Here is a 144179-nt window from a genome sequence, read left to right as displayed (position 1 = left end):
ACCATAAACAGCAAGGTCACTAAACTAAACGTTATAAATCAAATTCTTACGGTTTAGGTATCAAAGTTGAGCTTTAGTCAATAAAATTTACTACTCACAATTAATATGCCACAGGTGGATACAGATAGTGGCGTTAGGCCTTCAATAAAGTCACTTGACACTTGGTCCTCGGCAACAGGTAGCTACAGCAACGAATTACGGTTTTCAATCCGTCTCGGGTTGATTTCGGCAGACGAGAAGATAAACAGCCAAACAGGAATAGCACAGGTAATAATCGGTAGTAGAGATGAATGATGAATAATGCACAATGAATAGTGAATATTAAATAATGGCTAATGGCTAATGGCTAATCGTTAATGGCTAATGGTTAATCGGCAAACAGAAGTGACCTCGTTCCTTCGAAGTGGAACACGTCTGTTGGACAAAAGAGAAAATATTTAATATAGGACTCACTGTGTAAAGATAAATAAGGGTGAATTGAAAATCCACTTACCGCCGATTGTCGAAGATAAGACCGCTTGCCACAGGAACCAACTTGGAAATGAATATCGGATTGTGAATTTAGAAGGGCTTAGACAAGCGAAGGTTGAAAATAGGGAAGGGATATTGGCTGAAGGATGCCACGCGAAATTGACATTAAATATCCGAGATATTGGGGTTCATTTTCGTAGCGTTTACCAATAGAAAGTAAAGTTTCTACGAAAAACAACTCTTCTGATTTTCTGAGAAGGTAGCTCGGAGATTTCACAATAGGTCCTTTTTCCTTTGTTATTAGGAAAGATTTTTATGTAGCAAAACAAGATAAAAAGAAGAAGAAACATTTGGCGAAGTTATTTCTTTGTTAAAAAAAGGCGTAACAAAACGAAGGTATGCAGGCATGGGCGGCGTGAAAATAGTTTATTAAAGGGAATAATTTAAAGAAATTATGAACATGCTTCACGATGATAAACCTAAACGTGTAGTTTGAGATTTGTTGATTGCATCAAATAATTGTTTGCAAATTTAATATTTTTACAAAAAATATAATACACTAATAAACAGATACTCCTCCTTTGCTTTTTAATTAGTATCACCCTTTGCCTTTTGATTTTTAATTTTTAATTATAAATTGTTCTTCTCAGTCTCGATTTAATCCAGTACATTTTGTTAATATTGCTAATGATTTTCTGCATATAGGTTTGCTCCTTTAAAGCTATGACTGCTATGACTTTGTTCTAACCGGTTTTCCGCTCCAAATTTGTTTTTCAGGGCAGGTACAATTTCATTTCATAATTATAGCTTGTTAAATTTCCTTTTTTAATTAATTGAGTGCCCACTATACCCGACCACACATTTATTCATTCTGGTCTTGGAGTATGGTTTTCACGCATCCAGTGTAGATTTAACTCTCTCCAATACCTTCAATTTTGGCGATGTACATTTCCACGTATTATAATATTGCTTCGTTGCCAAAACATGAAATTAAATCATTATAACTTATGAAAACTTCGTTAATGAAGTTTTCATCAGTTAGAATTTTATTCATCATTACTTCTTCTTCTTTGGCTGCCTGTCCGTTCCGAACGTTGGCGATCATTCTGGCTATGATGACTTTGTTGGTTGCTATACGAAATAGCTGTGTTGAGGTCTTTCTATACCATGCTCTCAGGTTAGCAAGCCAGGATATTCTTCTTCGTCCTTGGGCCCTTTTTCCTTCAATTTTTCTTGCAAATTGCATTAGGGTAGCTCGTATCTGCCTTGATTTCTCATTATATGTCCCAAGTACTGCAACTTACGGCTCTTCACGATGTTGACCAAATCCGCGGTGGTGTTCATCCTCCGCTCCACTTCTTCACCGGCGACTTTGTCTGTTCATGGTGTCTTTTGTTTTAGATTTCTCACATCTTGATGTACGTTCGACAATTATTAATGCAGGACTCTCTGACCATGAAGCAGTATATACCAAGTTTAACGCTTTTAACAAACAATCCTCGAAAACCCAACGTTTAGGTAGAATTTTTTCAGCTCAGAACTTTCGTAAATTCCAAAATTTGTGATGTACATACCATGTGATGTGTATGTAAATACCAGCGATGGTATGTTTTCTCTACTATATGAGATCTATCAAGCACTAAACCCTAATCTTTATACTGCCACTGTTTTTTGTGACTATGCTAAAGCTTTTGATTGTCTAAATAACGACATTTTGATAAAAAACTGAATTTCTACGAAATTCGAGGTATTTCTTTGAATTGGTTCCAATCTTACTTGAGGAATAGGAAACAACTAGTTAGAGCAAATGATACTGACTCTAGTTACAAAAGCATTGTATGTGGAGTACCACAAGGTTCAGTACTGGGTCCTCTACTTTTCCTTATCTTTATAAATGACATCACTAACTTAAAAATCGATGGAAAAATTTTCCTTTTTGCTGATGATACCAGTATTACCTGGAAGAACTCTAATATTGCAACTCTTCATGCAATTATAACTTCTGATCTACTTAAAATAAAAACCTGGTCCGACTCTAATTTGCTCTCTTTTAACGTGGATAAGACAGTAGCATTATCGTATAAAGGAGCTCGTCAAGCCTTGCTTCTTAATAACAGCCAGATCAGTATAATTGTTCTGTAAAATTTCTTGGTATTTTTATAGACAACAACCTCAAATGGTCCCTTCATATCGATGTGTTAAGTAAGATACTAGCATTAGCCTGCTATGCAATAAGATCTGTTTCAATGGAAATGAATTTAGCATCTTCCAAAATAACATACGTTTCTTTGTTCGAGTCTCATCTTCGATATGGCCTTCCTTTTTGGGGTTCTAGTACAACTGCCCAATCTGATGTTATTTTTAAATTACAAAAAAGAGCAATACGGTATCTTTTTGGCTTGAGTAGAATAACACATTGCAAAAAATACTTAAAAAATCACGGGATTTTAACTGTTCCCTCTCTATATATTCTAGAAACTGTTTGCTTAATTCGTAAACACCTACACGTTTTTCCAGCAAGACCTAGTCATGACTACTCCACCAGAAATTCAAGCTTTGATGTGTATGTAGCGATCCCATCCACTGAGTTAATAAAGAAATCTATATTATATTCGGCAAAAAAATTATACAACCATCTCCCTTTGCAACTTAAATCTACAACTTCTTTCCTTAACTTCCCCAAATTGACAAAACCCTATCTATCTGAAAGACCTTATTATTCAGTGAAAGAGTTTCTTAACGAATAATTAAGAAAGTACAGTACGTTTAGGTACAAGCAACAAAGTATTTTTATATATATATATATATATATATATATATATATATATATATATATATATATTTGGGTATCACATGCAGCAGCTTAAACTTATTCGTAAACTAGTTCGTAAGGTTTTATTATGCAATTTGCAATTTAGTGAAATTTTAGAATGGATTGTATATTTTATTGTATTTTATTCTGTGATATTGACGATTTATGTAATTTTACTAAATTTTAATTGTTATTGTTATTATTATTTTTTTTTTGACTTTTGTAAGCTTTGTCCATAAAATTGTACAAGTTTCAGTGACAATAAAGCATATTTCTACTGTATTCTATCTTCAGGAGCCTTCTGTATAACCATAGCTCAAAAGCCTGAAGCTTTGATAGAGTTTCCGCTTTCAATGCCCACGGTTCTACTCCGTACAGAAGCATTGAATACACGTAATATTTAAGAAGCCTTATTTTTGTTTCTAGGGTGAGGTCATGGCTCTTGAACACAGAGCTCATAGTCAAGAATGCACTTTTTGCCTTTCCGATGCGACATAAAATCTCTTGGGTATTGTCCCAAGACTCATTGATTATAGTTCTTCACTAATCTGTAATCTATGGGCGTAGTCATCTTCATTTATTTCCTGCAACAACTGGATTTTGTATATGTACACACACATATATATATATATATATATATATATATATATATATATATATATATATATATATATATATATATATATATATATATGTTATATGAGAAAATATTAACCTTGAACTAGCTTAAGTTCGCCGACTTCAGATTTCATCATCCCATTCCCATAGAAACCGCTGAGCACGCATTAGAACTTTGTACGAACCGTTGGCCAACATTCATGGGAACAGCAATTCAGCACTTCATACCAAACCTATAAATTACCATTCTCAGATGCCGGAATCACTCTTAGCTGCAACTTCGACCAGTCCAGTTATTGTAGTCATTTTAAATTAATTTAATTTTGTACTATTATTTAATATTTAATTTGTAACAAATAAAGTTCTTTTTTTAAAAAGTCAAATACGTGATTAGTGATCTAACAATTGGCGCAAAGTCAGTAGGATCCGGTTAACGTTGCTAGAACACGTGTATACTCACTGGCAGCGGCGGATTCCCATCCCTTAACGGAACAAAGAATCTACGGAAGTCCTCACTCCTGTGACCTACGGAAGGAACACCTAGTGAAGCCCCTGGTAGTCGAGCAGAGAGAACAAGACAACCCTTAAAGAAGAAAGCATCTCCGAACAACCTCACTCCTGTGATCTACGGAAGGAACACCTAGTGAAGCCCCTGGTAGCTGAGCAGAGAGAACAAGGCGTCCCGATGTTCTTCTTTATGTAAGTGGATTTTGAATCATCTCGTTAATAATTTTGTTATAATAATTTACGAAATTGACTATACTGCAAGTCAATTAATCAAGATACAAAAAAAAATACAAGTTGATTATCTAATATTTGAAATTATTGATATTTCTTTACATACTATTTTATACTGATGTTTTATTGACATATTTTTTTTTACTTGCTATATTTTGGTATATTTTTCTTGATATATTTTTATTTGGTATATTTGATACATTTTTGTTGATATATTATTTGATATTTTTATATTGATACATTTTTGCCCTTTATATACCACCACATTTTTTTCTCCCTTATATACTGATACATTTTATATTTCCCCATACTTCTATTTTTCATTTGCGTTTAAAAATATCTCGAAAAATGCCTGAGACACGTTCCCAGACTCAACAAGAAATCGAACCTACAAGCTTTCGGAAATATTTTCTATTATCCCAGAATTTGAAGGCGATCCGATTTCTCTTTCTACATTTCTAGATGCGTGCGACTGTGCTTTTAAAATGGCCACAGGCGATCAGCGCGTTCTATTAACGATTCACGTAAAAAATAAACTCAAAGGTAAAGCTGCACAGCTTATTAATTCTAGAAAACCAATTTCTTATACAGAAATAAAACAATTACTAAATCTACATTTCGGAGACAGTAGAGACCTGACCTCCTTAATACAAGACTTACAAAGACTAAGACAACTATCTAACGAATCTCCTCTAACTTTCTTTAACCGTTTACAAGTTCTGAATGCAAAAATGCATGCCTCGATCCAAGTAGCAAATTTATCCCCAGATCAAAAAACTGCCCAATGTGACTTAATCGATACCATGGCCCTAAACACACTTTTAACCGGTTTAGAACCTCGTCTAGGACAAATTATTAGGGCTAGTAATCCAAAAGATCTCATTGAAGCAAGCAATCGTATTAGACGCGAACTTCAATTGTCATATTTTGAAGAACAAAAATCTAATTCTAGATCAACTATTCCTAAACCCTCTCAACCAATGAGAAGACCCTCATCTCAGTGTACAAAATGTACAAATTGTGGCCGCATTGGTCATAGTGAATGCCGCTCTTCACGTTTCGTACAGCCAAACCAAACTTTTTCTAGGCCACACGGTTACCAAAACCAATATAATAATGGACATAACAACTATCAAAACAATCAGAACCCTAATAGGAATCAATATTCCTCCAACAATCCAAATTTCAACCAACAGAGACCTTCCTTTTCATCTCAAAATCAAAATCAAAATCGTCCATCTGTTATTCAAAGAAACCCAAACTTCCAAAGAGCACATGTTTTAAACGAATACCCTGATGAAATGACGACTAACTATTATACAGACGATTACTATACAGATAATTATTATAATACCGATAATTATAAAAACTATGAAACGGATTATTATACAGAAAATAATCCGCAAACTGATAACTTTTACGAAACCAATAACACACAAAATTATTCGGATTTTCTTTCACTTCAGAATCAAAATCATCCTCCCAATCATACGAACCCCTCAACGGATATTACGAATATCCAAGAACAAATCCAAGCACTCAACTTGGACAACTTTCATCCGAATCTCAATTTTCCCGAACAGACATTCATGTAACCCCATTTCATACAATGAGTTCCAAAAATTTATATTACATTAACGATGCTACCAACACTTTTAAACTTTTAATCGACACAGGTGCTGGAATCACTGTTTTCAAAGAAAACACAGCACGCAATTATCATAATAGATTTCCTGAAAACGTTACTATTCAAGGTATAACCGATCAAAAATTGTTAATAACAGAATCTGTCCTGATTCCCTTCACTGCCGATAATCCTCACAAAGTCTTTATATTCAATCTAGACATTGATTTCGATGGCATAATAGGCCTAGACTTTCTAGATCATTATGAATGCGTAATAGATCTTAAATCCCGACAGTTGCATACAAATTTTAAAACTGTCACCCTTCACAAAGTAGGACACGAGACAAACACACCTCCTAAAGACAAAACACCGACACACCCCACAGAAATAAGACAAAACGAACCTAAAATTAAATCAGATTCTAAACAGGAATCAAATTTAAAACATCAAAACCCTATAAATGAAAAATATACTATCGTAAAAAACCGAGATCAAGACAAAAATCTTGAAAGACCGGAGAGAAAACGAATAAAAGGAAAAAACAGAATTACCATTGACAGCCGGACCGAACAAATATGCAGACTAAAATGCAACTTATTAAATACAGATGCCATATTATCAGCTCAAGAAATAGAAAAAGTTAGATTACCTCATGCATTAGTCCATGTAGATGAAAATGGAGAATTCCTAACTTCCGTACTAAATGCTAATGCTATGCCGAAGACAATCGAATTTTCAGACATTTCAATCGAACCTTTCAAAAATTCGGAGACAATCCTATCCTACAACGGAAATGATTTTGAAGAACCCGTAGTAGATAGAACACGAATAATTAAAGAACAACTAAGAATTGATCATCTAAATTGCGAAGAACAAGAACTAATTCTAGATATATGTACTGAATACGCAGATATATTTTATGTCGAAGGCGACAAACTGACCTTCACAAACGAAATCAAGCACAAAATCGAAACAAACAACGCTAAACCTGTCTTCACTAAATCCTATAGATATCCTTAAATACATAAGGAAGAGGTAAAGACGCAAATTAATAAAATGTTAGAAGAAGGAATAATCCAGAAAAGCGTCTCGCCCTGGTCGAGTCCAGTCTGGGTCGTACCGAAGAAATTAGATGCGTCAGGAAAACAAAAATGGCGAGTTGTTATTGATTATCGAAAACTCAACGAACTCACAGTACAAGACCGTTATCCTCTACCACAAATATCAGAACTATTGGACCAACTAGGAAGATGCCAATACTTCACAACACTAGATTTAGCGTCTGGATTTCACCAGATTGAAATCGAGCCACAAGACATCCAGAAAACGGCCTTTTCCGTCGAAAATGGACATTACGAATTTGTTCGCATGCCATTCGGACTAATGAATGCTCCATCTACTTTCCAGAGAGTAATGGACAACATCCTCTTAGGAATACAAAACGAAAGATGCTTAGTGTATATGGATGACATAATTATCTACTCACCCACTATTCATGATCACATGTCACGACTAACAGAAGTTTTTAAAAGGTTACGAAAAGCAAATTTAAAAATACAGCCAGACAAGTGCGAATTTTTAAGAAAAAAAGTAGCATATTTGGGCCACCTTGTAACAGAAAATGGTGTAAAAACAAATCCAGCTAAAATATCTTGCATCAAAAACTTCCCAGAACCAAAGAACACCAAAGAAATAAAGTCATTCTTAGGCTTAGCCGGTTACTATAGAAGATTTATTCCAAACTTTGCCAAAATTTCTAAACCACTTACGAAACTACTTCAGAAAGACGTACCTTTTATTTTTAATTCTGATTGCAAAGAAGCCTTTAACGAACTCAAAAATATTTTAACTTCAGATCCAATACTTATATATCCCAATTTTGAGGAACCATTTTTACTAACAACTGACGCTAGTGCATTCGCGATTGGAGCCGTTCTATCGCAAGGCCCTATTGGAAAAGATTTACCCATAGCTTATGCCTCCAGAACTTTATGCGGTGCCGAAACAAAATATTCGACTATAGAGAGAGAACTATTAGCTATCGTATGGGCAGTCAAACATTTTAGACCATATCTTTTTGGCCGAAAATTCACCCTGATTACCGATCATCGACCCCTTACATGGCTTTTCTCGATAAAAGACCCCGGAAGCCGATTAGCGCGTTGGCGCCTAAAACTCGAAGAATACAATTATAAAATAGAACATCGCGCAGGAAAAATAAACAGAAATGCAGATGCCCTCTCAAGGATAAAGATTAACCATTTCAAGGATTGTGCAAACTTTCAATCAAAAATCTCATTACTTGCATCGAATGAAGATGACACGGAAACTCAAGAAAACGAAGACGACGATGAAGAAAATATAGAAAAAATGTCCGAAGAACTTGACAAGTTTATCGAACTGTATAGAACTAAGTCAATAATCGATTATTCTAAAATTGAAACATCGAATACGGACTTATTAGACAAATCCAACAAAAATATTGTTACATTTTTTTGGCAAAATAAACTTGAACAACTCCACGAGAAAATAATGAATGACATATTCGAAGAAAACATGGAATATAGTAACCGAAGAATTAATATTGTACACAGCAAAACTGTAAAAGATCGAAAATATTTTATTATACCATTACCGTTTGATCCCGAACGAGTAATTTCACACTTGTTTCTTGTACTTTTTGCAAATAAAGATCAATTCGATGAATCAAAAATATATTGCGTCGAAAATAATCTCGAACTACCTATCCTAGAAATATTTTCTTATATTTTTGCTGACAAAGAATTAAAATTAAGAATCTGCCAAAATATAATTAAAACAGCCAGCGAAGACGAAATCCCTCAAATTTTAGATCATTACCATTGTGGTAAAAACAATTTACATCGAGGAATAAACGAAACTGTCAGAAGAATAAAGCAGAAATACAATTGGAAGAATTTAACAAAAGATGTAGAGAAATTTGTAAAAGCATGTGAAATTTGCCAAAAAGTTAAGATTTGCAGGAAAAACTTAAGTGGACCACTAGTAATAACAGAAACTCCAAAAACACCATTCGAAAGAATAAATATGGACATATTCGAATACCCTACTAGGAACTACGCTCTAACTATTCGTGACGAATTGACAAAATTCACGCAAGCCTATCCTTTGGAAGACAAAAAGGCAGTAACAGTAGTCAAGACACTCCTACTCTTTTTTCAACACTATGGAACACCACTAAGAATTCATTGTGACTGCGGTCGAGAATTCGAGAATGCTATAATCAAAGATCTATGCGAATTATACGACATTAAACTAACATTTTCTAGCGTTAACCATCCACAATCTAATGGATCTATAGAAAGGTTTCATGCCACACTCTCAGAAATGATTAGAGCAAATCAAGCCGAGAACCCAAACGATCATCCCTTCACTATACTTCCTTATGCAATAATATGCTATAACAACACAGAGAATAAGACCCACGGTTTCACACCATATGAACTTATATTTGGGCACACTGCAGGCCGACCACCAGAAACTCTATACAATCAAAAAACACTAATGAGTAAATATATTCGAGACCTGAATAATCGCATGGAATATTTTTACAAAGTAGCCAGAGCAAAAACAGAAAGACAGAAAGAAAAGGCGAAAGTAAGATTTGACGAGAATATTTCAGAACGAAGACCTGATTTTAAAATTGGTGACAAAGTTTACGTAAAAGAATCCCAAATTAAATCAAAATCGGATAATCTTTTTAATGGACCTTTCGAAATTCAAGAAGTTTTTACAAATTCCGCAATTATCCTTAACCCCAAAACTAACCAAACCTCTAAAGTAAATTTTGACAGACTCAAACCTTATTTTGAATAATTTTCCTTTACAGATTCTATGGACTCCTTCCTATCGTCCAATCCCAAATTCTCCTCACTCCAATTAATAACACAATTGGAATATTTTTTCATGAAAAAGGAACTATACGAATATTTAATGACAAATGGACTTTACTTGTTTACAAAGAATTATTACCTATCAAAACTACAATATCCAATAATGACAGAATTTTGGAAAACCTGTTAGAAAAATTTATTAACGTGGATACACCGAGAAAACTTGCCTTTCAAGCCGAAGTACAGACACATGTTAGTCTGCTAAAACAAATCTCAAACTCCGTTAATTTAAAATATAAAGAAATAACCTCTGACACCGTACCTTATAATAAACGCCTAAAACGCGGTTTAGTAAATGGTATTGGAACAATCTGGAAATCTATTACTGGAAATTTAGACGCCTCTGATGGCGAATACTTTAATAAATGTATAAATAAGATAAATTCCGATGAAACTCAAATTGAAAATCTCCTAAAAAATCAAATATCTGTTACCACTTCAGTTATAAGAACTTTCAACACTACAATTCAAAAATTGCAAATAGACGAAGAAACTTTTAACAAAGACTTGACTTAACAAAAACTATCGAGACTACACTTCTGGACATTAATAATGATATCTCCTTTTACCAAGCACAATTACAAATACTAGATTTATGTGAATCCTTAATGGAAAGCTACGTATTTTTAGAAAATTATTTAAATGATATACTAAATTCTATCACATTCTCTCGCCTGCAAATTCTACATAGTTCTATTATTTCGCCCATAGACTTAATGGACGCATTAAAAGAAATCTCACAGTCATTACAAAATAACGTATTACCTCTACCCACTTATATGTCAAATATAGCTCAGTATATTGACATAATAAAACTGCAAGCTTATCAGCTTGATTCAAAAATTGTTTTCGTCCTCGAAATTCCGTTAGTTGATCCCGAAATATTCACCTTGTATCAATTATATTCAATACCAATATTAGATAATCAAACTGGTTTTCATCATTTACTTTCAACTGTTCATAAATACATAGCGCGAGATGATGATTCAATTTCATATGTTTTACCCATGGACACCGAAAAATGCAAACAAATCAGTCAAAACCAAAGAATGTGTACAGACATTCTTCCGTATCCCATAGACACAGATGCTATATGTGAAGCCCAGCTTTTGAAACCTCTCAGCAACTTACCAAAAACTTGCCAGATGTCCATGCTTTTGGCACAAGGTTACAATGTACAAGAAATTGACCGAAATTTATGGTTACTAACCATTTCCGATCCATTACCAGTAACAATCAAATGTACAAGGAAAGACGTCACTACACAAATAATAAAAACAAATTCAATCTTAAGATTAATTCCCGAATGTATTGCATTCATTGGCAGTACCAGAATTCATGCTAGAGACCAAATTGAGAAATATACAAATATCACGTATAGAAGTCACCCAGTTAACGTACCCTACAGATGCTGTGACCATTTTGAGACAAAGAGTCACCTATCAAAATTGAAACCACTAAAACTCAGTAAAATCAACGTAGATGACTTAAATATTGCACAACACAAATTGGACCAATATTCAGAAGAACTGGACCATATTATGAGCCAATCATTCATTGAGGAACATCTACCCTTATTCACCTTTATATCACATTATATCAACATTATCCCTGATTATTATCCTAGTTATCTTATACCTTTTCTGCAAATACCGAACCAAAATATTTCCAAAAATTGCAATCTCCTTGTCCCAGGATCAGCCTCCAACTCCACTACCACGCAGAAATTCCATTAGACAGAAACTTCAAAGCTTAACCTCCTTCAGAAGAAGACCCAATGTCCAGCAGGAAAGCGAAGCAGAAACACCAATTACTCTGTAAAAGTCAAAGCAATGGCATTGACTTTTCACTAATAAGGGGAGCTGTTATATGAGAAAATATTAACCTTGAACTAGCTTAAGTTCGCCGACTTCAGATTTCATCATCCCATTCCCATAGAAACCGCTGAGCACGCATTAGAACTTTGTACGAACCGTTGGCCAACATTCATGGGAACAGCAATTCAGCACTTCATACCAAACCTATAAATTACCATTCTCAGATGCCGGAATCACTCAGCTGCAACTTCGACCAGTCCAGTTATTGTAGTCATTTTAAATTAATTTAATTTTGTACTATTATTTAATATTTAATTTGTAACAAATAAAGTTCTTTTTTTTAAAAAGTCAAATACGTGATTAGTGATCTAACATATATATATATATATATATATATATATATATATATATATATATATATATATATATATATATATATATATATATATATATAAATACGAAGTAACAAGAAGTCCAGAGACCTCTCTCTGATAGTAAATTCCTCCTCTCTGATGACCTCTCTCTGATAGACCTCCAGAGAGGTCTCTGGACTTCTTGTTACTTCGTATAGATGTCGCTGCTAGCGTACCTGGCTGTTATTTTGGTTATAATAACCAAATACTAGACTGCATTTAATTTCAGTTGAACTTCCACAAGTGCTCCTGATGATGAGTTGAATAACTCGAAACACGTGTAGAGCAATGGTGGAGTTCCGATTGAAATGAAATGCAATCTTTTACTTTCATATATATAGATATATATACAACTATGTATCAGCTTTAAATTAATATCAAAATCACAGCATTCTATATTTACTGAATTACTTCAAAACTATTTGGCACCGAGAAGTTTTGTTTATTTAAGACCTCCGTGACCAATGAAAATACCAAGTGTTACATAGTTACATATATGTTTGAACTTTTATTAGAGTGTGGATTCCAATAATAATACAATATATGGAGTTGTATTTAAAAAAACCAAAGTGACTAATGATATCAGAAATGTGGTAAATCTGCCAAAATTGCAAGTACAAAATTTGAAGAGATAATTAGCCGTTTCCTGACTTTTGGTCGACCTGTATAATATCGTGAGTTAACCTTTTAAATACCATCGTTCCCATTTTGGGAACACGATTAAAAATATGTTAGACGCAGAAAGTATCGAAATATTTACAAATATTGTAATAAATGTGTTTTCCGTATGTCCCATTCTTATTTTCTGTTAGCCGAGATGTTTTTTACTTACAGGGTTCACCTAAAAACCGCGTAAAATAACGTCAAATTTCACAATACTTGAACGGCCACGAATTTGTTAGAAGAAAACACGTGGTGGTTATAATAATTTTGAGTTTCAGTTACGTTTAAATAAAGAAATGGATATCTCTTTGGATCCAAAAAGTTTTTATGGTAAATTAGCGGCAGTACAAAAAAGGAAAATACTTATGATCATCTATACGAAGGCACAGATTTATGATAACTGCACTCGATGATGTGGAAGCTTCAACATCTGCAGAACCAGTGGATATTGGTAGTCTTCCTCCTTATTCAGGCCATGTAGGTACTGAAAGCAATGAGTATACTATTTACCATCAGGTGTTAGATATTCATGATGTACCAGACGTAGTACTTGATGAAGCAGAAATTCATGCTTATGAATCTTTTGTCGTAGATAAAGAAGAAAATATATCGGTCCAACGTAAATAGAAAAAGCTTGAGAATATTGGAATTCAAACTCAAGCTTCCACACCATCAAGAGTAGGTGATGAACCGTTGGGCAAATATAAGTTTAAAATTTTTTCAATATTTTTCACACCTGAAATAATTTAATTTATTCGTCATATTACTAGACTCTACGCTCAGAGGGATAGATCAAAATATTCACAACTCTACTATTTCTGAGGAAGAACTCCGTCAGTTTTTGTGGTTACTAGTGATAAGCAGATATCATCATGTTCCTTCTGAGAACGATTACTGGCGTGCTTCAGAATATATGCATATGGAAATACACGATTTGGTGAAATAAATCATATTTCTAGAAGTACATCATAAGAAAGATGTACTGTATGCCAAAGAAACACACGCTGAGAATGTACCAAATGTAAAAAGCGGCTACATAAAATTTTTTGTTTTGATAAATAGTATACACCTTGCTAACATTTTTATTCGTAACATTAGGTTTACAGTTTTAATTTAATTTTTTTGAGTTTTGTTATTGTGTAAGTAATACAGTATGTTTTTACTGGAATGATGTATATTTGTTATATAGTTTTGACATATAGATGCCAACGTTCCCATTTTGGGAACAAATATTTTCTCTCACAACACACTAGTTGCCCTGCGAATAATTTAGTTGATGGAAAAATGAAGAAATTATGGTCATCTTTTTCAAAACTTTTTCCGTTTTTTGTTTCATTACATCATATGAAACATATGAAATATGAGTCATATTTCACGGTATAGTCCTCCAAATCAAATCAAATAAGAATATTATGTAATAATTTTGTCAATTTTTTTAAATTGAAGTTTTGTTTCGACATGTCGAGGGCCTCTCTATGTCGGGGACCCCTGTATGTCGAGAGTCTCCGTCTAATTGATACGGCTGATACGGTGGTAGCTACGCTCTTGCAGAGCATAATGAGATGTAGTGTCGAATGTTGACGAATTTCTGATTCTTCAGTTGACTAGATTGCAATAGTGAAAAATTTCAAAGGCGTTTTTACGAAAAAAAAGTATATTTTCGATAAAATTTTTCTTAATGGTTTTCTCACAGCTAATACAGTCGTTACAATATTCAAAGTTAACCGCCGTATCGTCATATCAAAGGCTGTTTTCCACTACTTGGTTAAAAGTATTTATATGTCATCTACTTTGGATGGCAACAAATGGAAAATAGCTCGGAATTCAAAACTACTCAACAAACGTTATAATTTAATATAATTTTTAAGAAGCAATTAGTCTTACTTCCACAATATAGAGGAATACAGGAGAAAAAAGTATTTATAATTCTTAGTCCCATTGTAATTCGATACCAACTCGGTGGTCATTAATTACGCTTCGTTTTAGTGATAGATTAGGTTTTATAACATTTTCTCGTATGTTAAGATAAATTTCAATATTAATTAATAAAACTGTACATATATATAGTTTCAGTTTAAATATTTTTCCTATTGCTTTTACCAATCTTTTAAATTTTAACTCAGTTTTTTCTAGATATCGTACTTTTCCAAGAACACTTGACAAATACTTAGCTTTTCGATAACGAAACAACAGTTAATGCACGTTAAATACGCCACTTTACTGCCTCATTTCCTGCTCTTTCTTCGTGTAAAGTCCTTTATTAGCACCCTGTGTGTTCACAATACTTCACCTGCTATCTTCTTAAATAGGCGTCCCAAAAGTTAACATCATTTTCACAATAGAATGTGCGGTATTTTGTGAGATTGGTAGGGATTTGTTTTGTGGGTGGGTTTGGTATTTGGTATTTCTCGAAAACCGTTTGATAAAAGGCCGTTTTTTACCTTCGAGGACTTTCCGAACAGACCATTATTTATACTGTCAGTGTTAATAGCTATTTTCTCAGCACGACGATATCGATGGTTTTGCCAAATCATGATACCTCAAAGTGTTTTCTTTAAATTGGATTGATTTATTTTATCTAAGTGTAAAAAGTAATCTAGCTGGAGCCATATAGCTCCAGAATTATCACCGATCTTTTAAGTGTGTTAAAATAACGATAACAATATTTTAACGATGAAATAATTCAATCAATAATAATTAATTTTTATTGAGAGATGAGACAATAATAATTGAGGATATTCTAATATGCATTTGGGTCAATCCAGGAGGTAATACGAAGGGATACAGCTTTTGAATGTAGAAATCATGCTAAAGATGCCATGCATAAGCAAGATATAGCACTAGATATGGCAACTGTGATAAATACGATAGGCGAGGATGTGAGTGAGTTGATTGAGTGTCTGGGTGCAGCACAGGAGTTGGCTTGTGTAATGTCAAATAGGAGGTATGAAAAGAAAACCATACTGATGAACCAAGCAACTTGAATATTTGCATGAGAGTATCTCAAATTGAAGGGAGTGCAGGACTTTAAGAATAGTGTAGCAGGAGATTTGGAAGAAAGAATGAACCTGCTTCAGTATCTCGAAAGGAGGCAGGACTTTAAGATTGTGTGTACCGAATTGAAGAGGAAAAAGGTTCCGCCTGACCAAGGAAGAGAAACTCCGTTTAATACGGGAGCTCTTTCCTCAGGTGGAGGGTAGGCGTGAAAGGGTTACCAGTTTCGTAGGGGCGGAACCCCTCACTGAACTGAAACTCGGCAAGGATGTTGGACGGATGAAGATCCGAAAGGCACTTGGCATAAACGGAATAGCGAGTACTGATCTCCACACAAAGATGGGACAAAGTTTCTGAAAGTACTTTCTTGAAATGACATAACCAATAACAAAAACTTTAGTTAAACCTTTTTCAGAATTTGTATAATAGTCTATTTTGAAAACAATATCCGGATTGAAAATCGAAATGTCAAACCTTTGTTAATTAAAAATATGATTTTCATTTTTATAAAAGATGCTCGATTTTGTTCTATTCATGGACTTATTTGATGTGTGCTGCCCTAGTTTTCATTGTGCAACCTAAATACTTGTACTTTTGAACACATTCTATTGGTTTTTCTTCATATTCCAGGGCAAATATTTGGGCTGCACTGCTGCATACTTAAAGAAGGGATAACATCCCAAATAAAATAAACTCGGGCCCCTTATAAAAAAATTAAGACTGACTGACCTAATGGTATCAATTGGGTCAGTCAGTCTTAGCTGTATAAGAATAAAGATAAAGAAAACGAGGATGTTATATATTAATATAAAGCACATTATCGATTTGTGTGAACCCGAAATTCTAAGACGCATACAACTAGCAAGAGCAGCAATAATTGAACTAAACGGGGTCTGGCGTGATTAATGACAAACTAGAAGAGACTCGTTTTAACTCTGGTCTTTTCCATATTTTACTATGCATGCGAGACATGGACAGTCATAGAATCAGATAGACGCTTTTGAAATGGGGACATAGAGACGACTGCTTCGAATTCAATGGACTTCTTGCTGTACGAATATCTCGGTTCTAGATGAAAGTAAATCCAACCAGCGTCTCTCTAGTACTGTTAACTCCAGAATTTTAATGTTTTTTGGTCCTATAAATCGAATTGATCACAAAATGGAGCGGTTGGTGGTCCAAGGAAGACTTCAGAGTCAACGCCAATGCGGCAGATCTCCACAGCGATGGGCAAACATTGCGAAAAAGCTTCTTAACAAACAGTATACTGAGGCAGTACATGTAACAGATAACCGCGTCCATTAGAGAAACATCTTTAATCAAACTATCCGCTATATCAGCTGCTGAAGCTAAATGATGAACCACAACACATCTGCTACGATCTTAATGACTATGATATTGACATTATCGATTCACTGGATATATTTTTCATTTTTCCTTTATTTATATATTTATACATGTTATCATTAGCAATATATATTTTTGCTCCATCTGTTGGTAATTCTACGTTTTGTAAGAGTTTGTCTATTTATATCACTTCATTATGTTGTGCAATTTTTTGCATTTTTTCTTGATTTTTCAGTCAGTATATTTTGAAGGTTATATTTCTTATTATTTATGTGTTTTTCTTACGCGGTTGAATTTAAAATAAGAGTTTTGTTACAAAATAAATTATCGATTTATTATATGTAATTATAACAAATATTTTTATGGTTTTTACAAATTTCAAAATTGATTTATATTAGTGTATAATCAGTTATTTTTATGTTTATGGAATCAAAGTGTGAATTAAAATATTAACGTAACTCATTCTTTTTGAATTATATTTTCAGTATCCGTTGCAATTAATAACTATTTACTATTTAAATATATTAAAACATTGCTAAAATAATGGATTTCAAGTATCAAGGTTTAATGTTTTTCAAGATGCAGTTGGCTGTGACTTCTGAGTACTCATAAAAATACTTGAAATACATAGTTCGCGATGAGAACAATATGAAACGAGGTAGTTTTTATCGTCTTTTAATCAGATATGCGATCGTTTGTTGTAAATTTTATTTAGTAACTCGAAACCCTTTACTAATATCGAACTACACAATTTCACGAACGTACTCCAACATTCTATACAAGGAAATAATACAGTATATGAAAGTTTTTTTTTCAAGCAGCAGCTATAGAATTTTTCATATAAAAAAAATTCATTCAAGATTTACGACGTCAGAACCCCACAGCGTTGCCAAAACATCAGAATAGTTAGTAAGTGAGGAATTTTTAAAATGTCCACTATTTGTCAAACTGTTATATTAACAGTAAATACACTTAGTTTTAAGACTACTACAACACACTAAAATACATAAAAATTTTAATACAAAATTATATATTCTAAATTTTAAACTTACATCTTTTAGAGCATTAATAGTAAAAACGTCCCGCAATTATTTCTTGTTCAAAATAATCTGTCTTATAATATATAATTATATGAAAGCTTATCAACTTTCTACAGACTATTTAGTTGTTTTTGCATAGCACAATCACAATACACAATAATTAATAGTTTTTAAAGCTATTAATCTGAATTTAATATGTATTTATAAATACAATTTATTAATATATAATATATTATAATCAAATTGTGTAAGAAATCAAAACATAAACAAAATTCTTACTCTAAAAAAGCGGCAACACTTTATACAATTTTGTCACGCGCTGAACTGTCATTAAAATTTGAAGTATTCGCGTATCAGTTGCGTACAATTGTCTAATCTATTTAATTAAAATTATTATTTTGTGGAATATTAGACTTAAAGAATTATTTCATAAAATTTATATTATTAATAATAACAAATGTTTTTGGTTATTTAATCAATATACTTCTAAAATTCACAATATAATGATGATTACATTTTTCTGATTATTATACCATGTTGATGCCTGTGAAAGATCGAGGAGTTCCGTATGGGTTTCATATTATTAGCTGTGTTAGAAAAATTTAAACTCTAAGAAAGGAGGATTCTCGAAATAATGGATTCATTTCATTTTATTTACATTCATTATATTAACAAAGAAAGATTCCTACTTTGGATAAACTTTTAGTAGACATTAATGAAGACGGCAATATTTAAGGGAAATTAGAAGATTACGAAGAGGAGGCAAAAATATTTTTTTTATTTAGATAAAGCATGGATAAATGAAGAGCATTTTGTAAAAAAAGTTTGGCAAAATAAGGCATTTACAGAAGGTTTGTCTACGAGCTTAAAATTTCCAAAAGGTAACGATTAACTCATATTCTTCTTCTTCCTCTTTATAACCAATGGTACAATACCTCTATGGAAGGTTGTCACTCCATCTTTTGCGCGGTCGTCCCATACTTCTTCTGCCGTTTGGTGACTTATCTCTTGCTATTTTGACGACACGGGTCTCCTCCATTCTGCTTATGTGGTAATTCCATTCTTTTTTCTAATTTGTGTCCATTCATTTATATACTGTACGTTACATCTTCTTCTAATGTCTTCACTTCTCTTTCGATCTCTTAGCGTATTTCCTGTAATTCTTCTCAGTACTTTCATCTCTGTCGTTTCCAGTAGCCTTTGCGTTGTGGCTGTGTTGGGTCTTCCTTCTAAGGCATATGTCATTATTGGTCTTATACTGGATTTATAAATTCTTGATTTCATCTCAGTGTTGTGTGTCTGTTTCGCCATATTGTGTTATTAAGACATTAAGGCCTGCCAGTCTATTTGCTTTTTGTACTTGATCTCTCACTTCTTTATCCAGGTCTCCATGTCTAGATAGGGTAATTCCCAGGTATTTTATTTTCATTACTTGTTCAATACTGATGCCATTAATTTCTATTTTACATCTGGTTGGTTCTTTGCTGACTACTATTGTTTTAGTTTTCTGAGATGAGAATGTCATATTAAATTCTTTTGCTCCTATGTTAAATCTGTGCACCAGTCTTTGCAGATTATCTTGGGCTATCAATATTGCGTCGTCTGCCTAATAGAGTATTTTGATTACTTAGTTTCCCATTCTGTATCCTCTTCCTTTGTTAACGCTTTTGATGATTTCATCCATGATCAAATTGAAGAGCATGGGGCTAAATGAATCCCTTTGTCGATTCCACTGCCTATTTCTATAGGTTCTGTAAGTTGTCCATCTGTTCTGACTTCCATTTTGTTGTTTCGGTCGATGTTTTCGATAGTTTTTATAATATTTAGGGAATTTTCTCTATTATACAGAAGATGAATTACATCTTTGAGTCTTACTCTGTCAAGTGATTTCTCAGTAATTTGCTTTATAACGAATATTGCATCTGTACATGATTTTTCACTACGAAAACCCTATTGTTCATCTGCTAAACTTATCTTCTGATTTATTAGCACTTCTAAAATTTTAGATGTAAGTTTTAACGTAGTATTTAAAAAAGTTTATACCTCTGTAGTTTTCTGGCTGTTTTGTATCTCCTTTTTTGAATAGTAGAATTAGTTCGCTCGTTCTCCATTCTTCCGGTATTTTATTGCGTTTATAATTTTATTAATTAATGTTGTTAATTGTTCTATCATTGCTGCTTCACAATATTTCAGTAACTCTTTTGGTATCCCATCTTTACCTGCTGCTTTTATGTTCTTCAGGTTTTCAAGTATTTTCTGAACTTCCTGTACATTTATATTAAGTTCTTCATTTGTGTTAATTTCTGGTGTTTCAGTTTCTAGCATCGTTTGTTCTTTCTCTGCATATAGCTTTTTTAGGTAGTCAATCCACTTATCCTTTACTATGTGTTTTGGTTTTATTAGTTCCTTTACCTCCGTTCTTTGACCTCTTATGAAGCGCCATATTTCCTTTTGCAGAACTTAAAAATCATGTACCTTTTCTTTCGAACAGCGTTCCCAGTGATCATTTTTTATTTCTCTTACAAGTGCATGTGTTTCGTTTCTAATTGTCTTGTAATTTTGGTATGCCTCTTGTGTTGTGGCTGACATGTATTTCAGGTAAGCTTTTTTCACTCATATTGGAGGAGATAAAGGATTTGATGATGGAGGCTTGCTAGATTTTATTTCAAATTCTACAAACGACTACCATGAAGAAATGCCTGCTGATGTTTTTGATGATCAATTCTGTAATAGTCATGTACAATGTCAGTTACTATTCAAGATTAAAGGAACCGTTACTTAACACTAAAGGAGAAAGCAAGAACTCTTTGATTGGCTAACAACCAAAGAAATAGTAGTGCTAGCAGAAGGTTTACTCAAAAAGAAGTTATTGCATCTATGCAAATATTATTCACCAAAAATTTAAAAAGAATAGTGTGGATAAAATAGTAAAAGAACATGGAGTTGAACATGGAACAAATGAAGGGATATGTCGCGAGAAATAATACATTTAAACTTCAAGATCAAAAATTTCATCTGACAATTGGCAAAAAGATATAAGAAGTGTCATAGCAGAGGAAGAAACATTCTAGATACTCGATGTGTTAATAAAGGAAACGATAGAACCAATTATTATTTCTGTGGGAAATGAAGAAACTGATGATGATGATGATGCCTCCTTATCGAAAGAAGACAACTTATGTATTTACGTATTAATTACATATTTATATTACTAATTATAAGTTTATATGACGCTAGTACCCAAAAATATATTTATTATTAAATTGTAAGGAAATGTCCTAAACCAATATTTAGTATTTTATAAAAATTAATGTGGGTACGTAATATTGACATTTTAATTTTTTTTTATATTAAAGTAATTTTATGTTCTCCGTTACTGAGGCGTTTAGTTGTTGCTTAATCCCTTAGAGTTTGTTCATTTGCATTTTATGATGTACTTATTATATTTGAGGTTTACCGAGGTGGTCATATTAAAGTGAAATTCTGTGAAAATTCAGATAAGAAGGTATTAATTATTGTATTTTTTTTTTCATTGACCAACCCTGTATTCAGACCTTTGCTATAAAATTTGTGCTATTAATAATTTTCAAATGTACTCTAGTAGTCTGTGATCCGCTATCGCTTCGATGTACGTTCTTGTGTCCATCGTCTTGTTATGGATATTTGGCCTAACGAGAATCAATAAATATTTCAGATATTTGTCTAATGTAAGGTATAGCAATCGTATAGTATTCGGATACTTCTAAAAACGAATATAGAAAATGTAAAATAGGAAAACGTACCAGAATGTAACAGGCAACATAAAAATATAGAAGAATAAAATATCTATTTAGAACAAAATCCAGTATTAACGAGGTAAACCCGATAAAGCAAATTAAAAAAATATTAATCAAACTAAAATGGGTTTTCAGAACCAAAACAAAAAAGTATCTAATATTTGAACCTGATAGATACTATTGTAGCGAGATTAAATAAAAAGAGCGGTTCGAATTTATATATATTTATTTATAACTTTACAGTTCGGTAGTATCGTAACAACTAAACTCACTCCTAAAAACGTTACATATATATAACAAAGTTACTATGTTCTAGAATATTCTGGCGTTGTCCCACCTCTAATTCGCCTACGTGACCGGTTATTCTCTCTCGCACTCGATACATCGCGAATGTTCTAGAAGAGTATTAGAGATGCAATGCAACCGTTACCTGGGCCATGCCAAAAGTATGTTCGTAACACTATCATACACAGAAAACTATCAATAATGCTGAAACAATATATTATAACTTAAATTTAAATCAGAGGAAGCAAAGATGCCAAGAATCTCATTAAAAATTAGAAAGCAAAGAAATATACTTACGTGTTAAACAATAAACAACAAGCATAGTTTGCAATGAAATTAAAACACAATTAATGCGGAATTTTCACTTTGAATGTTTTGAGTTTAATAAATGCTATTAGTTCACAAAAGTTTGTAGACGAAAGAGCATGCGACGTAAAGATAAACCAATGTTGAAGCCTTAAACTCTTCCAAAGATTCAAGCTCAGGACCAGACGGTATCCCCTTAGCATTTTTACTACATCTACCTGACAATGGAAAAATTTATTACTAGACCTTTATAATTTTATCTGGAGTAACCAGGTTTTCCCATCAACTTGGTCCGAAGCAATAATACTACCACTTCTTAAACCTGAGAAATCCCTGACATCACCTGAGTCATATCGACCAATATATTTAACCAATATTATATGTAAAGTGTTAGGGAAAATGGTAAATAAAAGGCTGAGATGGTATTTAGAACAACAAAAACTCCTTATTCCACTATAGATCCACTATGGATAACATAATAGACTTTGAGTCAGGAATACATGAAGCATTTTCAAATAAGCAAGATTGTATCGCAGTTTTTTTTATATTAATAGAGCTTATGATACTGTCTGGCGATACAATATCATATCAAAATTGCATAATTGTAATATCAAAGGCAATATGTTAAAATTTATATCCAATTTTCTTCAATTTGAGGACCACAAGGATCAGTTATAAGCTCAACCCTTTTTCTAATAGCCATAAACGACATACTTCAACAATGCTCACCGATTTTTAAAGGAAGATTATACACTGATGACTTAGTTTTATTTGCCAAAGGAAAAAACTCTACATCTATTCAAAAACATTTACAACAAACAATCAATCAGTTAGAATTATGGTCTAGGACTATCGGATTACAATTTTCACCGACCAAAAGTAAATGTATTTTATTCACACGAAAACATAACACTCTAACTCCACATCTGAAGCTATATAATCAAACCCTCAGTTTCACAAATAATATCAGATTTTTAGGTATGATTTTCGACCAAACGCTGTCCTGGAAAAACATACAGAGGAACTTCAAAAATCATGCCAAGCAGGATTAAATTTTATGAAAACTATTTCCAGCAAAAACTGGGGAGTAGATCAAAATACACTATTACATGTATATAAATCTTTAGTTAGATCCAAACTCGACTATGGTGCGACAATTTATTCATCAAGCAAAGTATCAGTATTGAAAACCTTAGAAACTGATCAAAACACAGGTCTACGAATAGCTACAGGTGCGTTTCGAACGACACCAGTTGAAAGTTTACAATGCTTAAGAGGAGAACCACCCCTAAGATTACGATGCAAATACCTTTCTCTCTCATATGCTTCTAAAATAGCTAGTAATAAAGAACACCCTACTTATACCAATACGTTCACAGATCGATTTCAAGGCACTTTCTGTACAACAAGACTAGATCCACCATTTTACGAAAGAGTTAGAAGAAACCTTCATGACTTACATCTTGAATTTCCTGAAATTCTCCCAACAAATTCCCTAACTTCTCCACCTTGGTTAATACCAATTCCCAAGATTAATACTAACCTTAGTATATATAAAAAACGTGAGACTTGATCCTGAGCTTGAACAGACCTGATCAAACAATCATTCTTAATAGAAATGGAAACTTAACTTATCACTATAAGATATACACTGACGCATCCAAATCTTCAGACGGTGTTAGTGCAGCCATCCTCACACCCAATACATCTTTAAAATTTAAATTCAATCCCATTACTTTGTCATACACTGCAGAGTTGTTTGCAATATTACAAGCACTTATCCATATAAAAGAGTCGAAACAGTCCCCGTCTCATAATAACCGATTCACTAAGCTCACTTCACACTATCAAACGTTTATATACCAATAATCCAATTGCCTCACATATCAAATCAGAAATAGAGATTCTAAATAATAATAAGATCACTGTTGACTTCGTGTTTGTTCCATCACATTCAGGTATACAAGAAAATGAAGAAGCAGATGAACTAGACCGCTTAGAATCCTTCAGCCAGGACTCCATTCTTATTAATGAGGTATCTTCAGATGACTTCAAGTCAGAAATAAAATACAAAGTGTTAAGTGCGTGGCAAAATAAGTGGAGTGCATCACAAAATAAACTCAAGGAAATCAAACAATTAGTGAAACCGTGGCTCCAACCCACAGCGAATAGACACGACCAAGTGAGAATAACACGTTTGCGACTATAAGACTATAAGATATAGGACACAGTAACTTTACACATAAACACCTCTTTACGCGAACTGTGCCGCCAATGTGTGACAATTGTCAAGGAACACTCTCCTTGAAGCATATACTAACTCAGTGCAAAACATATGAAGCAGCAATAAAGAAGAACACTATCCCAAATAATATAAAGGAAGCCTAAGGAAACAACATGAACATTAAAAACACAATAAGTTATCTTAAACACTCAGGACTGTATCAAATTGATGAGACTAACAAAGGGAGAGAGCAAAATTTAAATACCAATTAAATTATGCATATTGAATGCAAAATTAAAAATAGGAAAAGAAAGATATAGGAATCATATTAATTACTTTTAAATATATTAATCAGTAAAAATCTAATAAGTATTATAACTTGGCTGTGCACCGAGAGGTAAGAAAGCATAGACAATACAGAAGAATAATGAATTTTTCCAGTGTCTTTTCAGCGTTTTCTGATTATTTTTAGAATATAAATAGAAATATAATCCAAAACCTATTACTTTTATCCCCTTACTCACGTACTTGCATGAGCTGCATAATTATGTCTGAGTGAATATGAACAAACAATCGCGTATGCGGGTTTGTTTTCAGGAAAGGGAGTTAAGATCTTATCAACAAGGCCTATCAAAAAATGTTTCCTTAACTTGTTAATACATTGATGGAGATGTTAAGTTTCTTTCACTACAAAAAAAAAACAATTTATTCAACAAACAATACTCTCTCAAATATTACATTTGTATGTGTAGTAAAAATATGACTGCAAATATTACATTTGTTATTTGTAACATTTTTGATTGTTATGTGTTACTATTCACTGTTTCATTAAAGTCTAGTGATACCCTCACAGAATTTTTACCAATTCGAAGTACGTTTCCTTGAATTTATTGCTCACCGCATTTTGTGTGCAAATTTAAATGGGGAAAAAGAAAAACCTTTGGTGATTGGTAAAAGTGAAAATCCTCGATGTTTTATAAATTTTCATGTTGATCAACTCCAAGTCGACTGGTATTAGAACAAAAGGGCCTGGGTGAACAGAGATATCATGACAGATTAGCTGCACAAATTTGACAGAAAAATGCAACGTCAAATAAGAAAAATTCTCTTTTTCCTAGACAACGCAACATCCCATCCGGATATTCAGTTATCTAACATATCGATAATATTTTTGCCACCTAATACTACAAAACATTAAAATAGAATAAAATAGATATAGAAAGTTTTTGATGAGAAGAATGTTACTATATATAGAATGTTTTTAATCAATGGCTGAACTAGAGAAGTCCATAATGATTGCTAATGCCTAATTTGGATTGTGGGAGCATGGAGAGACATTTCAACCAAAACAATTGAAAATTGTTTCATTAGGTGCGATTTTTTAAAAACGATAGTAATGGAAAAGAAATTATGAAAAATCTGGAGCTACAAGAACATACTTTTCTTTGTTCGAGTCTCATATTCAATATGGCCTTTCCTTTTGGGGTTCTAGTACAGCTGCCCAATCTGATGTTATTTTTAAATTACAAAAAAAGCAATACGGCATCTTTTTGGCGTCAGTACAATAACACCTTGCAAAAGCTACTTTAAAAATCACGGGATTTTAACTCTTCCCTCTTTATATATTCTGGAAACTGTTTGCTTAATTCGTAAACACCTATAATGTAATTATACATGTTTTTACATGTCCATGTGTAATTATACATGTTTTTCCAACAAGACCAAGTCTAACTACTCCACTAGCAATTCAAGCTTTCATGTGTATTTACCGATCCCATCCACTGAGTTAGTAAATAAATCTGTATTATATTCGGCAAAAAAATTATACAACCATCTCCCTTTTCAACTTAAATCTACAACTTTCAGTAAATTGAGAAAAGCCTATCTATCTGAAAGACCTTATTATTCAGTGGAAGAGTTTCTCAACGAATAATTAAGAAAGTACAGTTCGTTTAGGCACAAGTAACAAAGTATTTTTATATATATTTTTGTATCACATGCAGCAGCTTAAACTTATTCGTCTATTACAGTCTTAGTTCGTAAGGTTTTATTACGTAATTTGCAATATTATAGTAAAATTTTGCAACGGATTGTATATTTTATTATATTTTATTCTGTGATATTGACGATTTATGTAATTTTAGTAAATTTTAATTGTAATTGTTGTTGTTTTTTTTAACTTTTATAACTTTGTACATAAAATTGTACAATTTTCAGTGACAATAAAGCCTATTTCTTCTTCTTCTACAAGATCTGGAAGATGATTCGCCATTGTCAACCTTTGAGAAAGTCATAGAGTTGAAAATTTTGTGAACTACCTAGAGATTGATACAGCCCTATTGATGGAAAATCCTAAAGTAAACTTAGTAGTTGTGTTAGTCACTAAAAAAAACGAACAGGTGTCCAATGATTGCGACAATGAGAGTGACGATGAACTATGAATATCTGATGTAATTCTTAATTTTGAGTCAGAAATTGTGAAAAATAATGTTCAAAACTAAAAACAAACCAAAATTAATGATTTTTTTACATTAGTATTTTGTTTTATTTGTGTATATGTATATACTTACGCAAATATGTACGACAATATATAATTACAGATCAAGCAAATCGAGACCCCTATTTTATTTCAATGGATTAAGCGATAACTCTACACAACGGACAACTCTGGACAACGGAAACTTATGTTCCCACGTTGGTGTCCGTTATGGATAAGTTTCACTGTATTACGTTTTATCTACTTTGTTGTATTGGATGGAAAGCTGGACATTAAAGAAATAACAAATAGTTTTTTCTTTAATGCCCAGCATTTAAGATATGGTGCTACAGTCGGATGCACAAAATACCTCGGATTCAAAAAGTTACTAATGCTAAAGTGCTAAGACGATTACAAAAAGAGTACGAAGTCAGTAAAACAATGCAAGTGAGAATAATGATATCATGCAGTTATATATCAAAGGTAAGAAAAAAGTTGACCAAAGGAGATATTTCTGACTGAGAAACGTTCGAGAACAGTATAATTGAAGTTGAGTAATTCTCTTCAGAGTGACTGCAAATAGAGTACGGATAGCTATGATGATAACCAACCTCCGATAAGAAAAGGAACTACCAGAAGAAGAATCACTGCTGTATCAGGGTTAAAAATATAAAAGATTATATATTTTATATTATATCGTTTTGTCGATTTTCTCCTACTCCTTGATGTAGTTCTGTCTATATGTAGTATGATGTAGATCTAAATTAAGTTCAGTTTTTAATTATCTTTACTCTATCTTCTAATAATTGTTACACCAGGAAAGTGAGCATTCAAAAGTCGTCTCTTTTTTTTTTTGTTAATTTTTGCCGTAGTCTATACCGTTTATAATTGTAGGTAGTCCATTGCCGTTAGAGTAATATTTTGAGATAATTTTTGAATACACCTCGCCGGTAAATTAGTGATCCCTTCACAGAATTACCTTTCAGAACTTCTTTAGATTTTATTTTGTTATAGCCTGTTTGTATAGTTTTACATATATGAACTTTTGTCTATGTTAGAGGCACTAGTCTATAGTTTTCCTAAAATGGTTGCATGAAAATTAAATTGTAAAACCAACTGTATTTTTTACAATATAATTGTTTTCTCTTTTTTATATACCGATAATTTTTAAAATAATTTTCGACAACCAGTAAAATAAAAATTAGATTTCCGGTTGTTTTCACAATCTTTAGAAATTATATGGTTACCAAATTACTCTGATCTGCTTCCCATAAGTACAATGGTACATTAAAAGTTTCTTCGGTATCTAAAACATATCAAATAACTAAATTCCACTAAATGTCAATAGAGCAATAAACCAAAATGGATGATTTCCTCCGACAGCCCTAAAAATAGCTCAGTGCCTAATCAAAATAAAGTCCTTATTGCAAGATTACACCCGTGGGCCATAAACGCCGTAAATAATATCACAACCTGATCATTTTTTTTCTAAAAATATTATCGTAGGTCAATATAATATACGTGTGACCTATCATTAAATTTTTATTAATGAACGTTCGTTGGCGGGCAAATACATCCTTAAGAGGATTGGGCCCTTTTTCATTTAAGGTGGTCTGTAGATAATAATTTAAAACACTCAATGATAGTAACAAGTTAAACATGAATCCCCGTTCAGTATTTACTGCTCGTTAATTTACCTTCCGGTAGATAGTTTTCGCCTTAGGTCGCGTTAAGTACTTAAGTTAGCGAGACCAATACACTATTCCGTACCTGAAAATACTACATGCAGCAAAAAAAGTGTAGCAAACAAGTCTAGCAAAACATCAAGATGAGTATACACACGGATCGTCCAAACAAGACATGGTTCAAATATGGTACGTAATTCTGACTCTGGTTATAAAAGCCTCATATATCATTTAATATTTTCCTGCATCATATTTTCTAGTTTTTGTCAAGAATTTGAGAGCTAGTTTCCCAAAGCTTCCAAGGTACGCCATGATTAGGTAAACACCTCTCTAAATAATCAGGGACCAATTATGCATAATAATGATCACATTGTTTCTTTTTTTTTATTGTATTGACATATTAATGACTAATACTTTTAGGGCCGATTGTTCGAACGCTAATCAAAACTTGATTGTAATCAAATATTTAATTACAATCAAATACGTCACAGCAGCTGTCAAAATTATTAAAAATTGCTTATTGTTATTATTGATTTGTAAATAAAAACATGACATTAACATCAGAAAGAGTTTAATTATGGTTAAATTAAAACGCAAAATAATAAAATTGTATACCTAAAGTAAATCATATATTTTTTTGTATGTTATGGACATTTTCTTCGTATAAAGTGTGGTTATGTTTTATATAAATGTTGTTAAAACAAACCTAAAAAAATAATGAATATTATAGCATCGTATAAGAAATTACGAAGCGATAGATCAAATCAAAAGTATTTTAGTAGTATCAGAGTTCTGGAAAGTCGAATTAATACCAAATGATACTAATGATGGCAAAAAATAACAAATAAAATATTAAACCGTTTATTAGGGCGTTTAAGAAGCGTCACTAAAATTCGAATTCGATGGTTTGTATCCTGACCATAGTTTCCCAAAGATCTGCGGAGAATTGTGAAATAGACCATCAGCCAGATGTCAATATATGTTTAAAAAGCTTAGGATGCCGGCCGATCTGAAAAGTGGAAAAGCTAAAAAAAAAACATTTTTTTGGGGGTACCGAAGTACCATTGTTTGTTTTTATATATCTTTTTTGTATTTTTATGTTTTACCCTTCCAAACCAAAATGACTTACCAAAAAATAGTTAAATGGATTTTATTTCCAATAACTTAAATTATTGCACCTGTCTGTGGTAGAAACAAAGTTATGATTATATCGTAAAATTGATTATTTTTAGACAAAATGGAAAGAAAATCCTTCTCAATGGAGAAAATAAAGACTAAGCTGACAGTCGATTTTGTGACATAGCGTTTCTTAAATAGTTTTGGATTTTTTTTAAACAAGAAAAATCACGTTCAACTGAACTTGAAGGTAATGTCATGAAGTTGAGGGTATAAAAGCAATTAAATCAAATAATTTATATGCTTCAGAAAACATTCAATCTCGTTAATATGTAATCAGCAAAACAGTATATTAAATGGTTTTATATTGTTTTTGACAAACTCGTGAACATCCCTTCTAATTTTCTAATATGATCTTGGAAGTCCTGATCGCGTTTAAATAAAAAATAAATTTTTTTTAATTACCCATATTTGAAGAATTATAGCTCTCATCCAGACCTCGAAATGCAAGTTCTTGTTTTGCTAAAATAATCGTAATATCAATTAAACTTGATAATAAAATTCTATTTTTTTTCTTCATTATATAACTTATTGGATAAAGTAAAATGGTCGATTATCCTTCTTATCTGTAGATAAAATTTGTAAATTTGGAAAAGGCCGGCCCATTGGAATAATTTCTAATCTTTCTTGATTTTGGCGCTTTGAAAAAGGTGTTTTAATCAAACTGCAGATTATATCATTTAAAATATGCATATTCCGAAGCTCGAATAAATCCCGAAGGCGGGCGAATTCGCCGCCTTTGGGGAGAAGATATTCACTGACTATCTGTGTTGCTCGGGTTACTCCTACGTAAGCATAAGACAGAGACATATAGAAGTTCGATTCTATTCTAAGGCGAAAATTTGAAGTGCCTCTTAACTACTACGAGGACCGCAAAATAATTGCTTCGGAGAGAATAAACTAAAACTTCGGAGAGAATATAAAAAATAACTTTTTTTATTTTAAATATGTCTTGTCAAAATTTATAAATCACAATTTTGAAATAAGTAATTTATATTGATAAATAATTTATTATTGTACATTTGAAGAGTTTGACTTAGACGGCGCCTACCTTGCTTACCCCAACAAGCCGCTCCTGTCCTATGTGGGCTTGGCTTCCCTAATTAAATTTCTTTATAAGTTTCTATCTTAGGTCCTGCCTAAGCGTCTTCCCCTCAAGTCTTCTTTGCTCTTCCTCTCCTACTCCGTCCAGAAACCCGCAGATCAGCAATTAGTGAACAAGACACCTAAAACTAAACCAAAGATTATTCTGTATTTTCGTCTAAAATTTTATGGTCCGGTAGTATATGTAGTTAAGAGACATACAGTGGTCTCTATTTTCGTGCCTATATATCGCATCCTTTGTAGTATAAATATTTGATTTATAGGCCTTTGTTTCTGTCTCCAGGTTTTTCTTAGGTCTAAAAATATTTGATGAATGCCAATATATTGCTAAACATGTGATAGTATGGACGAAGCACAAACCTTTCGATAGAAAGTTTGTGCCCCGGCACAAATGGGAATAGGACTGAACATTATTTTAATGCATAATAAGCGCTATAAAGCAAATTTTAAAGATGGTTTCTAGAAGACAGATGTAGGAGGTAGCTAGGTAGAAAATCACCAAATGAGAGAAAACGCAAACATTTGCGGAATGAAAATGACCTAGAGAAACTAAAAAGATATGATATTAGATTATAACCTTTCGGGAAAGAAAATAACGGTAAGAAGATTAAATTAGAGTAAAATGTCAACGTGAAAGTAAACTAAAAAGCGTTCTGATCAGTCAAAACGTAAGTGTTGTTAAAAATATAGGAGTAAACCAAAAGAAACTAAAGAGATTTGAATTAAAGATACTACGTAAAACTAACGAGTAGAAGAACATAAGAGGAAGCAAAATACTGGTAATAATAATCCTAGCCAATATATTTTTTTTAGCCATTTTAAGACATAAGTAATAACAATGTTGTAAAGAAAATATAAACTAATAAAAAACATATATTATATATATACATATATATATATATTATAGTGATATTTAAAGTCTTGGTGCGCCAAGCAATAATTAGCTAATTTATTTTTTTTGATTAATTAAAATTATTTAAATGATATGATTATGACTCTATCACAATTTTTTATTCTTTTATCTCAGGGTTAAATTCGTGCTTCAATATCTATGCTATTACATGTGAAAGGTAAGGTCCAGAGAATACCGGAATAATAAAAAACACATATGATCTAACACTATATATTGACATAAAAATAATGAAATAATTCACACTCAAACGTTTTCAATAAACAAATCTCATATAAGGATTCTCAAAATTTTGTTCTCCGTACGTGAACAATCAAAATTTATGGTACAAACAATATTAATTGAAAACTCAAAATCCCAAACTATTCTAACTCTCCTAATCAAAATATTTATATCCTTTCTAAATTACGAGTAAAAATTGTGTTATCAATAAAAGAAAAAACTTCAGAACAACAAAAAATATCTCTCTCTGATGATGAGTGGTCCAAATCCTTGTTCCTTGTAGACTGTATTATCTCCTCTCAACCGCTCCCTATGTAATCAGCAATCTTACAACAGATTGTTGCAAGTATATCGTCCTTAATGATCTCCTTCAAAAGCAACAATCATTCAAATTATGATAGCCTTTCTCCTCTCGATAAACTGAATCTCTCGTTGGCCCGAGTGAAAAATGACTCTTGGAATATCTTCTCTTTACGATAAACTGAATCTCTCGTTGGCCTGAACAGTGACTCTTGGAATATAAGTAGGAAAATATGACTTACAATATTTTGCTGCTTAAGCTTCTGTCGGATACACTAACTCCACAAAAACTCACTAACATTCAACACTACTGCTTGCTACTTCTTGGGAACCACACCAGAGAACAAAAACTGTTCCTCTTACAGACTTGGAAAACCAACTGACTGCTATCTTTTCTCTCTCCTCAATCTCGCTAAACTTTCTCCCACACACTTATCCCACCTTTTTCAATCTCCGCCAATCACAACTCGTCACAATTCCCCCATTTCTTCATTTCGATAACAAACAAATTTTTACCTATAATTATAAATTTCCTAAAACTTATTTACAAATAATATTTTTCTATAAATCTTAAAACTAACAAAAACCTCTTTCTAAAATATCTTCTATTGTCTTTAATCACTGCACTAATGCATTTGTAAAAACCCGTTTCAATTTGTCTTTTGTTTCACTTAAACTTATGCGGGTCACTCAAATTTAACAAAGAAATGATTGATGTAAAGCTTACATTTTGTTTGGTACAGGTAATTCAAGGATTTAATAACTTTCCTTCTCCGAAATGTTTGTTGGATATTATCCTACTTATCTGAATTATTTTAATGTTTTTGAACTTTGAAATATTTTTAAACAAACCAATATTTTTCTCGATTTTACATATCATAACAAATCCCCGCCATTTGATCTGCCGAAAACTCTTTGTTAAATTTTAAAAATGACAAAAGTTTTCTAGGATCAAATTATTTCACTATGTTATTAAAATCTATTCATGATATTGATAGATGTCGTGAATGTTAAAAATACCTAGTATATTTCCTGTCTCTATGTGCGCTAATTCATAACTATTTATCCCATTTTCCGTATTGACCCTATATGGACCTTCAAATATCGGCATCAATTTAGCACAAATACCATTTTGTAAATTCGACACCCTCAGTGCCTTCACTAAGACTTTATCTCCTTTCTGGAATTTGATCGGCCTTCTTCTTCGGGTTCTCTCTTGTCTTTGGAGATATTTCTCTCCACTTCGTCTCAATCTTCTTTGAACCAACTCGATCACTTCTTCGTATTGTCTGGGGGCGGTGTCTTCCCACGGTCTTGTAGGCATTGTTCCTTTCATTATATATAAAGGCGTCTCTTTGGTAACCGTATTTGGAGCACAATTCAAATAGGTCTCGATCTCAAACACTTTTCTGTCCCAATGTCGATGATGTTCTTCCGCGGCAATTCGTAGAAATTTTGTGACTTCTTGTATAAAACGCTCCGATGGGTTGCTCTGTGGATGACGGATGCTTATAAATTTTGTATCGATGCCTCTCTCTCTTAATTCCCTTTTAAAACGTTCGTTCCTAAAATATGTCGCATTGTCCAATAAAATATTGTCTGGTCTTCCCACCGTTTCTATAAAATTGTCTATCTTCCTAAGTATTTCAATTCCTTTTGTGGTTCTGCATGCGTACAATTTAACATATTTTGAGAAAAGATCCACCATAACTAATATGTGTTTATTCCTTTGAGTTGTTGGTATCAAATCGCTCAACATATCAATAGCAACAATATCCAGTTTCTTCCGAGCTACGACGTTTTTTGTGACGTTTTCATTTTTAAAGTTCCTACTTTTACACTTTTGGCATGTCACACAATTTCGAGTCACCTCTTTGGCTATTGTATAGTCCTGTCGACAAATGTAGTTCTCCCTGAACATAAGCCACACCTTTCTACTTCCAATATGTCCGTTGTCACAGTGTAACTTTAAAAAAACTTCTTTTGCCATTTGCTCCGTGATTACATAGAGTTCTTTACCATCGACCCTCTTAAAATATAGGTTATTTTCTTGTTCAGCCCTTTGCTTTTCTCTTTCATTCAATTCTTCCTGATTTTCCCTGATTTTGGCCAAAGAAAATAAGCCTGCTTCTTCTCTCATTATGTTCATGCCTACGTGGAGAGTTTTGTGATCCTCTTTGCGGAATTGTTCATCTCTCGTCAACGCATCAGCCAGAATATTGTCCGTTCCTTTGATATATTTAAATTTAAAATCATATTCTTGGAGTAAAAGAATGCCCCTATGAATTCTATTATTTACCAACCTATTTTTCATTATGTGTATCAACGCTGCATGGTCCGTTTCAATGGTGAATCTTGCCCCAAGTAGGTAAAAACGTAATTTGTTTACACAAAATAACACACTGGCAAACTCTAATTCAGTAACGCTGTATTTTCTCTCATACGTTTTGGTTACCCGTGAAACAAAACATATTGGCACCTCTATATCGTCTTGTATCTGTGATAACACCCCTGCAAATTTTTTTATGGAAGCATCGGTCCTGAGAATGAAAGGTTGCTCATATCTTGGGTGGTGCACTCTTACAGCTGTGGAAAACGCTCCTTTTAAATTTGTGAAAGCGATTTCTTGTTCAGTTCCCCATTTCCATCTGACATTTTTCTTAAGTAATGCTATTAGCGGTATTTCTTTTGTACTGAGGTCTGGTATCAGCTTTTTGAAATAGTTTACCATTCCTAAAAATCCCCGCAAAGTTTTTAAATTGGTTGGCCTAGGGTAGTTGTTTATGACTTCAATTCTATCTTCTGCAAGACTAATCCCTTTTGTGTCTAATTTGAATCCTAAATACAATACCTCTTTTTGGAAAAACTGACACTTTTGAATATTTAATTTTAATCCGGCTTGATCAAGTTCTTCGAGAACAGTATGAATATGTCGTAGATGGCTTGTTATATCCGGTGAGAAAATTAATAAATCATCTATGTAATGTACAACAAATTCTCCATGCCTATTTAAAATTGTGTGTAATGCGCGAACCAAAGCAGCGCATGCACTTTGTAGTCCAAATGGTACTACCCTAAATCGGTACACCACTCCGTCGATAGAAAAAGCGGTATAATTTCGACACTTTTCTGCCAAAGGTATTAACCAAAAACTGTGTTTCAAATCGATTTTGGAGAAAATGTGTGATCCTGTGATTCGTCCAAAAATGGCTTCTATGTTCAAAGGCGCTTCGTATTGCGCGATTGTGTGCGAATTAATGTTTCTTGCATCTAAACATAATCGCAAATCACCATTTGATTTTTTTACGCATACTATCGGGTTGATATATGGAGAGTCACATCTTTCGATCACCTTGTCTTTGATCATATTTTCAATTTCCTGTCCGACGCTTTGCCTGTACTTATACGGGATTGGATATGTTTTCGATTTAAAATTTTCTAAGTTTTTAACTTTAAAAGAATGTTCATAATTTTTAGCCACTCGGCTTTCTTCATTAATAAGATCTCCATAATTTTCTAAAATCTTGTCTATTTCCTTCTCCATGTTTTCTCCACATATTATTTTTCTTTCATCCTCAGTTTGTTCACATGTGTTCACTGTCCGTATTACTTCTTCACAAAATTCTGGATTCTCGTCCATAATTGCCATTTCTTCTCTGTCCTCTTCCGTTATTTCTTCTTCTATTTTTTCTTTATCTTTAATTTCTATCTGGTATTCCGAGCACCATGTTTCGGCTTCTTCCATTTTTCTGCTTATAACTTCCTTTTTTTCCTGGTTTCTTTTCGAACTCTTCTTCTTTTTTTTTATTCTCTTTTCCTCTTCGGATTGATTTTTTTCTTGAGCTTTCGATTTATCCTCTACCGTCATATTGATTTCTTTATGTTTTTCTTGTCCATTTATCCTTTCAGAAAATTTTCTCCTATCTGTTTCCTTTTCTTCTTCTATGTTGTCTGGTTCTGCTCTGATTTCCAGTTGATTTTCCGAAAAATTGATGGTGATATGTTTTTCACTCAATTCATCAATTCCCGCTATCATATCATGATTTAGATCTTCGATCACCACACATTGCATAATATAGAATTGGTCTCCCACTCTGATCCGTACTCCTAAACCTTCGTTTACTGTCGTCAATTTTTTATTATTTGCACCCACTAAAGCAACCCTCGGAATCTTATACACAAATCTGTCCATATTTAATTCTTTTACTAGTTTTTTATTGATTAACGAAATTTCCGATCCAGAATCAATCAGAATTTTAATCGCTTTATGTTTTATAAATGCATCTAAAAAAATTAGACTGGAATTAGAATTTTGTTTTTCGTTTCCCGCCAACTGTATAAACTCTCTCGGGTGACAAAATATACCGGAGAGTTTTTTACTTTTGTTTAGTGGATGCCTTATTGAAAATCCTGTCTGGATTCATTGAATACTTCTTCTTCCTCCTTTTCTATTGCCACATGATTCATCTCTCTTCTGTTTTGTCGTTGGAATCTCTGATTATTTCTATCGTCCCTTTGTTCGTTCGTATTCCTATTCGGAGGATTTTGTGCATCTCTATTCCTGTTGTGATTTTCATTTGTTCTATTTTGTGTATCATTCCGGTTATCGTAATTTTGTTGTCTATTGTAATTATTGTAATTTCTCGGCCTATATTCGTTTGTTGATCTGGGATGTCGGTTTCTCTGGTCATAATTTGATGAATACCTTCTTTCCGGTCCATTATATTGGTCATGTTGTCTTCTATTTCTCATTTCTTTTCTTTTCGCTTCTTTTAATTGAAGGAATTGGCACAAACTATCAATATCTTGATAGTTTCTCAAAATCACGTGATCTTCCAACGTTTCCTCAAAATGTCTGCTGATCATTTCTACCAGCTGTTCGGTAGAATATTTGTATTCTAGATATTTTGAATTGTTATATATCTGCAAAGCATATCTTTCTTCAGATATTCCCATTTTTTCGTGATATTTTCCATTCTGTAGCTCTTGGTTGATTTCTCTCTGTTTATTTTTCCCCCAGAAATAGTTGAGAAATTTATTTTCAAAATCTGTCCAATTTTCAAACTCATCTTCCTTGCTTTCATACCATAACGCTGCTCCTTCTTTCAAATGGTTTCTAATTGTTTCTTTGCAATCGTCAAAATATCTAATATGTTGTAATTTGGTTTTCAAATTTTTAACAAACGGTACTGGGTGTGTTTTCCGAATATCCCCGCCAAATTGTATTTTCGCCTCGCTTGTTCCATGGATGATAACTTCTTTTCTCTCTACCCCTCTTAGTTCAATTTCTGCCATTTGTTTTTCATTTTGCTTTAATCTTCTTTCTATTTCCTTTCTGTCTTCTTGTAGCGCCATTTCAAATTTTTCTTCTAACTGTTCTAATTCCTTTTTCTGGACAGTCTTACTATCTTTCATTTTAGTTTCTATTTCTTCTCTCTGCATCTCTAGTTCCTTTCTCTGGCAATTTTGTATCTCCTTCATTGTATTTTGGATATCTTTAATCTCTGTCTCTTGTTTTGCATTCTTTATGGTTATTTCTTCTATCTGTTGTATCAGTTCTTTCTTTATCCCCTCAACACATCCTTTAATTTCTTGTTCATAGTTTTCCAAACGCTTCTCTATATTCCTGTTATTTAGTTCTATTGCTTGCCTTGTTTCCCGTTGGTTTTCTTCCATTGTTTGTTTCGTTTCAATTTGGTTTTTTTCCATTTTTAGTGATGTTTCATTTTGGTTTTTCTCTATTGTTTGTTTTGTTTCCAGTTGATTTTTATCCATTTTTTGTGACGATTCTTGTATTTGTTGTGTCTGTATTTGCATCATAGCTAATAATTTTTCTAACATCCCTGTTTCTTTTCTTTCCTCCATTATTGTAGCATTTCCTTCATTATCCGATCCTTCATCAATAATTGTTTCCTCTTCTATCTTATCCTCTTTCCTTTCTTGCGTTTTACTTTGACTCCTTGTGGTCGACATGTTGTTTCTTTTCGTTACTGTTTTTGTCCCCGCCAAATGTGAAATTTTACAACACTCTATATGTTTCAGAACACGACAATATTTCTCCCCAAATGTCTTAAATTTTCACGACAAATATCAAATATGCAATCAGTAAAATTCAAATAATTCAAAAATAAATATCAAATGTATGATTGGTAAAGAAAATAAAATCAAATAATTCAATAGCAGTAAATATCCACTAACTACGATCAATCAATAAATCAAATTTATATTCCCTGGAAAACTTGTCAAAATACTTTCAAATTCAAATTCCCTCAATGTTATATGTTTTTATCTCTGGATTACCTGTACTTATTCCAGATCTCTTTCCCTTCCTTCAAATGTAAAGCTGCGATATTTTCAAGCCCCACGTTTTGGAAGCCAGTTATAGTGATATTTAAAGTCTTGGTGCGCCAAGCAATAATTAGCTAATTTATTTTTTTTGATTAATTAAAATTATTTAAATGATATGATTATGACTCTATCACAATTTTTTATTCTTTTATCTCAGGGTTAAATTCGTGCTTCAATATCTATGCTATTACATGTGAAAGGTAAGGTCCAGAGAATACCGGAATAATAAAAAACACATATGATCTAACACTATATATTGACATAAAAATAATGAAATAATTCACACTCAAACGTTTTCAATAAACAAATCTCATATAAGGATTCTCAAAATTTTGTTCTCCGTACGTGAACAATCAAAATTTATGGTACAAACAATATTAATTGAAAACTCAAAATCCCAAACTATTCTAACTCTCCTAATCAAAATATTTATATCCTTTCTAAATTACGAGTAAAAATTGTGTTATCAATAAAAGAAAAAACTTCAGAACAACAAAAAATATCTCTCTCTGATGATGAGTGGTCCAAATCCTTGTTCCTTGTAGACTGTATTATCTCCTCTCAACCGCTCCCTATGTAATCAGCAATCTTACAACAGATTGTTGCAAGTATATCGTCCTTAATGATCTCCTTCAAAAGCAACAATCATTCAAATTATGATAGCCTTTCTCCTCTCGATAAACTGAATCTCTCGTTGGCCCGAGTGAAAAATGACTCTTGGAATATCTTCTCTTTACGATAAACTGAATCTCTCGTTGGCCTGAACAGTGACTCTTGGAATATAAGTAGGAAAATATGACTTACAATATTTTGCTGCTTAAGCTTCTGTCGGATACACTAACTCCACAAAAACTCACTAACATTCAACACTACTGCTTGCTACTTCTTGGGAACCACACCAGAGAACAAAAACTGTTCCTCTTACAGACTTGGAAAACCAACTGACTGCTATCTTTTCTCTCTCCTCAATCTCGCTAAACTTTCTCCCACACACTTATCCCACCTTTTTCAATCTCCGCCAATCACAACTCGTCACAATTCCCCCATTTCTTCATTTCGATAACAAACAAATTTTTACCTATAATTATAAATTTCCTAAAACTTATTTACAAATAATATTTTTCTATAAATCTTAAAACTAACAAAAACCTCTTTCTAAAATATCTTCTATTGTCTTTAATCACTGCACTAATGCATTTGTAAAAACCCGTTTCAATTTGTCTTTTGTTTCACTTAAACTTATGCGGGTCACTCAAATTTAACAAAGAAATGATTGATGTAAAGCTTACATTTTGTTTGGTACAGGTAATTCAAGGATTTAATAACTTTCCTTCTCCGAAATGTTTGTTGGATATTATCCTACTTATCTGAATTATTTTAATGTTTTTGAACTTTGAAATATTTTTAAACAAACCAATATTTTTCTCGATTTTACATATCATAACAAATCCCCGCCATTTGATCTGCCGAAAACTCTTTGTTAAATTTTAAAAATGACAAAAGTTTTCTAGGATCAAATTATTTCACTATGTTATTAAAATCTATTCATGATATTGATAGATGTCGTGAATGTTAAAAATACCTAGTATATTTCCTGTCTCTATGTGCGCTAATTCATAACTATTTATCCCATTTTCCGTATTGACCCTATATGGACCTTCAAATATCGGCATCAATTTAGCACAAATACCATTTTGTAAATTCGACACCCTCAGTGCCTTCACTAAGACTTTATCTCCTTTCTGGAATTTGATCGGCCTTCTTCTTCGGGTTCTCTCTTGTCTTTGGAGATATTTCTCTCCACTTCGTCTCAATCTTCTTTGAACCAACTCGATCACTTCTTCGTATTGTCTGGGGGCGGTGTCTTCCCACGGTCTTGTAGGCATTGTTCCTTTCATTATATATAAAGGCGTCTCTTTGGTAACCGTATTTGGAGCACAATTCAAATAGGTCTCGATCTCAAACACTTTTCTGTCCCAATGTCGATGATGTTCTTCCGCGGCAATTCGTAGAAATTTTGTGACTTCTTGTATAAAACGCTCCGATGGGTTGCTCTGTGGATGACGGATGCTTATAAATTTTGTATCGATGCCTCTCTCTCTTAATTCCCTTTTAAAACGTTCGTTCCTAAAATATGTCGCATTGTCCAATAAAATATTGTCTGGTCTTCCCACCGTTTCTATAAAATTGTCTATCTTCCTAAGTATTTCAATTCCTTTTGTGGTTCTGCATGCGTACAATTTAACATATTTTGAGAAAAGATCCACCATAACTAATATGTGTTTATTCCTTTGAGTTGTTGGTATCAAATCGCTCAACATATCAATAGCAACAATATCCAGTTTCTTCCGAGCTACGACGTTTTTTGTGACGTTTTCATTTTTAAAGTTCCTACTTTTACACTTTTGGCATGTCACACAATTTCGAGTCACCTCTTTGGCTATTGTATAGTCCTGTCGACAAATGTAGTTCTCCCTGAACATAAGCCACACCTTTCTACTTCCAATATGTCCGTTGTCACAGTGTAACTTTAAAAAAACTTCTTTTGCCATTTGCTCCGTGATTACATAGAGTTCTTTACCATCGACCCTCTTAAAATATAGGTTATTTTCTTGTTCAGCCCTTTGCTTTTCTCTTTCATTCAATTCTTCCTGATTTTCCCTGATTTTGGCCAAAGAAAATAAGCCTGCTTCTTCTCTCATTATGTTCATGCCTACGTGGAGAGTTTTGTGATCCTCTTTGCGGAATTGTTCATCTCTCGTCAACGCATCAGCCAGAATATTGTCCGTTCCTTTGATATATTTAAATTTAAAATCATATTCTTGGAGTAAAAGAATGCCCCTATGAATTCTATTATTTACCAACCTATTTTTCATTATGTGTATCAACGCTGCATGGTCCGTTTCAATGGTGAATCTTGCCCCAAGTAGGTAAAAACGTAATTTGTTTACACAAAATAACACACTGGCAAACTCTAATTCAGTAACGCTGTATTTTCTCTCATACGTTTTGGTTACCCGTGAAACAAAACATATTGGCACCTCTATATCGTCTTGTATCTGTGATAACACCCCTGCAAATTTTTTTATGGAAGCATCGGTCCTGAGAATGAAAGGTTGCTCATATCTTGGGTGGTGCACTCTTACAGCTGTGGAAAACGCTCCTTTTAAATTTGTGAAAGCGATTTCTTGTTCAGTTCCCCATTTCCATCTGACATTTTTCTTAAGTAATGCTATTAGCGGTATTTCTTTTGTACTGAGGTCTGGTATCAGCTTTTTGAAATAGTTTACCATTCCTAAAAATCCCCGCAAAGTTTTTAAATTGGTTGGCCTAGGGTAGTTGTTTATGACTTCAATTCTATCTTCTGCAAGACTAATCCCTTTTGTGTCTAATTTGAATCCTAAATACAATACCTCTTTTTGGAAAAACTGACACTTTTGAATATTTAATTTTAATCCGGCTTGATCAAGTTCTTCGAGAACAGTATGAATATGTCGTAGATGGCTTGTTATATCCGGTGAGAAAATTAATAAATCATCTATGTAATGTACAACAAATTCTCCATGCCTATTTAAAATTGTGTGTAATGCGCGAACCAAAGCAGCGCATGCACTTTGTAGTCCAAATGGTACTACCCTAAATCGGTACACCACTCCGTCGATAGAAAAAGCGGTATAATTTCGACACTTTTCTGCCAAAGGTATTAACCAAAAACTGTGTTTCAAATCGATTTTGGAGAAAATGTGTGATCCTGTGATTCGTCCAAAAATGGCTTCTATGTTCAAAGGCGCTTCGTATTGCGCGATTGTGTGCGAATTAATGTTTCTTGCATCTAAACATAATCGCAAATCACCATTTGATTTTTTTACGCATACTATCGGGTTGATATATGGAGAGTCACATCTTTCGATCACCTTGTCTTTGATCATATTTTCAATTTCCTGTCCGACGCTTTGCCTGTACTTATACGGGATTGGATATGTTTTCGATTTAAAATTTTCTAAGTTTTTAACTTTAAAAGAATGTTCATAATTTTTAGCCACTCGGCTTTCTTCATTAATAAGATCTCCATAATTTTCTAAAATCTTGTCTATTTCCTTCTCCATGTTTTCTCCACATATTATTTTTCTTTCATCCTCAGTTTGTTCACATGTGTTCACTGTCCGTATTACTTCTTCACAAAATTCTGGATTCTCGTCCATAATTGCCATTTCTTCTCTGTCCTCTTCCGTTATTTCTTCTTCTATTTTTTCTTTATCTTTAATTTCTATCTGGTATTCCGAGCACCATGTTTCGGCTTCTTCCATTTTTCTGCTTATAACTTCCTTTTTTTCCTGGTTTCTTTTCGAACTCTTCTTCTTTTTTTTTATTCTCTTTTCCTCTTCGGATTGATTTTTTTCTTGAGCTTTCGATTTATCCTCTACCGTCATATTGATTTCTTTATGTTTTTCTTGTCCATTTATCCTTTCAGAAAATTTTCTCCTATCTGTTTCCTTTTCTTCTTCTATGTTGTCTGGTTCTGCTCTGATTTCCAGTTGATTTTCCGAAAAATTGATGGTGATATGTTTTTCACTCAATTCATCAATTCCCGCTATCATATCATGATTTAGATCTTCGATCACCACACATTGCATAATATAGAATTGGTCTCCCACTCTGATCCGTACTCCTAAACCTTCGTTTACTGTCGTCAATTTTTTATTATTTGCACCCACTAAAGCAACCCTCGGAATCTTATACACAAATCTGTCCATATTTAATTCTTTTACTAGTTTTTTATTGATTAACGAAATTTCCGATCCAGAATCAATCAGAATTTTAATCGCTTTATGTTTTATAAATGCATCTAAAAAAATTAGACTGGAATTAGAATTTTGTTTTTCGTTTCCCGCCAACTGTATAAACTCTCTCGGGTGACAAAATATACCGGAGAGTTTTTTACTTTTGTTTAGTGGATGCCTTATTGAAAATCCTGTCTGGATTCATTGAATACTTCTTCTTCCTCCTTTTCTATTGCCACATGATTCATCTATCTTCTGTTTTGTCGTTGGAATCTCTGATTATTTCTATCGTCCCTTTGTTCGTTCGTATTCCTATTCGGAGGATTTTGTGCATCTCTATTCCTGTTGTGATTTTCATTTGTTCTATTTTGTGTATCATTCCGGTTATCGTAATTTTGTTGTCTATTGTAATTATTGTAATTTCTCGGCCTATATTCGTTTGTTGATCTGGGATGTCGGTTTCTCTGGTCATAATTTGATGAATACCTTCTTTCCGGTCCATTATATTGGTCATGTTGTCTTCTATTTCTCATTTCTTTTCTTTTCGCTTCTTTTAATTGAAGGAATTGGCACAAACTATCAATATCTTGATAGTTTCTCAAAATCACGTGATCTTCCAACGTTTCCTCAAAATGTCTGCTGATCATTTCTACCAGCTGTTCGGTAGAATATTTGTATTCTAGATATTTTGAATTGTTATATATCTGCAAAGCATATCTTTCTTCAGATATTCCCATTTTTTCGTGATATTTTCCATTCTGTAGCTCTTGGTTGATTTCTCTCTGTTTATTTTTCCCCCAGAAATAGTTGAGAAATTTATTTTCAAAATCTGTCCAATTTTCAAACTCATCTTCCTTGCTTTCATACCATAACGCTGCTCCTTCTTTCAAATGGTTTCTAATTGTTTCTTTGCAATCGTCAAAATATCTAATATGTTGTAATTTGGTTTTCAAATTTTTAACAAACGGTACTGGGTGTGTTTTCCGAATATCCCCGCCAAATTGTATTTTCGCCTCGCTTGTTCCATGGATGATAACTTCTTTTCTCTCTACCCCTCTTAGTTCAATTTCTGCCATTTGTTTTTCATTTTGCTTTAATCTTCTTTCTATTTCCTTTCTGTCTTCTTGTAGCGCCATTTCAAATTTTTCTTCTAACTGTTCTAATTCCTTTTTCTGGACAGTCTTACTATCTTTCATTTTAGTTTCTATTTCTTCTCTCTGCATCTCTAGTTCCTTTCTCTGGCAATTTTGTATCTCCTTCATTGTATTTTGGATATCTTTAATCTCTGTCTCTTGTTTTGCATTCTTTATGGTTATTTCTTCTATCTGTTGTATCAGTTCTTTCTTTATCCCCTCAACACATCCTTTAATTTCTTGTTCATAGTTTTCCAAACGCTTCTCTATATTCCTGTTATTTAGTTCTATTGCTTGCCTTGTTTCCCGTTGGTTTTCTTCCATTGTTTGTTTCGTTTCAATTTGGTTTTTTTCCATTTTTAGTGATGTTTCATTTTGGTTTTTCTCTATTGTTTGTTTTGTTTCCAGTTGATTTTTATCCATTTTTTGTGACGATTCTTGTATTTGTTGTGTCTGTATTTGCATCATAGCTAATAATTTTTCTAACATCCCTGTTTCTTTTCTTTCCTCCATTATTGTAGCATTTCCTTCATTATCCGATCCTTCATCAATAATTGTTTCCTCTTCTATCTTATCCTCTTTCCTTTCTTGCGTTTTACTTTGACTCCTTGTGGTCGACATGTTGTTTCTTTTCGTTACTGTTTTTGTCCCCGCCAAATGTGAAATTTTACAACACTCTATATGTTTCAGAACACGACAATATTTCTCCCCAAATGTCTTAAATTTTCACGACAAATATCAAATATGCAATCAGTAAAATTCAAATAATTCAAAAATAAATATCAAATGTATGATTGGTAAAGAAAATAAAATCAAATAATTCAATAGCAGTAAATATCCACTAACTACGATCAATCAATAAATCAAATTTATATTCCCTGGAAAACTTGTCAAAATACTTTCAAATTCAAATTCCCTCAATGTTATATGTTTTTATCTCTGGATTACCTGTACTTATTCCAGATCTCTTTCCCTTCCTTCAAATGTAAAGCTGCGATATTTTCAAGCCCCACGTTTTGGAAGCCAGTTATAGTGATATTTAAAGTCTTGGTGCGCCAAGCAATAATTAGCTAATTTATTTTTTTTGATTAATTAAAATTATTTAAATGATATGATTATGACTCTATCACAATTTTTTATTCTTTTATCTCAGGGTTAAATTCGTGCTTCAATATCTATGCTATTACATGTGAAAGGTAAGGTCCAGAGAATACCGGAATAATAAAAAACACATATGATCTAACACTATATATTGACATAAAAATAATGAAATAATTCACACTCAAACGTTTTCAATAAACAAATCTCATATAAGGATTCTCAAAATTTTGTTCTCCGTACGTGAACAATCAAAATTTATGGTACAAACAATATTAATTGAAAACTCAAAATCCCAAACTATTCTAACTCTCCTAATCAAAATATTTATATCCTTTCTAAATTACGAGTAAAAATTGTGTTATCAATAAAAGAAAAAACTTCAGAACAACAAAAAATATCTCTCTCTGATGATGAGTGGTCCAAATCCTTGTTCCTTGTAGACTGTATTATCTCCTCTCAACCGCTCCCTATGTAATCAGCAATCTTACAACAGATTGTTGCAAGTATATCGTCCTTAATGATCTCCTTCAAAAGCAACAATCATTCAAATTATGATAGCCTTTCTCCTCTCGATAAACTGAATCTCTCGTTGGCCCGAGTGAAAAATGACTCTTGGAATATCTTCTCTTTACGATAAACTGAATCTCTCGTTGGCCTGAACAGTTGTTATGGAATACTATGCGTTTATTTCTTCTCCGGACTAACTCTTTGTTTTGGAATTAAACAGAATATATTGACATGTATAAATTTATTATATTAGAGGATGAAAATTACACTCTGCTTGTTATTTCTTAAAACTATGAATATATATGTTCTGTTATCTACAATTATTTAACGATGTTTCTGGATGGATTTGAGTACAAGAGATTGGACTCAAATATTAATATTAAAATAGCAAATACGGATAGCTTATCGAACAAAGAAATAAGAGAAATAAATTATTATTATTCCATAGATACGAAGTATTAGGTGAATAAACTAGCGAAACTTATTTATTCTAAATAGGAAAATATTTATGAAGAGTATTGATTCTGATTTCTAACAGCAAATAATTATTAGTGATTATACATGAGAAATTTTCATAATTGTAAATAACATATACCAGGTGACTAAAAACTATATAGAAATACATAGATACTTTAATTATCTTACATGTGAGTAGGTAGGTACATTACACCTCCTTTTGTAAGAATGAAAATAATTGTAAAATGAATTTTCATTTAAATGGTATAAAACATTTGTATACATTATTATTTTATTTTAACACATTTAAATAGTTTCTTTTAGTCTCGATAGTCTTTCACTTCGTCTTATCGGTGTAGTCTCTGTGAAACTAGTCTCTTCACACTTTTTGGATTCACTATAATTATTGTCTTTATTATGTTTACAATCTATACTTAAATCTGTCTCATGTACATGTTTTCGTTTACTTTGACATATATTTAGTGTTAAACAATTTGTAATTTGTTGACAACTATGTGACGGATTTCTACGAAATCGTCGGTAAAAATATTTAATTATCCTGTATAAAATATAAAGTAACATACATTTTATCAAAAATAAGATTGCATAAGTGAAATAAGAACTATTTTTTATTGTGTCTGAAAAATTAATATTTGTTTCTGAGGTCATTTTCTCTAAATTATCTAGTTTATGGCTTGCTAAATTTAATGCATCTCGATCGAGATTATTTAATTGTAAGGGAACAAGGTGTAATTTGGATTCATTATTTATCTTAATATCATCACAACAGACTTCTGGAAGGGATAAATCTGGAATGATAGACTGAAAATTACTTTCTTTTGGATTTGAGACAGATATCAAAATAGTTGATCCGGTGTAAGTTTTGCAATTATTCGAAGTAGAAAAAATACCTGTGTTTGAAAGAACAATAGATATTGGCGTACTAGTCTGACAGCTTAAAGTTAAATCTGTTGGTTTGGGTAAAACATATATCCAAGAATTTGGTTTGTTTAATTTATGCCAAATTTCATATTCTGTTTGAATTATACGAGTATCGCAACTAGATGGTATGTTTGTTATTGAAGTTAACAATTCAGTTTCACAAATTGGATTAGTGTGTGTAAATCGGAAAGTATCAGGATTTTTGCAAATAAGTTTTTCTTCATCTAATGAATAACAGTCTTCTAATGTATCAATAGTAACATAAATGTTTCTATTTTCTGAAAGAACAAGATATTTGACAGATGGAAGAATAAAGGTAAGTCTCTTTAATGTTGGATGAATTATAGGAAGAGATATTAGTTTAAAAAGAGAATAAGGAGTATTACTAACCAAAGGTATACTAACCGTAATTAAAATCTTGTTATCAAAATATATATATTTAAGTAAAATGATATCGAAATATTTATGAGCATAATCGATAGTCAATGGAAATGGATAAGTCGATGTACTAGGTAAATGCGTTACCGTTTTAGATAATTCTTGAATTAGTTGCTCAGGTGTTATAACAGAAGGATGAAGGTTATTATTTCTTGCAAATAGAATAACGTTTATTAAAGTAGAATATTCTTGTTGTAATTCTGTTATAAAGAAAGTTAGTAAGGTAAAATGTTCTTCAATTTTTTGTTTTAAATCTAAATTAAAATATTTATTATTCATTTTATCTGTGTAATTGGTAATTGATTCAAAATTTTTATCAAAAATCACTTTGTTTCGGTCTAGATTTGTAATAGAGTTATTAAAATTTGCAATCGTGGCTTTTACTACATGAATTTGTTGTTTTAGTAAATCAAGAAGATGATTTTCGTTACTTTCAGCTTTGTTAATAGCATTATTGAAATTTTCAGCATCATCACTGTCTAAGGTACCGAATAAGGTCCTGAAAACAGATCCAATTGCATTAAATAGAGCGCGTTTTGGTCTAAAATGTTCATGCAGAATTATGTTTTTTAAAGTTTGTTCATCTTGAAAGAGTCTAGGTATGATTTGTCCTAAGAGTTTTAGTGAAGTATCGCATAATCGTAATTCAATAAGAACTGGTTTGTTTTGACACAGTCTTAATGTTTTTTGATAGGTGAGATCTACAAAATTTAATTTGTCTGTAAAAGGTTGTAAAGGAATATGACTTAATATGTTCCAATGAGTTTCAATAAATTGAACATTTTTTATGTGTTCGTAATAGATTCCAGGTGATTTGTTGATAGGAGTATTGGTATATTTCTTGTGAATTTGTTCACTATTTGTCAGCCATATTATTGCATACCTGAAACAAAAGCATGTTTCAATCTATTCATGTGAACTTTTATTGGTTTTTTATTTACTAAAATTGTGCAATTGACAGGAGAATTTATCTCTAGAATTTTATAAGGTCCATTATAATTTTGTGTAAGTTTTTTGGTTTGACCCTTCTTTGTTTGCTCATTTTGGAGATATACTAATTGTCCTTCTAAGAAAACGGTGTCATTAATCTTTTGGTCATAATATTTTTTACTGACTACTTTAGATTCTAATAGATTCGTTTTTGCTAACTCATGAGATTTTCTAAGCTTAAGTGTTAAATTATCTAAATAATCTTCATATGTATATTTGAGTTCTACTGGTCGTATTATACTGCTAGGTAGATTAGGTGTATATCCAAATATTAGTTCATATGGTGTGAATTTGGTTGAAGTATGATTAGTTGTATTATATGAAAACATAGCAAAATCTAGCCATTCGTCCCAATCGGATTGATCAGCTTTAATATAATGTTTAAGGTAGTCTGCTAAAGTAGCGTGACTCCTTTCTAATGCAGCATTTGATTCTGGATGATAAGCAGTACAATTTATATGTCTGATTTTAAAAAGCTTGGCGATTTGAGAAAATAATTTGGAAGTAAAATCTCGGCCTTGATCAGTAACTATTATATCGGGTTTTCCAAACTTGCAAATAAATCCACGAACCAGATTTTCAGCGATAGTCTTGGTTTCATGATTCGGAATTGCATAAGCTTGAGAAAATTTTGTTAAGTCATCTTGTAATGTTAATATGAACTTATTACCTGACTCGGTTAAAGGTAAAGGACCTACTATATCTAAAAATATTTTTTCTAATGGATTTGAGCTTGTTGTTGTTATCTCCATGGGCTTTACGAATTTTTTTCTAACGAGTTTATTTTTCTGACAAGATTCACAGGTTTTTATAAAGTTTTTAATATCATTTTTCATATTATTCCATTTGAAATGTTTTTTTATACGATTGTATGTCCGATGAAAACCAGAGTGTCCAGCCGTAGGACTAGTGTGATTCTCTTGTAATATTGTAGTTATTTCCTCAGGTTCAGGATTTGTTAGTATATCATGATAAATGATAATAGATATATCAGTTTTTCTAAAAATAAATCTAATCATAGATCTAATTTTTCCCCAACTTAATTTATCGTAGCTAAAAGTTATTCTGGGTAGGCAAATTTTTAATATTTTATCGTTTAATAACCAGTCTCTTAATTTTATTAGGGAATTAAATATATCTTCATAAGAGGTATTGTCCCAATAATTATTTTTTATAAATATGTAATAAAAGTTTTTATTGTGATCAGAAATATATATAATGTCATTTAGTCTTGGATTTTTGGCTTTCAATTTTTCTATATGACTGAATTGTTTATTTATTTGTTTCTGAACGATCTCATTAAAATTTAAATCTACGGAAACAAACAATGCTAAATTTTGTGAAAATGATGTAATCTTTTCATTTGTTTCTTTTATATTATCATTTGTTATTAATATAGTTTCGGATTTAGATAAGAACTGTGAATAAGTGTCATTATTTTCTTTACTCATTTTGTTTATTTGTAAGGTGATTGTTGCCGGGTTTTTGTTTTCTTCGCAAATATTTGTTTCAGATATGGTTAAAGGAGGACGACTTAAACAATCAGCATTTTGATTTAATTTACCTGGTTTATAAATAATTTCATAGCTATATTCTTCTAATGCTAATCTCCACCTAACGAGTCTTGATCCGGGATCTTTTACATTAAATAGCCATGTGAGTGGTTTATGATCCGTATAAATGAAAAATTTATTTCCGTACAAATATGGTCTAAAGTGTTTAACACTCCATACAATTGCAAGTAATTCTTTTTCTGTTGTGCTATAGTTTGATTCCGCTTTGTTCAAGGTACGACTAGCATAAGCAATAGGTAAATCATCTGGTACTTTACCTTGAGAAAGTATGGACCCTATTGCATAATTACTAGCATCCGTTGTTAAGACAAAGGGTTTGGTAAAATCTGGATACTGAAGTATTGGTTCTGAACAAAGTATTGATTTCAGGTTCTCAAATGACTGTTGTTGAATGCTTGTCCAATTAAATTCAACATTTTTCCTCAGCAGTTTTGTTAAAGGTTGTGTTAAAGCACTGAAATTTTTTATAAAGCGTCTATAATAACCAGTGAGACCCAAAAAGCTCTTAATATCTTTTTGTGTTCTGGGTATAGGAAAATCTGTAACAGCACATACCTTTTTTTCGTCCGGTTTGACACCAAATTCAGTTATTAAATGTCCTAAATACATTACTTCGCGACGAAAAAATTCGCACTTATCTGGTTGTATTTTTAAGTTGAATGTAGACAATTTTTCGAATACTTCTTTTAATCTTTTATTATGATTTTCTAATGTATCGGCATGAATGACTATATCGTCGAGATAGACAAAACATCTGTAATTTTGTATTCCTGAGAGGACAGTATTCATTAGCCTTTGAAAAATACTGGGAGCATTTTTTAATCCAAATGGCATTCGTGAATATTGATAATGTCCAGACGGAGTTGAGAAAGCAGTCTTTGGAGAATCCTCAGGATCCATTTTGATCTGGTGAAATCCTGATGTTAAATCTATTGTTGAAAAATATTTTGAATGACCCAATTGGTCTAATATATCGACTATATTCGGAAGTGGAAATGAATCTCCTATAGTAATATCATTTAGTCGTCGATAGTCTATAACAATTCGCCATTTCTTCTTTGCTGAAGCATCGGCCTTTTTGGGCACAACCCAAAGGGGCGAATTCCATGGCGAAGTTGATTCTTCGATAATACCTTGATCTAGCATACCTTTTATTTGAGTTTCGACTTCATGTTTGTGTACTTCAGGATACCTGTATGATTTAGTGCTAATAGGTACATTAGAATTTAAAGGAATTTTGCAAGTTATGGCATTTGTACTGGTAAGTTGATCTCCTTCCAGATAAAAGATATGATTGTACTCCTTGCAAATAGAAATTAAAGATGATTTTTCTTCACTATTTAAATGATCTGTTCTCAAGGCATTTTTTAATTTAGCAATTCTGTTAGAATTCGTATTATCTTTATAAGAAGACATTTTTCGTATATTTGCATTGTTTTGTAAATTTGGAATTTTTTCTATTGCTACTTGAATATCGTTTAATTCAACATCCGTTTCAGTAGTGTTTACGATTGAGGTTAAAAAGAAATCATTTTTTACTTTAACAACACTAGGACATAAAAATACACCTTTAAAGATTTCGCGTTCGGGACATAATCCTTCGCTTAATTCATTATTTATTACTTTAATTTGAACAATTGTTTCAGTTCTTGCGGATAGAATAGTTTTATTACTTCTTGAGTTAGAATTAGAGTTTTGATTTAGTATAAGATCGTCTGAACAGGATTTTTCTTCTGAACAGGATTTTGATTTATGATTTCGTGAAGAGTTACAAGTTTTATTTGTGCATATCTCAGTGGATTTTACACATTTTGGACTTGAATTTTCTTTGGATTTAGAGTTAGATTTAGATTGAATTGGATTGGATAGTAGTTCTTCACTACTTAAGGTTATTTGGATATCATTGGTTTCTAAATAAGAATGATCCTCTATGGATTTAGCATCATAAGGAAATATTTCATCGATATTAGAACTTGTCTCGATATTTTGATCTCTCAGAAATTCGTCATTGTCATTGTTTAATGGAGATTTTATATATTCGATTGGAATAGAACAATTTTTAAAGTTTAATTTATTTTCTTTATAATCAATTTGGCATTTATTTATTTCAAAAAAAATCGCTACCTAATATACCGTCGAAATGAAGAGGAAAATCGTCTTCTACGACATAGAAAACATGAGTTTGGACAAAATCTTTTATCTTGAAATTTACGTTACAACTACATATAGTTTTATTTGGATTTAAGACATTTTTATCAATGCCTCGTAGAGTAATAGACTTAGAATAAATTTTTGGAATGTTTAGTATTTTTGAATATTTAATTAAAGAAATATCTGCGCCTGTATCGATTAGAAACTTGCAAGAGGATGGATTAGAATTATTTACTAAGGGTAAATCTACATAGGAAGTGACTGAGAAGTTGATGGTTGTGATACGGCCTGAACTGAACGAACTCCTCGAGAATCGACCGTTGGTTGTCGAGGATTCTGGAAGTTTAAAGAATTTGTTGGATTTTTGTTTTTATTGTTAAATTCGCGTTTTCTACATTCTTCTATAACGTGACCTGGTTTTTTGCAGTATCTGCAAAAACGTTGGGAAGTGTTGGTATTTTCTTTTCTTAAGTTTGGAGGAAAATCAGAATTGGAATTTGAATTTGAAGGTTTATAATTTTGATTTTGAGAATTTGACCTTTGAAGATTTGAATTAGGATATTTTGGGTTTTGAAAACTAGAATTTTGAAGATGTCTAACATTTCTATCTGAATTGTTTTTATATCGACAGTTATTTGAGGAATGGTTATTTCGTTTGCAAATATTACAGAATGGTCTGAAAATTTCTTGTCTTGATAACTGTTCTTGTTCTTCGGCAATTGCTATAGCAACAGCTCTTTCTAAGGAATCTGGATTTCGGGCTTTGATTAAAATAGAGAGGTCTTTGTTTAATCCTCTAATAAAGACATTTAGTGCTTGAGTTTTTAAGAGTTTAGTACATGCATTTCTTGCATCTGGAGATAAGTCTGGATCAAGTGTATTTATTAATTTTATATAGCAATTTTCAACTTTATTTGCAAATGACATTACATTTTCACTGGGCATCTGACGTAAGGAATGTAATTCCAATTGCCACTGACCTTCAGTTCGGCGTTCAGAATAAGCATCTAATAAGAAGTCTTTTAAATCTTTCCATTCGTCAAATGTTCTGTTTCTAGTTATGGCCCTAGCTTTATCGGTTAATTTAGTTTCTATAATGGCTAATAAGATGGGTTTGGATTGCGGATTTACTAAATTGTATGCTTTATCACAATTGTCTATGAATTCGTATAATTTTGATTTTGTACCATCAAATCGAATGAGAAGTTTTTCAGCTATTTCAATTGATACTGACATTTTATTTGAATTAGAAGTAGAAGAATTTGAAAGAGAATTTGAGTCGGGAGAAGGTATTTGTTCGTCAAATAAGTTACTTATATCAGGATATAAAGTAGACATACGTTTACAAGATTTTTAAAATATGAGACAGAATTTAAGATAGAATGTACTTACAAGTAGAATATTGTTGTTGGTCGCATAGTCTATTATTCCACGGGTTCACCTCTACTTCCGATGGAACTACAATTGGGTTATGACTGGAACTGGATTTCGAACTGGATGTACTGGACCCCAATGTAATTAGTTGTAGTGGCGATTTTTCCACACTGACAGTTTTTTTGAATGATTCCTCGAAGGAAACAAGTCAATTCAAAAATTCCTCAGCTCTCCTTCTATCAGCAATCAGAGGAACTCTGCTACTAATATCCCACGTTCTGACACCAAATTTTGTTATGGAATACTATGCGTTTATTTCTTCTCCGGACTAACTCTTTGTTTTGGAATTAAACAGAATATATTGACATGTATAAATTTATTATATTAGAGGATGAAAATTACACTCTGCTTGTTATTTCTTAAAACTATGAATATATATGTTCTGTTATCTACAATTATTTAACGATGTTTCTGGATGGATTTGAGTACAAGAGATTGGACTCAAATATTAATATTAAAATAGCAAATACGGATAGCTTATCGAACAAAGAAATAAGAGAAATAAATTATTATTATTCCATAGATACGAAGTATTAGGTGAATAAACTAGCGAAACTTATTTATTCTAAATAGGAAAATATTTATGAAGAGTATTGATTCTGATTTCTAACAGCAAATAATTATTAGTGATTATACATGAGAAATTTTCATAATTGTAAATAACATATACCAGGTGACTAAAAACTATATAGAAATACATAGATACTTTAATTATCTTACATGTGAGTAGGTAGGTACATTACACAGTGACTCTTGGAATATAAGTAGGAAAATATGACTTACAATATTTTGCTGCTTAAGCTTCTGTCGGATACACTAACTCCACAAAAACTCACTAACATTCAACACTACTGCTTGCTACTTCTTGGGAACCACACCAGAGAACAAAAACTGTTCCTCTTACAGACTTGGAAAACCAACTGACTGCTATCTTTTCTCTCTCCTCAATCTCGCTAAACTTTCTCCCACACACTTATCCCACCTTTTTCAATCTCCGCCAATCACAACTCGTCACAATTCCCCCATTTCTTCATTTCGATAACAAACAAATTTTTACCTATAATTATAAATTTCCTAAAACTTATTTACAAATAATATTTTTCTATAAATCTTAAAACTAACAAAAACCTCTTTCTAAAATATCTTCTATTGTCTTTAATCACTGCACTAATGCATTTGTAAAAACCCGTTTCAATTTGTCTTTTGTTTCACTTAAACTTATGCGGGTCACTCAAATTTAACAAAGAAATGATTGATGTAAAGCTTACATTTTGTTTGGTACAGGTAATTCAAGGATTTAATAACTTTCCTTCTCCGAAATGTTTGTTGGATATTATCCTACTTATCTGAATTATTTTAATGTTTTTGAACTTTGAAATATTTTTAAACAAACCAATATTTTTCTCGATTTTACATATCACAACAATATATATATATATATATATATATATATATATATATATATATATATATATATATATATATATATATATATATATATATATATATATATATAATATCAATACAAATCAGAGTATAACATAATCAATTAGATGGATATCTTTGGGAAAAATGGCAAACAAATTTATTTAACTTAATATAGATAAAAATAAAAAAACTATTTTAACTACTATATAGTATAACTATTATAGAAGTAGATTCGACAAATACAGCTATGAAGGGACACCACAAAGGGATTCCAGAAAAAGTAGTCTTTGTATGTATCTGGTATATGCATCTTATCTATGTAACTTTATCGCACCAATCTAAGCAATTTTCAAACCGATAATATATCGTTCAAAATTTAGTAGATATTCCAAGAAATAGAAAATCCTCGGAGCCGAATACTCTTAAACGTTACGGAACCTAGACATATTTATGTCGGTAAAATGAGGGAAGGCAAAGCTCAACCCTGATTCTTGGAAGTCGCCCTCAGCGAGCTCTGGGAACATGATTAGCCGCCAGAATAGCTCAACAGCTAGATAAGACGCCGAAAGCGCCAAAGAAGATACTGGGAAAAGAAAATAAATAAACAATTTGGAATTCTTTCACGTACACTGAGAATAAGATTGTTTGAATTTGTATGGGGAATTAGTGAATGGGCATTTTTTTACTTTCAGCATGAAATTATTGACTACAGGTTGGAAGTCTACATTGACAAAACAGTACATTTTAAAACCAGTCATCATAAATTTCAGTATATATTACCTTATATGAAATTAAGTTCTTTTTTTATAATCCTTTACATTTTATCTATTTATATTATATATATATATATATATATATACCTATATGTATATATATATATATATATATATATATATATATATATATATATATATATATATATATATATATATTAGAAGTGATTATTTCGACCAAAAAATAATTTATAAATACGTTCAAATTATCGGGTAAAGTGGTCTGTAATAAAAATCTTTCTTTTTTCTAAATTACTCAATATTTCGCCATTTATTTAAAAGCTTCCTCAGGAGTAAACTAAAAACAATTTGAACATTACAAAAAATGGCGTACAAACAAATACATTTTAAAACACTCACAGAATTTAAAAGATTTCGAAAATAAAAACTGATATTGAAGTATTTGAAATATTGAATGTCAAGATTAAATTGTCTTAAGCACGTTCGTTACAGCTATACGATAAAAAATTAAAATTATTTCCAATGTAAAAATAAAAATAACAATAAAAGAAAAGTTAGAAGAATAATATTTATTTGATGAATTATTAAGGTTAGTTGTTATTAAGATGAATGTTGGCTATTTTTAATATTTATAAATTTTGTTCAATATGTTACAATATATGTTACTTAACTGTCCAGTGTCCGTTTTATAATTTAAAGTGTTTTTATTTTTGTTAATGTAATACATTTCAAGAAATAATCTACTTTTGTAGTTATCAGTCTGTGCCACAATGTGAGCTTTGTTATAGTCTAGCATATGACCAGTGTTTTCATAGTGCTCAACCACTGCGCAAGTATTTTTTCTCAAGCGGCAATCACTTTTATGTTGTGTGATGCGTTGTTTTAGCCATTCTGATGTTTGACATATATCATATTTTAGCCATATCATGCTTAGCGATTATTCATCATTGAATGATCGCTAAGCGATGATCGCCAGCAAAGTGTTTTTACTAAAGCAATGATTTGATTAGTTAGTTGTCCGTTGTTTAGTCAAGAAGTAATTTTGTTGCAGCGATCTGCGTATGTTAAAAAAACAATTATTGTTAAAATACCTGTTAGCAGAAGAAATAGGGGACTAAGAAATGTAAAGTGTTACAAGATTAGAAAAATATGCAATATTCAAAAGAAGACAAGAAGAAGGATACTTCAAAATTTTGATAAACAACTATTTATTAGAAGATGAAGTTTTCACAGTTCTTCCATTTGAATAAATTTCATTTTGATTTTGTGTTAAGTTTGGTAAAACAGGATTTAAAAAAGTCATCTACAAACTCTTTTCCATATCCAGTGTCTCCAGAAGAGAATCTCTCAAAACAAAAACTCTCAAAATCTCATGCGCAAGCCACTGTAGTCGCTTAGCGTTTATTAACGATAGACGATAGCAGCTCCGATAGCCGTATTCTTCGGATATCCTGGACAGACTACATCACTAACATGGAAGTAATGCAGAGAATAGGCAAACGCAAAGAAATAATCTTCACCGTAAAGAAACGGAAGCTTGAGTACTTCGGACATGTCATGAGGCATACTAAGTACCGGCTGCTACAGTTAATAGTCCAAGGAAGAATCGATAGTAGGAGGGGACCGGGAAGAACACGACACTCATGGATGCATAACCTGCGACAATGGTTCGGACTAACATCGACCGAACTGTTCAGAGGTGCCGTAAACAAAGTCAAAATAGCCTTGTTAATAGCCAACGTCCGAAACGGATAGGGGAAAGGAAGAAGAAGAAGAAGATAGCAGCTCCAGTGACAAACGCTTCAGTTAGAAGAGTGCCATAATAGACCACACAAGCGGTACACCGCGATCATCGCTCAGCGATGATCGCAACAAATGCTGCAGTATAAACGTAACTTTTTTGGCTAAAATCTTTTTCTTTAAAGCTTTCTCTGTATTATGGGTTTCAACCCATTTCATATTTTGGTTTCAAAATTTCATATTTTGGTTCGTTCATCCAATCATCACGTGGCCTAGGTGTTCCAGTTTTCGGGCGTGTATAGTGGTGATTGGTTCTGTTTCTTCGAAATAATCATTGAATATTATCTATATTAGGATTCATATTACCCAATATTTGTTTAATTTTTATGTATTTTCTACTTTTGCTTTTATAAAAATAAGAAAATCTCATAGTTTACAGCCCACTAAGAAATCATTTGGAAACATCAAACACCAAAAGGAAGAAACAACAGATGCAACAGATTATCTCTGCGACTAAACTCTCCTCTACATATAAATGTTAAATATTAAATTTGATTCTGAGTTTTTTTGCATTTGAGAAATAACGTTCATGTTTAAAAATACTTTTATGTAATCAGTGACAAAGATATTGGATTATTCTCAATATCATTTTTTTATGCAAAGTCGGCTCTCATAGTAATGGGATTATTTATGGGTTTCAATATCAAGTAATAAAGTTATCATTATTACACATACTGCTTATATAAGTACCTGTCATACGCTTTTTCTTAGCCTCCACCATTTAAATCAAACCCAAGTGAAGATGTTCGTGAGGTTGAACTCTTTCTCCATGGAGCTCTTTGCTGATTTTGTCGTCCGGTGCAAAATATCGGCTATGGTTAGCAGTATCTATGTCTTGATCGATTGGTAGATTATCGTTGTCGATTTTTTTTTGTATTCATTTTTAAGAGAGGATATGCGTCGTAATTTATAGGAGTAGAATGTGACTCAGAAGTAGTAGCCATTGCGTGGGAGTGGATTCCTATGCCCCCAAGTTTGTATCTCACACTTTTTTAATGACGTGGTTTCTGGATTTCAATTTTTCTGCCGCTTGTGTCAGATATACTTTGAAAATAGGGTTCTTCGTAAGTAATATGGTGTTTTATTTTAGGCTAGTGTTTTTTTTTAATTGTATATTAATTATTCGTTTACCAACATTGGTATTAAGATGAAAACTGGAAACCTCTGTATTCATGGCGTTTGGTGGTAGCCTCCATTTACAGAAGTACTTTCTCACTTTGTCTAAGTTCATCGTAAAGATTTCCGCTGTTTCTTGAAATGAGCTACTCTTTGGTGCAAGGACCCAGTGATCGATGTAGCTAAACTTTCTCGATCTGGTTTCTCGCATTCCGCGATGTGTAGATTAAAGAGCCAAGGAGCTAGGACAGATCCCTGAAGCAAGTCATTCTTTAGTTGTCTTGGTATGCCGATATCGGTTCACATCACCACTTGCATTGTTCGATCGTTTAGCATACTGTCGATTATTCGAATAGTGGATTTACATAATATTAGTCGTTGGAGCTTAAATATTATACCTTCTCTCCAAACTGTATCGCAGACCGCTCCTAGATTAATTAATGCCACTGCAGTTTTAAGTTTTCTCTAAAACTATACCTCAAGAAAGTTGACAAATGAAATAGCTTGATTTGCACAGTTTATTCGGAAAACTGTGCAAATCGTTTTGATCGGAAACCTGCCTGTTCTGTCCGTATTTCTTGAAGTAGTTTTGTACTGATTCTATTATGCATTATTCGTCCACGTAGCTTAAACATCGCTGATAAAAACTATTGGTTTCTAGTTTTTAGAGTTGTCATCATTTGTTTTGCCAGGTTTTATTATGGCAATGACCTTTGAGTGTTTAATTTCTTGTAATATGTTATCGGTCTAAGTGATGTCTGTGAAAACGTGAGTTTGACACTGTTCATTAAGAATTTGGGGTGAATATTGTCAAAGTCTGAGGCTTCAAATCTTTCAGAGTCTTTTTGATTTCTTCGCATGTGAATGGACTAGAGTTTTCGGTTTCGTCGAGGGTATGCTTAGGATTTTAGAGCCTTGAGCTCTCGTTTCACCTTAATTTGGTACGGTATGTCTTTTGGTGTTCTAGATGTCTATACCCTTCCTAATTTTCAGGCTTTCTACCTTGCCATCACTTTTGGTTGTCTCGCTGCATCCAGGCTACGGAGCAACTCGTCTGGTATTTCTGATCACCTCTTTCAAGATGATGTATTGCTTATAATGGGCAACGAAACCATCCGCAATGTTTAATGATATTTTGACATAATGTAACATTTATTTTTTCTGCAGTTTTTACATTTTACAAAAAGTGAATACTCATAAATCTTTATTAAAATGGGACAACATGATGCTAAATTAAAAAAAAACTAATTAATAATAGAATTCGACCCAGACTAATTAACTGACTACCTTCTTTGATACTATCTTTCAGTGTAGGTCTACTTTCGTTTTATATATCTGAATATATCTGTCGCCTAGTCCATTATTGACGGTTTAATTACCCTTAACGAAATCTTTCCTAGATTTTCTCATAAACCGCTACCCCAACTAAATATAATTTTTGACAAATTTCGGTTAGGCGATAAGTCTCCTTAGCGGTATCATAGTCTTCTGCTAAATATGTTTATATGTCTTAGATAACTAAACAAAAAAGATACTGTGTATCTTACATGAAGGGCGTCGATATGGGTTGAGAAAGGTGTTAAACTACAATATTTCCATAAACATGAAACATGCACTTTTCTACTTCTTACCTGTTTGTTAAATAAAGGTTTCTATTTTATTATATTATCTGATTCGTTGGCTATTATGATAGCAACTTTACCTTGTCACTTTATTCTTTCTTTCTTTGTCCTTTTAATTAATTATCTTACTCTTACCTATTGCAATTAATTAATTAACTTATCGAATTGCAATTGGATGCAGTATGAAATGACTCTATATAATCTAGAATATGCTGGTATCTGATCGGCCTATGGTGGAGCAGTACGGCAAGAGATAAGGGCTTGCGGCTAGGTGATACTCCTCCATAGATCCCTACCGGAAGGGCGTGGAACGCCTAAATACCGGGTATATATATATATGAAATGACTATAACAACAAACGACTTAAAAAAACTATTAATTAGATTTCGATAACATCCAGTGTATTGAGCCTATATTTCATGAAAAATCTTTTCTTGAAATCTGCTAATAGTTCATAGTTTATCATGAACACACAGACTAATATTTATAATCATAGCAGCAATTACCATTCTCTACTTCTTAAGTATCGTTAAGGTTATTACTTTTCTTTGAAATATACAACATAAACCCAACATGATCTCTTGATTAATTGCAGTATTTCACTAATATGATTTATTGATCAATTGCTATATTTCGTTAACTTACCCATATTAATTAAGAAATAAACTAGCCTGTTTGTCTTTAGCCGCCTGTTTGTTACTATTCTCGTCTGCAATCAGCTTAACCATGAAAACCACTCATCAGATTAAAAAAAAACTAAAACATACAATATAAAATTTCAAATATTTAAATTTCATTTTTATTTTATTATTGTGTGTTATCCGTAAATTGAGGAGAATAACTGGGACGATGCCACCAAGGAGATGCCAAATATTACAAAAATAAAGAGTTAATACTAGCATCGGTCTACCTACCCTCAAATGCAGCCACCCTAGCACCAACAAAGGAGATAGAATATATGGTAGACCATTATCTCAATCAGAAGGTAGAACTCATTATCGGCTGCGATTTAAACTCTCACCATCTAGGTTGGGCAGCAGAGATAACAACGCTCGAGGCATATCACGCTAACAACAGTTGAAATATCGAATAAAATTTAGAACTGGCAGATACCGGAGGACATCTCTGTGCCTAACCACCGCTGACTAACCTATACTATTAGTCTTGAAAAAAGCCTAATCAAATCTCGCGACCCTAGGAGGATGGATGTAAAACTCTACAACCTACTCTTAGAAGATACTCTACGGAATAAAAAGGCTTTAACTCCAAAAAATAATACAGAATTGGAAAGGTATACGGTATCTATCCAAAACAAAATAAGCTATGCTTATTTAAAAAATCATGTCCGATAAGAATGGTACAGGAAAGTCGCAAAACCAACTCTTGGTGGTGGACTAGACTGGAACACTTTAGAAAGACGGCAAGAACTTCTTTTAATACAGCAAAATGCACCAAATCCGAACAAGATTTGGATTGTTACCAATCAAACCTCAGAGAGTTTAAGAAAGTCTACAGATAAAGACAAAGAACTGCTTAGAGAGCCTAATGTAAGGAAATCAAATATGTTCCGTTTCTAGGCTACAAAAAGCACTCTCAAAAGACCCATATTGGCATATCGGCATATTAACGAAGGAAGGTGGAAGCAAAACTTCCAACCTTTGCGAAAGTGCTGAGATCCAGATGAAAAGACACTTCCCCGGTTCTAGCCCTCAACAGCACCATACTGGATGGAAGAAACAATTATACCCTCAATGAACGACTGGCATCTCGCCAAAACAATGACCAATGAGAAAAAGGTAAGATGGGTCATATTGTGCTTCACCCCTCTCAAGTCATCGCATATATCCAGCCCTACTACGTTGGGAACTGGATATACTTTTGCGTCACCTTGTGGGAATATTCAGAGCCTCTTTGGCTGTAAGATATATTCCTAGGAAGTGGAGAGATGTACGTGTGGTCCCCATACCAAAACTAGGTAGAATTAGCCTAACATCGTTTCTCTTGAAAACGATGGAAATGGTATGCAAGAGGTACATAAAGGACATATCTGGTTCATAACCCACTTCACCCAAATCAGCATGCATATACTTCGGAAAGACCTACCGATTTTGCACTGCATCAAGTAGTGGGAAAAACTAAAAGGTGGATAATAAAGAGTCCACCCTAGGTATATTCATAGACATTAAGGGAGCGTTTGATAAAACCATATTCACAACCATCACCCTACAGCTTAATGTCAGGAATGTTCCCCTGGTCGTGAAGGAATGGATATTCAGTATGCTCTCTAATAGAGCCACAAACATAAATGTAGAAGTCGTTTTTGTTAGACGCGTGGTTACGAGGCAGTGTCCATATGGAGCAGTGCTATCACTACTTTTCTGGAACATAGTTCTAGACAGCCTGGTTGACTAACTTAGCAGTAACGAGTTCTACACAATAGCCTATGCAGACGATATTGCTGTCCTGCAAAGCGGTAAGTTTCAGTACACACTATGTGAGAGATTACAAGTTGCTCTCCGACTAATGGAAATATGGTGCAAGAAACACTCACTATCTATAAATCCTAAGAAGACAGAGATGGTTATCTTCATCAGAAAAATAAGAATTACGGGTTTAATACCCCCAAGGATTCTAACCTATAGTCTAAACTTTTCTGACGAGGTGGAATACCCTGGTATTACCCTTACAGGAAGTTAACATGAAACTCCCACTAAGATGGTAAAGCTAAAAGCATATTTATATTGCCTATGAGCAGTGTCGACGAACGATCGGACGCACCTGAGGCTTTTCGCCCAGGGTAATCGTGTGGATCTACAGTGCTGTCATTAGGCCAATATTAACTTACGGAGCTATTGCTTGGGTACCATACGAAATCGAAGCAAGACAGTATAGGGAACCAAACGTGCCGAACGCGTATTGCATATATTTCCGATGGCTCCAAAATGGAAGAAGGCTCAGGATGCGGGATATACTCCAAATCACTGAACCTAAGAATAAAGTGGGGTATGGGCAAACATGCATATAGCGCCAAAAGATATAACCAAAAATGGACCACGTGTCACATCAGGGTTAGTAATGGAGTAATGGATGGTAATAATATCATCCTGAGGTAGGTTAAAGGACACAATAGGAATAAAGGCAACCACATTGCTGACGGATTGGGTAAGAAGGCGACAGGCCTAAGCACCTGGGGATCTTTTGATTGACCAGGAAAAACCTACGCTTGACAGTTGTTTTTTTTAACTGGTCATTAAGTAAACACCTCCACACACTGGGGCTAGTAAACACATCCCTATGTAGGAAGTGTGAACGAGAAGACGAAACTGTAGAGAATGTCCTATGTGAATGCCCGGAGTTATCATTAATACAAGAGTACACGTTCGGCGAGCCCTGGCCCACACCTGCCCATATAAGGGAGATGTCTCCTGGTGACTTGTCCACGTTCCTAGGAATGGCAGGAAGGACAATGAACTAAGGACGACAGTTTCTTGGGAGGATGCACAATGGGTCAATTGTTGCTTAAGTGCTACTTAACTCGCCCTCCCTACTCTACAGATACAGATCCCTATGCGGAGTCGCCTTCCCTAATAGAATACATAATACAATTACAATAACAAAGACAATAACCCTGTTCAATACCTTTTTTTCTGTGACAAGGGCTTAGAAATTTGGTTTTCCACTTTAACAACTATTGATAATTTAACACCGACGAATAGATTATAATAAATCAACATATATATTTATGCACATCACTCTAAGACATTCATCTGCTTCTTTATTTTATTACATTCTCTATTCTTTGCATATTTTTAATGAAAATACCGCGTCTAAAAGCATCTTTATATCTGAATCTCCCGTTATTTTATATAAATATGTGTTTTATAAGAATGTTAAAGCTCACAAACCTTTAAGTTTTATATTCTAAAAGTTTCTAATAAAATTGTCTAGTTGTTATACGAGATAAACAGGTTTGAAACAATATAAAAGCAGATTGAGAATTATCTGGAATATAATAAAATATTAATTATTAATAGAATACAGTTAACTTCTTGAAATAACCTTTTTGATTTATAACGTTTATCTGAAGACTTCCTTGATTATATTGCCTTCTTGGCGTGTACTTAAGGGCGCTTATGATAATATAAACGACATCTTTCTTAACCAAGGAGCGCCACCGGAAAATGAGGCAATGAATGATGTAGGCCACAAAGTTGCCGGTTGTCGGGATCTCATACATAAACATTCTCGGAAATATTTCATTCAAGAGGCGGGAATATGTGACATACTCACTTGTTGAAGAGATAATGCCCAACTATGTTAGATTAATAAGCAAGTGTTAATTTTTCTGAAGTTTTAAACATCTGATAGTTGATCAGTAGCTATATTGTCACTAGTGATAAAAGTATATGAGCTATTATATTTATTTTTAATACTAAAGTAGATGTAAACTATTACAGTGAAATAGTTTACATACATAGTGTAGTTCTCGTTTTAACTTCTACAACAAATTAAACAGTGTTAAATGAAAATTATTTTCCTTAACCAAGGTTGAGAACCACCATAGCTAATAGTTTGAAGTCCAAGTTGTAGAAAAAAATTAATTATATGAATTTTTAAAAACCACACATCGTTATAAAGAACAATGCCTGGAGTAACCTCCAAATATTTGCAACTCCAAACTGTTGGTTATAATTTTTTTATCGCACTTTTAAGGTGCAAAAAGCGGTTCTTTCTGATTATTTTTATTTTTATTGTATTAAATCAATACAGGGTGTCCAAAAACTCTCCTGACAAACGAAAACCGGAGATTCCGGAAAAATCCACCTAGTCCAAAAATGCTTCCTAATGGGAGCTGGAGCTCTTTGAAGATGCCGCCTTGTAAGTAGTTTTTTTTAAAGCTCCAGAACGTTTCCATTTAGAAAAACGAAAACTGGTACGATTATTTATCTTCCAGTTGAATCAATTGTCAATTCCATTAATTGCTGATTTCTAGTATAGTTCATAGGAGTCCGTTTTGGGTAGGTCAACGGTTATTTTAACGCATAACTTTTTTGTCTTTTACTTTAAACCTTTAACTATAAGTATAAGTACACGCGTGGCGTACTTTATACACCACAAGAGAATACTTAGTTGTTTGTTGTAAACCTTATTTATTAACATATTAATAATATTGAACATTTTGAGTAAGACAGATAGAATGAAATTGTTATCAACAATTTTTTTGAAAGCAAAGAGACATAATACTAATACTAAAATATAAAAAATAACAGTAAAAATGAAAAATATTTATTGCACATCCTCTAAGCTGTCATCTTTATTTTGTCACTGTGTACAAGTAACAACAGCAAAAGAATGATCCTTGCAGACTGATCTGGGATAAATGCTGCATGTTATCGTTGTAGTCTGGTTTTTCTGTCTACCACAAGGACAACACCTTCCTCGTACTTTTACTGGTGGTTCGTCATTCCGTTGAGCTATTTGAGGCCGCTTATATAGGTTTAGAAAAAGTCTTATGTTGGATGGCAAAGTATTTATTTCAGTTCGTTCTGAAAAATGTTGTTTCATCAATGATATTGTTAACGATTTTAAAAAATTTCTGCTAAAGTTGGTTGGACTGTTGAAGTGAGCAAAATTATATAATATTTGACTATTTATTCCTGCCACATTCAACATCTGAAAAAATATAATAATTAAAGGCAACCTACGGTTATTACGTCTTGCTACTGAATACGTAGAGCACATATTATGTACGGTGTCAACCACCTTTGTGAGAATTATAGTCCATAATAATATTGAGCTTATTAGTGACCTGATCTTTAGAGGCATCATAATGCATCGTGGAAGGTAAAATAACCGCTCTATTCTTTTTTGGAACAAATGATACAAGTGTAGCTTCCTGTTGAAACTCAAAAAGAGATGAACCTTCCATTCGATTTTTATTGAGTAAACATTTTTTTGGGATTTCTCTTTTATTTTTGTTTTGTTTTTCCAACTATTGAAGTCTTTTTTTCAACAGATTTATTGCTAACTTGTGTACCAGTTATCACAAGTTAGATTGCAATTTTTTCCGTTCGATTTTTCAACCAATCGTTGTGTAATATCCTCTGGCTTATTCGATTTTTTTGTACGGCTCATCTCATTGTTGCCCACAGTACAACTCGATACCACTCACATAAAATGTTTGTGAGTCACACAATACGAATGCTTTTATTATATATTTTGCTGGCTTATTTGGGATATACTGTAAAAAGGCATCTCCCTCGAAAAGGAATAAACATTTCGTCAATTGTCAGATATTTACCTATTATGTAGCTGTCATAACAATTGTCGGAAAAGCGGTCCAAGATAAATCGTATAGGGGCAAGTTTGTCAGTAGCTTTTCTTTGAGTTCTTATATTTTTATTTTCGAACCTAAGAGCACATAAAAGAAATAAAAATCGGTTGCAGCTCATGTAAGCTCTAAAAATTTCTGATCCAAACAATTCCACAATTCCAAAAAATGTGTGTGACCTTGTTTTTTAATCCCAGTTAAAAACAAAAGTCCTATCTTTGCCATAAATTCAGACTTGGTTGTATTTCTGGCGTCTCTTTCGCGATTGTAATTTGGGCGCATCTTTTCTATTTTCATATTGGTACATACCACAATATTTTCAATAATGTTATCAGTAAACAGTTTATAGCACTTGCCTCATTTGTAATATCTTTAGCGTACTCTTTGGGCCCAGGAAGTACTTTCTCAAACTCAAACCCTCATTCAGCATGTCAACAAATTGGTCAGAGGTATTTAATACAATTTCTGTTGAGGATAAATCATTAGCTTTTTTAAATACTATCCAAAATTACTTTCGGTCCCATTTTCCACTACTTAAATGTAAACCTAAAAAATGTACACGTTCGAAATGGTTTACGCAGGAACTGTACAATTTAAGGGATCAGCTGAAACTTTTAGAAACGATCTGTCAGCAAAATAGTAATCTTAGGCTAGTCCTTTATTTGGCAAAGGCAGAATATTCAATTAAATTAAAAGCAGCTAAAAGTAGTCACTTCATGAGACAGTTTAACGAATCATCAAATAAAATGAAATGTATTTTTTGACATTTAGTAAACTTAACAGTCGGGAAACAAAATAACTCAAAAGTACCTATTAGTGATGATAACAGTAATTTAGCAGACAAATTTAACCACTATTTTGTTGAAATGGCTCCAAAGTTACTTGCCGCTTTGGATCCTACTAAAATAGGTGGGTTTACATCAGCATCAAAAAACCGTAATAGTTCTATGTTTTTATATCCAACTACCCCACAGGAAATAACTAGTATAGTCGAAAGTTTTAAATCCAAACACAGTTGTGGTTTTGATCAGATTTCCCCTAAGATATTAAAACAATGCATTCATACTCTCGCAGATCCACTGACGGATATTAGTAATGCCTCTTTTCAACAAGGAATATTTACTAGTATGTTTAAACTATCTATTGTAATCCCTTTATTCAAAAGTGGTGATAAAGATGACCTTAACAACTATCGTCCCATAAGTCTCTTATCTGTGTTTTCAAAGATAAATTGAAACTCTGGTTTATACTAGAATGAACGCATTCCTAAAAAAGCATAGTGTCTTGCATAATTTTCAACATGGTTTTACATCTTCTAAGTCTACAACTACAGCTCTTGCAAATTTTGTCAGCTTAGTGTTGGATGCTTTGGACAGACGAGAGAAGGCATGTGGTTTATTTCTCGATTTGTCCAAGGCTTTTGACACTTTGGATCATAATTTGTTGCTAATAAAACTTGAGGGGATTGGTATTCGTGGTGTAGTTCTGAAATGGTTTACCTCCTACCTAGAGAATAGAATATTGTACTGAAGCTATTTTCTTGTGGCATTTTAAAGTAATTACTATTTAAATGGGAAAAAGCCACAATTAAAGGTTAAAGTACGTTTATTGACGTTTCAATTTCCACTTTAACTTATTGACTTTAACCTTTAATTGTGGCTTTTTCCCATTTAAATAGTAATTAGAGAATAAAAGACAAAAAGTAAAGATAACATCTAATGAACTTGTAAACGAATCAAACACATTGGATATCTATTATGGTATCCCTCAGGGTAGTGTATTGGGTCATCTACTTTTTATAGTATTTATTAATGATATAGCTTTGGTAACTAATTCACTGACTGGGGTTAACATAATCAGTTATGCGGATGATACCAACATTCTAGTCACAGGAACGTCTGATCAAAATTTGCAAACTAAAACTACACAGATACTATCCACCGTCAACAGTTATTTCTTATCCAACAAATTAGTTTTGAATGAAGAGAAATCAAAGTATATGATTTTCACGTCAAATAATTTATTAAACCACCAAGCCACTATAGAAGCAGCATTAGATAAAACAGACTGCACGAAGTTGCTGGGGATACTTCTAGACAGTAATTGTAAACGGTCAAACCACATTTCTAGTTTGAAATCCAGATTAAGTAGCGGATGTTATGCATTGAGAATTCTTTCACGTCTCTTTCATACATCAATATTAAAAACAGTATACTTTGCCCATTTTTACTCAATAGCCAAATATGACATTGAAGTCTGGGGTTGTACCTCTAAATTAGAGCAGATATTTGTACTTCAGAAAAGAGCTATTAAGATAATATATGAAATGAAATTTAGAGATTCTTGTAGAGGCATATTTAGACAAAACGATATTCTTACAATTCCTGGTCTGTATATATTTTCGTGTATAATGTATTTACACAGCAAAATTTATGAATTTAATAAATTTCAATTTAACCATGTTTATTCAACAAGATTCAGAGACAATCACTTTATGCTTCCACAACATCGTTCTGTTTTGTTGGAAGGTAGCACACATTATGCAGCCATAAATTTCTTTAACAAATTACCAATAGATATACGAATGAATTATCGTCAGCCAAACTTTCGGAGGTGTGTACATCAATAAATACATTTGTGAGCTAGAGCCATATTCTAAAAATAACTTTTAAGTATGTTTTATCATGTTTATTAATTTATATACTTTTAAAGATGTATGTCTGTAACTTTGACTTGTCTCATACATTACTTTTCAAAGAATAGGTACTTATGCCATTTTGTTCCATTCTTGTCTTCATAGAAGTCTTTTGAACTTAGCTCATTTTCATTTGCGCTAGAAGTTTCACTTGAATATCCATTCGAATCAGAACTGGGATCTTCTTTAAAAATAACTTCTTTGTCAGAAGTATCAGGATTTTTCCTAATTACTTCTTCGTCTTCTTCTCGAAATAATGCATCAGCGAATGCTTGGAGTTCTTTATCAGTAAGTCGATTGGGATTTCTAACTGGAATCTGATTCCTGAAAAATAAAATTACTAATAAAAATTTTTATCTACATGAGAAAAATTATTTTTTATAAAGAAAAATAAACTTTGTGCCATAATGACTAAAAAACAATTGAAATATGTACTTTCTACTTTCACTATGTTTGTTCCAGTGATTAGGTTAGATAGAGAAACAGGGTCGGTCTTTAAATTTTAAAATATATTTGCAGTAGAATTATTATATCTGGCGTACAAAATACGCCAACGCGTGTAGTTAGAGGTTAAGCATTTGTGATACTAGATTATTAAATTTTCAGATATTCTACTATTCTAAAAGGTATTCTCACTTAAAGTTTGTAGAATATACCGTTTTCTAGAAAAATCGACTTAATTTTTTTCTTTTTTTTCATCAGAAAAATTAAATTAATACGTACCTTAATGTTAAGTAAAAAAGTTTGAAAAATGAAGCAAAAAATCAATTTGAAACAAATTTGAAACTTAAAAACAATCAATTCAAAACAAAAACGATGGAAACGAAAGTACGAGTAATACCAAAAGAACAAGTATCAAAGGTAGATAGTAACAAAAGATGCTCAATGTGATGACCATTAGTCGCTATGGCACAAATTTTTTATTTTGCTTAGAGAACGCCAAATTCTTACAAAAATTCCAAAGTTATTTCTAATTTCGTTGCAAGCATCTTGTATCCTTACCCAGAGTTGTGCACCTTTTTGTAAAGGAATGAAATAAACAAATGCTTTTAGGTATATATCCTTATATACAATAATCCCAAGAATTAAAATCTGACGTACTTGACGCTCGTGGCAAAGCAACTGGACCACCTCTTTCAATCCAGTGGACTTCTTAGTTATTCTCAATAAAGTCTCGTACGTTTCTGCTAAAGTTGGCCAGACAGCCGTCATGTAGTAACCATAAGTTTTGTCGAATATTTCAAGACACATCATTTAACAAATTAGGTAAAACATTTTGCAGGAAATGTAAATAATCAGCACCATTTAAACGAGCAGGCAATTCCATGGGTCCAAGTTGATAATCGTGATCTACTCCTATCCAGACGTTTATGCTAAACCTATTCTGATGCTTAAATTCTTGAACAACGTAGGGATTGTCACCAACGTATGAATAATAATGTGCATTGTGTATATTAAAAATTCCATTTTTTGTGAATGTAGCTCTGTCACAAAACAAAATGTATCTGAAAAATCTTCATTTTGATTTTTACGATTTTGTAACCATCACCGAGCAGAAAAATCTCCTTGTAGCAGTACTTGTACCTTTGTAAAATAAAAATGTTGTGTAAAATATTTCCTGCGGAAAATTTTGAAATTGTGGGATACATAGCAGATAGTCTTCGAACTCTAATTTCTAAATTTTCCTCAACTTCCATTAAAATAATATCTTCATATGCTGCTGTTATATCATTCTGTCGCCCTGTTTCAATTGTCAAATTGTTGTGTTTGAATACCACAAAGTAAAAACTAAAAGAGAAACTTCACGAACTGACAATGATACGTTTTTCATTATACTTCTGTTGTCAGTTCAAAGCCAACTAGTGCAAAAAATATTAATTTAACTTTCATGAAAAAAAATGAAAAATTTTCAAATCGATTTGTCTTGAAAACGGTGTATCCATGAATGTTTAAAAGTTAGAAACAAAAAAGTTATGTGTTAAAATAACCGTTAAACTACCCAAAACGGAAGCCTATGACCGGTGCTAGAAATGAGCAATTAATGGAATCGATTCTACTCTAGAGGATAAATAGTCGTACTAGTTTTCGTTTTTCTAAATAGAAGCGTTCTGGAGGTATTTAAAAAAAACTAATCACAAGCAGCCATTTTTAAAGAGCCCTAAAGAGCTCCATTAGAAGCATTTTCGGACTAGGTGAATTGTGTTAAATTGTCTTAAAATTATATGAGGAATCTCCAATATTGAATGAAAGTACATAAAAAAAAGCTTTAATTTGAACTCTGCTATATAAAATTTGAAAATTAACTATTGATAGTAAAAAAATGTGAATTTTTCGCCATTTTTTATTTTTGAAATAACTTTTCTAAAAATTCTTTTTTTTTTGCAAAAAATATTGTAGCTCTATTAATTACAAATCGAATAATACTTTCTAAGGTCCGATCGGTCAATTTCTTGTCGAGAAATGTGTAATTGTTTATAAAAATTCTTAAATTTCTATAAATTGTGCAGGGCGATAATTAAATGGTAAAGATCTAATTATTCTAAACGAATTCTCTTTTTGGTCGAATATATTTGCCGCCAACAGAAAATGCCGCGGATGAGCATTGGTTGAGAGTTTATCAAATACAAAATTCATTTATACAATATCACTTCTAACGAAAACATGGTTCCTCCTGAGGTGTCAGATGTATATTTATTATATATCATGTAAATGTACATTAGAATCTGCGTGCAACAAACAGTGTGGTTATTGCGAACATGGTCTAAAATGTAGGCAAATATATAAAAATTGTAACGAAGAGAGCTGCAATAATTCTACGTTAATCCTAATGAAAATGACGATCTGATGGAGAGTGACGATATTACATTCAAAGTATTATAATAATATAAATAAAAAACGAAAAATTAAAAAATATTACTATTATTAATTATAAATTAATGAATAGTGTTAATATTAATTATAATGTTAATAATAAATTAATGAATAAACTGGTTTTTAGTAAAAACTTTTATTTAAAAAATTCTTTATAAAAGGTTTATATATTATAAAAATATCCTTTTGGGTTACATCACAGAACGTTTTCATCAGTGCAGTTACCAGGTATACATGAGTGAAGCCACTAAATATGTGGGTAAAAACCCTATAAATGATGTTAGTTTTGGTAATTAATACATATTTGTTGATAAATTTAAATGATGTTGAAAACAGATTTACTTCATGGCAACGCAAGACTCCCAGAGGTTGCTAACCCGAGTCAATATGTCTCTATGGGTCCTCGATAGCATAACTGAGTTGCTACTGAGTTGCTTTAACATCTTATTTAGTTTTATATAATAGTTAAATTTACTATCAAATGATATTAATTTATATTTTATTATTAATTTAATATATCTGAATTTGATAGGTCTATCAGCAGTAAACAACGTATGCTTTGTTAATACGTTAGCAGGTGGCATTATGAGCATGCCTAACAATTTATTGAATTATTTTAGTACAATTTAATTTGTTGAAAATATAAATAAAATAATAAATCAATATTAAAATTTATTTCACTATTTCACCGCCTACTTGATTTCAACTGTAAGAATCAATAAGTTAATATATATATATATATATATATATATATATATATATATATATATATATATATATATATATATAATATTATATTATATGTTTTACCTCTATGTCTAGGATTGGGGGTCCTTCCATTCCCACATAGACGTCTGTTGCAATTCAGATCTCTCATCCGCAAAGGATTTTTTAATAAATTCCTGCCATACTTAAAGTTGTTTGCTTCTTTTTATAATTCTTCTTCCTTTGTTGTCAGCTAGAGAGTATATTATGTTTCTTATCAATATTGGACGTTTTTTTAAATTTTTTGTAAAGTTTGAATGATTCATGTTTGTTATCTAGGTTTGCTATTTCGTCATACATTTCATTTATCCACTTTTCTTTTGCTTTTTGATTTTTAAATTTATGGTTCTTTGGATTTCTTTATATAGATGTGGGTTGTTTATGTGTTTTCTTCTCTTTTATGAGTTCCAAAATATCTACCGTCATTCATATTTTCCGTTTTTTAGATTTTGTTTAACATTGATAACGACTGGATTGTGGTCTGATACTACTCCCATATCTGGATATGTTTTTGCTCTCTGGATACTTTATTTAAATCTATGATTAATCAAGGTTCTTGTCAATAAGTGCACCTAAATATTTAAATTTTTCCACTTGTTTGATTTCCACGACCTCGTCTATCAACACTTCAAACCTTGCATCTGAATTGAAAACTAAATATTCTGTTTTCTTCATGCTGACTTGTAACCTCTATTTTACATAATCTCTGTATAGACGCTTTATCATAAATTTTAGATCATAAGAATCTTGAGCTAGGACGACATGGTCATCCGCAAAGTTCAGGGAGAACAGTACGTCATTTCCTATGGAGATTCCCATTCCTGGCAGTGGTTTTTCCAATTTAGGAGGGCTGCCTCAGTGTATAAATATATAAATATTTTTCAATATATTTCAATCAATAGTACTTCTGCTTATTTCTTGAATTACATTAAGGACCTTCCTGCTCTTAGTAGGCTTCGAATATTCCATGTTTCAATTTTTATCGATTTTTAATTCTAGTAAGTCTGGAGATTCTTCGCAACCCCGGCTTCATTGCTTTCTGCATCCTAATGTCATTGAACTTATTGATTCTTTCGCCTTTAGAGTTGATTTCTCCACGAGTGCACCTACTTTAGACCACTATTCTAACTTCTCAAGGAAGTTGTTGGTAGATTTAAACGGGACCATTTATACCGATGATCGTTCGGTGATTTACCACATCTGGTTACCCTCTGGTTACTTAGTTTAGCTTGAAGACCAATCGGACCCTACTGCGGCCCGTAGAGCCATAAGTGAGAATTGGGTGTATTATTTGGAGCAGTTATCAAAAACCATCTTTCGTCGATGATGCTCAATGTGGCTATTCTGATAGGTATTACCTCTATAACACAACCCTACACCCCTTCTTTTATTAGTTATTCGTAATAGGTCTTCTAATTTTCTAGACTTATTAGCTCTATAGTTGTTTTGTATATTTAGTCGATGTATACGTGGCCACAGGAACAGAAGTTAAAATATACTCCTTTAAAATAGAAAGACAGTGATCTTTAAGAGGAGAATTTTAAAATGTAAAGGTTCAGGAGGGTCTGTGGCAAAGCAGATGGATGAAAAGAAGGCGACAGATTTATAGAAGTAAACTAAGAGTTTCCTTCATTTCAACTAATATATTTTTTTAATTTGACCACGAAAATATGAACTTTGGAAAATTAGATAATAAAGTGATATAAGGTTGAATGCTCGAATAAATGAACTTTAATCAAATGAATGGCAGATATCGAGCACAGTTTATTTATTAAATCTTGCCCAAGTACTTTCGCTCCTAGAGCATCTTCAGGGGCATTTCGTCAAATTTGGCCTATCCAACAATCTATTGAGAAATTCATAAACATAAAATTGTACATTACACTACACGACACAAGGACAAACAGTTTAAAAATTTTTAAAAACGGCGAAGCTACATATTGGTTGGCATCAGGAGAGAGAATATTCTGATGATGATTGTATTGTATGCAGAACAAACGAAAACCGCTTACGGTAAAAACTTTTTGTCGACTAATTTTAGAAAATCAAAAACATTCGTGGGCTTAAACTTGCTAATGGGTATGAAGCAATATCCTAGTTAAAAAGACTACTAGTCAAACGCACCTGACTTTAAAGATGCGTACGTATCCAGTCTGATGAGTCTTAAGCAATTTGGTTGGTTACTTGGCCATTCTCATGTAAACGATAATTCTCTATGACTGTTCGTGGTTCACCTTATTTTGATAAGTTCTATAAACTGCGTCAAATGGTAGATTTATTACTAAATAAATTGGAGAATATTTGTTTCCATCTCAGCAAGTAGCCGTCGATGAATCCATAATCAAGTTCAAAGGCCGGAATGCAGTGAAGCCGTATATGCAAAAAAAATCCATAAAACGAGACTTTTTGCCTCACTTCTAAAAAATCCGGACACAAAGCCGACAGCTTACAATACCCGGAATATGTAAAACTCATCCTGGAAAAGCTTGGACTCAAGAGAAGGGGAGAAAAGAGTAGGAGAAAGCACCTAGGACCAGAAATCAGACAGCCTACGTGTAAGTTAGAGAGATAAAAACCATTTAATACGAAGTTTTTACAAATAAATGTGGGAGGGGCGACGGCCGCTCACGACGTTGTAGAGGCACTCGCACGAAGGGAAGGTTATGACATGATCCTGTTTTAGGAGCGCAATGTAAAGTTGATTTTTCGACAGAGGATCATTAAAGTAAGAAGATCTGACGTGGCCCTATATGTAGTGAATCGAGGAGTTGACATCACCAGACACTCCGTTAAGAATGGTTTAAGGTATATGTCAAAAACAAAACCTGATGGTGTACAATTGTTGTGTTTCACCAAATATCCCTCTTCAAGTATATGAAGGGAACATTGACTCGTTTATGCAAGTGGCTAAAACGGAGACTGTACCGGTCGTCATAGCCGGTGACCTGAATGCGAAGGATTTTCTATGGAACCCACGAATGCAAGATGGGAGAGAGAAATACCTCTCACCATACCTCTCATCATCATCATCAGAATTTTTCGTGAGAGGTAATAGTGAATCTTTTCTGAACATCTCACTGGTTTCAACGTCACTTCTAAACAGGGTCATAAACTGAACTGTTTTGGAAGAAAAATCGCTTGACTTACACAAGTATGAGTTTTGAGATAGCAAGCAAAAGGCAGAAATGAAAACATGGGTATATCAATCTAAAGATATATTTCAATGAAGTTGTAAATGCTTTTGGTTTGATTGGTCCAGGATGAATAGTAGAGCAATACATATACTTTCCAACTTCCACAACCCTGAGGGAGTCAGTGAAGTGAGTTGAGAAGAAAAAATGGTAACAGACGTCTAATACCATGTCCTCATGCTGTAACTAACTACAATCAAAATATGAATATTGTAGATAAATTTAATCAGATGTTTTCAAGTTTTAAAATTGACCGTAGCAGTAAACAATTGTGGCCTCAAACATTTTTTTATTTATCAGATGTTGAGGTTGTAAATCCATACTGCCTTAACAAGCTGATAAACTTGCCTAAAGTAATATCAACAGATTTTCACCTTGCTGTTATTAATGGATTATTGGCAGACCAAATTGTTTCTAAAAACAGACCATTTAATGAAATGCCACCAGACATAATACAAATCAAAAAAGCAAAGCCATTTGTTCCTATTGAGGTACAACTATATTCTTCAGAACATCAGCCACACCGAAGTTCAAGAAGAAGATGTGCATTGCACAGCATCAAAGACAAACAGGTTAGGAGGAATGGATTTGTTCTCTGTGTAAATCATGCTTTTAGAAATATAACAATAAACTTCGCTGTTTATATTAGACTATATTAGATTTATCTGCCAACTTGTACCAATTGGTACGGTGGTACAAAATTTGTAACCATCACATAACTAAAAATATAGAAACTTATAACAACATCTGATTATGTATTAATTAACCTCTTTGTGTGTGTTTTTTTTTATCAATTTGTGAATAAAAATATTGTTGCACCGCTAGGGCTTTTTTGCATGAATACTGTTACTCCTCGAAGAGTTAATGGTTTTGTTTGGTTTGCGAATGGACTTTGTATTCAGTAAATGTCTTGTAAATTGCTAAGAAAATATTCGATCTTCTTAAAAATCTTCTTCATCATTTTTGCTACCAGTTTTTTAACTAGGTACGCCATTGCGATTAATGAATATAACAACTTGTACTGTGAATAGGGTTTTTAGAATCAGCTAACAACGTATTATTTTTGTTAAGAAGATTAGATAAAGAAAATTCCTCTAATCACTGGTTTATTTTTGTTCTTTATAGTATCATAAACTTTAAGTATATTGATAATATCAATGTAATAAAAAGATAAAATATTAAAATTTCTAATTTTCCAATGTTTTAATACATTCAAAGGAGAATCCAACTATATTCAATTCCAAAATCCAAGTATTAAATATATGAAATTGATTATTAGCAAAAGTACAAAAGTAAAAGTACCACTTTCCTTCTTTCGGTCAAGATGAAAAACAACAGAGGTGAGAAAAAAGCATAAACGAACTAAATACATTTATCAATAAATAAGCTGACTCTATATCATCGGCGGAGGTATTTGAACCAGAATTCCTTCATGGTCCAAGACGTTTTCCGTTTATTTTCCGCTGAATAATTACATGTAGTAGTTCATATGTCGGATTTCTATCATGCGGGCAAAGCACTCCAATTTTCTTCTCTGTATGGTATTCAAATAGACAGCAGAAGGGGTCCAGGGAGGAGAAGACACTCGTGGCTCCAAAACTTGCGGCAATGGTTCGGATTATCATCTGCTGAACTATTCAGATCTGCCGTAAACAAAGTCAGAATAGCCATGTTGATTGCCAACGTTCGGAACGGACAAGGCACATGAAGAAGAGAAGATGGTATTCAGAACCCCTCTTTCTCTGTTTAGACGTTATAAAAACTGCTTCATTCGTCACTCTGTCCATCCACGATATCCTTAACATTATTTTACACATTAATTTAGAGAGATTTCATGCTGCCATTCCATGTAATAGAATGCTGAAAACATAACAGCATAATAGACGTATAAGTTCTTCGCTCGTTTAAACGCTCTATTGGTCGATAGGATTTGCATCTTCTTAAATGATATTCTGGTTTGCTATATTCTACTTTTAACTTAAAAGATATAAGTTTCAATTTTCATTTACTTAACAGCCCAAATATTTTATAATTGTACTATTTCCACTGATTCTCTATCTATCCTGATAAGTCAGTTAAGCTGTTAGCTAGATTTTTGTTTTTGCTAATGACTATCTATTTATTTTTTTTTTGGATTTACTCTAAAACCCATTTATTTACTATGAGCTGATACAGCTGATAAAAAATGTCTGTAAATTATTTATATCCGTTGCTAGTAAAACTATGTCATCAGATTATCTTAAGTTGTTGATTACTTCGTTGATCTTCTGTTCTATCTTTTGATCTATAGATTCTATCTTATAGATTTTTCGAAAATCTTTTCTGCATAATAATTACATAAAATAAATATATAGAAAATATTTCTTTATATAATTAGAGCAGGATTATGATTGTATACCTACTTACACAAACCAGAAGAAAGCAACGAGCGCTCCTTTATAGCTTTCACATAAAATATACAAAATAATTCCATAACCGTAAAATGGCAAATGAACATTGACTCTGAAGTCAATAATGCTCAAACACACACTCCTCAAAACTCCTCCTATAATCAAAATTCTGTTGTCGGCTATCTGATTCTGGTACAAACTGGTTATTATGTGATTATGATAAATGTCATAAATACCAATACGAGTCAAAATACCAATTAAAGTATCATGCTGAATAGTGTCAAACGCTTTCTCGGAATAAATAAAGTAACCTTCTGGCTCATGTTTAAGTGTCAACAACCGCTTACGTAGCCAAGTTTTACAGGACCGACGGCTTTACGTGCTCTTTAAAGCACGGTGGCAGCTCAGTTAAGTTAGAATATTAATTTAAGCCAATCTTTAGGGATTACTTTAGTCTTAAATATGCAATTGAGTAAGCTTAATAGAAGTGAGATAGTTCTATATCCCTTAATAATTTTTTTGGCATTCCCATGCAGCCAGAATCATTAATAATACTATTTAAATAAAAGGATTTAACAGGGGTTATACTCCTATCGCCCAGGGGTCGATCAGGGAATCCTGAAAATTTCCTGAAAAGTTCAATATATTGTGTCCTATATTTTATGCACTCAAAGAAAATGTAGCCCAGATCTCTGATTATGTTACAAACTTCGCAAAAATCGCTCTAGAATATACTGATTTTATGCAAATGTGTTGGGCAACGTGCGTGACTAAACTTCATTCTACTGATAATGGTTATACTATTACGGTCGTAATCATATTTGCTGTACCAAGGATTTCTTCCCAATTTGGTTTCTATTTTTGTATATCGGATTTATAAAACAGCACTCTTGCCATAATTATGTCCACTTCTTTAAAATTTTTTATTTTGATAAATTTATTTGTTCTTCTGTTGATAACTCACAATTTATTTCTTCTCCCATTTGTAAACTTTCTTTGACAATGATATCTGCGACTTTATTGTTTGTTATACTTGGGTGCGATTTGTTCCAGTAAAACGATACGATAACGGAAGAATAACGTAAAGAACTGCATACTAAGTAAATCGAGACCACAGTCACAAACAGTATACAGTGTGTCCGTAAAATATGGAATAAACTCGATATTTCCTAAATGAAAAGTTTTTTTTAAAAAATCTAAAACACGTCGATTTTTAAATTTAACTTTTTACATTTTACAATAAAATTTCATTATACAAGGTAATATACATTAAAGTGATGACGTCATCGGCTCTTTTTTTAATTGAACACCCTGTATTTTAGGACATTTTTAGATCGATAAAAATGAGCTAATTTCAAAAAAGTATAATGCTGGGGGTCTAACGAATATAATTTGAAAGATATGAGCTTAGAAAATTATTTTTTATTGAAAAATCGGTAAGATAGTTTCGAAACAAATTCAGATTTCTGCTTTAATTTTATTATTTTTTCATTTTATTTTTTATTGATTTTATAATATGTATTAATAAATTATAAATAAATTATAATAAATAACTTGAATGTAATCCAGTAATTAATACATGAGTTAATCTTAAATGTTCAAATTGTAGCCCTTGTTGTATTTGACACTAACCGAAACGTTGTACAAATTATTGTAGAACCTTGTTTGTACTTTCTTAAGAAATATTGTTTATTTCTTTACGAATTCTTGTTTTTTAAGTCTTCAATATTTGCAGGTTTCGTTTTATAAACAACATTCTTTAAATGACCCCACATAAAATAATCGAAAGGATTTACGTCTGGCGACCTCGCTGGCCATTCAATATGTCCACGTCTTCCAATCCACCTGTTCGGAAAAATTTCGTTTAGGTACTTCCGAACATCTATAGCATAATGCGGAGGCGTACCATCCGGTTGAAACCATAAACTTTTATCAAACCCTCCAAGATTAATTGTACCGGGGAATAAAAACTGAAGGTATACTGGCCCGTTTAAATTACCTTCGAAATAGGGTCCAATGATTTTATTTCTTACAATGCCAGCCCATACGTTTACCTTTTGCAGGTATTGTGTATGATGTTCCCGCATCCAGTTGGAGTTTTCTTTTGCCCAGTATCTACAATTCTGACGGTTGACCTCGCCATTTAATTTGAATGTAGCCTCATCAGAAAAAATAATATTTTGAACCAAGAGAGGGTTTCGGTGGCTGTTATCCATCATTATTTCACAAAATTGTATTCTTTTATCTGGATCATCCTCGTTTAATTCCTGTACAACTGTGCAATTTAATTACTTATTTTTACGTACTTTGTGTACCGTTGTTTTGCAAACATAGAGGTCACTACTAACCTTACGAACAGAAGTGTGCGCATCTTCTTCAAAAGCAAGTAGCAACATCTAATGTAACATAATTTACAGAGGGACGACCTGATTTGCGTGAATTTTCAACCGTACCAGTTTCTCGAAATTTCTTTTCAATCTTACTTACTGTTGACTGCGTGATGGGTATTTCTGGATATTTATCATTAAATAAATTACACACTTCCATCTAAGTTCGCGATTTGTCTCCATACCCAATCATCATGAGTATTTCAATTATTTGCTTTACACGCAAATTCATTTCTACTTATAATTAATTCTAAGCAATAATACAGAACATTCACGAATTAATACAATTATTGTACTACTTAATTGTTATTGAACGTTACTAAAAATAATTAGTGTTTACCAAAAGACTAGAAGTAGGCTACTTTTTTGCAATTAATAATAAATAATTTATTTTCTAAGCGCATATCTTTCAAACTATATCTATTAGATCCGAATATTATACTTTTTTGAAATCAGCTCATTTTTATCGATCTAAAAATGTCCTAAAATACAGGGTGTTACATTTAAAAAAAGAGTGGATGACGTCATCACTGTAATGTGTATCACCTTGTATAATGAAATTTTATTGTAAAATGTAGAACATTAAATTAAAAAATCGACGTGTTTTAGATTTTTTTAAAAAGGCTTTTCATTTAGGAAATATCGAATTTATTCTATACTTTACGGACACACTGTATAGTAATTTTCATAATTTTAAACAGTATCATAATATTACAACTAATTTGCAAATGAATAACATAATGTGTGTGATAATATTCTGGAATGTTTAACAACTATTCTAAATAAACTAAATTAATCTTTAATTATAAATACATTGTTAGTTTTAAAAAACAGTATAGGTAGAGAAAAGAAAAAAAAGTAGAAATGACTAATATACGTCTTATGTCAAGCGTCTAACTGTGGCAGGCCTGTCTCAGGTCTAGGGGGCATCTCAGTCTTATTACTTTCATGACAGATTTCAACTTTTTCTAGATTTATATATACCATTAGTTTGTAAAATTTAAGATGAAATATATGACGGAAAAATAACTGGTAGTTGGACAGTGCACTGGTAGACATAACACTCTGATGTATGAGCGGGAACAAAATGTGAAAAATACCGATACTCTCATGAGTCACATCTGACGAGTCATGAGGGCCTTCTACATTTTACTTTTCTTCAACTTTTCTTGAGTAAAATATCTTTAATCTTTACTGTAGGCCTCACTTGGCCAATTCTTACTTTTTCCGACCTCAAATGGCTATTAGGTTTTCGAGAGCAGACGGGTCACTATTTTTTACTTCTATCACTTCTGTAACTACTTCTCGTCGAATTGTTGCCTGTATAAGCAATCCGTCACTTACTGACCAACCAGGAACCAAGAAATGGTCACCAGCATCAGGATACAGAAGGCCAGAAGAAACCACTACATTAAAGATCATTGTGGATATCCCCAGTACAGCTTTCCATGAGAGACAAGGAAACTATACATACTTTTAATGTTTCGATATGGAAAGAAGATCACAATCAGACCAACGGGCTTTCCAGGTCGTCAACTCATGAAAATCCCCCCTGTTGTGGAAGCCCACAAAATAGCTACGTCGAACGTAACAATTATATTTGAAGCTGCGAAATTACAAAATATTCAGCTAGAAATGGCCAAACTAGTCATTCTCTTCCTAGGTATCTGCGAAACGAAATCGCTAGGGTCAAACATATTCGAAAATAATGGTTACTTTGTATACCACTCGGGAATGGCAGAAGGAACCAGACGTAACGGAGTCGCAATCATTGTCAAAGAAGAGAGTCGTAACTGTATTCGAAATTTCATTAATTTCAGTGATCGCATCATGATAATACAGCTGCAAAATAAATTACTGCATATTAATATAATATAAATATTTGACTCCTAAGATATGCCGTAATAGCAGATTAGTTCGGACATAAGATAAATCGTGAGATTAAAAAACAGAAAGAAAGATCTGGACAAGAAAATATCGGCCAAAGTCTACATATAACGAATTCCGCCATGGTCAACATAGCAAACGAAGTTTTGGAACCAGAAAAAGACCCAATAAAGAAAAAAGATTGGATGACCAATAAAATACTAGACCTTATTCAACAAAGGAGCAAGTGAAAAAATAAAGACGAGACTTGATATAGAGAAATATATCGACAAAGAAGATACGAAGTTAAGCAAGCAAAAAAGACCTGGATAGAACAAAGATGTCGTGAAATGGAAGAACTACAAAGAAAACATGACAAGTTTCACATACACATAAAAACTTAAAGAAATTACCTACACACTCGGAGCAAAAGAGCTTTTCACTTCATGAGAAACTCTAAAGGTAAAATAATTCTTGAATTAAATGAAAACAAAAAAAAAGAATGGACTAATTACATAAAGGAGCTCTTCCTGAATACGATGCCACCACTTAACACCGCAAAGTATACGAATACTGGTCCTAATATTTTAAAAGCAGAAGTAGAGAAAGCCATCAAACAAAGTGAAAATGGGAAATGTTCAAGCCGTGACCAAATATCATCAGATTGGCTCAAATATCTAGTTGACGACAATGTCTCAGAACTAACAAACATTTATAACTTCATATACGAAACTGGAATAATGCCACAAATATAGTTGGAATCTACATTTATCCCACTCCCAAAAAAACCAAATACATAATTATCTAAAGAATTTAGTCTTATTAGTCTTATGAGTCACTCTCTCAAACTGCTTCTCAAGAAAATTCTTAATAGAATTAAGCAGAAATGTAAAGAAACAATGGGAAACAAGCAACTCTGTTTCAGATAAGGATTGGTAACAAGGGAAGCTTTCTTCTCAATGCTAAGATTACTTCAAATAACATGGGAAGTACAGAACCCAATTTACGTCTGCTCTACAGATTTTGATAAGGCGTTTGATAGGGTCCAACATGATAGGCTGTTTGAGTATCTAGAAATGATTGAAATAGATGATAGAGATCTGAGACTTTTACAACATCTGTATTAAAATTAAGAAGCTTCTATTTTGGTATTTCCATTCAAAGAGATGCCAGAAAAGGTTGTGTGTTATCCTCAACTTTGTTTAACGTGTACTCGGAAATAATATTTAACGAAACATTAAAAGTAAAGTAATTCGTGGAGTTCGAATTGGGGAAGAAACTATTAACAACATCAGATATGCAGATATTAAGGTGACACAGCAATCACGGCTGAAAGTATTGAAGATTTTTAATTCCTTTTGGATCGAGTCGTTGGAGAATGCCCCAATAAATGCTTGGCATAAATAGACCAATAATGGTAAAGATGATAAAAAAGAAAACTTGAATATCTGCGGCATCTAATAAGAGGGGGCAGATAGTGGATATAACAATTAATACTCAACGGAAAGATCGAGGGAAAAAGTGGAATTGGTAGGAAGAAATTCTTGGCTCCGAAACCTTCGTCAATGGACTGGTTTATCAGCAGATGAATTGTTACATGCCGTGCAAGATCGAGAACAATATCGGCAACTAGTCATGGACGTTACCCACGCCTAATTTGGGCACGGGACTCAAAGAATAAGAAGAAAAGGCTGGTAAATTTCATTTGAGAGTAGAATCACATCAGAGCGAAGTGTTAAGTATACATATATCAATTCTTCTTAGTAAGCAAGCAAGCAATAGAATCGAACCCAGCCTGTGAGACATGCACACCCCTAGAAAATGACATATACGTAAAATTCATTAGGATAAGGGGGATTGATCCGAGTAGATCAGAAACCATTCCTCCTCATCCCAATGCTCCAGACAATGCTCCCCAGAGTCCTGGGTACATTTAATACTTCTCCTAGTTAGGCTGGAGAGCGTGAGGCGCTATCATCTTAATTAACAAATTCTTATTGTGCTTTTGCTTACCCGGGCACCGAGTATCCTCTCCGAACAGTGTCCAGTTCGGCAACTTGGCGCTAGAGAGTTTGGGCTCCTCCGTCCGGTTTTTTTTTTTGTTTTTGTTACTGGTAATAATTGTTGTCTGATTCTTGTTAAAGTGTTTATCACTTTAACAAGATCACATATTTATAAATATTTTAAATTAGACTGCGACCTAATGCCGTACAAAAATATTAATAAGTACCGCGAGCAGGGACAAATGACCCCCAAAAAATGTCCCATGGGCTTGTAGTCTATGAGCTATGATCGTCACTATATTAATGAATAGGTACTTATGTCGCATTTAATTAACATTTGTAAAATATGCGTCCCATCATCGTTTAATGAGGAAATATTTTATTTGTTAGGTCATATATTCCAACGCTTAAGGACAAACTAAATTGAAAAAGTTATCAATATTGTTGTTTTTAATTTATTGAGTCAAGTTTCTGAAAATTATAGAAATCTGTTCTTATTGTTGCGTTTATAAAATGCATTTTCATTAAATATCGGCGACGCTATCAGTTAACTGCTATTTACTGTTGTAAAAGATTTAGTTAGTTATAAGATTACCCAAATCCTCTATAGAAATATCTACAAAAGTTCATAAAAAGTTGATAAGTACCAAAAACAAAGGTCAAATAAAATTCTTTCTAGAAGATTAACCTCAGAAAAAGGGGCAATACATTCTTTATTCTTACTCTAAACTTGAGGAATTTGTAGGAAGTTTACAAAAGACTTAGATCCGTATAAGTACGCTGAGATGTTTTATGGTCATTAAATAACGTTTCTTGAATTAGATAACAATGACTTATTTGTAACTGTTTGTGGTAACGAGTTTTTGTTTATGATTACATAAAGATTAATCTTTGGAGGGAACAGTTCGCGCCATTTGTGTACACTGTGAGAAATAAATTATGTAAATGCACTAAATTCTATAGGATACAGTAATATTATTGGTCAAAATTGTATAAACTATAGAGTTGAGAAAAGAAAAACTAAAAAAGTATGATAAATTTTCTATAGAGGTGTTAACAAAAAAATCGATTTATCGTGGAAAAACCCAAAGAATACATCAAACCTATACATGATTTGGTATGTATGTATGTACAGCGTTAACAGGCCTTTTAGGCCCATTGCTGGATGGATAATTTCCATCGTTTTCTATTCTTAGCTAACAGCTTCCAATCTCTTATTCCCATCTCTCTGACATCTTCCATCACTACATCTCTCCATTTCTTTCTTGGTTTCCTCTCTTTTTTTGGCCCTCAGGTACTCTCCAAGCAATATTCTTGACTAGTCTATTACCTTCCATTCTTTCTAGATGGCCGAGCCATTCTAGTCTACGTTTTTTCACCACTTTTGTTATTGTAGGGTTAGCATACAAATGATACACTTCTGCAATAGTTCGTCTTCTCCATTCTCCCTCTACTACTTTTCCACCAAATATTCTGCGAAGTATCTTTCTTTTCCATGCTTCCAATGTGTTCTGTACGGTTTTGTTCATAGTCCATGTCTCGGCAGCGTATAGCATTGTGGGTCTAATTATAGTTTTGTATACTCTTATTTTTGTATTACGAGATATATCTTTGGCCTTAATTATTTTGCTCATGGCTCCAGCACACCTGTTGCTCTTGGTCAGTCTCAGGTTGATTTCAGTTTCTTCCTTACATTTCTGATCAATAAGAGTACCTAAGTACATATATTCATCCACCTTCTCGAATTCTACAACTGATCCATTCTCCACCTACAATTTAAAGGATCCTCTGTTGCTTATTCCTTTTTTGCTCGAGATTTCCATGTACTTCGATTTATTAATATTATCTTTCAGTCCCATTTTAGAGCTTTCCCGAATCACTATTTTTGTTATATTTGATAGTTCTTTTCCATTAGACAAACCAAATGGTTTGTCTAATTGTCATTTTTACCAATCTTATTATTTTTTCTGGCACTTTCTTTTAGTGTTTCTATTAACTTGTTTCTGTCTATTGTATCGTAGGCAGCTTTGTAATCAATGAAAAGTACTTGTGCTGAAATGTTGTATTCATAGCAATTGATCAGGATTTGTTTTAGCATAAAAGTTTGATCGGTTGTTGACCTTCCTTTCCGAAATCCTCCCTGGTATTCTCCTAGATTCTTCTCTCTCTCTCCCTCTCTCTCTCTCTCTCTATATATATATATATATATATATATATATATATATATATATATATATATATATATTTCTAATTGTTTTTTAATTAGTATGGCGAGTACTTTATACATTACTTCTAATAAGGATATTCCTCTTTAGTTTGCGCATTCAGTTCTATCTCCCTTTTTGTGTATAGGAATTATAATCGACTTCTCCATTTTTCCCCCATTCTTGAGGCATTTCTTCGGCATCCCATACTTCTAGTATTAGCTCACCAAGTTTGTTTATTAAGACCTCTCCTCCATATTTTATGTTCTCTGCCACAATGCCGCTCTCCCCGGGACTTTTTTGGTTTTTCATATCTTTTATTATTTCTTCAATTTCTTCTCTTGTGGGCTTTGGTATTTCTTCTATTACTATTTGAGGTCTAGGAACATAACAATTTTCTTCAGTAGTCACTTCGAATATTCTTTCCACCTTTCACATATTTGGTCTTCATCCACTATCAGGTTTCCTTGCTTATCTTTTACATTCATCGTTCTCCCCTGGTACCCAGTTTTAATATATTTTACCTCTTTATAAAAAATTTTTATTTCATTTTTCTTGTAATTTTCTTCAATGCGCTTAATTTTATTATCCATATACTTTCGTTTCCGCTCCCTTAGGATTCTCTTTACTTTTTTTCGTTGTACGGCATACCTTTCTAGGTCGTCTTGTTTTTGCGAACGTAAACTTTTTAATCTCAAATCTGATCTTTTTTTTAACTCTGTTCTGCATTCGTCATTGAACCAGTGGTTTTTTTCTAAATCTTTTTGTTCTTGGTATGTTCTTCGACGTAGTTTCCTTAATAGTGTTTGTCATTTTCAAGAACTTTTGTTGTATGTTACTCACAGTAGTACTATCTTGTTTGGCGTAGGTTTCTTGTATATCCTTTTGATAGTCCTGCTCTACCTCAAATTTTCGCAGTTTTTCAAAGTTAAATTTACGTCGCACTTTCTTTTTCCGTTTATGCTTTTTAATTATTGCTTCTCTCATATTAATTCTAACCAAAAAATGATCTGAGTCTACGTCAGCCCCTGCACGTTTTCACATTTGTTATTAAATTCGCAAACTTCTCTTGTATTAAGATGTGGTATATTTGATTAGTTCCATTTGACCCCGGAATTTTCCGCGTTCCTTTATATATATTTTTTCTCCTAAAATGGGTACTCATTATCTTCATCCTGTTTTCAATTGCAAATGTGATTAATCTCTGTCCATTATCATTTGTATTCAAATGTTTACTTTCACCCCCTGTTATGTTTTTATATATATCTTCTGTTCCGATCTTTGCATTGGCGTCGCCTATAATAATTTTAGTATCTTGTCTAGGCATTTCTTCACACAATGACTCTAATTCTTCATAGAATTCATCTTTCACTTCTTCTTCTTTTTCTTCTGTTGGAGCATGTATATTTATCAACGATATCATGTTCTCTTTTCCTTTAATTCTAATTGCACACATTCTGTCAGATTTTACTACGAATCGTTTTACCTGCTCCACGTCTTCATGTACCAGAAAACCCACTCCAAATTTCCTATTATTGCCTCCACTTGTATAAAACGTGTATGGGCTAATTTTTTCAACGTTGTTTCCAGTTAAATGTGTTTCCTGTATTGCTAAGATGTGTATTTTATATTTTTGTAGTTCTTCTATTAGGTTAATTAATGCTCCCTCCTCGTATACTCCTCGAACATTCCATGTCGCAATATTTAGGTACATGTTCTTATTTTTTATTTTGCTGTTTATGTTCAAACTCATTTTCCTGTTCATCGCTAGGGTCCGTTGGCATATGATTATACATGATTTGGTATTGAGAGAAAATTATTAACTGTTAAGTATGTATTCAAAGAAAGCGTTTACGATGTGGACAAAATATTAAGTTAAATAATAAGCTTCTAAAATCAATTTGACCCAAACTTTCTTTATTTGTTTATCTTACTTGATAAAAGCCTTGTAATAAAATGGGTTTCTACATTTATTGTTATGAGCAGAAAGAGGTGTGCCTTAGGGTCTGATGATCCGATAGTCAATATATGCTTCTAAAGTATGCATGAACGGAAAAAATAATACAAAACTATCAGAAAAATATTGTTATATCAAAACCATTTATAAAATATTTTTATGAGTTTAATGTATATTTATATTTATATATGGTACATTTATTTACGATACGTAATGGGATAGTGATGCGCAACATATACCCTCTCTTATTCAAATGTCAACCTCACCTACTCGTATGATGATCTAGATCATGGTCATCTGGTACATCCTACAATATAACTAACGAGGCTCTGACGTCCGAGTGTTTGCAGGGATAAGCAATCCAGCATTTACTGGCTAACGTCTTCGGTCGGATGAGCTGGTAAGTGGAAGAGCACTCAGTTGTCCTAAGCCAGAGAAATTGGTCTCAAAGGCAGAAGATATCTCTAAGAACTTTAGAGTTGATTATTAAGATATGTATCTGGAACGTGAAAACAATGTATTAGACTGGTAAACACCATTTAAGAAATGAACAGACTCAAAATGGTATACCACTCAAGAAATGATGATGGTCAACATACATATGTACGGGGTTGAAATAATCGTGTCTGCTCAATTACTTCAATATGTTACAAATGGTACACCTATTTTTGAAAGATTAATAATATTCCAACTAAATATTACTCCCGCAAAATTAAATGTTTTACAAGTCTATGTCCCCACCAGCTATAAACCAGAAGAAAACGTAGAGCAATTCTATGAGTTAATGATAAATTTATTTCAAAAAGAAGATATTACTATTATAATGGGTGACTGAAATGCGAAAATTGGTAAAGGGAAAAGTGGTGAATTTATTGGTGATTTTTGTATGCTTGGGTCTCTCCCCAAGATAGACCAAGAAGAAACTTAATGCGGAATCAAATTAATTACATAATGGTGAACAAAAAATTTTGTAATGGATGCTATCAGTTAAAAGTTACCCCAGTGATGACATATCGTTAGATCATATTCCTGCTGTTGGTAAATTTAGGTTTAGATTTAAGAAGGTTACAAAAAGAAGTGACACTCGCATGGATTCTTTCAGAGAAGCTTAATAATATCGAGCAAACATATAATGCAGAAGAATTACTCCAGAATACATGTGAAATCTTTAACAAGATCAGAGAATAACATCTAATAAGAAAAGAAACGGAAGAGGACAAGTTGGATCTACGATAATATACTACAATTCATTGAAGATAGAAAAAAATTAAAGAACAACAAAAGAATGTACAACAATATTCAGAGACAAATAAGAACCGAAATACGAAAGGTCAAACTTGTTAAAATCACAATGTGAAGAGATAGAGTTTTTTTAACAAAACCACAATACGTTTAATATACATAAAATGGTAAAACCAATAACTGGTCTTTAGAAATCTAATACAGCTACTAGCAAGCTACGAGATCAACATAAGAACATCATCACAGATAAAAATAAGAACATTTGTAGGACCAAGTACAATATGGACCAAGTACATACAAGAATTTTTCGATGATAATAGGTCCGAATAATCTCCATCCTACATATGCAATGCCCACTTACCAATCACATGAGATGAAATATTAAAAGCGATATCACAACTAAAAGATGGCAAAGCTCCTGGACCGGAAAATGTATATGCTGAACGTATAAAACTATTTAACACCGACTAGTCTCAACGCATAAAAAACATTTAATAAAGCGGAGTAATACCAGGAACATGACTGGAACATCAAGAAGAAGCAGAACTAGACTTGACAATGGCAAGTGTGACCTTGCCGAAACGTCGCCAAAACAATTCGCGATTCGCGAAATTAATTAATTACACAATATCGCATGAATTTTAATTAACGCCTTTTTGTCAGTTAATTGTCAAGTGTCCATGCTTTACATCAGAATAATTACCATTTGAAACTAATCTACAGAGTGTTCGCAATCTGAAGTGTCAATGCTGTACCATATTTTGTATAATTACTTTCTTAACTTAAATGGGACACCCTGTATTTTACTTTAATTTTGAATTCTAATTAAAAAAATAATATTACTTTATTAAACAATCCCTATACCTATCTTTGAGAATTTTCGATTTATTTGCACTATGTATTCTTGAAATTAATTAATTTTTATCACTTTATTACATAAAGTTCTACTCTAACTTAAACAAAAACCCTGTATTTGAATGTTGTAACAATTATTATAATCAAACTATTATAAAATTTTATATTAATATCTAGTATCTTCAAATCTATTTGCATTATGTTACCTGGAACATTAAATGTCATTAATTACATAGCTCGTTATTATAAAGAATGCCATGAAAAAACAAAAGGTACCTAGCTGTCAAACTAATTGTCAAACTATTAACTGTATTGCTTTCAATTAAATAGAAATGGCAGATTATTCAATTGAAGACCGAGTAAATATGATTTTAATACTGGGTGAATGTGATCAAAACAGTTTGTTAGCATCAAGAGTCTATGCTGAGAGATTTCCCTTAACCTTCGGAGTACCAAGACTGGGTCAAGCGTGACCCGAAATTCACTTATTTCTTAATATTTCCTGAAATAATTTTTTTACAAATCCTATTGATCGTAAGTGCTCCTTATCTGTTTCAATCTATTTTTTCGTGTATCATTCGTGAACATGCAAATTACAGTTTTTCCTCTACGTAAAATCTATGATGCCGGGTCAGTCCTGACCCGTTCTTGGGATTTCGAAGGATTTTTCAATATGTTTGTAGGTACACGTAAAACGCATCCGTCTCTGTTTACCAGTGAACGTATTCAAGGCCAAACGATTATGTTTGTAGAAATATTAGTCGATAGAAGTTAACCTTGGGAGTAAATGTAGTGTCTAATAGGCATATTCTACAAGAAAGTCCGAGACGAGAGGTCCAACTTTGGTGTAAAGCGGTATTTCACGTTTGTTTATAAATTTAAATCAAGCATCGATCTTGAAGTGTGCAGTATTATATCAAAATGTGGAAAAAGAATAAACCTTTTGGGTGAAGCTGAGTATGCCTTACTCCTATCAGATAGTGAAGAAGATGGCCTTGCAGAGCTTTGTTATGGAATACTATGCGTTTATTTCTTCTCCGGACTAACTCTTTGTTTTGGAATTAAACAGAATATATTGACATGTATAAATTTATTATATTAGAGGATGAAAATTACACTCTGCTTGTTATTTCTTATAACTATGAATATATAAGTTCTGTTATCTACAATTATTTAACGATGTTTCTGGATGGATTTGAGTACAAGAGATTGGACTCAAATATTAATATTAAAATAGCAAATACGGATAGCTTATCGAACAAAGAAATAAGAGAAATAAATTATTATTATTCCATAGATACGAAGTATTAGGTGAATAAACTAGCGAAACTTATTTATTCTAAATAGGAAAATATTTATGAAGAGTATTGATTCTGATTTCTAACAGCAAATAATTATTAGTGATTATACATGAGAACTTTTCATAATTGTAAATAACATATACCAGGTGACTAAAAACTATATAGAAATACATAGATACTTTAATTATCTTACATGTGAGTAGGTAGGTACATTACACCTCCTTTTGTAAGAATGAAAATAATTGTAAAATGAATTTTCATTTAAATGGTATAAAACATTTGTATACATTATTATTTTATTTTAACACATTTAAATAGTTTCTTTTAGTCTCGATAGTCTTTCACTTCGTCTTATCGGTGTAGTCTCTGTGAAACTAGTCTCTTCACACTTTTTGGATTCACTATAATTATTGTCTTTATTATGTTTACAATCTATACTTAAATCTGTCTCATGTACATGTTTTCGTTTACTTTGACATATATTTAGTGTTAAACAATTTGTAATTTGTTGACAACTATGTGACGGATTTCTACGAAATCGTCGGTAAAAATATTTAATTATCCTGTATAAAATATAAAGTAACATACATTTTATCAAAAATAAGATTGCATAAGTGAAATAAGAACTATTTTTTATTGTGTCTGAAAAATTAATATTTGTTTCTGAGGTCATTTTCTCTAAATTATCTAGTTTATGGCTTGCTAAATTTAATGCATCTCGATCGAGATTATTTAATTGTAAGGGAACAAGGTGTAATTTGGATTCATTATTTATCTTAATATCATCACAACAGACTTCTGGAAGGGATAAATCTGGAATGATAGACTGAAAATTACTTTCTTTTGGATTTGAGACAGATATCAAAATAGTTGATCCGGTGTAAGTTTTGCAATTATTCGAAGTAGAAAAAATACCTGTGTTTGAAAGAACAATAGATATTGGCGTACTAGTCTGACAGCTTAAAGTTAAATCTGTTGGTTTGGGTAAAACATATATCCAAGAATTTGGTTTGTTTAATTTATGCCAAATTTCATATTCTGTTTGAATTATACGAGTATCGCAACTAGATGGTATGTTTGTTATTGAAGTTAACAATTCAGTTTCACAAATTGGATTAGTGTGTGTAAATCGGAAAGTATCAGGATTTTTGCAAATAAGTTTTTCTTCATCTAATGAATAACAGTCTTCTAATGTATCAATAGTAACATAAATGTTTCTATTTTCTGAAAGAACAAGATATTTGACAGATGGAAGAATAAAGGTAAGTCTCTTTAATGTTGGATGAATTATAGGAAGAGATATTAGTTTAAAAAGAGAATAAGGAGTATTACTAACCAAAGGTATACTAACCGTAATTAAAATCTTGTTATCAAAATATATATATTTAAGTAAAATGATATCGAAATATTTATGAGCATAATCGATAGTCAATGGAAATGGATAAGTCGATGTACTAGGTAAATGCGTTACCGTTTTAGATAATTCTTGAATTAGTTGCTCAGGTGTTATAACAGAAGGATGAAGGTTATTATTTCTTGCAAATAGAATAACGTTTATTAAAGTAGAATATTCTTGTTGTAATTCTGTTATAAAGAAAGTTAGTAAGGTAAAATGTTCTTCAATTTTTTGTTTTAAATCTAAATTAAAATATTTATTATTCATTTTATCTGTGTAATTGGTAATTGATTCAAAATTTTTATCAAAAATCACTTTGTTTCGGTCTAGATTTGTAATAGAGTTATTAAAATTTGCAATCGTGGCTTTTACTACATGAATTTGTTGTTTTAGTAAATCAAGAAGATGATTTTCGTTACTTTCAGCTTTGTTAATAGCATTATTGAAATTTTCAGCATCATCACTGTCTAAGGTACCGAATAAGGTCTTGAAAACAGATCCAATTGCATTAAATAGAGCGCGTTTTGGTCTAAAATGTTCATGCAGAATTATGTTTTTTAAAGTTTGTTCATCTTGAAAGAGTCTAGGTATGATTTGTCCTAAGAGTTTTAGTGAAGTATCGCATAATCGTAATTCAATAAGAACTGGTTTGTTTTGACACAGTCTTAATGTTTTTTGATAGGTGAGATCTACAAAATTTAATTTGTCTGTAAAAGGTTGTAAAGGAATATGACTTAATATGTTCCAATGAGTTTCAATAAATTGAACATTTTTTATGTGTTCGTAATAGATTCCAGGTGATTTGTTGATAGGAGTATTGGTATATTTCTTGTGAATTTGTTCACTATTTGTCAGCCATATTATTGCATACCTGAAACAAAAGCATGTTTCAATCTATTCATGTGAACTTTTATTGGTTTTTTATTTACTAAAATTGTGCAATTGACAGGAGAATTTATCTCTAGAATTTTATAAGGTCCATTATAATTTTGTGTAAGTTTTTTGGTTTGACCCTTCTTTGTTTGCTCATTTTGGAGATATACTAATTGTCCTTCTAAGAAAACGGTGTCATTAATCTTTTGGTCATAATATTTTTTACTGACTACTTTAGATTCTAATAGATTCGTTTTTGCTAACTCATGAGATTTTCTAAGCTTAAGTGTTAAATTATCTAAATAATCTTCATATGTATATTTGAGTTCTACTGGTCGTATTATACTGCTAGGTAGATTAGGTGTATATCCAAATATTAGTTCATATGGTGTGAATTTGGTTGAAGTATGATTAGTTGTATTATATGAAAACATAGCAAAATCTAGCCATTCGTCCCAATCGGATTGATCAGCTTTAATATAATGTTTAAGGTAGTCTGCTAAAGTAGCGTGACTCCTTTCTAATGCAGCATTTGATTCTGGATGATAAGCAGTACAATTTATATGTCTGATTTTAAAAAGCTTGGCGATTTGAGAAAATAATTTGGAAGTAAAATCTCGGCCTTGATCAGTAACTATTATATCGGGTTTTCCAAACTTGCAAATAAATCCACGAACCAGATTTTCAGCGATAGTCTTGGTTTCATGATTCGGAATTGCATAAGCTTGAGAAAATTTTGTTAAGTCATCTTGTAATGTTAATATGAACTTATTACCTGACTCGGTTAAAGGTAAAGGACCTACTATATCTAAAAATATTTTTTCTAATGGATTTGAGCTTGTTGTTGTTATCTCCATGGGCTTTACGAATTTTTTTCTAACGAGTTTATTTTTCTGACAAGATTCACAGGTTTTTATAAAGTTTTTAATATCATTTTTCATATTATTCCATTTGAAATGTTTTTTTATACGATTGTATGTCCGATGAAAACCAGAGTGTCCAGCCGTAGGACTAGTGTGATTCTCTTGTAATATTGTAGTTATTTCCTCAGGTTCAGGATTTGTTAGTATATCATGATAAATGATAATAGATATATCAGTTTTTCTAAAAATAAATCTAATCATAGATCTAATTTTTCCCCAACTTAATTTATCGTAGCTAAAAGTTATTCTGGGTAGGCAAATTTTTAATATTTTATCGTTTAATAACCAGTCTCTTAATTTTATTAGGGAATTAAATATATCTTCATAAGAGATATTGTCCCAATAATTATTTTTTATAAATATGTAATAAAAGTTTTTATTTTGATCAGAAATATATATAATGTCATTTAGTCTTGGATTTTTGGCTTTCAATTTTTCTATATGACTGAATTGTTTATTTATTTGTTTCTGAACGATCTCATTAAAATTTAAATCTACGGAAACAAACAATGCTAAATTTTGTGAAAATGATGTAATCTTTTCATTTGTTTCTTTTATATTATCATTTGTTATTAATATAGTTTCGGATTTAGATAAGAACTGTGAATAAGTGTCATTATTTTCTTTACTCATTTTGTTTATTTGTAAGGTGATTGTTGCCGGGTTTTTGTTTTCTTCGCAAATATTTGTTTCAGATATGGTTAAAGGAGGACGACTTAAACAATCAGCATTTTGATTTAATTTACCTGGTTTATAAATAATTTCATAGCTATATTCTTCTAATGCTAATCTCCACCTAACGAGTCTTGATCCGGGATCTTTTACATTAAATAGCCATGTGAGTGGTTTATGATCCGTATAAATGAAAAATTTATTTCCGTACAAATATGGTCTAAAGTGTTTAACACTCCATACAATTGCAAGTAATTCTTTTTCTGTTGTGCTATAGTTTGATTCCGCTTTGTTCAAGGTACGACTAGCATAAGCAATAGGTAAATCATCTGGTACTTTACCTTGAGAAAGTATGGACCCTATTGCATAATTACTAGCATCCGTTGTTAAGACAAAGGGTTTGGTAAAATCTGGATACTGAAGTATTGGTTCTGAACAAAGTATTGATTTCAGGTTCTCAAATGACTGTTGTTGAATGCTTGTCCAATTAAATTCAACATTTTTCCTCAGCAGTTTTGTTAAAGGTTGTGTTAAAGCACTGAAATTTTTTATAAAGCGTCTATAATAACCAGTGAGACCCAAAAAGCTCTTAATATCTTTTTGTGTTCTGGGTATAGGAAAATCTGTAACAGCACATACCTTTTTTTCGTCCGGTTTGACACCAAATTCAGTTATTAAATGTCCTAAATACATTACTTCGCGACGAAAAAATTCGCACTTATCTGGTTGTATTTTTAAGTTGAATGTAGACAATTTTTCGAATACTTCTTTTAATCTTTTATTATGATTTTCTAATGTATCGGCATGAATGACTATATCGTCGAGATAGACAAAACATCTGTAATTTTGTATTCCTGAGAGGACAGTATTCATTAGCCTTTGAAAAATACTGGGAGCATTTTTTAATCCAAATGGCATTCGTGAATATTGATAATGTCCAGACGGAGTTGAGAAAGCAGTCTTTGGAGAATCCTCAGGATCCATTTTGATCTGGTGAAATCCTGATGTTAAATCTATTGTTGAAAAATATTTTGAATGACCCAATTGGTCTAATATATCGACTATATTCGGAAGTGGAAATGAATCTCCTATAGTAATATCATTTAGTCGTCGATAGTCTATAACAATTCGCCATTTCTTCTTTGCTGAAGCATCGGCCTTTTTTGGCACAACCCAAAGGGGCGAATTCCATGGCGAAGTTGATTCTTCGATAATACCTTGATCTAGCATACCTTTTATTTGAGTTTCGACTTCATGTTTGTGTACTTCAGGATACCTGTATGATTTAGTGCTAATAGGTACATTAGAATTTAAAGGAATTTTGCAAGTTATGGCATTTGTACTGGTAAGTTGATCTCCTTCCAGATAAAAGATATGATTGTACTCCTTGCAAATAGAAATTAAAGATGATTTTTCTTCACTATTTAAATGATCTGTTCTCAAGGCATTTTTTAATTTAGCAATTCTGTTAGAATTCGTATTATCTTTATAAGAAGACATTTTTCGTATATTTGCATTGTTTTGTAAATTTGGAATTTTTTCTATTGCTACTTGAATATCGTTTAATTCAACATCCGTTTCAGTAGTGTTTACGATTGAGGTTAAAAAGAAATCATTTTTTACTTTAACAACACTAGGACATAAAAATACACCTTTAAAGATTTCGCGTTCGGGACATAATCCTTCGCTTAATTCATTATTTATTACTTTAATTTGAACAATTGTTTCAGTTCTTGCGGATAGAATAGTTTTATTACTTCTTGAGTTAGAATTAGAGTTTTGATTTAGTATAAGATCGTCTGAACAGGATTTTTCTTCTGAACAGGATTTTGATTTATGATTTCGTGAAGAGTTACAAGTTTTATTTGTGCATATCTCAGTGGATTTTACACATTTTGGACTTGAATTTTCTTTGGATTTAGAGTTAGATTTAGATTGAATTGGATTGGATAGTAGTTCTTCACTACTTAAGGTTATTTGGATATCATTGGTTTCTAAATAAGAATGATCCTCTATGGATTTAGCATCATAAGGAAATATTTCATCGATATTAGAACTTGTCTCGATATTTTGATCTCTCAGAAATTCGTCATTGTCATTGTTTAATGGAGATTTTATATATTCGATTGAAATAGAACAATTTTTAAAGTTTAATTTATTTTCTTTATAATCAATTTGGCATTTATTTATTTCAAAAAAATCGCTACCTAATATACCGTCGAAATGAAGAGGAAAATCGTCTTCTACGACATAGAAAACATGAGTTTGGACAAAATCTTTTATCTTGAAATTTACGTTACAACTACATATAGTTTTATTTGGATTTAAGACATTTTTATCAATGCCTCGTAGAGTAATAGACTTAGAATAAATTTTTGGAATGTTTAGTATTTTTGAATATTTAATTAAAGAAATATCTGCGCCTGTATCGATTAGAAACTTGCAAGAGGATGGATTAGAATTATTTACTAAGGGTAAATCTACATAGGAAGTGACTGAGAAGTTGATGGTTGTGATACGGCCTGAACTGAACGAACTCCTCGAGAATCGACCGTTGGTTGTCGAGGATTCTGGAAGTTTAAAGAATTTGTTGGATTTTTGTTTTTATTGTTAAATTCGCGTTTTCTGCATTCTTCTATAACGTGACCTGGTTTTTTGCAGTATCTGCAAAAACGTTGGGAAGTGTTGGTATTTTCTTTTCTTAAGTTTGGAGGAAAATCAGAATTGGAATTTGAATTTGAAGGTTTATAATTTTGATTTTGAGAATTTGACCTTTGAAGATTTGAATTAGGATATTTTGGGTTTTGAAAACTAGAATTTTGAAGATGTCTAACATTTCTATCTGAATTGTTTTTATATCGACAGTTATTTGAGGAATGGTTATTTCGTTTGCAAATATTACAGAATGGTCTGAAAATTTCTTGTCTTGATAACTGTTCTTGTTCTTCGGCAATTGCTATAGCAACAGCTCTTTCTAAGGAATCTGGATTTCGGGCTTTGATTAAAATAGAGAGGTCTTTGTTTAATCCTCTAATAAAGACATTTAGTGCTTGAGTTTTTAAGAGTTTAGTACATGCATTTCTTGCATCTGGAGATAAGTCTGGATCAAGTGTATTTATTAATTTTATATAGCAATTTTCAACTTTATTTGCAAATGACATTACATTTTCACTGGGCATCTGACGTAAGGAATGTAATTCCAATTGCCACTGACCTTCAGTTCGGCGTTCAGAATAAGCATCTAATAAGAAGTCTTTTAAATCTTTCCATTCGTCAAATGTTCTGTTTCTAGTTATGGCCCTAGCTTTATCGGTTAATTTAGTTTCTATAATGGCTAATAAGATGGGTTTGGATTGCGGATTTACTAAATTGTATGCTTTATCACAATTGTCTATGAATTCGTATAATTTTGATTTTGTACCATCAAATCGAATGAGAAGTTTTTCAGCTATTTCAATTGATACTGACATTTTATTTGAATTAGAAGTAGAAGAATTTGAAAGAGAATTTGAGTCGGGAGAAGGTATTTGTTCGTCAAATAAGTTACTTATATCAGGATATAAAGTAGACATACGTTTACAAGATTTTTAAAATATGAGACAGAATTTAAGATAGAATGTACTTACAAGTAGAATATTGTTGTTGGTCGCATAGTCTATTATTCCACGGGTTCACCTCTACTTCCGATGGAACTACAATTGGGTTATGACTGGAACTGGATTTCGAACTGGATGTACTGGACCCCAATGTAATTAGTTGTAGTGGCGATTTTTCCACACTGACAGTTTTTTTGAATGATTCCTCGAAGGAAACAAGTCAATTCAAAAATTCCTCAGCTCTCCTTCTATCAGCAATCAGAGGAACTCTGCTACTAATATCCCACGTTCTGACACCAAATTTTGTTATGGAATACTATGCGTTTATTTCTTCTCCGGACTAACTCTTTGTTTTGGAATTAAACAGAATATATTGACATGTATAAATTTATTATATTAGAGGATGAAAATTACACTCTGCTTGTTATTTCTTATAACTATGAATATATAAGTTCTGTTATCTACAATTATTTAACGATGTTTCTGGATGGATTTGAGTACAAGAGATTGGACTCAAATATTAATATTAAAATAGCAAATACGGATAGCTTATCGAACAAAGAAATAAGAGAAATAAATTATTATTATTCCATAGATACGAAGTATTAGGTGAATAAACTAGCGAAACTTATTTATTCTAAATAGGAAAATATTTATGAAGAGTATTGATTCTGATTTCTAACAGCAAATAATTATTAGTGATTATACATGAGAACTTTTCATAATTGTAAATAACATATACCAGGTGACTAAAAACTATATAGAAATACATAGATACTTTAATTATCTTACATGTGAGTAGGTAGGTACATTACAGCTTGATGAAAGCAATAGTGAAGCGAGTGATAATGACGGTTGTGAGCCAGAAGCACATGAAGGTAATTTATCAATTACTGAACTCGAGAACGAGGAAGTTTTAGCGACAACTTCTGAAAATATAGATAGTGAAAGATCTAATGTATCTGATGTTTTGTGCGAAGGACGAACATGGCGTTATTTAGCTCCAAAAAAGGGTAAGACATTGGCATGTAATTTATTACAGAAAAAAGTAGGTCTAACTAAGAAAAGTCAAAATATTGAGACATGCATGGATGCCTTTAATTTATTTTTTTCTGATAGTATTATGTCAATGATTCTCGAGTATACCAATAAGAGAGCTATTGAGTTCATAGCTGCGTATAACAGTAAGAACGAGGAAAACATGAAGGATTGGATTGAAGTTGATCTAGTCGAACTGCGTGCTTTCTTTGGTATACTTATATTATGTGGAAGGTTCAGAGAGTCCCATGAGAAAGTGCAGAATTTATGGTCCAATACAAATAATGCATTTACGCGTCCTATTTATAAAGCATCTCTAAGCCGGAATAGATTTTTAAGTATTTTGAAGTATATTCGCTTTGATAATTTGGATACGAGAGCAGAAAGAAGAGAACGAGATAAATTAGCTCGTATTCGAGAAATCGCTAATCTATTTGCCCAAAATTGTAGGGAATCATATGAACCATCTGCTTTTGGTACTATCGACGAGCAGCTTATTGATTTTAGGGGACGTTGTCCATTTCGGATTTATATACCAAGTAAACCGAAGAAATATGGTATAAAGGCTTGGACCCTATGTGACGCTGAAAATTTTTATTGCTGTAACTTTGAGATATATACTGGAAAGATTGGTGATCAATGTGAACGTAACCAAGGCCCAAGAGTTGTCAAAACGCTTGCAGAACATTGGTATAGGTCTGGTCGAAATATTACAACTGATAATTTTTTTACCGACATTGCTTTATCTGAAGAACTCTTATCCAAAAATTTAACTCTTTTGGGTACTATCAGAAAAAATAGGAAGAGTTTACCCAAATCATTGCTTGAAATGACAGATCGCTTACTGTATTCTTCAAAATTTTTGTTTACTAAAAACATTACCTTAGTTTCATATGTAACCAAGCCTAACAAGTTTGTTGTATTGTTATCGACCTTACACAATGAACATGAAATTTCTGATGAAAACCAAAAGTTTAAACCAAGGATTATTTTGGATTACAACAAAACCAAAAGTGGAGTCGATATTTTAGATAAATTGATTCGAGAGTACACATGTAAAAGAGCAACAAGAAGATGGCCCTTACGTATATTTTTCAACTTTTTGGATATTGCGTGCTACAATGCTTTCGTTCTATGGAATACGAAAAATCCTAAATGGAATAACCAAGTAAATATAAAACATCGCAGAAAACTATTTCTGGAGGAGCTTGGAAAACAATTAACCTCACCCAATATAAAACGAAGAGCGGAAGCAATACAAGAAGAACCCACCGGATACCATAAATCCGTAATCGCTGCAATAGAGACCACCGATGTTAGTGTAAAAAAGCAAATAGAAGTGCCGCAATCTGCAACAAAACGAGGTCTTTGTTATTCTTGTAGGGGTAGTGACAATAAATATTCAAAACGGTGTGACATGTGTAAAAGATTTATTTGTAATACTCATTCAAAACGCGAAGAAGTACATATTGTCAAAATTAAATGCAACTACTGCCAAAAAGACCAGGATGGTGAACCATCTTAAAAATTTAAATACAAAAATTTAGTATTATAATTATTTTGTTTCTGTGTTTTTTGTTAAATTAAAGATACTGTATAACAATACTGACTATTTAAAACATCCTTATAAATAAAATGAGAATGGGTCACGCTTGACCCATCATGGTAATCTAAGTAAGTCAAATAATCTTGGTACTCCGAAGGTTAAAACGTCATCCTCGTAAAGAAGTAGTCTTCGTGTTTGACAGAGTCTTAACAAGGTTTCGTGAAACTGGCAGTGTTGTTTATACTAAACGAAAATTAATAAATCCGATAACTGAAGATAAAAATACCGAATTAGAAGTTATTCAATCAGTTATTGAAAATCCAAATACAAGTACAAGGACGATGGCCAGGGAGATTGAAGTAAGCCAAACTAGTATATGCAGAATTCTTAAAAAATATCAATATCACCCATACCATATTCAAATGCATCAGCATTTGTATGGAACTGATTTTGAACGTAGGTTAGAATTTTGTTTATGGTTTCTAGACAAAACGGGAGCAGATCAACATTTTTTTGATAAAATTTTGTTCACTGATGAATCTACTTTCCATAATTATGGACTCGTGAACCGACATAACTTTCACTATTATAATACGGAAAATCAACATGAATATAGATGTACTGATCGACAAAACCGATGGTCCCTTAATGTATATGGTGGAATAATAGGAGAACATGTGATAGGACCGTATTTTTTTAATGGCCATTTAAATGGACAAAAGTTTTTAAGATTTCTACGAAGAGACTTTTGGATACTTTTGCAAAATATCCCTTTAAATTTTAGAATAACAATGTTTCTGCAGCTAGACGGTGCTCCAGCACATTACACGCGTAACGTTAGAGAATATTTAGACAGAAAATTTCCCGGAAAGTGGATAGGTAGGGGTGGTGCTGTCAATTGGCCCCCTAGATCACCTGGGTTAACATCAATGGACTTTTTTTGGGGATATATTAAAAGTTTGGTTTGTCAAACTCCACCTACAACCGCTGAAGACATGAAAACGCGTATTCGTAATGCGTTTGCAACAGTTACTCCAGAAATGCTAAGAAGAGTAAAACAAAATTTTGAACACAGAGTGAGGTTATGTATTGAAGAAAATGGACACCATTTTGAACATTTAATGTAAATTAATTTTTTTCTAGTGTGTTTTGTTTAACTTTATGTAATAAAGTGTAATTAATTAATTTCAAGAATAGTGCATTTTCAAAAAAACCCAAATTAATCGAAAATTGTAAAGGATAGGTATAGGGATTGTTTAATAAAGTAATATTATTTTTTGATTAGAATTCAAAATTAAAGTAAAATACAGGGTGTCCCATTTAAGTTAAGAAAGTAATTACACAAACTATTATACAGCATTGACACTTCGTATTGCGAACACTCTGTAGATTAATTTCAATTGGTAATTATTCTGATGTAAAGCATGGACCCTTGACAATTAACTGACAAAAAGGCGTTAATTAAAATTCATGCAATATTGTGTAATTAATTAATTTCGCGAATAGTACATTTTCAGAAAAACCCAAATAGATCGAAACCGGTCAAAAATAGGTATAGGGAATGTTGAATAAAGTAACAATATTTTGTTCAGTAGAATTCAAAATTAAAGTGAAATATAGGTTATTCCATTTAAAAAAGTATAAGTTTATATCATTACGCCAAATTGGGACACCCTGTATATATCTCACAAATTTTAATTTGTAGCCGGTACTGACCTACGTATTCCGACAAAAGGAATTTTTAATATCTTTAGCCATTTCCCCGGTAGGCTCCGTCCCGTTGAGCGTGACTCACCCTGTATATATATATATATATATTGTTATGATATGTAAAATCGAGAAAAATATTGGGTTGATTAAAATATTTCAAAGTTCAAAAACATTAAAATATTTCAGATAAGTAGGATAATAAACAACAAACATTTCGAAGAAGGAAAGTTATTAAATTCTTGGATTTCCTGTACTAAACAAAATATAAGCTTTGCATAAATTATTTCTTTGTTATACTTGAGTGACCCGCATAAGTTTAAGTGAAAGCCACAGACAATTGAACGGGGTTTTTCAAAATACATTAATGCAGTGATTAAAGACAATAGAAGGGATTATAGAAAGAGGTTTTTGTTAGTTTTTAAGAATTATAGAAAAATATTATTTGTAAATAAGTTTTAGGAAATTTATAAGTATAGGTAAAAATTTGTTTGTTATCGAAATGAAAAAATGGGGGAATTGTGACGAGTTTTGATTGGCGGAGATTGAAAAAGGTGGGATAAGTATGTAGGAAAAAGTTTAGCGAGATTGAGGAGAGAGAAAAGATATAGGCAGTTGATTTTCCAAGTCTGTAAGAGGAACAGTGATTGTTCTCTGGTGGTTCCAAAGAAGTAGCAAGCAGTAGTGTTGAATGTTAGTGAGTTTTTGTGGAGTTAGTGTATCTGACAGCAGCTGAAGCAGCAAAATATTGTAAGTCATATTTTCCTACTTATATTCCAAGAGTCACTGTTCAGGCCAACGAGAGATTCAGTTTATCGTAAAGAGAAGATATTCCAAGAGTCATTTTTCACTCGGGCCAACGAGAGATTCAGTTTATCGAGAGGAGAAAGGCTATCATAATTTGAATGATTTTTGCTTTTGAAGGAGATCATTAAGGACGATATACTTGCAACAATCTGTTGTAAGATTGCTGATTACATAGGGAGCGGTTGAGAGGAGATAATACAGTCTACAAGGAACAAGGATTTGGACCACTCATCATCAGAGAGAGATATTTTTGTTTTCTGCAGTTTTTTTTTCTTTTATTGATAACACAATTTTACACGTAATTTAGAAAGGATATAAATATTTTGATTAGGAGAGTTAGAATAGTTTGGATTTTGAGTTTTCAATTAATATTGTTTGTACCATTAATTTTGATTGTTCACGTACGGAGAACAAAATTTTGAGAATCCTTATATGAGATTTGTTATTGAAAACTTTTGAGTGTGAATTATTTCATTATTTTTATTTCAATATATAGTGTTAGATCATATGTGTTTTTTATTATTCCGGTATTCTCTGGACCTTACCTTTCACATGTAATAGCATAGATTTTGAAGCACGAATTTAACCCTGAGATAAAAGAATTAAAATTTGTGATAGAGTCATAATCATATCATTTAAATAATTTTAATTAATCAAAAAAAATTAATTAGCTAATTATTGCTTGGCGCACCAAGACTTTGAATATCACAATAACTGGCGCCCAACGCGGGGCTTGAAAATATTGCAGCTTTGCATTTGAAGGAAGGGAAAGAGATCTGGAATAAGTACAGGTGATCCAGAGATAAAAACATATAACATTGGGGGAATTTGAATTTGAAAGTATTTTGACAATTTTTCCAGGGAATATAAATTTGATTTATTGATTGATCGTAGTTAGTGGATATTTACTGCTATTGAATTATTTGATTTTATTTTCTTTACCAATCGTACATTTGACATTTATTTTGAATTATTTGAATTTTACTGATTGCATATTTGATATTTGTCGTGAAAATTTAATACATTTGGGGAGAAATATTGTCGTGTTCTGAAACATATAGAGTGTTGTAAAATTTCACATTTGGCGGGGACAAAAATAGTCACGAAAAGAAACAACATGTCGACCACAAGGAGTCAAAGCAAAATGCAAGAAAGGAAGGAGGATAACAGAGAAGAGGAAACAATTGTTGAAGAAGGATCGGATAATGAAGGAAATGTTACAATAGTTGAGGAGAAAAAAGAATTATCAGGAATAGATAAAATATTACAAATAATGCAACTCCAGTCACAAAAAATGGATAGAAATCAACAAGAAACAAAACAAACAATAGAGAGAAACCAACAAGAAACATCACTAAAAATGGATAGAAATCAACAAGAAACAAAACAAACAATAGAACTAAATAACAGAAATATAGAGCAGCGTTTGGAAAACTATGAACAAAAATTAGAAGAAAATGATAGAAAAATGGAAAAGCGTTTGGACAAATATGAAAATGAGGTAAAAGTCTGTTTAGAAAAAGTCAGAGAAGAAACAGAGAGGAAACTAGAGATGCAGAGAGAAGAAATAGAAACTAAAATGAAAGATATTAAGACTGTACAGAAAAAGGAATTAGAACAGTTAGAAACAAAATTTGAAATGGCTTTACAAGAAGACAAGAAAGAAATAGAAAAACAAATTGAGGATATCAGAAAACAACGAGATATGGGAGACAGGAGAGAAGTACTCATCCAAAGTCCGGGTGACATAAAAATACAGTTTGGCGGGGATATTCGGAAAACACACCCAGTACCGTTTGTTAAAAATTTGAAAACCAAATTACAACATATTAGATATTTTGACGATTGCAAAGAAACAATTAGAAACCATTTGAAAGAAGGAGCAGCGTTATGGTATGAAAGCAAGGAAGATGAGTTTGAAAATTGGACAGATTTTGAAAATAAATTTCTCAACTATTTCTGGGGGAAAAATAAACAGAGAGAAATCAACCAAGAGTTACAGAATGGAAAATATCACGAAAAAATGGGAATATCTGAAGAAAGATATGCTTTGCAGATATATAACAATTCAAAATATCTAGAATACAAATATTCTACCGAACAGCTGGTAGAAATGATCAGCAGACATTTTGAGGAAACGTTGGAAGATCACGTGATTTTGAGAAACTATCAAGATATTGATAGTTTGTGCCAATTCCTTCAATTAAAAGAAGCGAAAAGAAAAGAAATGAGAAATAGAAGACAACATGACCAATATAATGGACCGGAAAGAAGGTATTCATCAAATTATGACCAGAGAAACCGACATCCCAGATCAACAAACGAATATAGGCCGAGAAATTACAATAATTACAATAGACAACAAAATTACGATAACCGGAATGATACACAAAATAGAACAAATGAAAATCACAACAGGAATAGAGATGCACAAAATCCTCCGAATAGGAATACGAACGAACAAAGGGACGATAGAAATAATCAGAGATTCCAACGACAAAACAGAAGAGAGATGAATCATGTGGCAATAGAAAAGGAGGAAGAAGAAGTATTCAATGAATCCAGACAGGATTTTCAATAAGGCATCCACTAAACAAAAGTAAAAAACTCTCCGGTATATTTTGTCACCCGAGAGAGTTTATACAGTTGGCGGGAAACGAAAAACAAAATTCTAATTCCAGTCTAATTTTTTTAGATGCATTTATAAAACATAAAGCGATTAAAATTCTGATTGATTCTGGATCGGAAATTTCGTTAATCAATAAAAAACTAGTAAAAGAATTAAATATGGACAGATTTGTGTATAAGATTCCGAGGGTTGCTTTAGTGGGTGCAAATAATAAAAAATTGACGACAGTAAACGAAGGTTTAGGAGTACGGATCAGAGTGGGAGACCAATTCTATATTATGCAATGTGTGGTGATCGAAGATCTAAATCATGATATGATAGCGGGAATTGATGAATTGAGTGAAAAACATATCACCATCAATTTTTCGGAAAATCAACTGGAAATCAGAGCAGAACCAGACAACATAGAAGAAGAAAAGGAAACAGATAGGAGAAAATTTTCTGAAAGGATAAATGGACAAGAAAAACATAAAGAAATCAATATGACGGTAGAGGATAAATCGAAAGCTCAAGAAAAAAATCAATCCGAAGAGGAAAAGAGAATAAAAAAAAAGAAGAAGAGTTCGAAAAGAAACCAGGAAAAAAAGGAAGTTATAAGCAGAAAAATGGAAGAAGCCGAAACATGGTGCTCGGAATACCAGATAGAAATTAAAGATAAAGAAAAAATAGAAGAAGAAATAACGGAAGAGGACAGAGAAGAAATGGCAATTATGGACGAGAATCCAGAATTTTGTGAAGAAGTAATACGGACAGTGAACACATGTGAACAAACTGAGGATGAAAGAAAAATAATATGTGGAGAAAACATGGAGAAGGAAATAGACAAGATTTTAGAAAATTATGGAGATCTTATTAATGAAGAAAGCCGAGTGGCTAAAAATTATGAACATTCTTTTAAAGTTAAAAACTTAGAAAATTTTAAATCGAAAACATATCCAATCCCGTATAAGTACAGGCAAAGCGTCGGACAGGAAATTGAAAATATGATCAAAGACAAGGTGATCGAAAGATGTGACTCTCCATATATCAACCCGATAGTATGCGTAAAAAAATCAAATGGTGATTTGCGATTATGTTTAGATGCAAGAAACATTAATTCGCACACAATCGCGCAATACGAAGCGCCTTTGAACATAGAAGCCATTTTTGGACGAATCACAGGATCACACATTTTCTCCAAAATCGATTTGAAACACAGTTTTTGGTTAATACCTTTGGCAGAAAAGTGTCGAAATTATACCGCTTTTTCTATCGACGGAGTGGTGTACCGATTTAGGGTAGTACCATTTGGACTACAAAGTGCATGCGCTGCTTTGGTTCGCGCATTACACACAATTTTAAATAGGCATGGAGAATTTGTTGTACATTACATAGATGATTTATTAATTTTCTCACCGGATATAACAAGCCATCTACGACATATTCATACTGTTCTCGAAGAACTTGATCAAGCCGGATTAAAATTAAATATTCAAAAGTGTCAGTTTTTCCAAAAAGAGGTATTGTATTTAGGATTCAAATTAGACACAAAAGGGATTAGTCTTGCAGAAGATAGAATTGAAGTCATAAACAACTACCCTAGGCCAACCAATTTAAAAACTTTGCGGGGATTTTTAGGAATGGTAAACTATTTCAAAAAGCTGATACCAGACCTCAGTACAAAAGAAATACCGCTAATAGCATTACTTAAGAAAAATGTCAGATGGAAATGGGGAACTGAACAAGAAATCGCTTTCACAAATTTAAAAGGAGCGTTTTCCACAGCTGTAAGAGTGCACCACCCAAGATATGAGCAACCTTTCATTCTCAGGACCGATGCTTCCATAAAAAAATTTGCAGGGGTGTTATCACAGATACAAGACGATATAGAGGTGCCAATATGTTTTGTTTCACGGGTAACCAAAACGTATGAGAGAAAATACAGCGTTACTGAATTAGAGTTTGCCAGTGTGTTATTTTGTGTAAACAAATTACGTTTTTACCTACTTGGGGCAAGATTCACCATTGAAACGGACCATGCAGCGTTGATACACATAATGAAAAATAGGTTGGTAAATAATAGAATTCATAGGGGCATTCTTTTACTCCAAGAATATGATTTTAAATTTAAATATATCAAAGGAACGGACAATATTCTGGCTGATGCGTTGACGAGAGATGAACAATTCCGCAAAGAGGATCACAAAACTCTCCACGTAGGCATGAACATAATGAGAGAAGAAGCAGGCTTATTTTCTTTGGCCAAAATCAGGGAAAATCAGGAAGAATTGAATGAAAGAGAAAAGCAAAGGGCTGAACAAGAAAATAACCTATATTTTAAGAGGGTCGATGGTAAAGAACTCTATGTAATCACGGAGCAAATGGCAAAAGAAGTTTTTTTAAAGTTACACTGTGACAACGGACATATTGGAAGTAGAAAGGTGTGGCTTATGTTCAGGGAGAACTACATTTGTCGACAGGACTATACAATAGCCAAAGAGGTGACTCGAAATTGTGTGACATGCCAAAAGTGTAAAAGTAGGAACTTTAAAAATGAAAACGTCACAAAAAACGTCGTAGCTCGGAAGAAACTGGATATTGTTGCTATTGATATGTTGAGCGATTTGATACCAACAACTCAAAGGAATAAACACATATTAGTTATGGTGGATCTTTTCTCAAAATATGTTAAATTGTACGCATGCAGAACCACAAAAGGAATTGAAATACTTAGGAAGATAGACAATTTTATAGAAACGGTGGGAAGACCAGACAATATTTTATTGGACAATGCGACATATTTTAGGAACGAACGTTTTAAAAGGGAATTAAGAGAGAGAGGCATCGATACAAAATTTATAAGCATCCGTCATCCACAGAGCAACCCATCGGAGCGTTTTATACAAGAAGTCACAAAATTTCTACGAATTGCCGCGGAAGAACATCATCGACATTGGGACAGAAAAGTGTTTGAGATCGAGACCTATTTGAATTGTGCTCCAAATACGGTTACCAAAGAGACGCCTTTATATATAATGAAAGGAACAATGCCTACAAGACCGTGGGAAGACACCGCCCCCAGACAATACGAAGAAGTGATCGAGTTGGTTCAAAGAAGATTGAGACGAAGTGGAGAGAAATATCTCCAAAGACAAGAGAGAACCCGAAGAAGAAGGCCGATCAAATTCCAGAAAGGAGATAAAGTCTTAGTGAAGGCACTGAGGGTGTCGAATTTACAAAATGGTATTTGTGCTAAATTGATGCCGATATTTGAAGGTCCATATAGGGTCAATACGGAAAATGGGATAAATAGTTATGAATTAGCGCACATAGAGACAGGAAATATACTAGGTATTTTTAACATTCACGACATCTATCAATATCATGAATAGATTTTAATAACATAGTGAAATAATTTGATCCTGGAAAACTTTTGTCATTTTAAAATTTAACAAAGAGTTTTCGGCAGATCAAATGGCGGGGATTTGTTATGATATGTAAAATCGAGAAAAATATTGGGTTGATTAAAATATTTCAAAGTTCAAAAACATTAAAATATTTCAGATAAGTAGGATAATAAACAACAAACATTTCGAAGAAGGAAAGTTATTAAATTCTTGGATTTCCTGTACTAAACAAAATATAAGCTTTGCATAAATTATTTCTTTGTTATACTTGAGTGACCCGCATAAGTTTAAGTGGAAGCCACAGACAATTGAACGGGGTTTTTCAAAATACATTAATGCAGTGATTAAAGACAATAGAAGGGATTATAGAAAGAGGTTTTTGTTAGTTTTTAAGAATTATAGAAAAATATTATTTGTAAATAAGTTTTAGGAAATTTATAAGTATAGGTAAAAATTTGTTTGTTATCGAAATGAAAAAATGGGGGAATTGTGACGAGTTTTGATTGGCGGAGATTGAAAAAGGTGGGATAAGTATGTAGGAAAAAGTTTAGCGAGATTGAGGAGAGAGAAAAGATATAGGCAGTTGATTTTCCAAGTCTGTAAGAGGAACAGTGATTGTTCTCTGGTGGTTCCAAAGAAGTAGCAAGCAGTAGTGTTGAATGTTAGTGAGTTTTTGTGGAGTTAGTGTATCTGACAGCAGCTGAAGCAGCAAAATATTGTAAGTCATATTTTCCTACTTATATTCCAAGAGTCACTGTTCAGGCCAACGAGAGATTCAGTTTATCGTAAAGAGAAGATATTCCAAGAGTCATTTTTCACTCGGGCCAACGAGAGATTCAGTTTATCGAGAGGAGAAAGGCTATCATAATTTGAATGATTTTTGCTTTTGAAGGAGATCATTAAGGACGATATACTTGCAACAATCTGTTGTAAGATTGCTGATTACATAGGGAGCGGTTGAGAGGAGATAATACAGTCTACAAGGAACAAGGATTTGGACCACTCATCATCAGAGAGAGATATTTTTGTTTTCTGCAGTTTTTTTTTCTTTTATTGATAACACAATTTTACACGTAATTTAGAAAGGATATAAATATTTTGATTAGGAGAGTTAGAATAGTTTGGATTTTGAGTTTTCAATTAATATTGTTTGTACCATTAATTTTGATTGTTCACGTACGGAGAACAAAATTTTGAGAATCCTTATATGAGATTTGTTATTGAAAACTTTTGAGTGTGAATTATTTCATTATTTTTATTTCAATATATAGTGTTAGATCATATGTGTTTTTTATTATTCCGGTATTCTCTGGACCTTACCTTTCACATGTAATAGCATAGATTTTGAAGCACGAATTTAACCCTGAGATAAAAGAATTAAAATTTGTGATAGAGTCATAATCATATCATTTAAATAATTTTAATTAATCAAAAAAAATTAATTAGCTAATTATTGCTTGGCGCACCAAGACTTTGAATATCACAATATATATATATATATATATATATATATATATATATATATATATATATATATATATATATATATATATATATATATATATATATATATATATATATATATATATATATATGATTTATCAATATACCTAGGTTATCAGATTTTTCTATACTGTGTAGCACTACAAACGTTGTAAACGTGTTTGAGGCACACAAAATGAACAAGGCAGCGTTGCTCAGAATCGAAAGAGATGTGAGCGTAGTTCTTTGGATCATTCTTACTAGCGCAGAAGCAAAAGAAAAATTAAAAAGGGGAAAATTAGGAAGAAGATTAGGATAGCTATTAGGACAAAGCCAGATATATGGGATAGATAATACAAAAAAAGTTATAAAAAATTTGCCAAAAAGGGCACTACTTTGTCTTTTTTGTGAGGAACAAAGAACCTCAAAGCCAAAATACATGTATAAAAAAATAATAAACAATAACTAAAATATATATAGACAAATAAGCGATAGGTATTAATCACACTTACTCTTATGTTTGTTTAGCAAAGGTGATGGGACCACGTCTGGCGTTCAAGGGGGTGACTCAAAGAGCTGCGGTGAGATCCGGTGCGTTGGGGGGGATCATGCCCAAAATTGAGGGTCCAAAACTGGGTGAAGGAGGTTCCTTCATTCTGTTGTGCAATCGATTGTCCTCTACGCGTCGCCTGTCTGGGGTCCTGCAGTTGCAACAAAGGCGTACATATTCATATGTATGTACAGTATTATTTTTGTTTGATAGAACGAGATTTGCTTCCTCTTCCTCAGTCTCAATCCCTTTTGGGATGTGGTGACACCATTAGGTCTTTACAGGTTTTTCACGATTTCCTTTCATCCTTCCCTGTCCTGAGCTAGTTGTTCAGCTTCATGGAAATCTTCTCCTAGGTCTCTTTCCTTCAACTCTACCCTCGATCAGTTTTTCCATCGTAATTGTTCTTCTAGCAATGTGTCCAAAATACTGCAAATATCTCTGTTGTATTTGTTTAAGCAATCTATCCTTTACTTTAAGTTGTTCTAATATCGATATATTAGGACGGCGGTATATCCACATTTCAAAAGCGTCTAGTTTCTTTTTATCCACTTTCTTTAAGGTCCACGTTTCGGATGCATATGTGGCTATGGGAAAAATAAGTGCTCTTACCAGCCTTAGTTTTGTGTGTATTGTTATGCTAGAATTTTTCCACATTGTTACCAGTTTCATCATAGCTGTTCTAGCAATAGTCAACCTTCTACGTATCTCTCTGTCACACCCTCCGTCATTTGTTATTAGGGATCTGAGGTATATGAAACTATTTACTAGTTCAAAGCCCTAAATTTCTTTAATGTGTTGCAGATTATTCCGAGCTCTGTCTACTATCATGATCTTTGTCTTACTCCTATTTAGCTTTAGTCCATATGTTTTGTTTTTCTCCTCCAGACATCTCATTATATATTCCATTTCTTCTTGATTTGACGCGATTATTAAAGTGTTATCAGCATATCTCAAGGTATTGATTTTGTGACCTCCTACTGATATTCCACCCTTCCATCCGTCTAGAACCTTTCGCATAATGTGTCCGCTGTAGATATTAAACAGAGTTGACGAGATTATGCATCCCTGCCTGACACCTGCCTCTGTTCTGAAATGATCGGAATGGGTGTTGTTTATTTTTACTGTATACTTATTATTTTCATATAGACTTCTAATTAGTTGGGTCTAATTAGTCCAATTAGGTGTTCCCATTTCCCCTAGTATGGACCATAGCTGCTGCCATTTGACTTTATCAAAGGTCTTTGTGTAATCCACAAAGCACATAAGCATAGGAGTATTGAATTGACGAGTCCATTAGCTCTCTGACATTAAGGATGTGTTCTCTTGTGCTTTTTCCTGGAACAAATCCCGCTTGTTCTTCTGATATCTGAGGCAATAGAAAAGCTTTTAGTCTTTCATGTATTACATGAAGTAGAACCTTGCTTGCATGGGATATTAGGGTTACCGTTCTGTAGTTGCTGCAATCTAGCGGAGTTCCTTTTTTGAATATTGGGATGAAAGTGGATGTTGTCCAGTCGTTGGGCCACTCTCCGATTTCCCAAATCTTTTTGCTGATCATATGCATAACATTTACTCCAACATCTCCAGCCTCTTTTAAAACTTCTGCGGTGATCTGGTCTGCGCCAGGAGATTTTCTATTTTTTAACTTTTTGATCTGCTTATAACAGGTAATTAGTCTGCAATTCAGTTCTCGTTATAAAGGAAGTCTACTGCATCTACAGATAAATTAAATTGTAGAGTTAGTCGATAAATCAAATTTGTATCGTTAAGTAAATAAATATTATATATTAATTGTGTTTTTAGGGTTGGTATTAGAAGACTGTTAATAAATTAAAATGAACATTACATTCAGATCAACATACTTGTGTAAGTTGTGCATTTTCAGAAATAAAAGTAGTTAAATCAAAATATCGCAATAGACTAAACTTCGAATATCTCACATCGTGCTTGCGTTTGACACTCAGTAACTACGTAACGTCTTATGAAAAGTTTGTGGTTGATATGCAGTGTCATGCGTCAACATCGAAAAAAAAAATTAGTGATTTTAGAAAATTATTAGTTTATAACTATTAGTATTAGATGCTTGATTAGATGCTTCAATTATATTTTGGATAACATTGCAAATATTGCTTTTGTATTGCAAATAATGCTTTCTTGTTGAAAAATTCGTAATCCATTTTTTATTACGGTGAAATACCGATTTTAGCTATTTTTACTGATTGAAGAACGTTTAAAGTATTTTCATTGAATCTCCTATTGGCCATTGCTATTCTTAAAAGCAATATTTGACTTTAAACTTGTGTTGTTTCCTATTACACTGTTTACTTAATATTCTCTGAAACATTTATTTTTGTTATTTGTTCTGCAAATATAAACGCCTTCATCGGAAAAATATTTTCGGTTCATAGTTTCAATAGAAATTTTATTTGTATACTACAGGTAGACCAATAGTTTGAAGATATTAAAAGGTTGTGAACTAATAGCTTTTTGTAACAAAGCTGAGATTAAATAAAAAGATTAAGGCCAGAATTTCTAGAACCAAGTAATTTAGGTTTTGGATTATCGGTATTGCAGTGGCGAAGAAAAACAAATTATATGCTACTTCTTCCTTTTCATAGGAAGCCTTTCGTATATGAATTTATGCACATCATCAGTTGTAATCTAAAACTATTTTTTTTTACATAAAGAACCTCGACATCTATGGACATTGGTACAGGAATAATAATATTAAATATATAATAAATAATGATAACAAATAATAATTATATCACTTTAATTAATGTCTATTAGGTTAAATGTTGTGGTACAGTTGAGTGGTTTTTAGAAACTGTATTTCTTGATCTCTGTAGGATTGTTGAGCATTTCCTTAAGAGTAATGTGTAAGTCCGGTGTTTTATACAGGCTGGTGAATTGTTTGCAGTCGTTGAGATAAAACATTGCAATGCAGGCAAGTTGGACGAGTTCCTGAGGACATCAAGAAACCATGGGTAAGTTTGGTGTGATTGATTAGGAGTCTTCCAATAATCGATGCTATTTTTTTAGTTAGTAAGTTCAGGGAGAGATCACCAATGAACGGATGGAGTTCATGAAGAGTTGTTTTGCTCTTTTGCCATAAGTTTTGCCACGTATCCTCTATTGACTTCACCGATATTAATTTAAAGCATTCTTGAATAAACGGATGGTATTATTATAATCAGAGTTTCACCAGGGTACCATCTTGTGAGTAGAGAAAATGGTTTTTTTACCGATGTATAATTCGGCAGCAGTAAGTAAGCATTCTCAAAAAAAATTTAGAGTAATGTTAATATCTTCGGTAATAGCTAAGGAAGATAATAATATTTCAGTTTTAAAATTAAATTTTGACCAATCAGGGTTTTTAAAGTTGCAGAAAATTCTAGTAATAGTTTGCTTATTGAAGGAGCTAGATATGATGATAGGAAAGTGATTGCTATCATGTAGGTGATCAAAAACTTTCCAGGAGAGGGAAGGTGCAATTTTGGAGTCATACAAGCTAAGATCAATAATTGAAAATGATCCTGAAGAGATGTTAAAATGGGTATTGAGTCGATTATTTAACAGAAAGGTGTCTTAACAATTTAGGATGTTTTCAATAACAAATTTTGTTATGAGCATTAAAGTCACCAACAAAAATATACGGAAGAGAAAATTTTGAAATATTTTATCGTCTAACTTCTTTTTACTGAGAGTATGGGCAGAAGAGATAAATATGCTGCAAATGGTAAGTTTGTTAGGACACCAAGGGATAAATATGCTGCAAATGGTAAGTTTGTTAGGACACCAAGCAGAAATCCGCTACTGTTTCTAGTTGTAGTTAAAGGTAGAAGAGAAGAATATATATTACTAGATATAAAAATTGAGGTACCATCACTGGCCCTTATACAGTTTGTGCGGTGCCCTTATGATATCCTTTAAAGTTTTTAAGTTTGCCTTGATGGTCAATTTTAAAATTTGTTTTCTGTAGACAAAAGATGTCGGGATTGCAAGAGGAAATAATCTTTTGAATTCTTCCTAGGGGATAAAATTAATCGCAATTCCATTGTATAGACTGAATGTTATTAATTTTAAAAAAGATATAGGAGAAAGGAGAGAAAAACTATTGAGAAGGAACGAAGTAGTCACTTGTATTACCATCGTCAGTGAGCAGTTGTTTGGTAAAATCTTTTTGTTCGGGATGGAGCTTTATCTTAATTTTATTTAACAGATGTGTCATACGATTTTCAAAGGATCTTTCTTTTATCTTAGTATAAATTAGGGCAAGATCATTCATTAACGAGAGTACGTCAGTGGTAAATTTACTCGCTTCAGTTAGAGGGTCAAAGGATTTTTGAGAAATGCACTAAGTTGGGTTACATTGAATAAAAACGATTCCGGGACATCTTGTAAAATTTATTAACATTGGAGAAAAAATCTTGATTATTAGATGGATTGGAGGGAGGTCGTGTGAAGAGACACTAGTTTGGATCTTGGAACATGACTCTGCAGTATGTCCAAACTGTTTGTAAAGAAAGCTTATCAGTTAAATTAAATATTCTGTGTGATCCATATTTAATTTTAGAAACAAGAGAGGTCAGTATTAATCCTAGACCCTGAAGAAATTAATATTTTTTTGGAAGGTGAAATAGGTCTGCGTATTGGAATCACATTTGAATTAACAGTAATATTTTGATGAGTGCACAGAAACATTGTCCACTTGCGTTGAAGGAGATAAGTAAATACAGATACGAGCATGGGAGATTCTAAATGCCAAAGGTACGTTTTTAGGAGCAACAATACTACCTATTGATTTAATGTAATCAAACAGTACAGTAATGGTACAGTATTGGACAGAGAAGGCATGATAATTATAACAACATAACAATTATAACAACAAATAACAAATATGTTACCTTTTACCTATACTTTCTATACTTTCTGTCTGTGAGCCACCTTGAATGACCTCTAGGTGCGAAAAGTAATCCTAGTTCCTCTCCCATCGTAGTTCTTGTTTTAATTACCAGAATAATATTGTAGTTAGTTTAGTTAGAATATGTTAATTTAAGTGAACGTTATTACACATTTGCTGCTCTCTGGATGGGCACTTAACCCGATTGCAAAAAAATAATGTTAGTGATAAACAACAAGTAAAAAAATAATAAAAAGTTTTATTTTTTCATGATAGATAACCCTCCCACAAGTACCTTAGTGAAATTAATTGATATTAAAAGTGATGGTTGTACTACTTTTTCAATATACAGTGCGGGGCAAAATTATGAAATAAATTCATTTTTTCGAGAATGGGCAACCCCTCTATTCAGTGAAATAAATATTATAATAATTATTTAAACATGGTGACCAAAAGATATTTAATTTTTGAATTAAATTAATTTACACAGGAAGTGTGTATTTAATTTATTTAATATAAATTATATTTTAATCCTGCCAAAAGACAGAAAAAATGTTGCTTTTCGTTTAAACTAAATGTTTAAATTGCCTACTACCTACCTTTTGACAGTAATTCAAACGACATCTTCGAAATTGACAACGACCATCTTTTTGCACATTGTGGATCATTTAAGTTATATTACAAATTTTCAATCTAATTCTATTTTTTAAATATTGGAAATTTTATGGTCGATGAATGAAAATTTTTGATTTTAAGTAATCAGTAGAATAAGCCTGATTTAGGAGCGGCTTTGAAACGAATGACCACCTACAAGTAATAAAATCCTTGATAGAATACAACAAGCCATTAATATTAATATTTTTAGACTTTGAGTAAGCATTTGACTCAGTCCAACATAGCTCTGTGTTTAGAGCTCTTACGGAGTGCAATATTGGTCATAGTATTCTTCAAAATATACAGGGTGTAACAAAAGGGTAGGTCATAAAATAAGTCACGTTTTCTGGGATCATAAATAGTTTGATTGAACCTAACTTACCTTAGTACAAATTTGCACATACAAAAAGTTACAGCCTTTTGTGGTTATAAATGAAAATAGATTTTTCCAATATATCGAAAACTGTTAGAGATTTTATATTGAAATGGGACATGTGGCTTTTTTAAGGCAGAAATATCTTTAAAAAAAATAACAGTGGAATTTGTACACCCCATAAAATTTTTATAGTATCCAACAAAATGTAAAATATAAATAAATTTTCATATTATTACCAGGTCTCTATAATCTTACTTAACCATTTAAAAATATGTGGCAGATTTTACTATTGTTCAAAATGACCTCCATTTTCGAAAATACACATTCAGCACCGTTTTAAAAAGAAAAATCGAATATTTAGGAAAATTCTGGGTTTCTGACAAAATCGATTTGCAGCTTCCATGATCCCACTCCTTAGTTGTTCTTTCATAATTGGTATGGAATATACGTACCCTAGAAGCATATAAAACCCTAGAAGCAGAAATCGATGGGGTTAAGATCTGCACCTCTGAAGATCTGCACCTCTGGGTGATCAAGAAATAGGCGCATCAGGCCCCTTCGAATCCAACGTTTAGGAATGCGCTGAAGCGCTATTTTGTAAAAACCACATATTTTTCCTGAATGTAAGATTGAGCTCGTCTAAGTACTCTGGTAACACGTTTTGTAGAAAGTGTAAATAATTTTCGCCGTTTAAATTATTTGGAAATATACTGGCCCTATTAGGTTATTATCCACAATTCCTGTTTAGACATTGACTTTACAATTTCTTTGGTGATGAGGGCCTTTTTTGCGTGGAGGTTTTCTTTGGCTCAGATGTGCGCGTTATGATGGTTGGTAATACCATTTATGTTAAAGGTAGCTTCATCGCTAAACAAAACATGTTTAATAAAATTGACGTTTTGTGTGTTTTTCGTTAAAAACCAGTCGCAAAACCCCATTCTTTTAAGATAATCTTCATTCAGTAATTCTTGAACGGATGTTAAGTGATAAGGATAAAATTGCTGTTTCCTAAATCTTCTCCAAATCATTATGTGAAAAACATATAATTGAGCCGCTACTACTCTTGTACTGCTTCCAGAGATTTCTTCAATTGTTTCAAAAATCTCTTCTTCGTTTATATCTATTTTTGGTCGACCATTATTACCAATAAGTTGCGCTCGCAACATGTCTCTTTCTCGTAAATAACGATCAATCTTCTTCTTAAAGTGCCCTCTCCTCAATGGAGGTTGGCTACTACAATTTTAAAATCTTCTCTATCTTCAGCTGTTCTTATTAGCTGTTCAAAATTTAGCCCTGTGCATTGTCGGATGTTTCTGAGCCACGATAGTCTTTTCCTTCCTAGGCCTCTCTTTCCCTCGATTTTTCCTTTCACTATAAGTTGGGCATATTGGAACTTATTATTTCTCAGTATGTGGCCTAGGCATGATGTTTTTCTAACTTTTACTGTGTTAAAAAGTTCTCTTTCCTTGCCTATTCTATGCAGCACTTCTTCGTTTGAGGTATGCGATGTCCATGAAATTTTGAGCATTCTCCGGTAGATCCACATTTCAAAGGCCTCCAATTTATTTACGGTTGATGTTTTTAAGGTCCACGTTTCAACTGCATATAGAAGAGTCGACCAGACGTAGCATTTTGATAAACGTAGTCGAATTTCGAGTTTTATTCGAGAATCACAAAGCAGTTTTTTTATTTTTTCGAAAGATTTTCTGGCCTGTTCTATTCTCGATCTTATTTCTAGATCAGGATTTAGGCTGCTATCGATCCAACATCCCAGGTACTTAAATTTATTGACCTGTTCTAAAATGTGCCCATTTATTGTGCAAGGTTGAGGTACGTTTTGGTTTTTTCGAATTGACATCACTTTGGTTTTTTTAATGTTTATTTTCATACCAAATTGCTCACAGGTCGAGTTGGTCTTATCGATGAGTCGTTGGAGACCTACGTCGGAATCCGCAATTAACACTGTATCATCGGCGTATCTGATACTGTTGATATTTACGCCATTCACCTTGACTCCATCCTTGGAATCCTCCGATGCTTCTTTAAATAGAAACTCGGAGTAAAGATTAAACAGCAGAGGCGACAGAACACATCCTTGTCTAACTCCCCTCCTAATTTCTACTTCTGCGGATGTGGAACCTTCGATCCTAACTCTGGCGTTTTGGTTCCAGTACAAGTTTTTTAAGAATTTGATGTCTTTTCCATCTAAACCGACTTCTTGCAAACGTTCTAATAGTAGGTCGTGTCTTACTCTATCAAATGCTTTTTCGAAGTCTATAAAGCATATAAATATATCTTTCTGTTGGTCGTAGCATTTTTGGGCGAGAACTAGTAAACTGAACAGGGCTTCTCTCGTTCCCATGCCGGCTCTGAATCCAAACTGATCGTCTCCGATGATTGTTTCGCACTTTCTATAGATACGATTATGTACGATTTTTAGTAGGACTTTTACTGCATGACTCATAAGGCTTATCAGACGGAACTCATTGTAGTGTTGTGGGTTTGGCTTTTTTGGTAGTGGGATGAATATTGACTCCAGCCAATCTTGGGGAAATGGAACTAATGGATCTAACGATCAATGGAAAGAAATAATTGTCTGCCTGGTGTATTTCGATTAGGATATTTTTCTGCATAACGCCTTGTTGCTGCAGTATTTCCTTGGCATTCAGCTGTAATTACCAAATTACCAATAACTATCTAAAACCCTAATTTAGCCTGCTCAAACTTACCCAGAATTAAATGCATATCTGCCATTTCTAAAAACTATTACACCATTGTATTAGAAAATTTAGTTTTTCCTAATAATCTTGAATGCACAATAAGTCGAATATTTATTACTGACAATATGTATTGTTGATGGTTCTATTTAATATATAGTAACCATAGCAACAAGTGTTCTACAGTTGACAAGAGAATTTTTAAAACATAATGAAAAAGTAGCCCTATCTCGATAAAAATTGGTTCATCGAAAAAGTACTGATGAAGATGCAAAACAGTTTTAGAAACATTGTGTTTAACTGATAGTACCACAATAATAATTTAATTGCAAACATTTGGGAGGGTATAAGAGAACAAAACCCCCATTAAATTTTTATGAGGTGTACAAATTTCACTGTTAGCTTTTTTTTAAGATATTCCTGCAATAAGAAAGCCACATGTCCATTTTCAATATAAAATATATTGAAAAAATCGATTTTTATTTTATAACTTTAAAGGGCTGTAACTTTTTTTATGTGCACATTTGTACTAAGGTAAGTTAGGTTCTGTTGTACGGAGTTGAGTCGTGGACTCTCACAGACGCTACCTGTAAGAAAATTGAGGCTTTGAAGTGTTGCTTTATTGTAGAATCCTGAAGGTATCCTATACCGACCACGTTACTAACCATTACATTTTATTTAGAATGCAAAAAGGAAAAGAGTTGATAACCACAATAAAAACAGCCAAAATTGAATAACTCGGTCATATGATGAGGAACAGCGAAAGATATGGGTTGCTACAATTAATTCTTCAAGGAAAAGTAGAAGGAAGTCGAGGGCCAAGAAGGCCCTGGACTTCCTTCTACTACCTTCTACGATTCCCTATCCTGGATGAAAAACCTATGTACGTGGTTCAACACAACAACCGCAAGTCTTTTCAGAGCAAAAGTATGCAAAATACAGATTGCCATGATGGTCGCCAACATCCGAAATGGATATGCACTACAAGAAGAAGAAGTTAGGTTCAATCGAACTAGTTTTGGTCTTAAAATACGCGATTTAATATATGAACTATTTTTTTTACACCCTGTACATAATAGCACAACAGCTGCAGTGAGAATGTACTATGGTGACACAAACACATTTCACTTATAAAAGATAAGCAAATAGAGCTTTGAGAAGAATCTGGCAGTAAAAGTCTACATAACAAATTAAATCAACAGCATCTTAAGAATAAGACACTTTTCTGACAGATTGAAGGAAGCTTACATAATATTGATCGAAAAATCAGGAAAAAATGATATATTTTCACAGAATTATGGGCCGATAACTTTTTACCAGCAATAAGTAAAATTGCAAAGCGGGTCATACGAGCTAGACTAAAAGGAGAGTCAGAAGTAATCGAAAAAGAAAATAGTGAAAGAAAAATAAAGAAAATAAATAATAAAAAATCAAGAAAATACAGTTAGTCCAGAACTATATGATCAGACGGGCTTTGAATATACCTAATTTTAACTCCGCATTTTTCTAGTTATCGAGCCAATGTCATCATAGATCCTGCCTTTAAGACGGTTCACACATTCCGGGTTCCAAATTGTAAATCCATAATCATGTCCATTATTCTTTGCTGAGTTCGTCGTTTTGATATCCGTCCGTTTGTCTCATTAGCCATTGTATTCACAACAATTGAGTTTTACAATGGGGGTTGTTAACACTTCGCTCAACATCCTATTCATCGAAGGACCAGGGCCAAGACTCCCTTGTTCCTTAGCCCTGACACTACATTTCACTGGGTTATCCAATCTCCAGTAGGAAAGATCCGGTTACCGGTGTTACAGCTTGGAGGTGAAGATACTAAATGAGTAGGATAGGCTAAGTGATGCAAACAGGATACGGCATCATGTATTCCCATCACTACCCATTCACTCACCTCCTTTAATTTTACAGTTGAGAATTAGCCAAACGTCCTCTGATCATACGTGTAAGATATTCGATAACAGTTTACGTCTCTGTATGATATTTAATAAAGGTTGTTGATGTAATATTCTTTGAAGAACTTCTTCGTTTCTCATTCTACTGGTTCATAGTATTTTGAGTAATTTTCACAATAATCACATTTCAAATGTCTTGATTACTTAAAGATTGTTAAAAGCCATCAAGAATATTTCAGATACTCTTTAGGACTACATTTGGCATGTAATTGTTAAATTTTTGTGCATATACTTAATATTTCTACTCACTTAAAAGCCGTGTTTAAAAAAACAACGAATGTCTACAAGTAATTGCGATTTGCGATAACTATAATTGTAATTAATATCGGTACTTATTACTTTACCAACAAAAGATTTCTTAATTTGTCGTTCACTTTATAAGCGTGTTTTCGTTATACTTTATCTTTCTTTCAACGACAGACCAAAGTAAAACTTAGCAATTACTTGAATTAATTCATGCCATATGGTTGATATAAACTGGTTCTACACATTAAAACGGATCTAATTTCAATTGATGTCTTATTTCTTCAATATCGGCTCGGACATGTTAACGTGAAAAATTCCGACCTAATAGCTTTACAGGGTAGTTGTGTGCAAAAGTCAGCAAATTGGTGTGTTCGCTTAAGAAAAAGCGAAAGATACTTTTTTCAATTAGTTAGACGTGTACTTTTTCTAGTCCTGCGTACTGCAAACACCTCAAATTTTTCAAAGGTAAACCGTTCTCCTTTAACGTGTAATTAAAACTATGAGGGTATCTTTTTCAGCTTGCCGATAAATCGACGCTGCCAAACCAAAACAGCATAAACGCCAAACTGGCAACATTTTAGTTAGCTGCACTAAAAAATAGGATTTTAATATCCGCATAAGGCAGTCAGCGCGGCATAACCGGACATAAAGTTCAGTAACTGTAATATTGGTTTAAAGATTTTATAAATAGTGCAGTCTTCAGATAGTTGACCCCTAAAAATCATATAAACAAGCTGAATTTTGCAGAGAATATTAATTTTGGGACCCTAAAACCCCCCCACAGGGTAGTAAAAACGTGAAAAAATCGATTTACTAAGAATTTATACACCGTAGGAAAAAATATTTCAAATAAAAAATGTAGCTGAGATAATTTTAAACAAAAATGTTTATGAGTATTTCTTGTGTAGAATGAACAGTTCTCTTAGAAACAGCGCTTGAAGCGACCGTCGATTTTGCACATTAGTTACGCGCGCGAAATCAATGTTCAATAAAATTTGTATCAGCTGGACGGTAAAAATTCGATATCTTTTGATCCAAATGTCCTATCGACGAAAATCGAGATGCGTTTTAAAGGCAATGAGTGCAGCTTTCGTATGCAGTTTTTGTATTTTGCCGAGAATAAACTCAGTTTTTATAAAGGTATTAAATTAACGTAGTGCGATTTTTGCAATTTTTTACGATTCTCGTGAGTTCAATAAAATTTATCACTTTTGTTGACCAGTTGTAGTAAACCTTTCATTATATATATATATATATATATATATATATATATATATATATATATATATATATATATATATATATATAAGGTTCTTGAACTCCTAAGTGAAGCACAGAGCTTCAGTGAAAACGCGCCATCGGGTTCTATTTTGCGCTAAGGCCTTCACCTCATTTCAAGACTTTCCTTGGCCTCTAGTCTCGTCCATGATGGATCTTCTCCAAGTTTGTACTGGGCGACCTCTTTTTCTTTTCTTTTGGGGATTCCACTCTAGGGCAGTCTTTGCGATACTGGAACTATTTTTTCGGAGTGTGTGACCGATCCAACCCCACTTTCTGGAATTAATTTCATTTTGTACCCTCTTTTGTTCGGTCAGGTGTAGCAGATCTTCATTTCTGATGGTGTTAAGCCAGAATATACGAACAATTGTTCGTAGACATTTGTTAACAAAGACCTTCAGTTTGTCTGTGAGGGTGTTTGTCACTTTCCAGGTTTGACATCCGTAGAGTAGAACAGACATGACATTTGTTGGGAATATTCGGATCTTTGTCCTTGTAGTATACTCGCCAGATCTCCAAACAGGGTTGAGCGTGCTGAAAGCTTGTTGGGCTTTTCGTATCCTCATACGAATATCGTCTTCTGTGCCTCAGTTTTCTGTTATGACACTTCCAAGATACGTAAAGTTTTCCACATTTTCAATCTGCATATTGTCGATAGTAAATAGCGTGTTGTTCCTTGCATTTATTCTCATGGACTTGGTTTTACTAATATTGATTTTCAAACCTATTTTATTGGCTTCAGTGGAAAGTGTTTCCAATTAGTAAGCCAGATCTTGGAACCTTTGACCTAATAGGCAGATATCGTCCGCGTATTCTAGATCGCTTAGGCGTGTAGTTAACCTCCATTGTATCCCTCTTGTGTCGGAGTCTAGTTTGGAGAGAACATAGTCTATAGCTATGTCAAAAAGAAACGGAGAAAGCACGCATCCCTGTCTAACTCCAGTAAGTACGTCGAATTCGTCACTGTTGATCCCATTGTGTGTCACGCTGCATTTCGTATCAGTATATAGTGACTTTATAATAGAAATTATTTTTTGCGGGATGTTTCTTAGCTCTAAAATTTTCCATACAGCAGCGTGAGACACGCTATCAAAGGCACGTTCAAAATCAAACAAAAACCATGTATAGGGGTGTCTTCCATTCAACCGATTGTTCCATTATTACCCTCACAGTATTAATGTGGTCTATGCAGGAGGATTCTGGTCTAAAGCCTGCTTGATTAGCTCGAAACTCAACCTTGTTTGTTATTCTATTCAGTATGATGGTCGTGAAAATTTTATTTATGACAGTAAGCAAGGTTATTCCTCTCCAATTTTTGCACAGTGTGAGGTTGCCTTTTTTTTGGAAGCTTGATAATGTTACCTTTTTTCCAGCCCGCTGGAATGTAGTTTCTTTCCCACACCTCTCGGATTATGGGGAGCAAAAGTTCAGCAGTTAGATGCGGATCAGCTTTAAGTATTTCAGCAGCAATGTTATCGATTCCGGGTGACTTGTTGTTTCTCATAGATTTGATAGCTGCTATTATCTCCGTTTTGGAAGGGGCCTCGCAAGAAATATGCAAGTCTATATTCTGCGGGTTTTCAACAATTTCGTCTGCGTTATCTCTGGGAATGCCTTTAATTTTAAGAGATCAATATTTAAACCTTTGACATGAAATTTCAATTTTGAGTTGTGGTATCAAATAAAACGCAGAATTTAATCTTTTACATTACAAACGATCACACGTCACGGAAAATGCGTTTAAGAAGACTGTTTTTTGTGTAGATTATTGCAGTAGTTTTGTTCTTTTAAAAAACCTACTAGTTTAATTAAAAAGAAAATGTTTTAAATGCTTTAAATCGCTTGTTGTGTGAAAATTTAAATCCGACGTTTTCTAAGCATATTTCAAATGCCCCACATTTGTTGCTAAAACGCAAAACTAAAATTTTATGCTAATGTTTTTAAAGGTTACGCTCTAGTAATCAAAACTTCATAGTGGCCAGTCAATGAAAGGGATAGATTGTATTGTTTTCGTGAGAATCCTAAAAAATCGCAAAAATCGCGCCACGTTTATTTATTTAACACCTGTATAAAATTTGAGTTTATTTGCGGCAAAATTCAAAAACTGCATACAAAAACTAAACTCTTTACCTTTAAAATTCATCTTAATTTTTGTCGATAGGTCACTTGAATCAAAAGATATCGAATTTTTACCGTCGAGCTGATACAAATTTTATTGAACATTGATTTCGTTGTGTAACTAACATGCAAAATCAACGGTCGCTTCAAGCATTGTTTCTAACAGAACGTCTTATTCTACATAAAAAATGCTTATAAACATTTTTGTTTAAAATTATTTCAGCTACAAATTTTATTTGACACATTTTTTTCTACGGTGTACAGATTCTGTGTAAATCGATTTTTTTGCGTTTTGGGTTTTAGGGGGGAGCCCGGGGGTAAAAGTGGTAAACTTTTTTGCATCTTTTTTGGGGTCCGAAAATTAATATTCTTGGCCAAATTCAGTGGCATTTTCGTTTCTGACGACTGGAGTAAAACGCCAATTTAGTCACGTTCGTGGACATCGATTGACATAATCGCCAAGAGCCGGTAAGAGTAATATTATGGTATATAGTTTGGTCAAAAATTAATAGTAAAGGTACGTTTTTTTTACAATTTTTATGTACAAGTAACATGATTTTACTTATCTCTGTGATATTTTTAATTTGTATTGATTTTTGAAGCGTAAACACACCGACGTTCTTTAAATACTTACGAAGAGTTTGTGCCCAAACCAAATATTTCCATCGTGGTTGGCACAAGCGCCATCCCTCCATGGTATTCTTATGCAGGTTTCGTATTAAAAATTACGCATTTATAAAGTTTATTTTAAAACCTTCTATTGTAATTTTGTGCTAAAGTGTAAAGTGTGTTAAATGATTCTTTTTATATTACAGTATAGTTTAAATTGTTTTTAGATAGCTAAAAATGGCAATCGATTTTTGGCGTTTATGCCATTTTTTTTGTTGCAGATGAATGGCAAAAATAAGAAAATAATGTCCTTACTAAAGAAAAATAAAACATATACCAAAGCAGCACAAAATGATAAGACTGATTGTAATTTAAGTGATAAAAATCCAGAGTCTAGTGAGTTAAGTATAGAAGCCGAATTTAATAAAACAGTACAGAGTGACAATTTCTTCTGTATTCCTCTTAGAAGCTTATAACCTTTTAGTCTACAAGCCTATGGTATATTTTTCCTTGGGAGAAACTTATATGGAATCGTCTGATATTTCTTATTATTTCAAGCGAATTTAAAACATACGATGTTAATAGTTATTTAACCAACAAGTGTATTAATAAGGGCGATTAACAATTGAGATATTTTTACGCGTGAGCACAGCGAGCTCGTTAATGTTCGAGATTGTTAATCGCCATTTTAATTCACGAGTTCGTTACAAAACTTTTCCGTCGACCGTACTTTTCAGGAATAAAAATATCTTAGTTTAAATTTTTATTTACTTAACGATAAATACTGACATACAATGACAGATAGTACCAACAGCGGCTACTTCATTTTAAATTTTTTAGTGGGAATGTAAATAGGAATATGTTTGGTTGTCTACACCACAGGTCACTGCCAATGACAGAGCGTTTAATTAATTTATGCAAGCAATGTATGTAGTGTTTCCATTAATGAAATCGTTCGTTAATAGAAAATCATGCATTAATAGGGGTAATTAATCAATGATTTGGAGGGTGTTAAAATTGATAATAAATGGACGGTCGACGGAAAAGTATATTTATTAATGGATTTAAGATTTAAGTGATGGATTCGACCGGGATGGATTATTTTATCTAACAGACTGAAGACTGTTGTTTTAACACTTCCACAAAATTTATTTTAATTTATTATCGCTATAGCTCTTTCGGAAGATTGCCTTTCTCAAGTGAACTATGAGTGGACTAGATGTTTAGTAGTTTCTTGACCAGTCCAGCATGCCAGACTTGGTCGAAGGCTTTTTGAACATCGAGAAAAATGACTAATGATACTTTGAATGATGTGTGTGGTGACAATTTCTGTCAATGCCGTTATGATGAAGTGACCTTCTCTAAAGCCGAATTGAAATGTTGGAATGATATTGTGCTCTGTGATAAAGTCTACGAGTCTCTCCTTAAAGATACACGTGAAATCGGCATATAAGGTTTTAGATCGGTCCTGGGTTTGCCCTTTTTCTGGAGCATGATTGTGTTTGCTACCTTCCATGGTGATGGAAAGTAGCAGAGTCTGGGAGTGGCATTGACAATGTTCGTCAGGTAGAGTGTGACGCTTGGCGGAAAGTGCTTTACGCAGTACCTGACAATATTGTCAGGTTCTGGTGAATTTGAACTGCCGATTTGGCAGAAATGTTCGAATGTTTGTTGATCCACGGGCCATCTGTGGTCATTGGGGGTGATTAGTGTATTTTGCAGATGTATTTTGAAGAGGTCGGCCGTCTGTTGATGAGAGTTGATAATTTGATTATTCACCACAAAGTGAGAGATACAGAAAGTACCGCCGTTAAGGTAATCAAGACTAGAGGTGGCTCTTCGCCATTGGTTGGCTTGCACGTTATTAACCTCTAGTTTGATTACTGCAGACAGGCGGCTTTATTCTGTTTTGACAAGAGGGTTGCGGTTGAGTAGAAATTGACGGAGGAGTCGTCTCTTTTGTTTGATTGTATCAATTATATAGGGAGGAAGTGGTTTTTTGCAGGGTTAATGACCTTATTAGGGACTGATATCTCAATTGCTTAATTTATTAGTTCGTTAATAACCGTGATACCGTGAAACCATGATCGATATCATCAGGATAATTTAAATTACCTAACTGTGGAATATTAGCAGACAGATTATCTTTGAAGCGGTTCCAGTCGGCGTGTTTTTAGTCTTTTATTATAAGGAGAGGATTGAGGGATAAATGATTTAGCGCCTGTTCGTTTACTAAATAAGGATACCATTACCGTGAGATATCTGGCAGCAAGGACGGTGGAGGGTACAGTAACCAGCGAAGATGGGATCTCTTTTGGAACGGGTGTCAGAGAGGGCTAGGATTTGTATATTGTATTTTAGGAGATTGTGTCTGATGAAAGGGCGTTTACTCACGACACCCTGGCAGTTAACAGCACCTATCGAACTGTCCGTTTACTCGGGCAAGAATGTGATGGAAGCCCTGTTCATGTGTGCCATAAGAGTGCTCTTGTGACCAAACATCAGGGAGTTTAAGGAATTGGTGACTTCAAGAATTAATTGACGTCTGTCTCGTAGGAGGTTGATTAGTAGGAGGGAAGTAACTTCCGCCTTTATATCAGATGATAGCTCATATGGTGGTGTGTAGATTTTAAAAACAATTGCTGCAGGACTTGGGTATCGGAGGGACTGGGTTGCAGTTGAAGGGAAGCTCTACGTGAAGCCGGAGAACATCTAGGAAGACACCTCGCGTATGCACCTCCAAGTACTTAATTTCACTCGTTGTGATCAGGCTAACGTAGGTGGTGGAACGAAATATAATCCGCCATACTCGTACTACAGAAATGTCCATCTCGGTGAAAGTGGCGGTGAGGTCGGCGTCAGTGTAATTGTGCCTTTAACGACAACCATGTAGGTGGGAGTGGCTGGACGTGATGGTTTTTAGGTGTTGGCCGGTGTTTAGGTGTTATTTGGACCTTGGGGCCGTCTAGGGTATCATGGAATTTTTTTAAGCTCTACGTGATTTATAGGGTGGATGGTGGTAAGGTGGGCGATTTGTGTAGGGAGGAGTCCGCGGGTTTTGATAATTCTAAAGAAGTCACGTTGGAAAGACTTCTCCAGAGGGATATGGGAGATGGTATAGACAAAGGATTTAGTGGAGGAGGGTTGATTTGTTGAGGTTGAGGAGATGGAGGAAGAAGGAGAAAGCTGAGGTCTGGGAGAATGAATAGCAGTTGCGTATGATATGGGTATGGTAGTGTGAGTTTTTAGAGGCTGGTTTGTTTGTATGGTAGAAGTCGGTTCGATGTTAGTGGTTTGTGTAGTTGTTGTGGGTTGTGTGGTGGAAGCTTGTGTGGTAGTGGAAGGTGTAGGATGGATAGGAGAGATGACAGACGCACGGGACAGCTGCAAAGCAGCGATCAACCGGTCTATCTGGTCGACCCGGTCAATCTGGTCGACTGGGAGTGTATTAATTTAGGTAGGAGACAAAGGAGTAAGTATAGGTGTTCATTAGAGGGGTTGTGGTATCATCAGGTATATGTAAGGTTGGTATGGGTGATGTGATGCCTATGTGAGCGTCATTGTGTTCATTGTTAGAGGTGGATGGAGTGTTTGTGAGTTGTGTAAAGCCTGTGTTGTCATTAGGTGCGGTATTAGTGTTTGGTGTGTGTGTGTGTGTGTGTTTGAGGGGGATCAGGAGCTTCTACCTGTATAGGGTTATTGGACTGTGTTGAACGATTCGAACGGGGCATAGTTCAATTTAGAAGGGACAAGAAGAAACCTGTTTTCCTATACGATGTGCAATGTAAAGGCGGGTTGCCGGACTATACTCTACTGTTTGTGTGGGCTGTCTGTCTCCACTCCGTTGTATACAGCCTTTACAGGACACTTAACCACCTAGTCCTGGGCGCACGCGTCGAATTGCACCTTTTTTCTCTCGCTTTCAGCGCTTCTGATCACCTATGGCAAACGCTTGAACCTGTGCTGTAGGGATCGCTTTGGTTTCTTGGACCTAAAAGCTGAAAACCTAAAACTACACTGAAATCACTTAAACTATTTTTGTTATGAATCTACACTTTATAGTCATTAACTGAATAAGTTGGAGAAGGGAGAGCTGTTTGAGTCGAGTTGGTCATTCAGAGGTATATCTGCATTTTTTAATTTGTTAATTTCCATAGATTTTAATAAAGATAGCTTAAGGCCTTTATTTTTGAATGTGAAGAATTTGAAATTGGTTATTAAAAAAATGATTATGATCTAGAAGGTGAAGTTCGTAGGTACGTAGAATATGTTTTCTATTACTGAAAGCCCCTTTATGTTCTGCTATACGTTTTTTAAAGGTTCTACCCGTTCGACCAATGTAAGTTTTTGAGCAGTCGCCACATGTAAGTTTGTATACACCACTGTATAAGTACTTTTCTTTTGGCTCTTCTTGTTCTTAATATACTCAGTGACATTAGAAGTGTTACACCCAGAAGGAATAATTTCTTGAACTCAATTTTTTGGCAACATGGTAAATTTACATCAAGAATAAAACGATAATGTTGTCAAGAATTTATATTAACGAGTAATCAAAAAAAAATTAATAATGTGTTTGGCGACCCCGTAGCTGAATACACTTCTGTATATGTCTAGGCATTAACAAAATGAGATGATCGATGTCTGCTTATGGCACCCCGTTCCAAGCAACTTGAACTTCACGTATTAACTGTGCCACAGTCTGTGGAGGATGGTGCAAAGTGGACAGTCTCTCTCCCATCATATCTCATACATGTTCGATAAGATTTAATCCGAAGCACGGGGTGGCCACGGCAAAACATTATCTCCAGCTTCTTGGAGAAAGTCCATAGTTTCACGAGCAATATGGGGACGCGCGTTGTCTTGCTGAAAAAGTTCGTCTAGACGGCCGTCGAGATAAGGCAGTAAAGTGGTCTGTAAGATGTCATCAACATAACGCGCAGCTGTCATATTGCCTCGAATAAACACAAGTAGTAATCGGCTACCATAGGCAATAGTCCCACAAACCATTACTCCAACTGTCCTGTGTACATGTCTCTCAACAGCAAACTCGATATCCCGTCGCTGTCCACGGCGGCTTCTTACCATCCTACGACCATTATGCGTTCCTAAATAGAATCTTGATTCATCTCTAAATGCTACATTACGCCATTCTGCCACCCAATGCTGCCGTTCTTTGCCAATTCAAACGTTGATGACCAGTCCAAAGTCCAAAGGTTCGAATGCGACGATATAGTCTACGCATACTAACAGGTCTTCCTACTACTCCAAACCATTGGTCAGCAATTTGACACGTAGTAGCAAAACGGTCTCGCAGAGCAAGTAATCTAAAGCGCCTATCTTGACGCTCTGTTGTATGCCTCGGTTGACCGGTAGATCTTCTTCGTGTTCTTCTACCTTCGTTTGTCCACACACGAGAGACACGCATAACCGCCATTGCCGTACAATTAACGCGACGGCCTATTTCGCGATACGACAAACCCATATCTCTACACGCAATAATTCTGCCCCTGTCAAAAACGCTTACATGGTGGTAATTTTGATGTCTTCGTACTCGAGGCATTTTCTTACACTGAATAAAATTAGACTGAAGAATAATAACTAAAAATTTCTATACAAACCGGTTTTTACAAATCGGTATCTTCACAAAAAAATTTAAAGGTAAAACTTTATTTTTACAAAAAGTAGAAAAGATAAAACATTGATATTGTTATCATAGCATATTTTAAATGTTGTCATTCTGTTGCCAAAAAATTAAGTTCAAGAATTTATTCCTTCTAGGTGTAACACTTCTAATGTCATTGAGTATATATTTGTTTAAGTTGTTGTTTGTTTTGGTGTCATTCCTTTCATTTTTATCTAATTGGCTATTTTTGTTGATATCTTACCTGTATACGTAATCGAGCAGATAGTACTGGGTTTTTTTCTCTGTTGGTGGAAAGACTAATTTCAAAGCTTTCTTATGAAGTTTTTGGTTTAAAATTTTGTTTACTGTCTGTTCGTTGTACCCATTGTTTACTACTATTTGTTAGATGATATTCAATTCTATCTCGAAGTTGTTTTTTGGCATGGGAATTTTTATTATTTTATGTGACATGCTGTGGAAGGCTGACAATTTATGTTGTGTACGATCACTTGATAAATTGGGTATAGTCGTATCAATATGGGTAGGTTTATGAAACACGAAGAACTCTGTTTGTCTTTAAGTCTGATAATTTTTAAATTCAAAAAAATTTCCATTGATTGTGTTCTGTTTCTGTTGTAAAATCAATATTGTTAATTCACCGATAAAATTAATATAAGTTAAGAAATGGTCAAGCTGTCTGTTAGTTCATGTAATAGCAGTACACCAGCATATCGTCCATGTATTTCCACCAATATAAACCAAACTTCACTGTTATTTGTATATATTATATATTTGATTATAAAATTTAAAGTAGGTAGTCTTGATTTATCCAAATTGCAAGAAGATGTAAAATTTCAGATGTAATGATTGGATTTGTTATATTATGGCCTAAAAGGCTTTTCATTAGAACAATAGTTTTTGTAGGAGGAATATTAGGAAAGAGATTTTATATGTCAAAGGAAATTAATGAAAATATTTAAAAAATCTTTTTCCTAACCCTCCTACAGAAACTTTTGTTCTAGTAAAAAACTTTTTAGACCATAATATAGCAAATCCAATCATAATATCTAAAATTTTAAATCTTCTTGAAATATTCATAGTTTTCCTTGTTTTACTGTTATATATAAAGTATTTTTACGGGCGTTTTTGGATATTTTAATAAAACGCTATCCAGTGTCCTCCAAAGAGAATTGACAAAGAATGTCATATTAGTAGATTTTATTCTGTTTTATTCATTTAGAATGCGTACTGACTAAAATGCGTCAACCACCGATATACGAATGGGAATATTTCTATTCTCGTCTTCTTCTGCAAGCTGTATCTGATGTTAGCAAAATCTTGAAATAATACGTGTGTTCCGATGGAAAATAGATGAGTTGTTAATATTGGTGTTTGTATATTCTACGCATATACCGTCTTGGACGCTATCACAACAAAAACTTACTCTATAGGTCGACAACCCATCGTGGGTGTTGGTTGACTGTATTATCTGTCTCAATTTCTTCCGGTCATTAGCGATCTTGTCTCTCTATCTGGTGCGTAGCCGTCCTGGTAGTCTTCTTCCTTCTGGGTTAGACTGCCATACAAGTTTCGACTGTTCGTCATCTGGTTTTCGTTGTATGTGACCTGCCCATCTTAATCTCTGTGCCTTGGCCACTCTCACAATGGTTGGCTACTTGTATAGTTTCTTTATTTCTATATTTGTTCTTATACGGTGTCTTTGTGCACCTTCATCAATTATTGGGTCATTGTTTTGTTCTTAACACTTTCCGTTCGGAACACCGTAATTTTTCTTCTGTGGCTTTTATAACTGTCCACATTTTGCATCCATACAATACTATCGGTCTTATGGCAGTTAATGCACAATTCTATTTTATTGATTTTTTGTTCTAATTTAAGGAATTGTTCTTTAACTGACATTAACTCATATTGTGGTTTTAGCGACTATACCAACGTCATCTACGAAGGCTATCAATAATCGTAGACAGTCGCACGAGAAAATTTGCATCATAGATTTCGCTTCTGTTATTGTTTTGTTTAGGGAAATATTAAAAAGTAGGAATGACATCGCGTCATCTTGTTCTAAGCCATTTGTTATCTGGAACGGTTTTGATGTTGCTGAGCCTACTCGAATACAACTCTTGGGGTTATCGACACAGATCTTGGTCAATCTAATTAATTTTGGTGAAACAGATATTTCAATCATTGCGCTCCATAGTTCAATGTTTGTAATGCTGTCATATGCTTGTCTGAAATTTATAAATAGAAGTGTATCTGTTGATTGAACTCTCATGTTTTTTTATATGGCCAATCGTTGATTTGTTTCTTCTGAACTCACATTGAATTAAGTAGCGATATCCCTCTTTAGTAATAACACACCATTTTATTCTCTTTCTAGTTTATTGGGATTATGATACACTCCTATTATTTCTTCGGCAACTGTTCTTCTTGCCATATCGTAATAATCAATTGATGTGGCTATTATGAGTACATACATATCCTCCGTATTTAAGGCATTCTGAACATATGCCGTCGCTGCCAGGTACCTTATTGTTTTTTTAACTTTTATATGCCCTTTTCATCTCGGATTTCTCACTAGCAGATCTACTGTATGATAGGGAGCGAAAGAGGGATTTTCTACTGTACACGTGATAAGTAGTTTTTCAAAATATTTCCTCCAGGTATCTACAATTATTTTCGTTTCATTTCCTATTAAGTTATCATCTTTTTAATGTTTCAAGGTATCGGCCTGTTCCTTTTTTTGGATACTAAGTTCTAAAATTCTCGTATTTTATTGTTTTTTCTTTTTATTTCCATTTTCATGGAGTTTAGTATTCAAATGTTCTTTTTTTTGCTCTGATGGTCTTTATCGGATTTTCCCTTATTTCCGTGTATTGAATCATGTTTTGTACAGATGGGTCTTGTAAGTTTTTAATTCGCGTCAGTTCTCTTTGCTTTAGTAGACTTTGCTTTCTTCATCGAACCAATCTTTTTGCCTTGTCTTTGTTTTCTTTCGCTCCTCAACTGCTTTTACTATAACTGTTTCCAGCATATCAACTAAAAAAAAATAACATCCTTATATTGACGCAAAGAGTAATAAAACAAGAGGTGCTGAGTATATCCAAAGAATATAGACGCTTATCTTTGGTATATCTTTACTAGACAAAAGAAGAAATGACTAGATAAGAAAAAAAAAATCGGTTGCCTGTAAAGTCGGTTTTACGGGCGAAGATTTTACGTGACAACGTCTTTTTCTCGGTAGAATATTTATTGATATGAATATTATTAAATTGCACAATAGGAACAAGGAATTGAATGAAAATAAGAATTGCACAAATTTTAACTATAGAAATATATTTTGTTTACTAAAACATTGTACATGTAAACTTAAACTTAACTAATTTCTATTTGAGTGATTTTGTTGAGGATAGGACGATGATAGGAGAAATAGCATCGCACCAGCGGACCGATCATGTTTGAATGGGAGAGAGACGCAAGGCATTCGCGGGTCCGGCGGGCCTCTCTCTCGTTCGGTGACTCATCGTAACAGACGTGAGCGGGCGTTACACTTTTTCATGAGTGACTCCGAGCCACAACCTAATTTAAGACGTTGTCACGTCAATAAACAAAAGCGGGAGTCATAACAGAAACAGTAACAAAATTAAAGTTTGAGTTTACGCGACATATTGCCAGATTAGAGTATAAATGATAAAATACAAGCTTTATTAAATAGATACCATACATAAGAAAAATAATCGGAGAAGATCACAAACAAGGCGGTACGATGACTTAACGAAGACTGCGGAAATAAATTAGATAAGAAAGACATGATAGACAACATAGATAAGAGAAGCATAGGATATAAACAAATAAAGAGTCAAGAGTCATCTAAAAAACAAGTAAAGAGAGAGTCTTCTGTAGTTCTTTCAATTAAATTTTAGTATTTTTTAAAAACGTTCGTTACCTATATTATTATATCCAGTCATCTATTTTGTGAGTGGTGTTTTATAATTATATATTATTAATATCAAGAAATAATTTATTTAGTTAATTATATTAATACTTTTCACTTTTTAGATACTTACACAATTAGGAAAAATTCCCATATTCTACAAAGTTAACCTTATCATTTTTATTACATTGCAATGCAACGTAATCAAAATAAGTAGCTAAATATAAAATGGAAAACAGAGATTAATCCCAATCTCATGATGATAAAATTCCCTCCAATATTGTCCTTGTCAAGTTTTCCCTCAACATGGCTAAAAATAAATTTAACTGGCACTTGCGACATCTGGTTATATTATTTTTAATTAAGTCTTTATTAAGTCTTTTGAAATACTGAGTCGATGTAGATTTCTTGAAGCTATTATAATGTTTCATGGATCTCTACTAGAGAGCGTTAATAAATATTTGGTTTCCTACAAGATTCTTGATCTCACGAAATTTTTGTGTGTTTTATAGTTTTCAAGCTATTTGGTTGACTCCAATAATTGCTGGTCATAAACATTCCTTATATATTAATTGTATAGACAAGTTTGGCCCGATGTACAAGCAAGATATACAGGAACAATAATACAGGGTTAGTCTTAACCAGTGAAGGATCAAGACATTTCCCTGGGGCGAAAAACTTCCAATGAAACCAAACACAAGGCATAATAAAAGATATACCCATAAATGCATTAAGTTCCCCTAATTTTCCTAACTAGCGGGTGTATAAGTTGAATTTGTCTGTCTGTGGTTTAAGTTTCGCACCAGCTATATATTTTTATATTTCATGGACCTTATTGGGGAGAGGTGATAAAAATTAGACAATATTTAATACTTATTTGGGTGCAGATTGTTCAATATATAGAAGTTATATGTGTAAAGTACGCAATGTACATGGACAGGGTCAAAATCCAGGGTCAAAAATTGCAAAAAAAAAACAAAAAACAAAAATTAATTTTAAAATAAAGTTAGGAAATTAAATAGGATTACAGTCACTTCTTCTTCAGGTGCCATCTCCGCTACGGAGGTTGGCAATCATCATAGCTATTTTAATTTTTGAGGCAGTAGCTCTAAATAGTTGTTTTAAGCTACATCCAAACCATTCTCTCAGGTTCTTAAGCCATGAAATTCGTCTTCTTCCGATGCTTCTTCTGCCATCTATCTTTCCTTGCATTATAAGTCGCAGGATGCCATACTTCTCGCCCCGCATCACATGTCCGAGATACTGTAGTTTTCTTTCTTTAACTGTAAGTTCAACTTACATTTTGTGCTCAAAATTAGAACGTGCTTTTTCGATTCTGACTTTGATTTCTGCAGTGTAGTTTTATTTTCTATTATCAGTGTTCCTAGGTAAGTGTACTTTTTTCTCTTTCGATCTGCTAGCCCTCTACTATTAAGATTTCGTTAGTATTATGGTTGTTTTTACAAATTTTCATAAACTTCGTCTTTTTGATATTGAGCGAGAGTCCGTACTCCCTACTACACATTACTATTTTACTTATGAGTCTTTCTAGTTCTTGTAAATTATCAACTATTATTACTGTATCATCTGCATATCTGATGTTAACTAAGACTCTATTTACTCTTATGCTGACTGTTTTATCTTCCAGAGTTTCTCGAATTACCTCTTTAGCAGAAACGTTAAATAATAGAGGTAATAGTATGCAGCCTTGCCTGACTCCTCTCTTTATTTCCATTTCTTCAGATGTCTCTTTTTCAATTCGTACTATTGCTCGCTGATTGTAATAAAGGTTTGTTATTAGCCCTCAATTTCTTTCATCTAGGTTTTTATTTTTTAGAATTTCCATGAGTCGGTCATGGTTTACTTTATCAAACGCTTTATTGTAGTCTATAAAACAGACGTAAAGAGGACGGTTAACATCCAAACATCTCTGCGTTAGCACGTTAAAGGAGAATAGTGCCTCTCTGGTACACATACCATTGCGGAACCCATATTGTGGGTCACTAATATACAGCTCCAGTTTAAAGTGAATTCTGGCGTGGATAATTTTCAACAGAATTTTCAAGGTATGTGACATTAAGCTTATGGTTCGATAATCACTGCACTCTTTGGCATTCACTTTCTTTGGCTAACACACAAATGCTGATGTCAACATTTCTCTAAGGATGATTCCCGTAGTATAAATAGCGTTGAACAGTTCTACTATTATGTCCAGGTTTTTCTCGTTGACCAACTTTAATAGCTCGCTTGGTAATTTATCTAGACCAGCAGATTTATTGGTTTTCATTGAGTTTAGTGCCTGACTTACCTCTGATTTGGTTATCTCTGGGTCTACATCTCCCGTTTGGTTATCTACAGATGTACTAGCTTCCTTCTGGTCATGAAATAATTCCTCGATGTACTCTTTCCATCGTCGTAGTTTTTGTTCTGTCTCCAATATAATATTTTCATTTTTGTCGAGCAATATATTCGAGGTTCTTCTACTTCCTACTCCGGCTGGTTCTTTGACTTTTTTATGTACATTAAAGTTCTTCTATTTCTTTATATTTTTTAGAGAAGTAGGTTTCTTTAACCTCCCTAATTTTTCTTCTTATTTGGTTTTGAAGGTGTTTATAGCGGATCGTATTGATGGTTTTGTTTTTTCTCCTTTCATTCATCAACTCTAGAATTTCCTCGGTCATCCACTCTTTTTTCTTACATTTGGTCGTTGTAAGTACTTTATTACTTGGCTCCAATATAGAGGTTTTGAAGAATTGCCACTGCTGCTCTACGTTGCAATTATTTCTTGGGTTTCTATCTAGATTTGTGTTGATTTCGTGTTTCAGATTTACTTCTGTTTCTTCTGACTTTAGTTTCTGTATGTTAAGTTTATTGTTGTTGCGGCTTTTTTACATCTTTTTTAGTTGAAGTTGAAACCTAGCAATAAGAAGACTGTGATTACAGTCACTGCCGATTCCTATTTGCGAGAACATGTCAGAAGGCAGGCGGTAATTTCTTGATTTTTCCTATTCAGACATGAATAATGCCTGGAGCGCTATAAAAGGGATGCATGCCCAGAGGCGGTTTTAAACCGGTTTATTCATCGGACCGTGCAACAAGTGCATAAAAGCAAGTAATGAAGTAATCCTATTAATTTTTACATTTAAAGTTATTTGTATTCTGTCAAGTGTTGTCAACGGTTTGAGTATTTGGACATTTTTCACATTTGGTCCCATTGAAGATAGACTCAAAGGACTACTGACATCACAATGGGTGGGGATTTTAAAAACCTTTATTCCTGCCGATATCCAGTTTTTTCCTGGCGAGTTGCAAATTTAATATTTTCTATGTACTTGGGAAATTCTGTTTCTTTATGCACAAAATGCAATTATCATTATACCACCATGAATTTTGTTCACAATCTTTCCTGACACTTCTCCCTATTTAAAAATTACAACGGTATGTCAAAATACTTCTTAAACCTATTTTAAAAGTGACAAGAGCTGTCAAGAAGAATAGAAAATATTTTACACTGTCGTAATATCACAAAATGCAAAAAGGTAGGCCAAAGAAGAAACATATCTCAAATAATTTGAATAGATAGAAAAAGATAAGGACAGATGTTTCTAATAATATGAGCACAAGCAGTTAAATAAAAAAAAATATAAATTATTTTACAAATGAGAAGATTGATCATATGGATATTGTTAAATTTATTAAAAGTTCTAAAAGTATTAATTTAAATTAAAAGAAATTTTGGGTTTACCAACGACATCTGATTTTGACAGAAAATAAATATACCACCTAGTGTGTTTGAACGGATGGGTGTTTATAGATTTCTTGAAATTATTCACGTGTATTAGGTAAACTCCTTAAGAGGGCGCTAAGCAGGTATTGAAAATATATTTCCGTATATTTTTAAATTGTATTACTTTTTTTTAGAAAACACAATTACACACAACCAAACTTATATGGAATTACTATGCATTTCGAACTAATATTTCTTTCTTTTGAAAAAACTTATTGTTGCGAAGAATAAAGGTTTCTATTGAAAATAAATAAACCAATAAAACAATTAGATAACACAGCTAGGCACCTTATATTATAGGGCGGAATTTTATATTTTTCCTAATTTTAATAGATTTCCTTTTTGTAACATTTTAAAACAAAAGTAATATGCCGATAGTAGATTATGGACAAAATCGCATGACAATACCATCTGTCAAATATTGTTTTTTGTAAACCTACTCAAGATTTGTGAAATAATGTCGTAAGTAGAAAAAATAAAAAAGGGGGAATATTTGTATAGAAACGGTGTCCGAAACGTTAAAAAATTAGTGCAATTGACTGAACTTGGAAAAAGTGCAGTGAACGACACAATAAAGAGGATAAAAAATGGCATAGTTATGAGACATAGAGTAGTTTCGGGTAGACAGCGTAAGATTCGCGGAAACAATTTAAATGCTTTAGTGGCTTTAGAATGACAAAATCCGCGCCTAGGGTTTCGAAAATTAGCAAACAGATTTGGAAATCAACGAAAAATAAAAGTGTGCCCAGAAACTGTCCGCATGGCACTAGAAAAGCAAGGCTACATATCGAGGAATCCAAAAAAATCCCTACAATGACACCTCTACAAAGGCAACGAAGAATAGATTTTTGTCAACGTTTTCGAGAAGATAATTTTAATAATGTCTTCATATCTGATGAAAGTTGTTTCCAGCTTGGTGCAAATAATCTAAAAGTCCTATCAAGAGAAAATGGTACCGTTCAAATTTCCAAATTTCCCACTAAAATAATGGTGTGGGGAGCAATATCTGAGCGTGATGCTACACCTCTCTGTATAGTTAATGATACTGTTTATAGTACTAAATATTGTGACATCCTAAATGGTTTCTTCTTGAAACGACTCATGTTTTATATCCAGAGGGGTCGTTATCAGCAAGATAATACAAGATGCCATACTTCGGCTTATACTCAAGTTTGGATGCAAGAACACGAATTGGCAACAATTCCGTGGCCAGCAGCATCTTCAGATCTTAGCCCAATTGAAAACATATGGGGACTGATAAAGATTGGAGTGGAATGAGCAGCGCCACGAGATAAAGAAGGTTGGAATCGGTGAGGTTTACAGGCCTGGAACACCATTACCGAAAATTATGGCCTTGACCTAGTTACGGGTGTACCTGGACGTTTAGTTAAGTGTTTAGATTCAAATGGAGGTTGTATAAGTAAATGATATGAATTATTTGTTAAAATTTTATATTTCCAGTGATAGAAATAAATACCGTAAAATTATAATTATGCTTTCTTTTTTCCGGATACTTTCTAGACGGACTATATAATTATATTTGCTTTAGTTGAAAATTGACTTTTGCGTTCAAGGACGAAAATATGCCTTATGTGGGGTTATCGGATGTGTATAGATTATTGGTCTTGTGAAGTAAGTAATATCTCAGAGGGACTTGCTGCAGTTGACAGGGCGTTATGTCAAAAACCTATGCTAAGTATCAGGAATTCGGAACGCTTAAAAATAGACCAAGACAAAGTCGCCAAAAGTCACAACGGCTCACCACGATCGGTTCCTTGTCCAAGTAGCT

General features: G+C 32.9%; 1 protein-coding gene across 1 annotated transcript in view; it reads right to left on the bottom strand.

The window, feature by feature from the left end:
• Window positions 1-869, bottom strand: part of LOC140434482 (uncharacterized) — a 3168-nt gene extending 2299 nt beyond the window's left edge. The window contains exons 1-2 of the mRNA XM_072522789.1: window positions 494-869; window positions 1-414 (exon numbers count right to left, since the gene is read on the bottom strand). The exon at window positions 1-414 is cut by the window's left edge and continues 2299 nt beyond it. The gene's annotated coding sequence lies outside the window, so the exon portion shown is untranslated. The remainder of the gene's footprint in view (window positions 415-493) is intronic.
• Between the last annotated feature and the right edge of the window lie 143310 nt (window positions 870-144179).

The sequence above is a fragment of the Diabrotica undecimpunctata genome, chromosome 1, assembly GCF_040954645.1.
Source record: "Diabrotica undecimpunctata isolate CICGRU chromosome 1, icDiaUnde3, whole genome shotgun sequence".
Classification (NCBI taxonomy): Eukaryota; Metazoa; Arthropoda; class Insecta; order Coleoptera; family Chrysomelidae; genus Diabrotica; species Diabrotica undecimpunctata.
This window is presented reverse-complemented; position numbering and strand designations above follow the sequence as displayed.